Below are 144179 nucleotides of genomic sequence, written 5' to 3' on the forward strand. Positions count from 1 at the left end.
CATTCTCCATCCATTTCACACTTGTCGCACATTTCATGCCATATTTTTTCTATCATGTCTCATTGTACTCTTAACTTACACAATTACAGTCCGACAACAGCGTCTGCTCACCCTGTTTGACTGTATTTCTACAGCTCCATTCTTTGTCGGGTTGCTTTGTTTTTACGATGATCTACAAGCCTCCCCCTTTATGGTTGTCATCGCAGCCATTCCATTCCCCAACACACTTTGGCTGTCAAACGTGCATCCACAACGTCCTTCTTTGGTTGTTCCTGTAGTAACCACATTATTTACATACATATAAAAAACCCACATGCAGCAATAATTCCATAACTGCTAACATTTTCATTTTAGTGCATGTTTCCACCTACATACGATGTACTCATGACAGAGAACAGAAAAGACTAGCTCGAATAGTACAGCGTTCAATTTTACTCATTCATCCTTAGTTTGCCTAGGCCGTCCGATGCCTAGGTACATGGAAATATGCTCATATATTTGCTGAATTCCTCTCATACAAAGAAGCAAGGGACATCGCAGATACAACAAAATCGCCCAAAATGGACCGTCACCGGGCGGAGCTGAACGTAAGGAGCCTAAAACGAGCGTAGTCGCAGCACGGTCACAGGGCAGTGGTTCGATGCGGACGTAGCTACTAATAAAGAACCCTTAACGAAGTATCGCTTGGAAAACGAAGTGAAAAAATAGCATTTATTCTATTTTTACACACCAATGCCGTAAACTATACCGGATATAGTCAACCACAATTCATTTTTCATTAATTCATAAAACAGTTTTTAGTTTAACTATATTTTCCCCCTTACTTTTGATTGTATTGAACGACCTCTTAATACAAGGGACCCCAAAACAAGATACCCTTCGACTGCAATACGCTTACCCCTTAACACCCGAGCTGAAATAAAACTCCCTAGTTTTTTATATTTAAATCAAAACCCTAAAGTAAAATACTTTCTTACTACTTTCTGAGGCCTCTAAATTTCAAATAAAAAATTTTAATTATACCCCCTCACATATAATCAATTTCATAATCAACCCTTAATGTCCTCTAGTATTGTTTCATCTAAATGCTATACGTCTGGGACATATCTCGCCAGCTTTAATCAGCCAGGACCATAAGAAACCCAAATTAGAAAATAAGAAATACGTATCACTCAATACCAAAATGACTACGATTGCGGGCTAAGACCCCGTGGGGGGATGCCTTGACTCGTCGTTTATTAGCAGCAGATTTAAGGAAGAGAATTGAGAAAACTTAGAAAAAAGAGTTTACCACCTGACCATCAAGAATGGATGCTACGTCCAACCCCTATTCCCGCTACACCCCGTTTTAAAGCGCAAATTAAGCTGTAGTAGAAAAGATAGGCACTGTGGAGACAGTTAGAGGCCCAACAGTACCTTTCGTTTTTCGATTGGTCAAATATCTGTCAATAAAATGGGAGAGAGGAGAGAAGAGAAGAGAGGGGAATCCTCCAGAGTGGTGCAAGACAAAGAGGCAAACGGGACTTTATACAAATCCAATATTCGATGTTTGATAGCTTAGTAAGGAGTATCCTCACCCCCCCCCCGGCACTAAATTATTTTAATATATATATATATATATTTATCTACTTTATCCTATATTATATAATAACCTTACATATATATGTACATATATAACTTAATATATATATATATATATATATCTTTATTTCAATTTTTTTCTTCCCACACTATTTCTTTTATTTGTTTATTTCATTAATTAATTAATAATTACTCTTAATTAATTTTTAATTTTTTATTATTTTTTAGGATCACTACAATATATATATGTGTGTGTGTGTGTGTAGAAGAAATCTTTAAATAGAAATGAAGTGACTCTATATGATAATATTTTATTAATTAATTAGTTCTCATTGAAGTGTCATTTTAGAAAAGTATGTAACGTATTCATTTTATTAATTAATTACAAATTCATGTCTGTACAAAAAAAACTTATGTATCTTACTTAACAATCTAAAATTGCATATAAAGATGCGTAATAATCAATTCTCAAAATTTACTTATGACATCTATTTGTTGTAAATATCTTGTAAATTTGTCTGATACGTAATAAAAAATATTTTCTTTTGATTTCCCGGTAAATAATATATAAAAAAATATAAAAAACATGTGATTCTTTGGATGATAAATAAAGTTATAAATAATAATCGAATTATTAATAAATGTATTATTAATTTTACTTGCACTCCAAAAACCCCTCTCGTCCACCTTGGTAATATAAACTTTTTCGTAAACTGAACTTTTTCTAAGTTTTTTATTTCTTATTTTAGTATATAATCGCAGTGCACCTACGTGAAATCCTCATCCTTTCGATTTTTTTTTCTTTTTAAAGGGGACCGCGTATCAATAAATTTTGAACAAGAAAGAACATACCTGCTCTCTCTCTCTCTCTAAATATAATATATATATAATATAATTCTTAATGGATATTCATGGCGCAATGTTAGCAGCGAATAAATTAGTTTACAAACTGCTTCTCTCTCTCTCTCTTCCTCAATCTTCTCCCCAACAAAATCTGCTCCACCTCTCCTCCCTCCTCCTTCACCTCTCGCGTGGTTGGGTGGTGTGTTCTTTCGTGTGTTGGGTTGGGGTTAGCGTTTGTTTTTTGTTTTTGTGGTTGGGGTCTTGGTGGTTGTTTTTTAGAGTTGGTTTGTCCATAGGAAAGGGGTCCTTTCCTCCTCATGAGCCAACGGTCCCTCAGTTGGCCCTCCCTCCAAATAAATCTGAGACTAGCCTTCCTAATATTCTAGCTTAATATCACACCGCGCACTAATCAATGATCGACCATCGCTCTCCCCACGTCTAATGTTTACAATCCTTCGATCAATCAGGTCATCAACAAGTAATACCGCCTCTTCCGATGACCCGCCATTAATCACATCGCCTCTATTCCTGACTGTTCCCCCGTAGCTGAGCTCTCCTGGAGATCCACATTCCTAGCCGTCTCCCCCGGTGCTGCTCCACAGCAAGCTGTAGCCCTTGCGAATATACCATAAAAAACAACTAATCAACAAAAGCGGCTCACCACGCAAGATCTGCAGCAGCGCTCTTCGGCCAGATGTAAAAGTACCTCCCAGCGCTTTCGTCAATCCGCAGACAGAATCTCATCCCTCATTAGCTCATCTCAAGCATGCTCTCGGCACAATCGGGTCTTCTTTCTGCTCTTCGATCCGCTCTCCTCTCTTGTGGCCACTGCTCCCATCATCTCGGCCCCCTTCCTCTTCCCGTCAAACCTCCTTTCACATGTGGTCCCTCCCCACCCCCTGACCATAGATCAGAGCTCAAGGTGGGGGAAAAATAACGAAAGCCTGTATTTGCCTTACACCTACCTAGATCAAAAATCCGCCCACATAAGACTCCCAGCGTCGTCCTGTCTCCACCTAAAATTCGTGTAGGATCATCCCTCTCTACCCAACATACCGTGACGATCGAAATCATCTCTAATCCAAACAAAACGTCATCTCTCTCTCTCCTCCAGCTCAACCTTAGTTTATGTATTTTGCATATACTCACATTTATTATATACAACCAATCTTTAATAAAGTGAGGTGAAACATTTTAGACGAAATATTTAATATGTTTTCATTTTATGATATAAAAACTTGATTAAATAAAAAAAACTCATGTAAACCAAAAAATATTAGGTTATCTTCATTACCGTAATCTAAAGATTGCGCTATAAAGATTTTACTATAAGAATAATCCTTCCGGCTATCTTCGCCTCCACTAGAGTATAGTAACATAACAAGCAGCACAAGAAGTCATATATGACAGAGAAGACTTCAGCGTGATACGAGGAGAAAAAAAACGAGAGTAGGAAGTCGAAGAGATTGGGCCACAGCGATAAAATGTGGTCTTCTCAGGGGGGGGGAAATCCTTCTTTAATAAAGAGTGGGAAAGAGAAATGAAGGGCTGTGATCAAGAAGCCACAGAGGTATGTTTTCAGGTAAGTTCCTCTCTTTTGTATTTTTTTTCTTTTTTATATGTGTATAAATTACATATGAGGATCAAAGTTAATAAGTTGATGTTAAAAACAAAATTATAGGATGTTTCTTTGTAGTTTGTATAATCTCGATAATCTTTTTTTAAAAAAAAACATTTGTATCATTTCTTTCTTAGAGTTTCAAATATATATGTTACATTACTAAATATTTTACTTTTGAAAAAATTGTCTGTTTGTCTTTTTCTATTTACTTTATTAAACTAATATTTGTGCATCTATTTGCCTATAAATATTTAGTTTAATATTACTAATAATATCTCTCCAAATCTCCGTTCCTCCGGAGTTGTACTTAACAATCTAAAAAAATCATGTAAACACAAAAAAATATTATGTATCTTACATTAACTAATTTGAAATTTACTTTTGACATTCTTTTTGTTTAATTGATATATTTAAATATATTCGATATGTAAAAAAATAATTTCATCACTTTACGTTTTCACCATCACTATATAGTAAACATCAGTAAAAAAATGATCTTTGGATGATAAATAAAATAGAAAGTAATTATGAATTATTAATCAATATTCATTAATTTTACGTCAGAAAACCTTTCATTCGTCGACTTGATAGCGATAAAAAAAACTTTTCTCTAATTTTTTATTATACTTATTTAATTTAGCATAGATATGTAGCGAACACCTAAGCATGGATGGGGAATCTTCTCCTATTTCCGTCAATTTCTTTTATTTTCATTTTTAAAGTGATACTAGATGACTAATATTTATATGACCAAAGAACTATGCAATCATCGTCCTCTCGTCGTTTCTCGTCATCTCTGTGTATGACAATATCTTATATGGATATTTGACAGTGAGCTAATGTCCAAGTATGAATAGGCTATTAGGCCAATACAATAAATTAGTTTATATAGAAAGAACATTTTCTCTTCTCTAATATAAAGTACAAAAGTCTTATATAGCATATTCGTCCGGGAGATAATGTCAAGCTGTAGGTATTGAAATCATGCTCTTCATAAATTAGTTTTACAGAGAACATATCTCTTCTCATCGACTTATGTAATTTCGGCATATTAATATATATACATATATATATATTTATATATATATAAACAAACATCTTTAATAGAAGTGAACGTGCACTTCTAATGATAATATTTTATTCCTTATTAGTTCACACACTGACTGTGACTTTTTTAGATCTAGAGAAGATATTTAATGCTTTCAATGTCTTATTAATTAAATAAAAACGAAATTCCAAAGACTAATGAACACATAAAAAACATTTATTATATCCTACATTACTAACTCAAATTTGCAGGTATACGATCTTCATGAATAATGAATGTTAAACATGTAACTTATGACATTCTTCTTTGTATCTAATAACATCTTATAAATCTACTGTTGATACATACACAAATATTTCGATATTCCACATAAATAGTCAATATAACATAGAAAAAATGAAACTGTAGAGTCATAATGGATGCAAAAATAACACAATAATATGATTATGATATGAAGTAATTGTTATAATTAATAGATTTTTAGAACTTGACAAATCATAAAACGCTTTCGTCCTTCATCAAACTTAACTAGTAAATATAAAACTTAATCTAATTTTTTATTTACTTATTTATTTATAGATATGCAATACACGTAACGTGAAACTCATTCTTTCTGTTATTTTTTTAAAAAGAATTTTCTTTTTATGGAGACATAATGAACAATATTTTACGGAAATAAAATCTCTCTCTCTCTCTCTCTCTCTATATATATATATATATATATATATATATGATTCCTATTTGGAGATTTGTGAAACACGTGTAAGGTGCTAGGCCAATAAATTAGTTTACAGAAAGAACATCTCTCTCTCGTTTTCTCTCTCTCTATGTAATTCTTATATGGAGATTCATGGAACATCTGCAAGATGCTAAGCCAATAAATTAATTTACAAAGAACATATCTCTCTCTCTCTCTCTCTCTGTAAAGCCCCAGAAGTATAAAAAAAAATTATAGTTAAAATTAATTAATTAAATTATTGTTATTAATTAAATAATATAATATATTATATTACATTAATATAATATATATATGTAAGTTAAGTAACCTGAAGGAAATTTAAGAAACAAACAACAGAAACAATCTCTAGCTATCTCTATGCCTCTCTCTCTCTCTCTCTCTCTCCTTTGCCTTCCCTCCCTCTCTCTCTCTTCGATTTCCTTAGTCAAACGTGCACCGATAAAAGAACAGAAAATACTATTAAGTTCCATTCTCTACCACCGACATTTTAACTAGAGTGGATTTGTCGTAGGAGCGTCGTAGGCACCACTCCGGGATAAGGTAAACTCACTCTCTCTCTTCAATTTCTCCCCAATCTTTAGCTAAACTGATGATCAGAAACCACCACGATGATCTAGGAGTGTTTCTCTACAAGTCTAGTGGAGTAGATTTTTGAATTAGATTTTCCAAGTACCACTTCAAGGCTAGGGTAAGATTTAGGGAATTAAGCAAATTTGATGTTTTTAGGAGTTTAATCATTTATTTGGAATTTGTGGGCCTAAAGAATGTTAAAATAGTATTTTATTTTGGGGTTTAGTCGACTAAATTAGGATTTATGAATTCAGGGTTCGTGTGAGCGCCGCAGGCGCAATTTTGGGATCCCTGCAGGCATAACTTCAGGAAAACAGGTAAAGGGATTAAGTTAAGTCAGGTTTTTATTAAAATTGAACCGATTAAACTGCTATATATATATATATATATATATATATATGCTTATGATTTCAAGGGTTATTTCATAAACCGACAGTTCAAAATGGACTTTACAAATATAGGATATATGATACGATATTTTGAATAATTGAATGGGGAAAAGTTTGGTTTTACTTTACAAACTAGTATACTACGAGGTACTCCTCGGTTGTTTAATGGATTATATTCAAATACTAAAATTGTGTGGCAGGTGAATAATCAATATGGTTTATTGTATAATCGAATTTGGGTATAATTGAGAAAATGCTGAACTGTTTGTGAAACATACTGGAACTGCCTTTGCAAAATATTGAGATTTGATATGACAGCTGGGGGCTGAGTTTTATTTAACGGTCGGGGGTCGGGTTTTATTTAATGACGGTGAGCCTGGTTTTATTTAATGGCCCAGGGACCAAGTTTTATTAAATGGCAGGTTCTATATGAAATGAGATTTATACTATAATTTTTACTATTTGAATTGCATGATATGGTTTAAAAACCTTGAGGACCAATTGTATTGTGAGCACGGTACCGTTGTTAGGGAATTATTTTAAGACCGTGTGCGCCCACACTGTACTGAGAGGTGTAGGGTGGTCTCTGCCGTTTAGCCTGCGTAAGGATGAATTTCCTTTTCTGGGGGCCGGACCAGGAAGTGTTAAGGCTAGCAGACCTGCAACTTGGTTGTGGATGCCTGCAAACGTACTTGCAGATGATTATTTTGACTGTGTTTGAGATGATCCCTCAGGGCATAAGTCCAGCTTTCGGGTCACACAACCCGTACCATGGGGGAAGTAAATGGTGTTTAGTCCCAAGGAGTGTTTTTATGTATATCTGTTAATTTATGTAAATGGTGTTATTATTTATTGAACTAGTTTATACGGAGAAAGTAAATGCATATTTTTCAATTGTAAAGGTGTGAGTATTTTTTTACTAATTAAAATGCATGATTGTTTATGGCGAAGTAAACTCTCTGCCCGAGGGCTTGCTGAGAAAGGCGAGTACCCTGATAAATATCAATTGTAGCCATACTAGGTTGCATAATGTATTAGAGTATAGGGGAGCTACATGTATGGGCGTGTAATCTCCTCTATCCTCAGGAACTTTTGCTTATAATAATTGTGTGTGTGTGGGTAAGGTTTTTGAATGTTTTTATAACTGTGATTATTTAACAAATGATGATATTTGGCATACACTAAAACTCACGTTGGCCACACACTGATATTAACTTAATCTGCCTTATTGAGAAGTGTCTCACCCTAATATACAAATCTATGAATTACATTGTTATCCTAAGAGGGGGGTGAATTGGGTATTTTAAAATTGTTTAAATTTATTTTACCACTTAATTCCTATTTCAATATTTAACAAAATAATCCCAGGGGCTTGAAATTAATTCAAATTATTATCTCAATAAATTCAATTACAACTAATTAGTTATCAAGTGCATGTAATATTAATCAACATACAAACATGCAAAAATTGATAATGAAATGCAAGCGAAAATTTAAAAGTTAAAAAGGAAGAGAGAAGGCAAACATGATTTTACGAGGTTTAGCCAACCTGACCTACATCCTTGCCTTGAGTAACCCACTTAAGGATTCCACTAAATCTCTACTCCTTTAACCAGGACGGAGCTTCCCTTACAATCCGCTACTTAAGAGAGGCACAACTTCCTCCTACTCTGCTGCTTACAAGAGATACAACTTTCTCCTCAAACCTGGTTCATAGCCCGAACCGTGATTACAATATAAAGTTACAATTTCTGCAAATACACTTAAATGTTTCTACACAAAGCTAGTGAGTACAATAGAAAATCCTAACACATATCCATATGATAAAACTTGAAGCTCAATATGTATGTAATGATGTAATCGTTATATAAATGATATGCTTCACAAAATTACTCTTTAATCAATATCTCCCAAAAATTGATTTCTTAAAAATAAGAACTTTGGAGATCTTAGGGTTTATTTTCAAATAACCTTAAGCAAGATTCGACAACAAGATCCTTTAAAATAATATTAAATAATTCTTGAATTTATATTCTTGCTATCAAACACTTTGTTAATATCAAATCTTTGAATATATATGACTTTGGATATTTTGCAAAGATTTAAAAAATACTTTAAAGATATTCCTCAAAAATAGTTTCAAGAAGCTCTTAGAATCTCCAATCAAATACCCAAATAACACTTCTTTGAACAAAGAAATAGTTTTAAAATATTTCAAAGATTTAGTTATTTCAAAAATAACTTTCTCAAATATTTATCCAATCAATCAATATATAACATCGAAATATTGATTTATGCTCCCAAGAAATATATTAAAATAATGAATGTGGGAAACAAAAATTAGATTTAAATGCTCAAAATACTCAAACCTCAACACCACTGTTGATTTCAGAATACGTGCGTGAATATTGTTATGATCAACGTAGCAAACGCCCAAAAACTAGATGTGAATCAGTTGGAGTGTAGGCAATTGCTCAGGATTATGTTCAAGTTTCTCAATCTTATGCAAAAAGTGAGGCACTAGGGTTTAGAGTTTGTTTTTATAAGTAATCTCAGCCTTAGGTTAAATCTTGACCGTTGGATCAATTAGATTAAGTAAACAACTCACGTGTTTTCTCGCTGAAGTTTAGACTATTAAAATTTCCGCAAGTTCAAACGATTGAGCTTTCAGGTTCAGATGTTTGATGTTCCTTAAAGCACAGAAAATTATAGTCTGGATAAAGGGTCAGACAATTGAACTATAGGTTCAGTCTTTTGAAATCCCAGCTCAGACGACTGAACTAAGGGTTCAGACGTCTGAAGGTGTTCTGCTTGTTCTGTGTTTCAATAATTAAATCTTCAAATGACTGAACTAATTCTTCAGTCTCTTGAGGAAATTCTTCAGACGCCTGAAATAAAACTTCAGTTGTCTGAGGTTGCATCTTCAGAATTCTAAGGGTACATCTCAGTCGTCTGGGTAGACCAACTTCAATTTTTTTTTTTTTTTTTCAGTTTCAAAATCAATTTTGCTCTCTTGCTTTGATCCCTTATAAAACATTTTTCGAGGTTCAAAATAAGGTCTCTAAGTCCATGTTTAACCCTAGAATATTTTCATGAGATGCATGTGTAGGGCATATTTTGAGCTTCTAGCTATATTATATAAAATATGCAAATACAATCAATTCTAAATACTCATTCCCATGACGATCTTGAACTTGATGCTTGCATCTTCACTCTTCTACTCTTTTAGTTCCATGGATTGTGCTAGGTTGTATATGCTTTAATCCTCATGGCTTCCATGACTTCCTAACCTTCCATGCATACTAAATATTGTTCATGTTCACAATCTCAATGCATAGATCAAATACCAAGTGATTTGTTATTATCAAAACAGGATTGGACTCATAGAGTCAACAAAATCATCTTTTTAGGACCATCTCGAGATCAAGCTTAGTAAGCTCCGGGGTAGGGTGATAGCTAGTTTCAGTTTTTGTGAGTGTCTGTAAGAACTCTAATGTATTTAAGTTATGTTTGGAAGTCCCTAGATATGTAATTTAGTCATATGGATTGAGTTAGTTTTCTTTATTTTTGGTTGGAATGTAATATAGATATTGGGAGACTTCTATGTATGTTAGCAGTTTAGAACTCTGGTAATGGATTTTGGAGAATGTAATATTTATTTTCGCTGCTTTTATATAATGCATATGGTATCACGTACACAAACGTCACAAAAGTAACACTTCAGGCCCACGTGATGGGTCGGGGCGTTACAGGTGGTATTAGAGCCTAGATTTGCTAGGTTCTACAGACTTTTACAGTTGATAATTACCAAAGTATAGGTTGAGATAAGTTAAGGATAGAATGGGTATATTAGGTGAGTCTTGGTCTAGAAGCTTAGAGGCGGAAATCCTTTGACGATCTTCTGTGTTTTTCTTGGAATGACGATTTTAGGAAAAACATGGTAAATCCATCGATGGTTTTTTTTTGGATTAAGAGACTGGAAGTTGGAAACTTAAGTAGGAATGTTAGGTCGGGTGAGTAGGTGTTTAGTCCCGGAGTTGTGATTAGAGCGATACCTCGATGGTTTTGTGGCAGAAGTGTGTAAATCATTCTTTTCAGCTACGAATTCATATGTTATATTATTTTTCATTCCATACATGCATCAACCATGATAAATATGGAATTTCTAATTCAGTTTCTATCCTATCTTCAAGATGGATTCTAGGGGGAAGGACATCGTAGCTGAAGGGGATAATCATGTGGATACTTCCAGTAAGGATGATATGGATGTCTCGGCAGTGCTACGAAGTATAGTGTGGCGGGCTAGGAAGGAGAACTAGAGGAACTCTAGAGAGTAGGATCAGCCACCAGTTGATTGAGGTTGCACTTTTCAACAGTTTACCCGAACAAATCCGCCAACATTTGTAGGAGGAGCAAACCCGATCGCAGCTGAAGATTGGGTTCAGGAAATAGAGGAACTATTGGGTGTGTTGGAGTGCATGGAAGAGTAGAAGGTGTGGTATGCCACTTTTAAATTAGTGGGGGAAGTGAATAGGTGGTAGAGATCGAAAAAATTGGTGGAGGAACAACAGCCAAGACCTGCGGCTATAACTTGGAGCCATTTTAGGGAGGTGTTCTTCGACGGGTACTTCCCTACTGCTACTAGGGAGGATAAGGTAGAGGAGTTCCTGAATCTAACTCAAGGGCACTTGACCATACAACAGTACACAATTATGGAGCTATCCAGCTTTACTCCATACATGATCCCATACAAGCTGAAGAAGGCCTAGAGGTTTTAGAAGGGTTTGAGGCAGGGAAGGCGGGCACAGGTGGTGACGTTGTTGACTTAGAGTTTTTCTGAGTTGATGGATAAGGACATGGCAGTTGAGGCTAGCATTTAGAAAGGTGAGAAACTAGCAGTAAACCAGAAGAAGAGGCCCTTGCCTCAGGGATTTCAGACTAGCACCAGCTAGGGTACATGGAGAAAGCATGGTAATTTCACAGGCCAGCGGCAAAACATGGGATATCGAGGCCATCAGGGGAATCCACTACATTCTACCTGCCTCAGATGCCATTAGAGACATAGGGGTGAGTGTAGGGGTGGACCAGCTAACTACCATCGATGTGGTGGGACTGGACATATGGCGCAAGACTATCGCATAATGTTAACTCACACTCCTCCATAGCATCAGTATCAAGGAGGTAACCAGGCACCTTGAGGTGGCCACTAGAAGGGCACTGCTCAGGCGCGAGTGTACTCGCTTACGTAGGGAGATAAGGAGAATGCTGATGATGTGGTGATAGGTACTATTTCCATTTTGTCGAATGGTGTTGTTGTGTTGTTTGACTCTGGTGCGATGCATTCTTTCGTATTTCGGGGATTAGTTAAATTGTGCGGGGTAGAGACTTAGTTGTTAGATGCTGAGTTTGGTGTGGTCATGCCAGCAAGGTTAGTTGTGGTGTGTAGTAAGGCGATCAGAGACTAGCCAGTGGAGATTCAAGGGAGAATGCTACTTGCTAGCTAAATTTTTTTTGACATGCATGGGTTCAACGTCATTTTGGGGATGGATTGGTTGACATCCAGCTATGTGAGTATCGATTGCCACAGGAATGAGGTAGTGTTCAGATCTCGAGGGGAACAAGAGTTTAAATTCACTAGGTCATGTGTGCGCTCTACACCACAGATTCTTTCAGCAATTCAGACAAAGAGGTTACTTCTGGAGGGTAACCATAGGTACCTTGCATTTGTAAAAGAAGTACCGAAGGAAGGACTTAAGTTGGAGGATACCCTAGTGATAAAGGAGTTCTCAGATGTTTTTCCTGAGAACTTACCGGGATTGCCTCCTGATCACGAAGTGGAGTTTGCCATTGAACTAAATCCAGGGACAGCACCAATTTCTAAGGCTCTATACGGAATGGCTCTGGCTGAATTAAAGGAGCAATTGTAAGAACTACTTGATAAGGGATTCATCAGACCGAGCGTATCACCGTAAGGAGCATTGGTGTTGTTTTTAAAGAATAAGGATGGGTTGATAAGGATGTGCATCGACTATAAGGAAATGAATAAGATGACAATAAAGAACAAGTATCTATTACCCCGTATTGACTATATATTTGACCAGCTAAAGGGCACACAGGTTTTCTCTAAGATCGATCAATGATCAGGGTATCATCAGGTAAAAGTTAGGGCAAATGATATTCTGAACATAACATTCAGGACTTGGTATGGCCATTATGAAATCTTGGTTATGCTATTTGGATTGAAAAATGCTTTTGCAGTGTTCATGGATCCGATGAACAAGGTCTTCCACCAATATTTGAATCAGTTCGTGGTGGTGTTCATCGATGACATTCTGGTTTATTTGAGGAGCCCCGCAGAGCATGAAGTTCATTTGAGACAGGTACTTCAGGTACTTAGGGAAAAGTAACTATTTGCTAAATTTAATAAATACGAGTTCTGGCTTGAACATCTTGCATTTTTGGGACATGTAGTGTCTAGGGAGGGAATTTCAGTGGACCTGAGTAAAGTAGAGGCGGTAATTGATTGGTCGAGACCGAAGAACATGCACGAGGTTAGAAGTTTCTTGGTTCTGGCAGGATACTATCACCGATTCATTGAGGGGTTTTCGAGGCTATTAGGTCCTCTGACGCAGCTTACCAGAAAGAGCATGAAGTTTGAGTGGACTAGTAAATGCGAGCAGAGTTTTCAGGAATTGAAGCAACGACTAGTCTATAGTGATGCATCTCAGAAAGGACTTGGGTGTGTCTTAATACAGCAAGGAAAGATTATTGCGTACACTTCTCACCAACTCAAGGAGTACGAGAATAACTATCATACGCACGACTTGGAGCTAGCAGCTGTAGTTTTGTACTAAAGATTTGGAGACACTATCTATACGGTGAAAGGTGCGAGATCTTTACTGATCATAAGAGCCTTAGATACTTTTTCACCTAGAAGGAGTTGAACATGAGGTTGAGAAGATGACTTGAATTGATTAAGGACTACGACTGTACCATTAGTTACCACTTAGGAAAAGCTAATGTGGCAGCGGATGCATTGAGTCGGAAGTCGGTGGGTACGTTAGTTTCGACGATTATTGTACAACATCAAATCAGGATGGACCTAGAGAGGTTGGGTGTAGAGTTGGTGTATGGGGATGCAGAGGCGTTCATTGTTAGTTTGATTATTCAGCCAACCTTACCAGAGAAAATTAAAGCCGCTCAGAGGAAAGACACGGAGTTAATGGAAATTGTGGAGAAAGTACGGAGCGAGCAACAACCATACTTCAATATTTCCAAGGATGGAGTTCTCATATATCACACCAAGTTGTGTGTGTCTAATGACACGGAGGTTAAAAAACAATTCTGGAGGAGGCTCGTCACTCTCTCTATACTGTTCATCCGGGAAGCACGAAGATGCATAGAGATCTGCGAGAATTGGTCTGGTGGAGTAACATGAAGAGAGAGATACTAGATTTGTAGAACAATATCTAACATATCAGTAGGTAAAAATAAAGCACCAGAGGCTAGCGGGAACACTACAACCACTTGATATCCCTACGTGGAAGTGGGAGCATATCTCGATGGACTTCATATCAAGGTTGCCTTCAGTGGTGCATGGATAGAATGTCATCTGGGTAATAGTGGATCAGCCGACGAAGACTACGCACTTCATTCCAATTAGAATTAGTTATTCTATGAATAGGATGACAGAGCTTTATGTGCAGGAGTTTGTACAACTTCATGGCGTCCCAATTTCCATCATTTCAGATTGAGATCCACAGTTCACCTCTCGGTTCTGGAAGAGTTTGTTGGATGCCTTAGGATCTCAACTCACTTTCAGTATTGTGTTTCATCCACAAATGGATGGGCTGTCTGAGAGGACCATTTAGATTCTAGAGGATTGCTATGAGCATGTGTGCTGCATTTTGCGAATAGTTGGATTCACTATTTACCGCTTATTGAGTTTGCATATAATAATAGTTATCAATCCAGTATCGGTATGGCACCATATGAGGCTTTGTATGGTCGCTAGTGCCGATCTCTGTTGCACTGGAATGAGGTAGGTGAGCGACAAATTTTGAGGCCGGAACTAGTTCAACAGACCTCTACAAAGGTCGAGTTAATCAGGAAGAGGATTAAAACAGTACAGAGTCGGCAGAAGAGTTATGTGGATACTCGTCGACGGGAATTAGAGTTTGAGATTGACGATATGATATTTTTTTAGGATTGCTCTGATGAAAGGGGTGATGAGGTTTGGGAAGAAAGGCAAGTTGAGTCCTAGGTACATTGGGTCATTCGAAATCTCGGAAAGGATTGGTCCAGTTGCCTATTGAGTGGTGTTACCCCCAACTTTGTCTAGGGTTCATGATACTTTCCATGTATTAGTGCTGAGGAAGTATGTGTCAGATCCTTCGCACGTGATAACTTATAAGCCTTTAGAGATCAGGAATGCCTTGGCATACGAGGAGATACCAATTCAGATTCTAGATCGGAAAATACAGGAATTGCGTACTAAGAAAATATCGCTAGTGAAAGTGTTGTGGCGTAATCATGCAGTTGAGGAGGTTTCTTGGGAATTGGAAACAGAGATATGTCAAAAGTACCCACAACTTTTTAGAGAGGTTCAGCACTAGATAGGTAGGTGTTTGGTTTTGTATGCAAGTTAGGTAAGGTAGGGTTGTATAATTTTATTAGCTGTTTATGGTTTTCGAATATGGATGGTCTTTAGGAGAGTTTTGTACGATATTGTAATCTCGCAAGATATTATGTGTAACCACGGTATTCCTCCGCCATAAGTGAGGGTAGTTAATAAACTTGGGATGGGGCTGCTGTGTGGGTGGCTACCTACTCTTTTGTAGAAATGGATCGTGAGTTAAGGAAGGATGTGATCGGTAACAGGTAGTAAATTTTAAGGACAAAATTTATATAAGGAGGGGAGAATATAACGCCCCAGAAAATTAATATGCATGGAAGTGTAAAAAAAATTAAAATTAAAATAATTAATTAATTATTAATTATTATTAATTAAATAATATAATATAATATAATATTATATATATATATATATATATGTAAGTTAAGTAACCTGAAGGAATTAAAATTCCTTCAGGAAGAAGCAAACAACAGAAGCAATCTCTAGCTCTCTCTACGCTTCTCTCTCTCCTCGATTTCCTCGGCCAAACATGCACCGATCAAAGAACGGAAATACCCCTAAGTTCCATTCTCCGCCATCGACATTTTAATCAAAGTGGATTTATCGTAGAAACGTCATAGGCACCACTCCTAGGATAAGGTAAACCCACTCTCTCTCTTCAATTTCTCCCCAATCTTTAGTCAAATTGACAATCAGAAACCACCATGATGATCTAGAAGCGTTTCTCTACAAGTCTAGCGAAATAGATTTTTGAACTGCGCTTTCCAAGCACCACTCCAAGGCTAGGGTAAGATTTAGGGAATTAAGCAAATTTGATGTTTTTGGGAGTTTAATCATTTATATGGAATTTGTGGGCTTGGGGAATGTTAAAATAGTGTTTTACCTGGGTGGAGTTTATTAAACTATGATTTATGAATTCAGGGTTTGTGTGAGCACTGCAGGTGCAGTTAGGGATCCCTGTAGGTATAACTTCGAGAAAACAGGTAAAGGGAATAAGTTAAGTCAGGTTTTATTAAAGTTGAACCGATTAAGCTCCTATATATATATGTATAACGTATACTTATGATTTCAAGGTTTATTTCAAAAACCAACCGATCAAAATGGACTTTACAAATATAGGATATATGATACGGTATTTTGAATAATTGAACGGGGAAAAACTTGGTTTTAATTTACAAACTAGCATACTATGAGGTACTCCTCAGTTGTTTAATGGATTATATTCATATACTGAGATTGTGTGGTAGGTGAATAATCGATATGATTTATTGTATAACCGAATTTGGGTATGGTTGTGAAAATACTGAACTATTTGTGAAATATACTAAAACTTCCTTTGCAAAATATTGGGATTTGATATAACGGCCCAGGGGCTGGTTTTATTTAACGCTCGGGGCCGGGTTTTATTAAATGGTAGGTTCTATATGAAATGAGATTTATACTATAGTTTTTACTATTTAAATTGGATGATATAATTTAAGAACCCTGAGGACCAGTTGTATTGTGAGCACAGTACTGTTGCTAGAGAATTATTTTGAGACCGTGTGCGCCCACACTGTATTGAGAGATGTAGGTGGTCTTCGCCATTTAGCCCACGTAAGGATGAAGTACCTTTCCTGGGGGCCGAACCAGGAAGTGGTAAGGCTAGCGAGCCTGCAACTTGGTTGTGGATGCCTGCAGACGTACTTGCAGATGATTACTTTGACTGTGTCTGAGCTGATCCCCTAAGGCAGAAGTCCAACCTTCGGGCCGCACAACCCGAACCATGGGGGAAGCAAATGGTGTTTAGTCCCAAGGAGTGTCTTTTATGCATATCCGTTAATTTATGTAAACGGTGTTATTATTTATTGAACTAGTTTATACGAAGAAAGTAAATGCATATTTTTCAACTGTAAAGGTGTGGGTATTGTTTACTAATTAAAATGCATGAATGTTTATGGCGAAATAAATTCTCCGCCTAGGGGCTATCTGAGAAAGGTGAGTACCTTGATTAGTATCAGTTGTAGCCATACTAAGTTGCATAACGTATTAGAGTAGAGGGGAACTACATGTATGGGCGTGTAATCTCCCTTATCCTCGGGAATTTTCGCTTATAATAATTGTGTGTGTGTGGGTAAGGTTTGTGAATGTTTTTATAATTGTGATAATTTAACAAATGATGATATTTAGTATACACTAAAACTCACATTGGCCACACACTGATATTAACTTAATCTGCCTTACTGAGAAATATCTCGCCCCAATATACAAATCATCTTTTCAATACCATCTCGAGATTAAGCTTAGTTAGCTCCGGGGTAGGGTGATAGTTAGTTTCAGTTTTTATGAGTGTTTGTAAGAACTCTAATGTATTTAAGTTATGTTTGGAAGTCCCTGGATATGTAATATAGTCGTATGGACTGAATTAGTTTTTATTTTTTTTGGTTGGGATATAATATGGATATTGGGAGACTTCTATATATGTTAGTAGTTTAGAACTCTGGTAATGGATTTTGGAGAATTTATTATTTATTTTCGTTGCTTTAATATAATGAATATAGTATCAGGTACACAGACATCACTAAAGTAGCACCTTGGGCCCACGTGGCGGGTCGAGGCGTTACACACGCACACACTCTCTCTCTCTATGTATTTTTGCATCTATATATATAGAATAAATCTTTAATAGAAGTGAAGTGACTCTAGATAATAATATTTTATTCATTAATTAGTTCACATTGAAGTGTCATTTTAGAAGAATATTTAATGTGCTCATTTTATTAATTAAATAAAAAAATCATGTAAACACAAAAAAAGAACAATATGTATCTTACATTAACTAATCTAAAACTGCATATCAAGATTTGTAATAATCAATTTATAATTTACTTATGACATTCTTTTTGTTTAATATCTTTAAATATTGTTGATACGTGCAAAAATATTTTCTTTCGATTTCATATAAATAATATATAAACAAATAAAAAAACGTGATCTTTGGATTATAAATAAAATATAAAAAATTATGAATTACTAAGTAATGTTACTAATTTCACTTCGGAAACCTCTGTTTGTCCAACTTGGTAAATATAAAACTTTTTCTAATTTATTTATTTACTTATTTATTTATAGAATTGCAGTGCATCTAACATGAAACCTCATCCTTTTTGTTTTTTTTTTTTTTAAATTTTCAGTGGATATGATGAATTATAGTTTATAGAAAGAACATCTCTCTCTCTCTCTCTCTCTCTCTCTCTCTCTCTCTCTCTCTCCTTCCTTATGTATTTTTTATATGAAGATTCATGGAGCATGTGCAAGTTGTTAGGCCAATAAATTAGTTTGCAGAGAGCATATTGAAAGAAATAATATATGAATAAAAGGTTTTGGCCTCAATGTCAAACCGGTCTGTGTATTGGTTTATTTATACAACGCAAGTTGTTACAATGATACATTTGAAATTTGAAATACATGCAATGAATATTGAGCACAAGATATGCGGAAGCAAAAATTAAAATTAAATCAAGTTGTTAGAGTCGATATGTTTGATGCAGATGTTGAAGCTGTTGGAGAGAAATCTGTTGTATCAAGATTTGAGGAAGTAGACTGATTCTCTTGCTTGACATCCTCGTGCAAGCTAAAAGGCGGTAGGCACACTTGCAGCTTGTACTGAAGCTCACAAAATTGACTCGTGCTTAATCCTTTTGTAAAAACATCAACAGTCTAGTCTTGAGAACACATAAATTTGAAAGTAATATATTTACTAGGAACTTTATCAAAGATAAAATGGTAGTCCACTTCGATATGCTTGGTTCTAGCAGGAAAGACATGATTAGAAGCTAAGGCTAATGCACCAATGTTGTCACACCAAATTGTAGGAGGGATAGAGAGAGGTATACATAGGTCTTTGAGAAGCATTCTAACCCAATAGAGTTCGGTTATGGTGATTGCTAAAGCCCAATATTCCACCTCAATGCTGGAGCATGCTACAACAGTTTGTTTCTTAGCAATACACTATAGCCTGTAGTCGAACGACGATCATCAGGATTATCGGCCCAATCGGATTCGCAATAGGCTTGAAGAGTAAGAGGTCCTTTTTGATACCATAAACCGTTGTCAATTATTCCTTTGAGATAGCGGAGAACCCACTTAGCAGCAGACTAGTGAGTAGATCTTGGACAATGCATATGTTGGCATAGTTGGTTATCTAAGAAAGAAATATTTGGACGAGTCAAAGTGCAATATTGTAGAGCACCAATAGTTTGGCAATACTTAGTAATTTGAGCTGCCGATAGAGGTTCACCATCATGAGTTGAAAGCTGAAGTCTCGAGGAGCATGGTGAGGGATAAGGTTTGGCACCAATCATCTTAGTGCAATTGAGAAGATCACCAATGTACTATGATTGTCGAAGATGTAAGCCCGTAAAGTCTCAATAAGCTTGAATGCCAAGAAAATAATTTAATGAACTAAGATCCTTCATTTTGAATTCCATTTGAAACTTGCTAATTAGAGAAGCAATAAGGGAAGGATGCGTGCTTATCACAAAAACATCATCCACATAGATGAGAAAGAACAAGTGAATATTTCCTTAATGATAAATAATTAATGAAGAGTCCACCGGTGAGGAAATAAATCCAAACTGAAGTAGAGATTGGGATATGTGCATGAACCAAGCCCATGGGGCTTGTTTGAGTCCATATAAGGACTTCTCAAGCTTGCAAACATAGATAGGAAAATCCGGATGAACAAAGCCTTGAGGTTGCTTCATATAGGCTTCCTCTTGTAAAACACCATGCAAGAAAGCATTAGAAACATCCAATTGTCATATATTCCAATCAAAGTGAATAACAAGAGCAAGAATAACTCGAATTGTGGAAGGTTTAATAATTGGACTGAATGTCTCGGTGCAATCTATGCCACATTCTTGTTCAAAACCTTTAGCCACTAATCGAGCTTTAAGCCGATCAACCTGACCATTGGATGTTTTTTTAACCTTGTAGACCCATTTGTTATCAATAACATTATGATTCAAGGGTTGAGGGCAGAGTGTCCATGTACGGTTTGCAGTCAGAGCATCATATTCCTATTGCATAGTCGTGCACCATTCAGGAAGCAATGAGGCTTGTTTGTAAGAACGAGGTTAAATTGGCATTATTATACTAGTGAGAGCCTTAAGAGGATGTTTTGTGGAGTAGAATGTCTTATACTCAGGGAAGGTGTGGGGCTTGAGATGGCATGTTTAAGACCGAGTAGTCATAGGATGGGATTTTGAGAGGCGAGAGGAATTATAGGCGCAGTTAAGGAGTAAGGTGGAGGTGGAGAAATATCCGGACATGAACTAGATCTGGGAGGAACGAAAGCATGTGGAGAAGGTAAAGGGGTTTGGTCAGGAGAATTATGAGGGGTAGCTGAGTCTGCATGAGTGCTAAAATATAGATCAGATCCAATATTAGATATAGGTAAATTAGAATTAAAATTTGAAGGAAACGAGATAGGGAAGGAATTACCATGAGAGGTAGCCACTATGGAAGGTTGTGAGGACGTCAAGCCATCCTTTGCAGGAAACTTAAGTTCATAAAAAATAACATGACAAAAGACAAAAATTTTATGAGAAACTGGATATAGACACCTATGGCCGTGTTAATTAGCATTATAACCTAGAAATATACACCTCTTAGTAAGAAACATGAGTTTGTGGGATGCATATGGCCGCAAAAGCGGATAACAAGCACATCCGAAGGTTCAAAGTGATGTATAATCGTGATGGTTGCCAGACAATTTGAAGAAAGGTAGGCAAACGATTAATAAGGTATATGGCAGTTAAGAATGCGTCAACCCATTAAGTGAGAGGTGAATGAGATTGAGTTAGTAAGGACAATCCAATTTCAGTAATATGTCTATGTTTTCTCTCAGCAGTACCATTTTGCTGAGGAGTGTGGGGACATGTGATGCGATGATGAATGGCATTCATTGCAAGGAATGATTGAAATGGTTTAAACATGTATTCCCCACCTCCATCAATTTGGAAGTTCTTAATTTTGCAAGATTATAGATTTTTAATAGGAACTTTAAATTTGAGAAAACATACATAGACATTATATTTATTTTGAAGAGGATAAAGTCGTGTAAACTGAGAGAAATCATCAATGAAAAGAACATAATAATGACAACCACTAAGAGATTGAATTGGGGGAGACCAAACATCGGAATGAATAAATTCCAAAGGTGAACTTGTTATTCGATGATATCTTAAAAAAGGAAGTTGCTTGCCTTTACCAAGTTGACAAGGCTCATAGACGTCACTATTATTCAATGAACCATCATAAGGTAGAGAATGCTTATTTAATAATTGAGTGACAACTGAATAGGAAGCATGTCCTAATCTAGAATGCCAAACTGGAACCGACTTTTTGACTCCTACTACCACTACCATTGCAAGTGGTTTATTGAGAACTAATGACTGCAAATTGATGGGATAAAGTCCACCACTACTCCGTCCTTCCAACAGTGTCTTCCTCGTGCGGTTGTCCTTGACAAAATAATGAGAATCAGTTAGAATGAATAAACAATGATTGTCAATACAAAATTGATTAATAGAGAGTAAATTAGAAGAGGCTTGAGGGCAATGAAGAACACGATTAAGTTTAAGTGAAGAATTAGGCGTATGGAGAACGATGGAACCAATATTTTTGATATTCAAACCTTGTCCATTACCAACAACAATATGCTCTTGTCCAATGTACAATTGCACAAGAGTTAGCTGCTCAAGATTGGCTGTAATATGCTTATTAGCCCCATTGTCAGCAAACCAAGGATTTTTGGCAACATTAACAACATTAGTTTGAGTAACCATAACCACTAATTGAGTAGGAGGATGGCGACCTTGATAAGCATAGTCCATGCGATGAAAACAGTCAAGTGCCTGGTGGTTGGTTTTGGCACAGATTTGGCAAGGGGTGTGTGGGGTATTAAAAGTTTGCTAGGGTCGGTTTGGTTAAGGAGAAGGAGAAGATTGAGTATTAGGTTCGAGCTGTTTGGAGTAGTATGGAGTATAGGAGGTTTGTGGGTGGGGTTTTAGGGGTATTTTTGTTAGGGATTTATACTGAAAGACATGCTTTATGTAATCGGTTTTAGTTTTAGTATTTATTAATAATTTTAGTTATTCCATTTTAATGAGAATCTTTGTGAGCGATGTTTTCTTGACATTATTTATTTAATGATTATGCATGTGTGTCTTTTCTTCTATATAGTAGGCGATCTAGTGTATAAAGTACGGCTTATTCACAGAAGATTAGATCATCAGTTCTTAAAGAATATATGTTTATTATTCACAGTCTTAAATGAAATTGGACACGCCATTGGTAGGACTGTAGCACAAGGTTTTAATAGGTCTGTCTTAACTATTGGGAATGATACACTTCCAACTCCTTGTGCAAGTACACTTTGTGTGTATTAAATAGGACCGTCTTGAGGTAATTGTTTTTATATTGACTATACAAAACAATTAATATCTCATGGTTATTATGAGTGCTTATGCTTTTAATCCTGATATGATTATTGGACACGTACATATAGTATTTATTACTTTGATTCATAGAAGAGTGAGATTCTTTATGGGTCAAAATACTCAGTAAGTTAGGTGATAACATTGTGTATGGTGAACATTAATTATTGATGGAATCCACATCTTAGTATCGAGATTGATGATACCACCTTGAGGAAGCTTATAAGTTTTGATTCTGTCAAACCCTGCAGGTGGATTTTGAATCCGGCACATCAAATAAGTTAAGTGGAAGGTCTCAGGGAATTAATATGTTAATTAATTAAATTGTTAGTAATTTAATTCAATAGACAGATATCTATAATCTTTACGTGGGGAGATAAATAAGCTTTTAATAATAGGAGCTCGAAATTTAAATTTCAAATATGATAGGGAGTGGAATTATAATTCTTTAGAGGTATGAATTATAATTAATGTAATTAAGGATGAATTCGGGTCGGATTAGAAATTCTTAATTACATGGGAAGCTCTAATCATATTTGCCCAGAAGTCCCTGCTGTAGCCTATATACACACGTTCCATTCAGTAGTTGGGTGAGATGAAAAAACTCTCACAGAGGTAGACGTTTTCATAAGAGAAGAAAACCTTTGCAGCCGCTTACGAGCCCACTCTCTCAGGAGCAAGGCGTGTTCAAGGAATACAATAGTAGATTCCTAGTCGTCTTCAAGAGCTCATTTTCGTACTTGCAGATTCAGGATCAAAATAGACAAATCTCGTAGGTATAATCCTAATCACGTAATTAGGGATCGCATGATTTGATTATTTTTTTTGTTATCCATATGCACTACAACCGGATCTTAGGGCTATTCCGCAAGTCACTTCAATTTTGACTTTCGATTGGAAGGCTGTTGGGGATGTTTAAGAGAAAACATAGCTAAATTATAAGTTTTAGGTAGGATTGAATGAAGTTGAGTTTCTAGAAGTAACTCACAGGATAGTAGCTCGGCTTGGAAGTCTTTAAAGGAGAGAGCTTTGTCTCGTGTGGCAAAAGACAAAGAAGTGACAAAGGGGCGATATGAATGATTCAAACCACTCACAATGTAAGCAATTAAATCATCATCATTAATAGGCTTACCAACAGCTCCTAGTTGTGTTGCTAGTTGCTTTGCCAAATCAAGGTAAGCGGCACACTTCATGGAACCTTGATTCAAAGTTTGGAGGAGCCACTTCAAGTGGTTGATGTGAGATCGAGATGGAGAAGCAAATTTGTTGGCCAAGGCAAGCCAAGTAGGTCGCGCCAAATTGATACCATACACATATAGACTTTATCAAAAAGAATGGCATTAATCCAGCCCAAAATGAATTGATCCTTTCGATTCTGTAAGATATACTTAGGATTGAGAGTAGTTATTGGTTTCCCTTGATCATTAATTAGAAACTGAGAGGGGCATGGTAGAAAACCATCCGCAAAGCCCATTAGATCTTGGCTCTTGAGAACCGAAACAATTTAAGATAACCACATGAGATAGTTGGTCTCATCCAACTTAGTTGAAACAAGTTGGCTAAGATTAGGGGCAACAAAATTGACGGATGATGAGGCAACCATTAGACGAGGTTGAAAAGTTGAAGGATCAGTGTAGAAGTGCGTGAGCTTGATAAGCTTTGATACCATGAAAAAAATAAGATATGAATAAAAGGTTCTGGCCTCAATACCAAACTAGTCCGTGTATTGGATTATTTATACAGCGCATGTTGTTACAATGATACATTTGAAATTTGAAATACAAACAATAAATATTGAGTACAAGATATACGGAAGCAAAAATTAAAATTAAATCAAGTTGTTGGAGCTGATATGTTTGCTGGAGATGTTGAAGCCGTTGGAGAGAAATCTGCTGTGTTGAGATTTGAGGTAGTGAACTTATTCTCTTGCTTAACACATCTCTCTCTCTCTCTCTCTCTCTCTCTCTCTATATATATATATATATATATATACATATATAAAACAAATTTTAAATAGAAGTGAAGTGACTCTCGATGATAATATTTTATTAATTAGTTAGTTCACATTGAAGTGCCTTTTTTAAAGAATATGTAATGTGTTCATTTTATTAATTAAATAAAAAAAAGTTCATGTAAGCACAAAAAAAAAAAAAAAACATTATGTATCTTACACTAACTAATCTAAAATTGCATATAAAGATTCGTAATAATCAATTTATAATTTACTTATGACATTCTTTTTTTTAATATCTTTAAATATTGTTGATACGTACAAAAATATTTTATTTCAATTCCACATAAATAATATATAAAAAAAAAAAAAAAACATGATCTTTGGATGATAAATAAAATATAAATAATTATGAATTATTAAGTAATGTTATTAGTGTAACTTTGGAAACCTCTGCTCGTCCAACTTGGTAAATATAACACATTTTCTAATTTTTTTTTATTAACTTATTTATTTATAGATATGTAGTGCACCTAATGTGAAACCTCATCCTATTTGTTTTTTGTTTTTTTTACTTTTTTTTATTTTTTCTTTTTCAGAGGACATTATGAATTATAGTTTAGAGAAAGAACATATCTCTCTCTCTCTCTCTCTCTCTCTCTCTCTCTCTCTCTCTCTCGCTCGTTCTGTAATTCGTATATGGAGATTCATGGAGCATGTGCAAGCTGCTAGTAAATTAGTTTATAGAAAACATCTTTCTCTCTCCCCCCTCTCTTTCTCTATGTATTCCTGCATATATATATATAGACCAAATCTTTAAATAGAAGTGAATTTTTTTTTTAAAGAGGGCGGTACCTCCATTTATTTATTGATATACATTCACTTTTGGCAGAGGAATATCGTGGTTATAAGACAAGCATTGGGAGATTATAGATAAAAAACATCAAAAGTCTCCCAAAAACCAACAAACATGGTTTTAGGCCTTCTCTGCATCCATCTTTTGCAAACGAAACCAAGTTCCGCCTTTCTGACTCTCGAATACAAAAACTCAAAGTCAGAAACACTGTATCCAAAATCTTATAGCTAGGGCACAAAGACATTTGAGCATCAAAGACAATTGTACCAATAAATTTATTAAGCATTAAGGCAAGTACCTTTGCAATAAGTTTGTTCACACCATCCTCCAAACTGATCAGTCTCAATCTCAAGTCATTGATGTCCCTTGCTCCTTTTCCTATGAATCAACACAAGAAAAGAGGTGGAAGCTACCTTGCTCAAAAAATTGTTGAAAGTAGCCATGACAATGTCATTGATGATGTTCGAAAAACAATTGAGGAATTCCATTGGCATCCCAACCAGGCTAGAGGCTTTATCCCCTTTGCAAGAATTGAGTGAAGTTTCCACCATGTCTCTAGAAAAGGACCTTTCAAGCTCGTTCCTATCTTTCTCATTCGTGAATGCAAACTCCATAAAGGGTGAGTCATCCCCAGGTTATCTAAATATGAGTCTTGTACAAATTCACAACCCTATCAAAAATCTTTCCTTAATGAGATAGCTCTTTTGACAGGATTTCAAATCCAAGGCCTTAAGTCAATTACCTTAATGCAATCTTGAAGTGTTTTACAAGTCTTCATTCAGAGAATGTGGTAAAATATGTTTTTCGTAGATGACATTGTTTCTCATTTCTCCTTCTCTAGTGAGAAAATCAACCGCACTATTGTCTTCCCTATATTGATGGATCACCTTGAAGTTCACTCCTTCTAACTCCGCCATGAGGTCCTCCCGAAAATCTCAAAGATACCACAAGGTACATCTACCTTTTCGAAGCTAATCAATAACAATTCGCGAGTAACTTTCAATAATCACATTAAAATAATGAAGTCTTTTGTATAAATGAATTCCTTCCAAAATTACTTTTAATTTCGCACTATTATTCGTACCATTGTCAAAATAGCTTGTAAAAGCCGCTTTCACCATGTTATGGTAATCCCAAATATTTCCTCCACCTCTTGAAGTACTCGGATAGCCCCTACAGCTCTTATCACAATTAAGTTTTATCCACCCTATTGGAGGTTTAACCCACAAAATAATTTTTTCAGGCCTGGTGCAAACTCCCTAATGTTGAATTTGAAACTCTTTCAAAATCATAATGTCCGAAATCTTCAATTTTTGAAAAGAATTAAAACTCTCAACTAAAAAATGACTCTAGATGATAATATTTTATTAATTAATTTGTTCACATTAAAGTGTCATTTTAGAAGAATATGTAATGTGTTCATTTTATTTATTAAATAAAAAAATTTCATGTAAACACAGAAAAACATTATGTATCTTATATTAACTAATCTAAAATTGCGTATAAAAATAATCAATTTATAATTTACTTATGACATTATTTTTTTTATTATTATTAAATATTGTTGATATGTACAAAAATATTTTCTTTCAATTCCACATAAATAATATACAAAAAAAAAAGGAAGGTGATCTTTCGATGATAAATAAAATATAAATAATTATGAATTACAAAGTAATGTTATGCCACATAGACATACAATAGACAATATACACAAATTAGTGAGTACATATACGAGTAATTAAGTAATAATATATATTTTTGGAAGGCAAGCATGAGATTTTTGTTAGGAGGATTTGGCATGGCCCCAAGCAGATAAGGTGATTATTTTGAAGAATGTCATTCTTTTTTCCCAATTTAACTTAAAAAATGGTTTCTTGGATGAAGAACCACAAGCCGACCTTGGAATCTTATTAAAGGTGAACTTAAAAATCTCTGAGAAATGCCCAAAAACAACATCATGGGCATTCATTATGGAATTTTTAAAATCCTCCGGAAAACACTTAAAAAACGCTTCAAAATGATCTTTTTTTTTTGAATTTTTTGTTGATAACACCATAAAACCATATCAAAATATCAGCAATCAAGTTCGACCATACACTTTGGTGAGAGTTTTGACTCATCAACATCACTAAAATTATAGAAAAGTTCAAAGATAGGAGCCAAAATTTAGACTCTAGACTATGTGATTGACTGAGCCTCAAAGGCCAATCAACCATTTGTAGTGCCTAAAGGCCAGTCAACCATTTGCATGCACTTTTGCATTTTTCTCCCAAAATTGTGTGAAATTCAATGATCTAATCAGCAAAGCCTACCTTATCCTGTCCTAGATAACATATTTATTTTGAAATTGGGACATGCATGCGTAGGAATATGAAGAAACAAACAATACAATCCATTTTTAATTTTTTTACCAAATATGCTATTTTGAAATATGAGATGTCAAAACCAAATGCGGTTTTACATTGTGCATGCAGACTCTTCTTACAACATTAAAGAATCACAAATGATAAAAACTAACTTCGTAATAATATACTTGATTTCATGCAAAAACTATAATGAACTTGAAAATAAATTAAATAAGGGCGGTAGAACTAACCTAAAGACGTGCAACAATGAATGTCTAGTGGAGAAACATTTTATACTTACACATACTCAAGAATTACCCAAAGAAGAAAAGAGAGATCAATGTAATATCTTCAAAACCCCTTCAAAAATGAAACTATTTTAATCACTTCAAAGCAACTCAAATTTCTTTGTATTCTCACCCTTATCTCTCACCTGAACGTGTGGGGAATGAATCATGCATGATCTGTTTATAAACCATGCATGTTGGAGGGAAATAAGGTCGGATATTTTGAATTTCAATTTCAAACTCTCAACCATCATAACCACCAAATGCCAACCAACAACAGCATTGGTCGTTGCCTGACACGCGTCAATGACCAGGACACTTCGCCTACTTGGATGCGCCAACCAATCAAATCAAAATAATTCAAATTCCAAATTTCAACTAAACTTGTCTACTGCCCTATACAACAATCTTCAACCTTTATTTTTATCTTATTTCTTCAAATATTCAGCTACGTTCGGCATTTATCTGGGTAAAAAAATGAAAATTGATTGTAGTGATTCCAAAAAAAATAAAATTGTTAATTAATTAATTAGTATTATTATTAATTTAATAATATAGTATAATATAATAATATATTAATATAATATAATATAATAATATTATATATATATATATATATATATATATATATATGAATCTAACCTAAAGGAAATTCATTCCTTCGGGATTAAGGAAGAAACATAGAGCTTCCTCTCTCTCTCCAACTCTTTCGTCTCTTTCTCACCTCAAGCTCTCACTCTCTTTCTTCATTTTTCTTTTTTTCCGATTCTCGGTCAATTGAAGAACGGAAAATATCTTTGGGTTCAGATCTCGGCCACCAACATTTTAACTGGAGTGGATTCGTCGTTGGGACGTTGTAGGCACCACTCCTGTGGTGAGATAAGGGGAATAGATTATGTCAATTTATTTTGAAAATATTCCCGATAAGTGAACTTCATGGTAATCCATCAATAAAGGGAAGACAATAGTACGGCTAATTTTCTTACTAGAGAAGGAGAAATGGGAAATAATGTCATTTATGAATAACAACATCTTTTACCACGTTCTCTGAAAGGTATCCTTTGGATAGATAGGTTGGGTTTCACTTCCTTTGAAAGGTATCTTTTGGATGGATAGGTTGGGTTTCACTTCCCTTCGCTAGTAGTTCATCCTTTAGATTTTTGTTTGGTTGGTTTAGATTTTTTGGTTTTAGTTTATTTTTTATTTTTATTTTTGCTAGGTCTATTTATTTTTGTTTCTTATTTAACTTTGTTTGGATTTGTAATCCTATTTTGGTTGGTAGTTGGTGTTGTTTTTGGGAGGCCATTAATGTCTTTTTTATCTGTTTTCTCCCGATGTTTGTCATGTAACCACGGTATTCCTCCGTCAAAAGTGAGGGTATATCAATAAATAATTGGAGGTGCCGCCCTCCTTTAGTTAAAAAAAAAAAATTGTAGTAATTGGTTTCAAGAATAATATACATGATTTTCTGAGTATTTAGGCTTATGGGAATGAAAAATTTGAATTATTATATGTATGTTTTGGGGAATAAATTTTAATTAAATTAAACTGTAGGGTTTTAATCAGATTGAGATTTTTCAGAATATATTCTAATTAAGTTAAACTCTAGGGATTTGATCAAATCATATTTTTTGAAAATATTTTGGAGTTAAATTAAATTGCGGGGATTTGATCATATTTAGGTTTTTAAAATATATTGGGGATTAAATTTTAAAATGGGGAATTGATCATACCTGTGTTATAATTAAATTTACCAATTATATATTTTGAAAATTTGATAGGCAATTGGTGAAATTATAATTATTAAATAAATTGTGTGGTATGAGATTTAATTATATTTTACTGCATAACTGAATCTGAGTATTTTTGTGGTATTATCGTGGAAAAAAAATGTGATTTATACTAATTGATGAAAATACTGAAAATGTGGGAAATGGTGAAACTTTGAAATGAAGGCTAAGTACCGGGTTTTGATATGACGACTGTATGCCGAGATTGAATTGACGACTAAGCGCCGGATTTTGATATGACGGCTGTATGCCAAGGGTTTGATATAACGACTGAATGTTGGGTTTTTATATGACAAATTTTATACTGAATGAAGAAATGAGTTTAAATAACAGTTTTTATTACTTAAATTGCATTATATGATTTAAGAACCATAAGAACCAGATATGATAAGAGCACGATACCGTAGCTAGTATTTGAGATAGTGCAACCATACTGTTCTGGATAGAAGTGTTGGTAATGAAAAGTCGATTTGGTCACGGAAGGGTTGTGTAGCCACTCTGGAGTCTAGACTAGGCTGGGTTGGCAAATCAGACTCACAAACATAAGGTTTGACTTAGCCTTATGGTAGGCCAGCCGGGGTTAGGTCTAGTATTCAGACCGCACAACCCGGTCATGGGAATTTATACATGATGATGTTGTTGTATGTCCAAATGGAGGTTTCTTCTATGCATATGTGTAAATTTATGTATATGTTATTATTTACTGAACAAATTATATTGCGAAGAAAATGTGTATTTCCAACTGTATAGGTGTGAGTTATATTACACAAATATCATATTTGCCTATTAAAGTAAATTAAATGAGGGGTTTGATTTCACTAAAACTCATGTTAGCCACACACTGACAATAATTTATTTCGTTCTACTGAAAAATGTCTCACCCCATTAAATATACAAATTTTTCAGGACCTTCAGGAAACCGAGTCTAGGAGCTTCAGGGCGGAATCTAGACAAGCTAGCTAAGAGTGAGTAGTGTTGGGACAATATTTTGTTTATACCTAGTTGTTTTGATTATTTGGGGTTGTAATATGTTTTTGGGGAGATGTTGATACTAAGGTTGAAAGGTAGTACTCTGGTATGCATGGTTGTAAAAGTATATCTTGCTTCCGTTGGTTGTGTATTTAAATTATCTACGGAATATTAGCACTGTGGGCCCCATTGAGTTTGGGACACTACAGTCGTGATTTCAGAGCAGACTTATTTTATATGAAAAAAATATATAGCATAATTTTTAGGTCGCTACATTGATAATTGTGAATGAAGTTGTTATGTCAATTCCCATAAAACATATAATGATCAAGGGTGGTAAGAATAGTAGAAATCATATAACAAGGAATAAAAGAGGAGAGACAAAAAGACTTGGGTTAAAAAAGGTGAAGGGAGATAAAGAGGGGAAAACTAAGGGGAGAATAAAGTGAAGTAGAGAAAAAGATAAAAATGGATAAAAGACAGATATTAGGGTCCGTTTAGCATTGCTCTATTGCATTATACTTGTTGAATTGAGTTGAAAAGATACGTTGTACACCGATTTATACCCTTTTGAAGTCAAACATACGTCATTCCTAAGGTTACAAATAATAATTTCAAGTCATAAGTCCAAATCATAAATCTAGTATATTTTTAAACATTAAAAGTCTAATGATAAAACAATACCTTTTTTTAAACATTAAAAATCTAATTATTATAGTAGACAAACACTTTATTGTAGTTGACATGCATGTTTGCCCAAATGATCACTTTTCACGTCTTTAGATTTGGAGATAAATTGTTTATTAAGGAAAATACTCAGTTTTTCGCAAACAGTCGATGGTTTCAATAAACCATTTATTGGCTATTTCGACGAATTAAGACAAAATGGTTACTGTTATTAAACCGTCGTTGGTTATACATGTTGCTGAATTGTTGAGAATGCTAACAATTGAACATTTGCAAATATCCCATTGTATGCAGCGATCTGGGATTCTTTAGATTGTATTACTTGAATATCTGTTTGTATTTGATAGTCTATAATCTCTTTGATTTAGTATTAAATACTTTTGAATTTTTATTTGAATTTGTAACAACTATACCTTGTACAAATCCTATATATAGGACATATCTACATCAATGAAAGTGTCTTGCATTTTCTATATTGTTTACCTCGCTTAGCTAACCCTCTTTCTCGTCCCTAAAGCAACTTTACAATAAATCATTCACCTTGCTTGTTGTTGGCTAGGCGACGTTCTTCATTATCTTGCTTAAGTGACCCTCCAATTAGCCATTAAGGTGACTTAAGGACAAGTAATTTGGCTCATCGAATTGACTTCCCATTGTAACTTTTTTGATGATCTCCTTAATTACTTGGGTGATTGTCACCATACTACAAGAGATGCACAAAGGTGTCACTAACAGGCAAGCTTGCCCCTAAAAGGGCTTTTGTACAAGTGCATGTCATACACACACATGCATTTTTATTTGAATCTAATTTACTCAAATGTTTTATCCTTTCTAATATAAAATATGAAAAAAGAAAAAAACAAAATATGAAAGAAAAAAAGTGTTAGTAAATTTGACCCTAATCACAAACACATTCCCCTATTTTGAAATACTCCGTGTTTAGTCCTCATTCCGAAGTTCTCCATTAGTTAGTCCAAAAATATAACTAAAACAGCACGAAGTACACCAAAACTATTTATCACATTTACAATAAAATACAACATTACTTATCAAACAACACATACCATCATTGTGTATGTGTGTGTGCATGAGAGAGAGAGAGAGAGAGAGAGAGAGAGAGAGGAGCACTTACCAATCCAACCTCCCCCTTCCACTTTAACCCTTAATTGTGTCTTTCCCTAATACACAAATTTTCTCCCTAAAAAATATTTTAAAATGGTGTTAGTTGAGAACTAAGTTTATTATATAGGACCTGTAACTGTTTAATAACTATCTTAAAATGCCATAAAAAATTCAATGGAAAATGTACGATTTGCATCCATTAGAGATTGGTTTGTGGTTAGGTTATTAGAGGTCAATGGAATGGCAGTTGCTATGCTTCCCACCCACCCCCTCTTGCAGTGCATTTTTTTTCTTATCCATTATGGTCAAAATTATAATCCTACCCCCCCCCCCCCCCAATATATATATATATATATGGTATGGAGACAAAGAATAAAGTGAGATGGAAAAAGAAGAGATGCAAGAAGAAGAAAGTTGGTCAAGAACTCAATATTTTGTTTTCAACGGATCAAAAAGCGGTTTTTATCCCAAACTCAAAGCCTTCTTTAATCTAATGGTTGTATTCTTGCATTTGAAACCAAATGAGCAATCTTGAATGATTAAAAAAGGGATAAGAATAAGTGTTTGATCAAAGATGAAATTCCTTTTAAATTATACAATAAAGGGTCCCATTGAGCGTGCTAATAAGATGTTTAATCAAAGATCAAACACTTTTTAAATGTTTGTGGATTGAGATTAAGATGGGTGAAATGATTTGTTATACTATCTCTTTAAGAGGTGTAAGGATGGTCACCTATTGCACAAGGATACCTTGTGCAATAAAGGGTTTACATAGAATCATAGAATTTTACAAGTTGTATAAGGAGGGATAAGGATAGGGTGACAAATGGATTTAGATTACCGGCGCCGGGGGGGGGGGGGAAGGACATGGGAGGGATAGATTAAAGACAAAAAAGGACAAAGATAAAGAGATAAAAAAAAGATAAAAAAACATTGAGATCTAATTTAGTGTCAGACTATTACATTGTGTGTGTTGAATTGGTTGAGAGATGTCTTTACAAGATAAGTCACACACCGATTTATACCCATTTCAAGTTGACCCTAGAATTACAATTAAACCCAAATTGTACCCAAATCAACCCACCCTTAAATTGCACAATTAAAACTCATAAATTCATAACATTAATCCTAATCATAAATTTGGTCTGTTCCTAAATATTAGAAGCTCAATTATTAACATGTTTGCTCAATGTTTATTTGCCTTGTTGCCTAATGATTGAGCAACCTTCGCCTAATAACTAGGCAACTATTGCCTCTTGATGACTACATAGCCTTTGTCACATAGATGACTGCTTCTTATTCCTGTGTCGCCTAGGTGATAAGCGATTTGTCTCACTTTGTGACTTAGGTTACTACTATAAGCCCAAACGATGTTAGCCGCACTCTAGGATGGGCGCAAAGACGACACAAGCTAAAGAAGAAGAAGAAGAAGAAGAAGAAGAAGAAAAAAAATAAGCAAAAAGGAAATTAAAGAAAATGAAGGAAAATATAAGAAATTTCAATAAATATGAAGTAAGATTTTTTTTTCTGTTTTTTGTTTTAAATTTAGAGAATCTTTAAATTAACATTAAAGGAATTTAAAAACAAAAAGGAGGGAAAGGAAATAATATTAATAATTTTAAATATTTAAATTGCTTTCTTTCTTTTCAAATTGTCAACTAATTTTTTTCAAACAAAACAAACCATATCAAATAGATATGAGATAAATCAAAATTTTTTTTATGGATTTTGAGGGTGCGTGGGTGGGGGCGGGGGTGTCGAGGCAATTACACACTAAAACTACTAAAGAGCGGCAAGGGGTGGACCAGAGAAATAAAGCGAAAGTGCAAGGAGAAGGAGCCTTAAAATTTGTTCCATTTCTATCCTATTTATCATTGGGGGCGGAGGCATATGTAGGGGATCTCCTATCATGCTACATGAAGAAATTCGGGAGTGCACACCATGATACCATATATATATTTGGGGATATATCATGCGATGTTAATAAGATGGGCAAAAGAAGATCAACAAGGTTGGTTAGAGACACTCGCATCTGACATACAATAAAAGTTCTAAAATCTAAACGAAACTCAATTTGAACTCAATTATAGTCATTTTTGTTTTTAACTATAAAGTAAAGAGAGTTTTAATAATTGAAGGTATACTATTGAGGTGTCATAAAAATTAATATTTTTTTGCCTATTCAAATTACAAATATAATGGCTTTATAGACAATTATAATGCTTGTGTGAAAACAAAGGGAGGTGATTAATGGCAGCGTAAGCAAGGGCAAAAAAGGTAAAGGGATGAGTTGTTTGACGTGGATTGCACAGTGAAGGGGTAAAGGTTGGTGACTTTAAAAAAGTGGCAAATGAATGGTAGATATAGAAGTGTTAAGGCTTGTGGGTGGGGGAGCAGTGACTTTCAAGTATTATTTAACTATTAAAAGGTTAAAAAGGATTTAATGTCGTCTTTACTTTCTTCTTGATAGAAAGCTTTAGGTTTGTCTTTCATATTGGGATCACAGTAAGAGCTCAGGTTTGCTTATTAATATAGTACCATAAGAAATGAACATATTATGCTATCTCAATTTTATAATCACCCTTGACATTCAATAATTTATCAATTTTTTTTATCATAACAAGAGAAATTGAACCCTTATTTGTCACCATGCTTCACCTAAATGCATCTAAATTCATTGTCCATAAATGCAAGGGGCTTAGGCTAGTATCAAAGTTAGGTTGTCTGTTGCAATTCGAAAGGATATAGGAAATCCACATATTGCGGTTAATGTCTTATTTCTTTGATTACATAACTTGAGTCAAATGCAACAGTTTTGATTTAACTTGTATAAGGTATTATTCACTCTAACTCATTAAATCTCATAATTTTGTCTTATAAAAGACGACTCATATAATTGAAGTTTAAACCTCTCTTATATAGATTTCACATTAGATGTGTAATCGAAATATCTTTGACATCTAAGGGATGATTTAAATTTCAAGTACATAAGATCATTTTTATAGGATAAAATCATGAAGTCTAATGCATTAAAATAAATAATTTTATTAGAATTTGATTAAAGCTACTATATTTGATATGAAAAGCATCTTAAAAATATTACCATCTACAGTGAATGAGAGAAGTCTTTCGCCATTTCACATGGAAGGTGCTTATACCTATTCAAAATTTCCAACATATGTGAAATTATTATCATCGCTTGTATCATTTGTGTTCGAGTGTTACCAAAAAAAAAAAAAAAACAAACGCCGAGAAATACCGCTAACCCAGCTCCCTCGGGTTAAAAGGATCCGAACGCCTTGGATTCATTTCTAAAATTTGCCCGTAACCGGTAAAGCAGAACAGCCCGTGTGTGTTGTCTAGCATTACTCGAAAAGAAAAAAGTCTGCGAACTCGTAAGCATATTGAACGTTTGGTGCCGAATTATAAGTCAGCTGATCAGGAGGGCCAAACAGCAGCGCGAAGATTACTTCTCTCACTCAAAACCCCCAAATTCCCACCTTCTAACCCTAACGATTTGTAATCTGTAACGCAAGTTCTGGCGTTTCAATAATCCAGCGCAATTATCAGGTTAAAATTGCATTCGCCTGTTTTGATCTTGATCTCTTTTTATCTTATTATGGCATTTGAATAAAGTGTTATATTGTAAGTTCATTCATTTACGCTGAAAATTGAACGTGCTTTGCTACGCAGCTGCCGTTAAATTTGTGCTTGTACACTTTGTTTGGATTGAATGATTTGGAGAGAAAAGAAAAGAAAGGACACCTTTTCTCTCAAAACAAATTGTTTGTATTGCATTGTAGAGAAAAGAAGGAGAAAAATACTCGAATCTCTCTAAAGTGGGGAGATTTGGAGGGAGAATAAATTAGCCGTGCAATACCTTTTTTTTTTTAAATTTAAATGCCAAAAAAATGCCCATAAAAAATGGAGAAATATTCGTTTTTTGAATTTTTAGAGAAGAGTTGACGTGCCTACATACACACACACGTGAAAAAGAGAGAGATGTATTAGAGGGGGAAACGAATGTAAAAACGGGGTGAGTTTTCACAGAGGTGGATCACTTCCCTTCAAAACAGTTCAACACGTTTGGATCCGTTTGGATGAAGGATTTTGTTTGAGAAAAAGAAAGGAGAGGGAAACAGGAAGGAAACACATTTTTGAAAGTGGGAAAATTTTCATGTTCTTTTGGTTGCTGAGAAAGTGGAGGAAACACTTTTGGTTAAGGTTTTGAATATAGTTTTATGCATCCGCTAATGCTAGATACAAAGAATACACAAAAATTTCATGCTTGGTTAAGTTTTTCCATAAATCTATTTAACATAAACAAAAATACACCTAAGAGGTACAGGTACTAAGCGAGTGATTTTAAGATGTTTTCTGTGTTTTTAGACGTTGTTTTCCATACAATGAAAATATGGGGCATGGGGTATAACTCACTTTTTAGTAATAATAATTATTACTATTATTATTTTCTTAACAAATTGCCCTTTGGATCAACTTTAACCCAACATAGTTATTATTATTATTATTATTATTATTGACAAAAAAATAGTAAAAATAGTTCAGTCGAAAATCTTAGATGCTTGTTTCTTTTGTTCAGTTTTCCCTGCTACTGGCCAGGGCCTTGGTAAAATTTGGATTATTGGAAAATTTGTTTGTTAATACTAAGAATAGAAGAGTTCATTTATTAGTATTTGAGTTGGATTATATTTCTTCTTTTTGGCTTCAAAATCCAGGCTTCATGTTGACGTCTTATTTTATTTTTATCACTAGTTTAGCTCAACAAAATGTTGATGGGCCATGTGGATGGTCTAGCCAATGTTGGTTCATCAAAGGATCAGCTACTTGATGATCCAATATCTGAGCAAGATGAAGATGAGGAGGCAGATACTTCTGGTCGAATACTATATATGGCCTCCTTTGAAGAACTTGCAGAAAAGCACATTCAGTATGACACTGTTATATGGGTTTCTATATCACTGTTGCTTGTTTTAGCTTGGGGAATAGGAGTCATTATGTTGCTATATCTTCCTTTTAGAAGATATGTGCTTCAGAAAGATATCTGTTCACGGAAGCTGTATGTTACACCCAATGAAGTCGTTTACAAGGTATATTTTTCCGCTATTCTCCTTTTGGGATATAAAGCAAAACGGGTGTCATGGTGCTGATTGTTTTATTTTTCTGAAGGTGTCAAGACCTTCATTTATACCTTTTTGGGGAGTTACAACGGTTGAGAAGCATATACCTCTATCTTTAGTGCTTGATATTATTATTGAACAAGGTATTTATACAAGACTTATAAAATTCCTTTTGTCACATTTTTATATTGGTTAAAACATTTAGTTGCATAGTTGTTTTTCTTTGTGCTAATTACGAAATTATTTTAGTTCATGGATAAAGGCATATATGTTTCTGTGATTTCATCATTGAACAAGGTGTTTATACAAGGAATGCCAGCTAACTATAGGGATTAAACAATCTAATTTTCAGGCCCTATAATTGGCTTATTGAATTGATTTATGTCTTGCAAAGTAAAATTTTAGTATGTCTTGAAGGGGAAGATATCACCATTAACTATGTGATGCCACTCTAAAGTTGCTTACGGTGCTTGGGGAAATTGATTCTAGTTATCAAGTTTCAATTAAGTCTATGGAGTGATAGCTTGCGAGCATACAATTTTCCAAAAATATTTAGCCTACTAGAGCAGCCCTTTTAAAAAATAGAAGGAAAGAGAAAATAAAAATGGCTTAATTGTGGCCTGAAGCACAATGGTTTCTAACATTGACTTACTTGGAGTTCATTTGAGCGGTAATCCTTGGTCTTTAGCCTTTTGGGATCCTCCAGTGGCTAAGGCGCCTAAGCAACAATTGGATGGGTGGAAGGGTTTCTCATTTTATTTAGGTGTTCATATTAGTCTCATTCAAGCTTATCTCTCTCTATCCATCTTTATGACTTGTCTATCTTTGGAAATGAATATTTGTTCACGTGACTTTCATGGGTAAATGGCTATGGCAATTTTTTTTAGAGGTGAACTCTATTTGGCGCAAAGTTAATAAAAGTAAATTTGACTTGCAAGTGAATAGTTGGGATGCAAGTGTGGGCATTTGATGCTTTTCTTAGAGCCCTTGGAGATTTATTTCATAGATATACCTTTTCATTTGTTCCTTTTAGTAAATATAAATTGGATGATGGTTACTTTATCTATTTCTTTTTCTCATTTCTTTTGTCTTTCCAATTTTCGTGATTCATAATGCTTATCATTTCATTTTTTTTATTTATTAAATGGTAACACTATCTCTTGGGATTTCCACTTTCCTAGGAAATTTAAATGATATGGAGGTGCAGGAGCTCTCGTCTTTGTTTTCTTTGTTGGAGGCTTGTCACCCTTCCAATAGGAGGGGTGTTTGGGTGTGGGATTTAGATTCCTTGGGAATTTTTTTTTCCTTGTAGATCTTTCTTTGACCATTTGATTGGATCTATTGTGTTTTTTCCTCATAGTCATTGTATTTGAAAGGTCAATGTTCCATCTAAGATTAAGACAGTTATTTTGTTGATGTGTTATAGCCTTATAGGGTTAGCACAAGCAATTTGTTGCCTAGTGTAAGGCCTTATGAGGCCACTATTTGCAAATGATTTTTACTTTATGCTTTAACAATTCAGAGTCGGCTTACATCATTTCCTGGTTTCTTGCAATGTTCTTTTACTTTTGGTGTGTGGAATATATTTGCAAATGTTGTATTTTATCAAGGGCAGTTCATTAGAAACATGAGTTTTCTCCCTATCTCATTTTTCTCCTTGATTTTTGACATTTTTCTTCTTTTTTACCCTCTAGTGCTTTAAAATGGCATAGGAGGCAGTTCGGGGTTTGTTGCATGAAATTGTGAATTTTCCTATTTATTTAGGGGGCTTCTTCTTTATTTTTTTTAGCCACCAATAATTAATTTTGAAATTTTCACTATCTGTTTAGTGCATGAATTAAGATGTTCTTTCAAATACAAGAATTAATTTTTTTTTTTCAAAAAATAAAAAAATGATGAATAAAATAAATTTGGCGCTTAGGTGAGGTCCCATGCATTATTTCTTGCTCTCGCTCTCTCTCTATGCCCATGTTTGTAATTGTGTGTGAGAGTTCGTATTAGGATAGGGAAAGGAAGAAGAAAGTGAATAGTGCATCTTTCCCCTTCTTTGTATAATAATAATAATAATACCAATGATTTGCTTTAGAAGAGAAGACCCTATAAAGCCCTATCTCCGGATATTTGCGTCCTTTGCTAGAGGAGTGGAGATACTTGTGCAGATTTGTTTCTTCATTGTCCTTACACGTTGGTCATTTGGAATAAATTTGTTAAGATTTGATTAAAATGAATGACCTAACTCGAAGATAAGTCTCTCCCTCTATTTATAATACAAATTTAAATACATTATAATGACAATAATACCCTTACTAACTCTTACTAATTAACATACTAACACACGCAATAATAATAATACTAAAAGACATATATAACCTCTAACACTCCCCCTCAAGCTGGAGTGTAAATGTCATAAGCCCCTAGCTTATTACAAATGAATTTAACACGAGCACCCCCCAACGCTTTGGTAAACAAATCTGCACAAGTTTCTCTTGAACAAAGTGACAATCAACTTCAATGTGCTTCATCCACTCATAAAAGACCAGGTTGGTGGCAATATGAAGAGCAACTTGATTATCACACATCAACTTCATAGGTTGAGAATGCGGAAAACCCAATTCATCCAACATGTTCTTCAACCAGACAAGTTCACAGGTAGTGTGAGCCATAGCTCTATATTCTAAATCAACACTTGACCCAGCTAGCACAGTTTGTTTCTTACTTTTCCAAGAAACCGAATTACCAACAACCAAGATACAATACTCGATGGTTGATCTCCGATTGGAAGGCGATCCAGCCCAATCTGCATCTATATATCCATGTTTATAAGTGTGACCCTGATCACGATATAAAAGACCTCTCCTAGGTGCACCTTTGATATATCTCATGATGTGAATTACTACGTCCCAACAACTTGTCCTTTGAGAATCTGGATTTTGACTTACAACACTCAAAAGATATATCCGACTGAGTAACTGTAAGATAATTCAACTTTCCAACAAGTCTCCGGTATTGTCCAAGATTAGGTATCAAATCATCCTTATTCGACATTAACTTGCTGTTTGGATCCATGTGTGTATCAACTGGTTTAGATCCCAACAAGCCAGTTTCATCCAACAGATCAAGAACCTACTTCCTATGTGACACAACAGTTCCGATATGAGATTTAGATTCTTCTATACCTAAGAAGCCTTTCAACGATGCCAATCCTTTGGTCTGAAACTTAGTTTGTAGAAAAAGTTTGAAACTTTGAATACCTTTATCATCATCACCTGTAATAACAATATCATCCACATAAACAACAAGAAAGAATCTACCCGATCAAGTATGATGATAAAACACGGAACGATCCACAACACACCGTCGAAGACCAAACTCAAGTACTACAACATTGAAATGACCAAACCATACTCTGGGAGATTGTTTTAAACCATATGAAGCCTTCTTGAGCCATCGCACTAAGCTTGACTCCCCTGAGCAACAAACCACCTAGTGGTTGCTCCATATAGACCTCCTCCTCAAGGTCACCATCCAAGAAGGCATTTTTCACATCTAACTGATGTAAAGGCCAATTACAAGTAGTAGCTAAGGAGATGAACAAGCATACTGATGTAAGTTTTGCAATCGGAGAAAAAGTATCAGAATAATCTAGACCATACACCTGAGTGTATCCTTTAGCAACAAGATGTGCCTTTAGACGAGCCACAAAACCATTAGGGATGACTTTCATAGTGTAAACCCAGTGACAACCAACATGACGTGAGTGTATCCCTTAGAAACAAGATGTGCCTTAGACGAGCCACAAAACCATTAGGGTTGACTTTCACAGTGTAAATCCAGTGACAACCAACCACAGACTTGTCAGGAGGAAGAGGTACCAAGTCCCAAGTACCATTGCTATGTAAAGAATTAATCTCTTCAACCATATCATCCCTCCACCCTAAATGGGCTAAGGCTTCCGAAACAGATTCAGGAAGGGTAGTGGATGATAGAGCAGTGACAAAACAATAATGGGAGGGTGATAAGGAGTCATAGGAAACATGGTTGTAATGGGGTGTTGAGTACATGTGCATTTACCTTTGTGAACAGCAATAGGAGGATCAACATCATGGGAAGTATGATCATCAGACGAGGAAACCAAAGTCATGGTAGTAGAAGCTAGAAGGGACTCTTTTCCTTGGAGCCATTGTTGTTAATACACTTGCAAATTAGGATGGTCAAGGTGATGAGAAGGACTCAAACTACATGGAGTCTCAGATGGTTGGTTGGGCAAGGACAACAATGTAGAATCTAGAAGATTAGGCAAAGGAAGAGGCTCATTAAGCTCAGAAGCACTTAGTGACTGGGTGTAGTAAGGTTTAGACTCAAAGATGGTAACATCGGCATAAACAAAGAAGCGATATAGCACAGGGCTAAAACAAATGATATCCCATTTGAGTATATGAGTAGCCCAAAAAGACACATTTTATAGCACGAGGATCCAACTTATCCACCCCAGGAGTTAGTTGATGAATAAAGGACACACCCAAATATATGAGGAGGAAGAGAAAATAAAGGTGAATTAGGAAAAACAATGGAGTGGGGAATTTTACTACTAAGAACAGAGGATGGCATTCCGTTGGTCAAATAACAAGCAGTAAGTACATCATCACTCCAAAACACTTTAGATACATGCATTTGATAAAGTAAGGTGCGAGTGATTTCAAGAAGATGTCTATTTTTCCTCTCTATAGCCACATTTTGTTGAGGAGTTTGAGCACAGGATGATTGATGAACATTATCAAACTGAATCATATAAGTAGTGAATTGTACACTAAAAAAAAATCTTTAGCATTATCACTTTGAAGTATTTGAATTGGCAGACCAAATTGAGTTTTTATTACAGAACAAAAGGCACAAAATACATTAAATAACTCAAACCAATCTTTTATTAAATATAACGAAGTCATTCTTGAATAATCATCCACAAAGGTTACAAAGTACTGGAAACCCAACTTGGACATGACCCTACTAGGATCCCAGACATTTGAATGAACTAACATAAGAGGGCTTGTTGTCCGTTTATTGACTCGGGAAGCGAAAGAAACACGATGGTGCTTTCCCAACTGACAACTCACAATTGAAACTAGACACAAGACTCAAACTAGGAGCAAGACATTTTAACTTTTCCAATGAAAATGACCCAGGCGACAATGAATTTGGAAAGGTGTGGCAGAAGTAGTGCAGGCAGTAGAAGGTGATAGTAGCTCAAAGTGATAGAATCCACCAGCTTCACGCCCTCCGCCAATCATCTTCCTCGCCTTCAAATCCTGAATAATCACAGATCAGGGAAGAATGACATTGAACAATTCATGGATTTTGTAATCCTACTAACGGACATAATATTGAAAGGATATTTGGGAATATATAAAATTGAAGGAAGAGAAATAGAAGAAGTGGGATTTATAGTCCCAATTCCCTTGACTGCAGTAGTGGATCCATCAGCCAGAGTAAAACAAGGTAAATTTGCAGGATATTGAAGAGAGGAGAAAAAGCTAAGTATACCTGTGATATGATCAGTGGCAGCGGAGTCTATGACCTAAGGACTAGGACTAGGAGTACTGGATGATAGGCATATTGTGTGATTACCTGTTTGGGCAAGAGATGCAATGGGAAGAGAAGCTTTTTGTGATTCTTGATACTGCTGGAACTTGGAATACTCTTCATTTGACATAGAGATAGTACGTTGTCCCCCACTCGACCCCAATGGTGAGGAGTTGGTGGTGGCTGCATTGGCAGCATGTGAAGGTTTGCCGTGAAGATCCCAATATTGCTCAATAGTATGATTATTCCATCCATAATTAGTGCACTTGCGAGGAGTACCTCAGTCCCGTCCATATCTACCATTACGGCTACTCGAACCACCGCGATAACTTTTGCAGTTGTTTAGTAGAGAACTAGAATCACTTTGTGTAGTAAAGGCTGTCTTCTCAGAGCCAGATGCAAGACCAGGAGAATGAGTGCTAAATGAAGCACAAAGGACACGAGAATAAACATCAGCAAATGATGGCAGCTCGGCACTACTGAGTATCTGGATTGAACTGCCTTAAACTTAGGTCTCAAGCTTGCTAGAACACGAAGAACTGTTATCTGCTCCATCTGCTTTTGCATCTCATGAACGTTGGCAGTTATAGGTTGCACGACGTTAAGCTCCTCATGAATACGCTTCATCTCTCCCAAATAATCTGCAATGCTCCTATCTCCTTGTTGTAACTGAAAGTACTCGGATAAATCATATATACGCGTAATGTTACTGGAGTATAGAAGTTTTTCATAATCCCAAATCTCCTTGCACAAATCTAGATGCATACACATCCATGCAATCTGTGGCTCCATCAAATTCCATAAAAGGGAAACAATCAAGACATCTTCTTGAACCCACACATCTTTTCTCTTCTCATCAGAAGAATCAAATTGGAGTAATTGGTCAGATTTCTCTAATCCTGCTAAATAAATCCGAACAGCTTTAGACCATTGAAAATAGTTATTTTCCATCCAACTTTTGAGTTGTTATTTATATTTTTGGGATTCATAGATTCCATTCCAGCACTCACAAATCAGCAATCACACCAGAAACAGGAAGAACAATCAAAACTAATCGGGACAATCACAAACTATGTGAAGCACTGACACAACCACGGATGAGGTGAACAACTCACCGACGGATATAGCACTGCCACAACATTCAAAAATTAGCAACCACACCAAAAACAAGAAGAACAATCAATAATCAGAACAATCACAAACCATGTGAGGCACTGACGCAACCACGGATGAGGTGAACAACTCACCGATGGATATAGCACTGCCACAGCTGTAAAAAACTCACAAGAAAGCCTTCACAAACCCTGAATAGAAATTAACGAAATACTGTGAGTGCATGGTTGAAAAATGTTGAATTTTGTAGCAAAAACTAGCCTAGCAGCTTGATAATGTAGTCTAAAGAAGGAATCAGAGCTTGGCAAAAGAAAAAAGAAAAGAAAAAAGAGGCCAGAACTTCACTCACGTGCCGGCGCACGGGGTCAGCCTTGCTGGCATTAGGCCGGTGTGTGGGGGTGCATGGAGTGCCCTTCGGCAATGGTGTTTTGTGGGGTGGGTCGTCGGGGGGGATCTGATTATAGGTATATGGTTGGTTTTGTGATTTAGTATGGGATGGAGGTGGATTAAGGAAGAACAGCAACGGGATTGGTGTTTTCCGGCAACGGCTAAGGGAAATAGGGTTTAGATAGGATCATGCTCTGATATCATGTTAAGATTTGATTAAAATGAATGACCTAACTTGAAGATAGGCCTCTCCCTCTATTTATAAAACAAATTTAAATATGTTCTAATGACAATAATACCCTTACTAACTTTCACTAATTAACATGCTAACACACTCAATAATAATACTACTAAAAGACAAATATAACCTCTAACAAAATAATTTGGTATATTTGGTGAGAACTGGGTGTCTGTCCACATTGAAGACATTTTGCTCCATCACTTTTAGAGGCTTTGGTAAAGGAAAGAGTAGGAGAGCTTTATGGCGATGCGCCATTATAGCTATAATTTGGTGTGTTTGGATGCAAAGGAATGCTAGAATTATCAAAGGAATGACTAATTTGCTTTGGAGTAGTGTGACTTATCTTTCATCTCTATGGGTGTTAGCAAATGGTTTTTTCCGCCACATCTTTTTGGAAGACATGCAGCGGAATTGGTTGGCTCTTTTTTATTGATTTTGGTTTTGGGGCCTAGAATGGGAAACCTGTAATTATTTACTTTTGATGTAGAGGGAGGATTTTATTCTCCTTGTTTTCCTTTTTGTGTTTTTTTCTTCTTGTACATTCTGCTCTGTCTAATGAAATTTCTTTGTTAATAAATAATAATAATAATAGTAATATTATTATTGTCTTACCTTTTATTGTTGTTGTTGTTGTTGTTAATATTATTATTGTATTATTTATGTTATTATTTTTTGAAAAAAATCCAAAAATACCTTTTTAATGTCATCATTATTATTCAAAAAATCCAAAAAAACTGTTTACGTTGTTCTTGTTGCTGTTATTATGCCAAAGCCAAAAATTTGTAAAAATTCTAAAATAAAACCCTTAAAAAATTATGAAATTTTCAAGGAAAAAAAGAAAGAAAAGGAAAACCTTCAAAAATTATTAGAGATGTATGCTATTTTCATGTTTATTTAATTTGTGGTAGTTAGTGGTTAGGGTCTCTACATCTAAATTGTTTTAGATATGCTATTTTTGCTTGCTAAATATTTTCTTTCATGATCATTCTGGAAGTATAATGTGAAATGAATCTGCTAACGGACACTCTAAAGAGGGCATGCAAGCGCTCTCCTAAGGTTGCTTGAGGTGGGAGAATCCTTGTGTGTCTAATCGGACTTTTGTGAAAAAGCAAGGTGCCTCAACATTTTAAATGAAGAGTAACTCAACATATACACGTAAACACTGATCTTTTATTCTTTTAGTTCCTTTTTGAATCTTTGATTGTTTGTGGACTGGAAGAACATGATTCAGTTTATGATGGATATAAGAGGGAGTTGGTATTCTCTTGAGGTCTTCTGATGTACGATGATTTGTGTATACCCGATTAGACTATCTGTGGAAGGATGTAGGGAGACTCAATAATATTAAGCACTATCGATTTGATTTGGTGATGATACATCAAGCATGGTTAAAAAGGCTACTTTTGTGTAACAGGTGTCTTTGGAGTGCTAATACCTCCCCTTGCATAACTATACACCCAAACTCAAACATGGCTAGCATACCGTAAACCTTACCTTTCATACTTTTGAACCCATATCAGCTTAGGCTATCTTTAAATGGTAGTAATTGACGTAGAATCTAAGTTATAATTATAAAGAGAAGCTTTAGAATATAGAGGTTTTTAGGATAAGTAGAAATTAGATAGAATTTCAGTCATGCTAGGAGGAATATTAAAAAAAATATTAAACTTGATGGTTAAAAAATTAATAGCACTAGTAGATTATGATACCTTGGATTTATTATGCAAGTTGAAGCAGAAATTGAAGAAGATGTATTACAAAGAGTTAAAGTTGGGTAAAATGGAGGAGTGATTTGGACATGTTGTGTGATTGTAGAATACCCTTCAAATTAAAAAGGAAGTTTTATAGGATGGCTATAACCAGCTATGTGAAGTTTGGGCAACTAAGAAACAGCAATCCAAAAAGTAAAAGCTGTTGAATAAGAATGCTAAGGTGGATGAGTGTTTTAACTTTGAAATATAATTAAGGAATGGACATATTTACGGTAAGTTAGGCATAGCACCTGTAGAAGACAAGATAAGAGATGGCAATTGAGATAGTTTGGACATTTGCAACGTAGGCCAAATAAAAGTGAGCTAGTTATTGCTTGTGGCAGTATAGAAGATAGAAAGAGACCATGAGCGAGGATTTAACAGCCCTCAATTTGTTGCAGGAAATTGCCCAAGATCATGTAAATTGGTAGAAAAGGATTCATCTAGCCAACCCCACCTAGTTGGCTTGGTTTGTTGTTGTATCCACAACTAGGGCAAATAATAGGGTAACGATGCCTTGATCAAATCATCAAAAGCATGGTTTTAAATCGCGGTCACGGGTAACATCATGTAATGGTCACGAGTATTGCGGGATGCGCGAGATGCAGGTGTTACATAACAGGAAGTGGGCGTAATGGTCGTGAGTTTTTTTCACGCATGCACAATCATGCCAAAATTGAAGAATAAGCACGAAATCCATTAATACATGATTTTTAATGGATTTTGATTGCTTTTATTCAGCCTACAAATGCTTTTTAATAGGCATTATGATTTTCATATTAATTTTAGTGTGCTGTTTACAAAAAAAAAATTACATTTTTTTAATAGTTTGCACTACTTTAATGGGTAAAAAAATAGAAATGTAATCAAAATGAAGAATCAATTAATTAGAGACATAAAATTACTAAAAATGAGTCAATACTCAATATACACATAAATGAATTTGAAAAATGATTGGTATCAATAGTTGAATACATGATTATAATATTACAAATTTACAATATAAAATGGTACGTAATTATCTAATTACATACCAATATAACATAAATGATGGATTAAATTTAAGACTTTAATTTGCTAATTATTAAGTATTAAGTTATTAACTAATTACTTAATTATATAAATTTTAGTTGATTTATACATATATAATACAATTATTTATATTACAATTTAGTAATTTACAATTTAACAAAATAAATGTAGAATTGTAGATCTTACAATTTAATTAATTAACAGGTAGTGTATTTGAGTCACTTGACTAATTATGTAGAAATTAAAATATATTATAAATTGTAGATCCAATATTAAATTATTAATTGTCAAGGTATTTAAAAAAATAAATATGTTGATTTATAATTTGCAGAAATTTTTATATTAATTAATAATTTTTTACTTATATAATTAATTACCTACATTGTTAGTTGTTACACATAAAAAAAATATAAAAATCAGAAGATGTAATTAGTAATTTAGTAATTACAAACTAAGTGCAGCCTTACAGTCTAAATCTAATATTAAATAATGAATATGTAGATCTATAGATTCTATACTTTATGCTAATTTGTTATATTAATTAATAAATTTTACCTATATAATTAATTATTTACAATTTTACATACATAAAATAAAATAAAAGTAGTTAAGTACTAAGTATAAACTTAAATGTATAAAATAAAATAAATTAGTAATTTAGTAGGCTACTAGCAGTGTTGCACTGTAGTAGTGCTGGAGTAGCCTCAGGTGCTTCAAATTAAAAGAGATAATTAAAAATAAGAAGGAAGACTGTAGCGTGGAAGAGTCCCGACAGTGGCCGAACCTACTAATGCAGTGAGTTTCAGCTGCAAGCCTCCAAATCCTCAAATTTCTTCTTGATTTCTCGATTTCTTGTTAGAAGCTACTCCAAACTTTCCCAAATGACCGCAATTTTGCCAAGAAATTGTGAAAATCTCCACAGATTGAAGGCCTGACTCAGTCAATCTGCGGAGCACAGCTTCAAACAACAAATCGAAGATGATTTTGGAGTTTTTGAAGCTTCAGATCGGTAGATCTAAGCTGGACGAAGGAGACGAGAGGGGAAGAAGCAGCAACACGCGAAGAGAACCACAAAAAATGAAGCAGATTCAAGGAGATAAGGCGTCGGCAGTCGTAACATGGTGTATGAAAGTGATGGTGTAGTCCCAAGAGGGGGGTGAATTGGGTATTTTAAATTTTAGTGCGCAGAAGCTTGATTTATTTTAATATTTATTTATCACGTCCCCTTTAAATAATCTCAATCACCACCAATATCTAATCAGCGAACGGCTACACCAATGAACAATCCTAAATAAATATTTAATTAAAACACAAGGCTTAACAGATTTCAATAGGTGACAAGATATACAAATATTGATCTTATGTTTAGGCAATGACTATTTCAATATCAAACAATTCCAACAATTTAACACTCAAATACCCTTCTTGTATTTAACAATTAATTCACAATTTCAGCAGCATTTGATTCACGACGGAAAGTTAATTCATTCAAAACATCCACAAATCGATCTAAGCATTCAAAGTATCCTCAAGTCAATCTCAGCATTCAACAATGTCTCAATCAATTTTAATTCATACACAGCAGTTAATAATCAATTTAAAATTGCAGAAAATTAAAGAGATTAAGGGAAAGAGGAACACCCAGATTTTTTACAAGGTTCGGCGGCCTGCCTACATCCTTGCCTCAAGCAACTCGCTGTGAGGATTTTCCTTACTCTCTTCGTTCAATAGGTGGAGTTCCCTCTCTCCATTCAGTAGGTGGAGACCCCTCTCTAGCAAGAACACCCCTCTTGCTAGGCAATGATTCTATCCCCGAATCGTCAAGTTGCAAAACAAATAACGGTAGATTTTCGTACGAGCAGAGTACTCTCTCAAAAGAGCGAATTTGTATAATATCAAATCACTATAAACTCTCAACGATAAATTTGCTACGAAGCTCAGCAAATAATCTAGGGTTTTCTAGTTTGAAAGATGGGAAAATCAAGAGTAAAAAAACCAGAAATCAGTTTAGAGAAGATGATTGCGCACAACAGCTTTTTCAAGAAGAAATCAAGGTATATGCAAGCTATGTTCTTACCCTAATACGTTTATAAGTAGCTTTATATGGCAAGGGTAGAAATCTTACCGTTTGCCCAAGTTTTGGAAACCATATCTTGCAAAAATAGGAAAGAAATCGAGCTGTTAGCAACTTATATCGCGAACTTCAGTCGCCTTAACTAGGAGTTCAGTCGCCTAAACCAATTAAAAAACATACGCTAAACAGGCAGTAGCTTTTCAGTCGCTTGAACCAACACTGTCTGATCTTTTAACACTGGCGGTAGCCATTCAGTCGACTGAGCATACTCCTCAAGCCTGAACACTCTTTAATTCAGTGTTTTTCATATTTTTAATTCCAAAACTTATTTGTATTCTTTTGAAAAGACATTTGGACTTTGTAAAGATATTTTCCAAGTTGTTAAACAGGTCTCTAAGTCCAATACTTAAATCCTAAGAGCTTCATAAACAAACTTAAAATTGAAAAGCACTTGCATGAGACTTTTAATACATTTAAAAAGAAATAAACCCTAAGTATTCATGTAATAAAGCTTTAACTTCATCCAAGCTTTGACCAATCTTCATTTAACTTGTTTTCTTCATGGCTTTTGAATTTAAATGTAAACCATTGTGGTTGTAAAAATGTAATGCCTGAAACCTCACTTGAAAGCACAATTAGATTTCTTAGTTTGTCATTATCAAAACGAGATTAAGCCTTGTTAGACCAATAGTATAAAGGTCGTTACAGGCTGTAACGTCAGTGTAACGATCGTTACGGGCCGTTATGGCTGTGAATTTTTTGCTCACCGCATTAGCGGCCTGTAATAGTATCGGAGGCCTCATTTCTCGTTATGTAACGACCGTTATGGAATGTAGCAGCCTTTATTAATACCATGATAAGAGATGTTCAATGTTCATTCTTGGTGGCGAAAAGGGTGACAGATGGCGAAGCTTTGCCGAGTGTTTTTTGCGAGCTAGCAAAGGAGTAGGAAAAGATTTGGGTGGTGTAGTTGCAGATGTTCATCCACGCTTCAGATCATGAGGCAGGTTCTGATGGAAGGAAATATAGGTGTAGACAAGGGTTGCGACTTTCAAGCTCTCTCTGGAGATCAAGGTGTGGTGGCCGAAAGGGAAGAGGGGTGCTGTAGGTGTGGTGATGTGGTTCAGACGAACAAGGCTGGGCTTTTGAAGGCAACAATCACTGCTAACTAGTCGGAACTTTCTGAGAAGAAGGCTTGAAGAACAATGGACTTTTGAAGACAACAACCGTTGCTAACAAGTAAGAATTTCTTGAGAAGGAAGAGGGTTACGACAAGGGATACACTTGTCTTAGAGGTTGCTAGGGCTGCATTCATGGGGGAGGATGTGGAGAGAAATGGGGGCTGGGAGGTATGGTTTTGGTTTTGGACCTAGTCCAACTAATTGAAAAGAAGGCTATTTCTTTTATATAGACTGGGCCATTCACTTGAGCAAGCCCAAGGGTTAGGTAAATTTGAGTTGGGCCTTATTGAGGAGTCTGATGGAGATCCTCATTCCATAGGTTCCATACAGAAGGTAAGTGGTGAGGTCAGGATGCTGGAGGGGGAAAATGGGGAATAAGATAAGTTGGTGCCGAATTTCAAGAATGGGAAGGACCAGATTTCAGTCCTTAGAGATCAGGAAATGAGTAGTGGAAGGAGGATGTTAGACTTCACGCCCAGTTTCCAGCACTCCAAATTTGGAATCCGGCTTATTTTCTCTAGAACATATGTACAATATTAATAATTCAGATTTAGACCATGGTATTAAAAATGTAACTAGCTTAGAAGAGAGTTCAAAAAATTGGGCGGCGAGATGTAAAAAAACTGGGAGCAGTTGTGGGGGAGATGGATGATATCTTGTCTCCGAATTTTTACAGAGTTGAGAGTACTAAGGTTTATGCTCGTTGGAAGGCAGCTTGTATGGGTACCAAGATGAGGAAGGTGCTTGATGAAAAAAGAGAAAATTTGGGTGTGACAGGGACAAAGTTTTTAAGGAGGGACTCTGGAGGAGAACTTAGCCTAGTGGAATATCTTACCAAGGAGGCTGGGTGTAGCAATGGGGAAAAGAAAAGAAAAGGGGGGATATTTTAGATTCAGAAAGTGATGATTTTAGTGAGTTTGATTGTGGTGGGGGTTGTTGGATGAGATTCATAAACAATATGGGTACGTTTTTTATTCATGCAATGAAGTATGAGATTTATATTTTGTTCATCTTGGCCGCTTGGAAGGTGGAGGGAGTGTCTATTTTTAAAAACGATGGCTTGGTTAACAATTTACAGTGTAGGGATGGAATCTTGCCTATTCCCATGGAGGAGATTCCCAAGGACTTAGAAGCTTAAGGTCTTTTGGATTAGTTGGATTTAAAGTTGAGTGATATTGGACCAAATGTGGTTTGTTGGGATGGTGGCAAAAGTTGTAAATTGAAGGGTCAAAAGGAATTAGCAAATTTGAAGAGCTCAGTAAACTATGATGGAAAGGGTTTGATAGGGGGTTTTCTTGGTTATTTTTGTCTACTTTCATGGTGTGATTTTCGTCTTTTTTTTTTTTTGGTGGACTCCTTCCTCGCACATTGTTCCTTTGTTTCCCCCTATCTAATATACTTTTTCGTATTATTGAAAAAAAATTGACTCAATTCTTTTTCTGCTCTTGATACACTTAGGTGGTGCACGTATCTCTTTTGATAATGTACACTTGTTTCCACGCATCTACTAAGTGCTTTTTTTTTGGGGTGGCACCTTCTTGCTTTTACTCAAACTCGTACTATAGTTGGCCATGCGTCATTGAGACTCGGCTGCTAGCTTGCCTGCCTTCGAAGCATCAATGAAAAATACGTGTGCTTACCCAAGATCCCAATAAAGGGACCCAAGGTACACTTCGACATTAGTATGTCATCAATGAAAGAGGGATCCATGGTATGCTCCATTAGACCTTATCAAAGGAAAAGGTATTGAACTTTTTCAACCACCCTTGTATGCTGATTCCGTTCCACTCGTATTTTGCGAATTCTTGAAGGATATTGATATTATTCTTGTAGACTCTAGGAAAACGATCAGCCTCTAGGAAGAACTGATTTTGCATCCAAATATAGAGCAAAGGTAGAAAACACTTGAATCTTGCTTCTTCAATGATTCAACAAAGTTGAGGGAATTGAAGTTTCTACCAAGATGGCTAGACAGGGTTAGCTCCATCCTGTATTTTAGTGAAGACCAATACTATGAAGTCATCATTGTGACTCAATCCTTCTAGAAATATGACTAGTCCATAGATGGCGAGGGCCGTAACATCATAATAGTCTCATATGCGGATTCATTTAGCACTTTCTTCATGTAATCCCACATTAGCGTTTGAACATTCCCTTCACTTGATTTTGTTTTTCATGCATTTTATGTCTTCCACTTTTACTCCTAATATTTTTACCAATTGCCTAAGAAATATGAGCCTTAGGTTGTACTAGTATACTTTGTGAGTTGTCTTTAATCATAAAGATAGTAAAGGAGTGCATTCTTCAACTGTTAGAGCCATGTCAACTTGGTTGAAGGTGGAACAACGGTATTTATCAGTGATTGTTCTAATCATTTTCACATCTATTTTAATTTCTAGAAAAAAGGCGATGTTTCCATAAGTTTGGGGGAAATTATATTGCTAGCATAAAGTCCACCTTCACCAAAATCATCTATGTCTTCTAACTCATTTTGAGTCAAGTCGACCTTCATCCTACTAGCTACTGAACATAGGAAACATAGGGAAATGATTTAGGCAATCTCCATGGTGTTGTTGCCAGTTCCATACATGCCATCACATCCTATAGTTCTTCTTCGGTCACTATGATCTTGATCGGCTCCATGGATTTATACTAAAAAGTTTTCGGCAGCACTAGGATCATTCAAGATCACTCAAATTATAATCAACCAATGAACATGTAAACACAATAAAGATGTAATTCTAAATGCAATACGTGACCATGCAATCCTCCTTTTAGGTATGACCAAAGCTCTATGGTTGTTGGCTTTGTCTGAAAAGGAAGGCACTAAGGATCTAGTAACGGTTGAGTTCTAGTCCTAACTTTGAGAGTTTCGCTTGTAACCCACATTGAAGTTAGTAGGGTCGTTAGTCATCACCCATCACATGTTATGGATGGGAAAGCATTCAATCTAAATGGGGGTATTGTGTGTGCCTGTAAGGAGACCCCTTGCCTTATGAGAGTTCACACTATTTTGCATCCAATCTAATCCTACAATGAAAAGCCTAGGTGGAAGTAATGCGGGACAACATCAATGATTTGTAGCCATGAGAGATAGAAGGAAGGAAAGGGGGTGAAGAAAAGGGGAAGAGAGGAGAGAGGAGATGCAAGGGGAAACACACGTTCACTTTCTCAATTCAAATTCAACGACCAATGTCTACTTGACTTCCACACACTATTTATAAGTCTCAAATACATGAAATTACACATTTACCCCCTAAAACTAGATGAAATTGCAAATGTAATCCTAAAAAATTCATGAAACTACAAAAATACCCCTAAATTACACAAATATTACAAACAAGCCTCCTAATACACAATCCTGTACTTATTAAACTAAGCACATAATAACTATTAACTAAACCCTAAAATCCTCGACCCTCCCAAATATTCACCCATTTGGATAGGAATCAAACATATTTCACAAACATGTCGAGTTATATCTCGTAAGGATCTGGGTGAGGTTTCGAATGAAACTTTATACGAGTTACCCTATGTATAGAAACCATATTCATAGGACATCTTTCATCAATGATGATTTTGCAAACATTTCCTCCACACTTGAGAAAGGTGTGGAAAAGCTTAAAATTGTGCCCTAAGTATGACAAATGGTGTTCCTTTTTCAATAATTTGTGACCATGTTGCAATTATATATCATCAAAAACCCTTAAACATGTTGCTAACAATCCTCAATCTATTCTTGCAAAGCAAATCTGATCCCGCGATGGGATGGTGAAGAAAATATGGATGTGTGTGTGTGTTTATCTTTTGATGGTTACCAATTCAAAGAGAACCTAAGCTAATATGAGTTTGATCTATAGAAGGTACGGTTTATTCTATATAGTCCTTATTAAGTTTAGGAATACCATTATGTGAGGGAAGATAATGGTGTCCCCAACACACCTGTTCCATAAACAATACCTATTTAACTATGCATACTTGCCAAATCAAATTGATCATCCTTTACTTCTTTTAATTACTAGTCCTTTTATTATGTGTCCCCATGACATCAATTGGTGATAGTCTGATTTGGTATGCAAAGATCATATTGCTTCAAGGGATCTTAAGAGAGTATTAGTGTGCCCTTGTTATGCGTCCATCATCAGATTGATCATATTTTTTAAGTGCACAACCAGTCAAGATTCTAAAAGGAACCAAGCATAAAAATCAATGTTTTAGTCACAATGTTGAATTACTCTCCATTTAAATATTAAGGTACGTTTTGTTCTTTATGGTAGTCTGATTGGGTACTCATGGATTCTTTTATCTCAAGAAACCCTATAAGAGCGCTAATGTGCTCCCTCTAGAGTGATCGTCGTCGAATTCATTTCACCTTATAGTTCCAGATGATCATGTGAGACACTGAGAATTTATTTAGTATGTAAACGCCACATATCCAAAGCAATTTTAGCAGACCCCTAAAGTTACTAAAACCACAAATTAAATAAATGCAAAAACATTACACATCTCATAACAAACCAAATCTTTGTTTTAGGAATTTTATAATGTAGTTTGAATTTCTTTTTTGAATATAATAAATTTTTTATGAGTTGATTAAATATTTTAAAATATATTCTGCATAATAATGATAATAGTGATAATAACATACAAGGTATTTTGGATTTTTTGCATGATAATGCACTGTAAAGAGTATTTTTGGACTTTTGACATAATAAGAATAGCAATTGTTTTTTTGTATTTTTTTTGCATAATAATGATAACATTAAAAAAATAATATTATTATAATACAAAGGAGGGGGAAGATGCACTATTTGCTTTATTCTTCCTTCGTTGTCCTCAGAGATTGAGAGAGAGATGGTCTTTGGTCTTGGTTGATGGATGGCCAAGGATCTTTGTGTTTGTGAGAGAAGATGGGGAGTATTACTCAAAGGAATGGAGGAGAATAGGAGATTTGTGTGTGAAGAACAATGAGAAAAAAAGGATTCATAAGCAGAACTGGCTAGAGTCTAGTGTTGGCTCGAGAGGAGGAAGGTGCGCAAGATGCATATGCCCATGCAGGCATGCTAGATTGTTCATTCAACGCATTGTCGTTTCCCGTGCTCTGTGTGTGTGTGCCCACACCTAATATTTTTTATTAAAAAAGTCCTCAAATTTATTTATTTTTATTTTTTAGTTTTTTAATTTGATAGAGAACCTTAACTCACACACTAAAAATAGTAAAAAGTTCAAAATAAATTCAAGAGAGGCGAAAAGGCATTTCTGAAGGAAAACCCTAAATAAGCTAGAAAATTCCTAATTTTGGCAACAAACCTCCCTCCCCACACTCTAGACCATTTTAAAGTGCTAGAGGAGGGCAAAAAAGGAGAAAAATATTAGAAAATCAAGGGTGAAAATGAGATGGGGAAGAAAAACTCCTGTGTTTTTGATAAATTTCCATTGGACAAAATGCAGTGACTACAATATTGTTTGGATTATTTGGAGAGAATTGAGTCAGTCTGAAATCAGTGTATGATTTCTTGGTTACTTCCTTTCGAGATGTTGGTAAGAGTAATGATGCTGGTAGTCTCTGTGGATATGTGGCTTTTGAGGTCTCATGGGGGAATTTGAGGGGAATGGAACATGCTTAGTTTTGCTGTTAAGAGGTTGACGTCACCTTTGCTCTAGAATAGGGTAAATTATATGGCTTTGCTTTGGGCCATGCAGCTGGTTTTTTTGAAGGAATATTTTTCTGATTTCCCAGTGGGATTGGCAGGAAATTATTTTGATTTTGTTCTCTCTCTCTCTCTCTAGAGGGCTTCTATTTCATTTCTTAGGAGTATTTCTTATTCTCGATGTGTATATTCTCTCCTTTAATGAAAATTTTCTTGTGTGTGTTTTGGGGTGGGGGGGGGGGGGGGGGGGGGGGTTTACTGTGTCCTGAAGTATAATGGGTTGCTTATTTTAGTTAATTTTAGCAGTTTTCTGCACTGGTTACTTCTATAAGTTCTGTTTTGCTGAACTTTTTAGATCCCTGAACCGGTTTATCCTTATAAAAATATTGGTGTTTCTAAATTGTCAAATCCACACGTTCTTTTGTTTAGTCAGGGCTACAGCCTATTCATTCAGTTGACTTTGTTTTAACACTCTTTCGTCTAAGTTACATTATTTGGAGAAACTGTTTCATGTATATGGGCTAATGTTGTTTTATATTTTGATGCCTACAGGTTGCTTGCAATCGGTATATGGAATCCATACCTTTAGGCTTGAAAGTATAGCACGTGGAAAAGCTGCACCTGTTGATGAGCTGCTGGTTCAAGGGCTTTCCAACCCCGGCTTTCTGAAGAAGGTAGAATAGACTTCATCTGTTACCACACAACCTGGTTTCTTATTTTTATGCATTGGAAAACAATGACGCTGCATTTGGAAGCATAGATTTCAGACCTTAGATTTAGATTTGGGTGGATTTGGAAAATTTTCAATACAATTTTATATTACATCTTATCCAAATCCAATACAACTCCAAATCCAAGGCCTCTCCAAATATACGGTGAGACTCTGTGTGTGTAGAATTCTGTGTAATATTGGTTTGTACTGTGCTATTATCATAACAAAAGGAGATGTCTGTAATATCATTGTATCCGTGTCTGTCAGGTCATTATAACAGAAGCTTCAAAGATAATAATAGATATTGGGAGGTGGAAACCTACTAGTGAAGGGGGAACGATGGCTCATACGGTTTCTCTAAGTGAAGGACCAGCTGTATTGAGATCACCTTCCAAAAGTTTCAAGGTATTGATAAAACTCTGGCATCAAATATTCTTCTTCCCTCCAATTGTTTCAAAACCCCTAAAAAAAATCTCATGAGCAATACCCAGCCAGCCTGGAAAGCTGTTACAACATGTAACATGCCATGACACTCTTGCAACCATTACGGATGTGAATCAAGACACTATCATGCATTATCTGTCTTCTTATGGTATTTTTGGCCTTTTGTGGGGGTGGATTGTTTTTGTGGGGGGGGGGGGGGGGGGTGGATTATAAAATTGTAGTACCTTATTTTTAAATTTTGTTTGGATAGAAAATTAGAGTCTAAAGACTTTGAGATAAACTTAACTAAGAAGTATTTCCATATATGGGATGTAAATTTAGTAATGATAGCCAGGAAAATAATGATAGACAGTGACTTATTCTTAATTCTTGTTTGGATAAAAAATTAGAATCTAAAGACTCTAAGATAAACTTAACTGAAGTATTTCCATCTATGGGATGTAAATTTAGTAATGCTAGAAAGGAAAATAATGAATTGGTGGAGGTACCAAATATAATTGGTTTTGTTAATTAGAACCAGTTATTCAACATTATGAAGAGATTGGGGGGGATTTTATGCAAAGACTGAAAAAATAAGATGGTTAAGAAAAGAATAAGAAACACTTGCATGATAGAAGAAGAAGAAGAAGAATAAGATATCACATTGAAAAGAATAACTAGGTTTGTTTGGTTATGTTTAGGGATTAACTTTTCTGTATCCAAAAACACTAAGAAATATATAAAAACACATTGATTAGTCATTTTTGGAGAACTGTTTTTAGGATTGTACTCCCAAAAACACCCTTGTTTTTTGAGTTCTAAAATAGATGTTTTCTGTGAAACTAGGTAAAATCCAAAAGCCCCAGCTCTTTCTTTCTCCTCCCATCTATCATGTTGATGCAGCATACAACCAAGATCTGTTTTACTTTTCTAATTTTTATTGTTTTTTTGTTTATTTCATTTAGGGAAATTTTATTATGGTCATATCCTCAAATATCCTGGGATATTGTTATTTACGAAGAGATTCTAGGTTATTTTTAGTTAGGAAACTGGATTTTGGTTTATTTAGGTTTTTGATTTAGTTTCCTCTCCATCCAAGCATTGTAAGCTTGTAAAAAAGGCCCTCGTGTTAGGTTTTAGGAGATTGGAATTGAGTATTAAGTTGTTGGATGTTGTCCTGCATCAAGCGGTATGAGAGCAGACTCTGATCTGATGCGGCTGTAAGTGTCATTTGACAGGATTCGCAAATCAGTGTTTGAGAGGGCTGTCTATAAGATTTAACTCAAACTTGTAAGGTTCACAATTTGAGTCTAATAGACTTGTGTCAGTCCCACCTCTGCCACCATCCTAACCGCCGATTGCACCTGCCCTTAACTAAATCTCCCCTTTCACCATTTTTTTTCATTTGCAAATTGCAATGTACTTGAGCAAAAACATTTATGGCCTCAATTGAGTCCTTTCAAAGCCATTAAAAGGCTCCATTTTCAAGAGCTACGGATGCCTGCTGCCTGAATTTTTAAGTGTTCCATGTCGTTGTCATCACCATTGAATAAAGGTCTAAAACAAGACATGCCATCCTGAATCCCTGAGTATCCAGCATCAAGTTCATGGTCATCTTTGTTGAGTTCATTGTCAGTCCATTGTAGTCATCTTTGAGCTCTTCCACAGACAAGCCATGCCATGACTACCAATCCTTGAATGAATGTCCTTGCATGTTTCCAATGCTGACACCTAAATCTCTGTTATCTGCCACAGATGCTCAATCTGCGTGATCTCCTTCACCTGAGCTTCCACCATCATCATCGATCGCAGCAACTGAAGATGCCATGGCTGCAGGAGGGACAAAACTGCCCTAATTTTTACCCAGATAAGCTAGTATTGGTCCAACCAGACAGAACTGATCTTGTTCAGTCAGACAGACTGGACCAGACCAAACTGTCCTTTTCGGGACCGTTTTGAAGCAGAAAAAAATAAAAAAATAAAAAATAAATTGTGGCTACCTTTACCTCTGTATTTGGCAAGATTGTTGCTAGGAGATTCAATGCATGGCATCCTTGTCCATTTTTTAGTCCCAATCGTCGCAAATTAGTAGAGATGGGCTTCCTTTCAGCCCATTCAGGAAGAGGTTATTCAAAACGAAGAGTAGAAAATGATAGATGCCTCAAAATTGTTGCTTGATTCCCAACAAGTTGATTTTATCATTGCCTTGGAATTGGAGCTCAATTCCCAACCAGTTGATTTCATCATCCTACATAAAATTTGTTAGTTTGACCTCCACAGGCTGTTCACTCGAATGATCTTATTTTGTTTTGAAGCCAGCACATTCTGTTGGCCGCCCTCAAGCTTGGTCATGATCTGAATTTTTCATTTGTCCAATTTTTTAAAATTTGAGGTTGTTAGTTTGTCACTTTACCTAAAAGCTTAAGCTGTGAGGTTGTAGACCAACAATATATATCAAGCTTTAACACCTTCACTTGTGCAGCCCGATAGCACATGGAGAGATAAACACATGATATATAACACCTATTATGGGGAATACAATAATTTTTTAAACACCACATAATAGATGCAGTTACACGGGCAATGAGACTTGAACTCAATTGATTTCATCATCCTACATAAATTTGTTAGTTCGTGTGTTCGACCTACACAGGCTCTTCACTCAAAGTTCTGTTTTGAAGCCAGCACATTATGTTGGCCTCCCTCAAGCTTGGTCATGATCTGCATTTTTAATTTGTCAATTTTTTTAAATTTGAGGTTGTTAGATTACCATTTTACTTAAAAGTTTAAACTGTTAGGTTGTGGACCAACAATATATGTCAAGCTTTAACACCCCTGCATGTGCATCCTGATAGCATGCAGAGAGATAAACAAATGATAAATAACAATGTAGCTTACGCGGAATATAATAATTTTTTAAACACCACATAATAAACAGGGTTATGTGGGCAACGAGACTAGAATTCATGACCTCCTCATAGAGATCATGGCTTTGATACTATGTTAGATTAGTGCTTTACCTAAAAGCTTAAACTGTTAGGTTATGTGCCAATAATGTATATCTAGCTTTAACATAGGTCAAATTACTTTTAATTGGGGGAGAATGATGCAATGTAGAAGCAAGATCTGTTTTACATTCCTAATTTTTATTTTATTTTCATTTATTTCATTTAAGGTAATTTTATCAGGGTCATATCCTCAAATATTCTAGGATTTTGTTATTTAGGAAGCTAGATTCTTGGTTAATTATATTTAGAAAGCTGGTATTTTGATTTAATTAGGTTTTGTATTTAGTTTCTTTTCCCTCCAAGCATTGTGAACCTATAAAAGGCCCTAATGTATTAAGTTTTAGGAGATTAGAATTGAGAATTAAGTTGTTGGATGGTCCTGTATCACATGTTCTACCTTTCTCCTCTTTTTGTCATGGTCACCGAGTGCTGACTGCCTACTGCTGCCACTGGCTGCTCAGAAAATGGATGAAGATCAAATTTTTAGATTATCTAAGCACACACATTATCTATCTCATCACCAGAAACTAAACTCAAATTTGATTGTCCAAACATGTTTTCCTGTAGAGTATGCAATAATACTACAACATATTATTTCATTTTTGAAAACAAGAATTTGGATACAAATTTTTGAATTCTTTACGAAATGGGGCTGAAGAAACCCATGAGGAGATATAGCAAATAGAAAGGGATACCTTAACAAGGCAACGTGAAGTAGAAATAAGCAATAATTGCAGGAAAACTTGTAACAAGTTGCATTTGGATATCTTGATGACCCTGGTTGTAGATTTGGATGGGGTTCCTTTGTTGAATAACCTCAAGTGCTTTGTTAGTTTTTTAGTGAATTAACAGGGATGCATTAATGGGTGAGCGGGAATATTTTCATCCCCCAATTTGGGTCTGCCTGGAAGGGTTTGTCCAAACTCCAGGTTGGAATTTCGGGTCATAAAAAAAAAGAAAAAAAGTGTTGTGTTAGTTTTGATGGGAAGGGATGAGGAAGAGGCTTTTAAGTTAGTTATCTTGATAAGGTGTCTTCCTTCCCCCCCCCCCCCCCCCTCCTTTTTTTTTTTGCATTTGATAAGATAGAGGATTTTAATTACTCAGTTATTCTTATCATTCTCTATTATTATTATTATTATTATATCTAAAGAAAAGTTGCATTTGGGTGGAGAGAGAGAGAGAGGAGATGAGAGGGGGAGGGGGAGGATTGATAGGCATATCTAAATATTTGTGACAGTCATGGTTGAAGTCTGGGATCTGGATTCTGGTGACAAGTCAATTGAAAATTGAAAATTACAGGCCATTTTTTACAACACATCACAAAAATGAGAAAGGGGAGGGATTTATAGATCCTTCTGGAAACTGTAGTTATTTAAGGAAAATCAGAGAGCTGAAGGTGCTGTTATCTTCATGGCAATGTTTGGTAGTAGGAATGGTTGAGCGTCCATGTCAGAACATGTTCTCCCCTAGGCCAAACATATCCCCGAGTGCGCACTCCAAGTTTCTCTCTTCAATTTATGGTAGACATGTGAAAGGGGAAAAATGCTAGTTCTGCTTTCTGAAGGATCTATTCTTCTAACAAGTTTCATTATGTTCAACCATTTGTAGTTGTTTATCGCAATTATTAAGAAACCCAAATGGCTGCCATTGACAGTTTCTTGAATTTTTTATTCCTTGCATATGTTTGTCAGTGTAGTTTGTGGTCATGTTGACTTGAACACTCCTATTCCAGTGCTTGGACAAAACCTCAAAGATGATAGTGGGGGGTGTTTGACAAAATTAAGCTTTTAGCATGGAATGTTAAATTCAGTTTTGAATCTATGAATCACAATTAGAGCTAAAGTAAACTCCTGAATACTGAATATTTAGGTCATTTCGCAAAGGTCTAAATATGAATTTTTTTAATACTATTTTAACCCTTAAACATTTTCATGAGAACTTGAAAAAAAAAACATACAGAAAATTATTCAGTTATAAATAAACAACACATTTATATAATTTTTCTTGTATAAATAAACAAAACAAATGCATCCAATATATTGCATAAAAAGAAAAATTTTGAAACATATTAAAAAAATTGAAGATCTGTTCTTCTTCTTCTTCTTCTCTTTAAAGAAAATACAAACAAAAAAATTACACATTACAAATTACGAAATTAATTGTGATATATTCAAATCATATAGAAGGCATTTTACAAATATATGTTTGCAATCTATTTGGGCAATCACCCCACCAAGACTGAAACCTTCATTGAAAAGATTAATGTTTCCACCAACATACCCCTCCCACCTACACATCATCCACCCGTGATAGAAATTTAAAAATTTAGGGAAAAAAAAGGGGAAAGAAATAGTTGTGGCTATTCTATTATTGAGCCGATGGAGGAGAATACAGAATATCATCCATTCTTGACAGATCAAAGAAGAGAGCTGGAAATTTTAAGATATTTCAAGAAGATTTGAAAACTTAAAAATTTCAAGCAAAATTAACACGAAATTTGAATCATTCTGAACTGAGATCCAAGGAGAGAATCGCTGCTGGATCTGTGTGGAGCTCTGTTGTTGCAAGCACAAAAACCAGATAAAATGCGAAAAATTGAATGTACTGACTACAGGGATAAGAAAGGGTCTGCAGTTGAGTTGAACAGTGGGTGTGTTGCGCTACTTCACCAGAAGCTTCCTTGTCCATACCTCTCACAGGGCTTTTTTAGATTCTTGGCTTTTACCAAAGATAGATGAACAGTCGGGAGTCTCGAGAAGAGAAGAGAAGAGGGTCAAGAGGAGAAATGGGGGAGACATGCGTTGCGTGAGAGAAGAGAAGACTGGAAAGGGACAAATTGGGATATTTTAATGCTTCTGGCCGAATCAGTGAAGGGAAATATGCTAGTTCAGTAAGAGGGCTTTAAGCACCCTATTAAGAAGTTGACCAAACAAAACTGGTTATTAGACCCCTAAGAGCCTGTGAAGGGGAATATGCTTGTTCGGTACGTAGGCTTTTAGCACCTATTCAGAAGTTAACCAAGCAAAACTGGTTCTCTTAATATTAGACCATTAAGAGTCTAATCTTTATTTAGAGACTATTAAGTACAAAAAACACCCCCTAAATGGCAGTTGTTCGGTCCAATTCCAGGAGTTCGCAATCAATCTGGATACAGTGATATGCAGCCTTGAAGTAGGATGATCTTTAGAGATAATAGAGTTTGTAACAAATATATGAGTAGAGCTTACTGATCAGAGTGAGTGCAAGGAAGGACTTCTATCAGTGCTACTGGGATGCCAGTGTCAGGACCAGGGTGGCGGAGCTTTGAATGCTTGTGCCTTGCTTCAAAAACCTTGGTGCTTGTTATTTGAGGTCAACAAAAGGTCCTTGGAGCACCAATGTCTGAGGCAACAATTACTTTTCGGTTATAAATTTAGCCGTTCAGTTACTGTGAAATTAAAAAGGAAATAGCAACAAATGTAAAAGTGGGTGTTTAAGGGTGATTTGGTATCACTTTTAAAAAATGTTGAAAATGAAAATTAGAAATAGAAGCTGAAAGACAGAAATTAAAACTGAAAACGAGGTTTTTGTTCCTAGAACTTGAAACGAAAACTAGAAACCTGATCAAATGCATGATTTTTTTTTTTTTTTTCACATTAGAGAAAATATAGATTCATTAATATAACATCCTTAAATTGATAAATGATGGTACCGCCATTAAATCTTTATAAATCCATCATTTAGAAATAGATCCAAAGACCAAATCAGTTGAAATATTATTAGAATAATGAAAAATAGAGAAAAATACAAATTAAAAGATTCTATTGTAAAATAATTGAAATTAATTAGCACTTTTTTTTTTGTAGAAAGATGTTAACATTATTAGCTTATGCCTTTCAATTCTCTCTTCAGTATTTCTACAAGACTCCCACTTTGGATTTTTTTTTTCAAACTTTTAGAAAATCTGGGGATATATTTTTATTTTTATTTAAATTTACATGGCAATTTTATTTTAACTTTATTAATTATAAAAATTGTTTATCAATGATTGAAGCCCCAAGGGCCACAACCAAGTGAATTTTGAAAATGAAAGTATTGTGACAGCACAATACATAATAACTGGAACCAAAAATCTAGCAATGCAATCAAACACATTGTGGGCCTGTGGCCCTGTGCCTTTATTGCACTGTAATAACAACTGAAAATAGGAACTAAAAATGATACCAAATAACTCCGTAGTATTTGTTTTTTAGGTTATTGAAATCAGTACATCTAACCACATGGCTTGGAGTCATGGAGGCTCCTAGAATGACTAGAATATATAGATATATTAGTCTAATAGGCGTCTTTTGCTAAAATAATGACCATCTGAATCTGAATCTGAATTTGTCTGGACTTGTTTGGTAATTGAATTGTTTTAATATTTGAATGTGTATTTTCTCCATTTTGCTCCCCTTCAGTGCGTTTGCTGAATAGTGAACTAATAAAATGCAAAGAAAATGCTTCATAGGGCTTATTTAGTTGTGGAAAACAATTTTCATTTTTCATTTTCAGTCTTCAAAATAATTGCAAAAATGTCACATTGTTTCTAGTTGTCCAACATTTGTATTGGAAAGTTGGAAAACATGTTCTTTTTCCAAGTTCTCGATTTGGAAAATAAGGTGGCATTTTTGTATTTCGTTGGAGGAATGAAATGAAAATTATTTTCCATAACTAAATTGGCTCTTAATCTATTTTTGTATCATTTTCGCTGTTGCTTCCTCATCTATATTTTTTATTTTGCAAGTCATCTATCAGAAGGAAAAACGTGAAACCAGTTGATTTTTCCATCTGTTCTCGACTCTGAAGAGATGTTATCTTACAATTTCTAGTGTAGTTTGTTTTTCCCTTGTTTTGTTTTGTAAATGATTGCACTTTTCACACTGGTATTATGCAGATGACAGGTTCACCCCGCCATCCTTCGATGGAGTGCAGGGGCCTGGTGCCTGGGGATTTGCTGTTGCATAAACTGGAAGAAGTTAACAAATCAGTGCAGGTGTGAGCATAACTTTTCTTGACAGCATCTTATCCTTATGGAAATAACGTTGAAACAAATTGACTTCCATATTTGTTTCCTTCACATTTGACTTCACTATTGAATCTTCTAGATTAACAATTTTCTTTTAAAACAAAATGAGGTTATTCTCCGGATTCCAATGCTCTGTGGAACAAAATATGACGATTTTGTTTTCTCCACAAACACCCACCAAAATTTCACAGAAAATTTTTTGATAGCTGTGCTTATCATATGCTGAAGTTAAGTTTCTAAATTGTTAGGGATTACATTTACATATGTTTGGTGAGTAAATTTATCTGTATGTTGAATTTTTATGAACACTTGGTTTGTCATTGTAGTAGTTGTAGTTGTAGTAGTAATCTTAAAAGTACAAGTAATAGTAGAAATGGATAATAAATCCCTATCATTCTTTTATTTGATTGTCTATTTCTTCTATTCTCCTCAAGGAACCTTTATTTTTTTCTTATGAGCAGAAAATCGAATCACTTATCGTCGAGAAATCCCAAACTCCCCCTGATAACAGTTGAGTCTGATTGCGTACTGCTCGAAGTCCCACCCTTCAGCGATTGGCAAGGAAAGGAAGAAGAGTTTTGTCTAGTAAATCTGTAACTATTAGAGCAGAATAAGCAAATCATCTTTTGGGTTGCCACTGTATAGTCTAGATCAAGAAAACTATGTGGTTGCGTCTTTTTGATTCTAAGCTTGTTTTGATATTTTGATTCCACGCGGAGGGATGCTTCGTTTACCGCGCAGCTCCTTTGATTTTTTATTTTTATTTTTAATTTTGATGTTGAAAAGTAGAAAATGGTATGATTCAATTGTCTAATGTTTAAAAAACGAAATGGTAAGGGTTGTTTAGTTGTGAAAATAATTTTTATCTTTTATTTTAAATTTTTTAAAGAATTAAAAAAAAAGTAACTTATTTTTAAGTGTCAAAATGTTTGTGTGTATATAATATATATATATATATATATATATATATATATATATATAATGTTTGTCTTTTTCTATTATTTTGACAATGCAAAATATTTTGGTATCTACAATTAATTTTTTTAGATTAAATTATTCATCCCTAAATAAAAATAAATAATCATATAAATTTATGGTTCACTTAAAATAAAAAATTTTATGAATGTTTATAAATGTTTTTAAAAAAATTAAAACTAATAAATTATTTATAAAATATTTTCCTACATTTTAACAGTCATGTAAATATGATAGTTGTTATAAAGTGAATTCTAAAATATAATAATTACATAAAAACAATTATATTAGCTTTATTTTTATTATAATATTTTAAATTTATTTTACTTTATTATTTTAATTATATTTCATAATTATTATTTGATTGAAGAATAAAAATGAATATTTGTTTAAACAAGTTTTTAATTCATTTTAATTTTAAAAGTATTAATAAAATAAATTATTATTTATTTTAAATTTTAATTCTCACTTTAGTTTTTATTTTCATCTATTTTTAAAACAATATCAAATGGCTCTTAATGTTTATAATCTTAAAGAAAATGACACCATTATTCTCCTTTTAAATTTATTCTCTTAGTTGAACATTTTTTGTTTACTCGAAAACATTTTCTATTTTTTTATAAAATTATCTAGTCTATTTTTTTTCACTCCAATTTCATGCACCATTGTCAAAAAGGATTATTTAGATGTGAAAAATAATTTTTATTTTATATCTTAATGTTTTAAAGAATTACAAAAATAAATTATTTTTCTTATATATATATATATATATATATAATAAAAAATTTTGACAATATTTACTCGAAAAATGATGTCAGTCGCCATTCTTATCTTTTCAAATAAGAACATAAAAAAAAATGTTTTCAAATTTCTAAATTTTCATTAAAAATTTAAAAATATTTTTATTATTTGAAAAAATTAGTTTCTGTAAACTTATTAGAAAATTTAAAAAGTTTTAAAATATTTAAAAAAACCAAAAATGAAAGGTGCTTTTTGTAGTTAAATAAATCCCTATTTATTTTTTATTTTTAAATATAATTATTACAAAAAACAAAAAAAAATAAAAACTCATTTCCACTAGATCTGCTCAGAAATATGAATTTTCACTCTCACCGATTTTCCCTCGAGAGAGAAAATCTCTGAAGTCTGACATGTGAATGATTTCATAGATTCATCACAGCAGTTAAAATTCATAAAAATCAAAGTAAAAATATTTCACACATCTATTTTGAATATACGAAGAATACCCCTACTGAGTTCAGCGCATATAATTTTTTTCCAAAAAAATTATACCATTGAAAAAATAAAAACCATTACAGCTCATTTATTGTTCGCTAAAAGAGAAAGTTGCTGAACAGATCGAATAGAGAGATCAGAGTAATGGCTAAGGTTATCTGTCACGACTGATTCAGAAACACGGACCAAAAAGATTACTCATCACATCTCACCACAAATCATTCACTGATTCTGAAAACAAAATCTGAGAATGGAAAATTTTTAAAAAGTACAAAAAAAAAAAAAGAGAAATGAAATCGAAATCAAAATCAAAATCAAATTAAAAAGTAACAATAATAATATTAGAGAACGAAAGCAGGGAAGGGGGAAAAAAGGTTGAGAAGCACCGATAGAGCGGGGGCCGCGGAAGGGGCGAAGAAATATCATCAGAGACTTAAATATAATCACCAAGGGAATGGATCATGTTGTTGCAGTATTTTCTCATCAGATGATAAGACTTCTACCCGCGTCTAGAAAAGATAAGAATAAAATGAGAAGCGAGACACGTAAAATTGGAGAATGGAATGAGCACCCGCGAACGAAACCCTGCAGCTGGAGAATGGAAGTGAGCAGTCACGGAGAAAACCCTAGCTGAGGAGGAGTGGAGTGACAGAGTTGGGAGAAGGTTAAGCCTGTATTTATAAGCAAAGCAGGAGAAACCCTAGATCAAGGAAGCGGCACCGAACTCTTGATCCATCTAATGATTTTAAGTGCTGTGTGCTCAACCCCCAATTTAAATCTAAAAGACTAAAATTCGCGAATCTCCAACACACACACACACACACACACACACACACACGTATATATATATATATATATATATATATATATATATATATATATATATATATTTGTATGAATTGATGTTACAGGTATCCTTATTGTTTATTAGGAGCTCAGCCCATAAAATATTTTCAAAATATTTAATTAAAAATTGATTATGACTTAAAGTGCATATTTAATTAGTATAAATTATTTCGTAACCAATAATATACGAGCATCGCCTAGTTGGGTTGGCTCAAATAATAAGGGCGATTTGTAATTTTGGTGATAATAAGGTCATGAGTTAATTTCCCTTGAGAGTTACTTTCATCTTCGGATTTGGTGTCGTATCATAGTGTCCAAAGTGACCCGATATTGATTGGAGCACCTACGACCTCAAAATTTGTGTATCTACATCCATACCTAAGCAGCAGGAACACATATTATATAACCATTCAAAAATACCCCCCAGCATCATCTACTCAAAAATATATACAACTATGTTAAAACTTACCCTATAACCAGGGTAATCAAACTACTCTCTATTCGCGAGCCTAATCTACTCGCCTAACTGGCTCACATGAAACATGTTAAAGTAATTGGGTGAGTCGACGCTTAGTAAGTGGAAATATGTTATTACTAGTGTGTGACAATTAAGTTAAGAATACTTTTAAATAGCAACTGAACTGTAATGTAATAAACAATCTATAAAGCATATCTTTCTTTTCACAATTTAAAATATAACTGTATCATCTGTATTTTCTACTTTTCATACTGCTAATATCATACTATACTTATCATATACTATAAAACTGTATACATATACATAACTGTGTTTTATCCCTTGAACTCTGTACATCATGATTTGACCCTTCATGACAGGGTTGTGCGGCCCGTAGGCGGGACTTCATCTGGTCGGCCCTTCAAATAAGTCAATATACTCTACACTACCTTAGTCCGGCCAAACTGCATCCACTCCTAAACTTAGGACTAGCTACTACCTTGTCAAACCGGTCCCCTCCACCCAGCGAATTGGTAAGCTACATACTCTCCGAGCACGGTTGACGGTACCCACACACTATCTGAGATATGTGGTTGCACTCTATCTGTATCTAGCAACGGTATCGTGTTCTGTAATCTTTATCTGTATCTGTCTGTAATCTTTTCTCGGGAATCTGATACTATATATATATATATATATATGCATATATACTCTTTTACTGTTTTCTTCATGTTTCCAAAATTACCATAACTCTATCTTTTTGTACTGTAAATACTATAATCTCTGTATACTGTATCTGTAGCATCTTGATGCTACCTCTGTATCTCTGTCTGTATACTCTGTATGTTATAGTAATAAGAAACATGACATGCTATAACTCTGTATATATTATTCTGTATAAAACTATAATATAAATACTAATCTGAGTAAAACTGTATGCATGTATATGTATATATATATATATATATATATATATATATATATATATATATATATTTGTTTCATGAAACTATTCATATAAAAGTTTTATATGCATGTACATTTCTCTGTATACTCTCTGTGATTATAAATCTATATCTGTATATTCTGTGTAATCTCATATACTGGAAAAACTATATAAACTGTATATACTGTCTATATTTGTGTATTCAGTATAGTATGATACTTTATAAAAGCTATATAAATTCCTTCATCACATGAAAATCTACTCAGACCACACAAGCATTTAAACTCATATTCTGTAAATACTGTATAATAAACTTGTATAAATATGTGTCTATGAAATCTCTGATAACATTATGAAAAATCCTAGCATAACATATTTCTCTTACCTTAACTCTGAAAAGCCCTTATAAAACTCTAGCTCTACACTCGCAGGGTTCCTAACTCAACATCCTAGAAACAAAATTTCTCAGAACAAAATATCAGTATTTTCTTACCTGTAACAGTTCTCATAACTAAGGGAAAGACAAATACTGAATAAAATGTTTTACCCTAAGATTGGAACGAAATCCAACTCAACTTTTCCAACGATCAGCTCCGGTAGACTTGCAAAAAACTTCACCAGGAGCGTCGTGGTAGCCTCAAATCTTCGATCCGGTGAAAAACAGGCCCGAAAAAGAAGAGAGAAGGAGAGAGAGTCGTAGGAGAGAGAGAGAGAGAGAGAGAGAGAGAGAGAGAGAGAGAGAGAGAGGGGCGCTGAAATGAGATAAAAATCCGATTTTTCCTTATTTATAGGGTCAGATTCGTCAACGAGACACGTCATCTCGTTGACGAGTCCTTCATTAAATTCGTCGACGAAACCCTGTATTCGTCAACAAAATTCAGAGTAGCCCATTTCTCGCTCGGCATTTTCTCGTCGAAGAACCCCTGTATTCGTCGACGAGTCCTGACAATTTTTTAAAATTATTATTATTATTATTATCTTCAGAATGTGATATCGTCAACGAAATCTACTGCCTCCTTCTATTCTTGTTTCCATTTTCCTCTCTCTTTAATATTTAAATATCAATATTTTTTGGGTCGTTACAATATGAGCCTCAAATATTGGTCCAACTAATTCATAGGGCAAAGGACCATTCCTTCATTTTTTTTTAAACTCCAATTCTTAATCATTAAACTATTAAAATAGTTTAGATGACAACTTATTTTTGAATAAAAATTACTAGGTGTACTAACTCAAAATATAGGGATTAAAATAAATTTTGGTTGATAGTATAATAACTAACTTATCATTTAACTTTTTTACAAACTGAACATGGCAAAAATGTTCTTAAGGAGGGGGCATAAAAAATTATTTAAGGGTATGGATGAAAAAAAAAAACCATATTAAAAACAAGAAAAAGTAATTGATCTATTAGAATAAAAAAAATAGAAATTTTTAAAATTAAATAATTATTCGATCATCTACCGAGGATTGACGACCTACGTGCCAGGAGGAGGGAGAAAGGATCATGGAACACCCGAGAGTGTTCCAAGGAGCATAGAGGAGAGAGAGAGATGAAAAAGAAAGAGAGAGTTTCGGAGTTGAGAGAGAGAAATGATTTTTCTATAAAAAAATGACCTTTGTCTATTTATAAGTAGGCAGTCTGTAAAAACCTAAACCGTGATAAGTAGGTTTAAATATTTAAAGAGAGGAGCATTTTGGTAAAAGAGCAGGCCTCGTCGACGAAGTTAGAATTCGTTGACGAAGTCTTTGTCCTTCTCGTCGACGAGGAGAAGTTGAGGAGTTTCGGAAACCGAGAATATCAGGATTCGTCGACTAATTCCTCGTCTCGTCGATGAGAAGACTATAGGGACTTGTCGACGAGGGCACCATTTCGTCGATGAGTTTGCCTGGGTCAAAGGTCTATAAATATCAAATTTCATTACTTCTTCATTAAGAAACTCAAATTCTATCTTTCTCTCTCTCTAGATTTCTTCGTGGTTCGTCACTAGAATCATGAATCTGAAGTTACCACAAGGATCGTGGAAGGATTCTTTACTAGTTCTACGGATCAAAATCCCACTATGGAGATTTTCGGGTTTTGGCGTAAAATTGAGGTAAGGCTCGGTTTTCAATTCCGATCTAGTAATTTTGTAGGAAACAGTCTTGTGAGTATATTCTGTACTGTGATTTGTAAGTTTTGGAACTCGGTTCGCTGTCTAGGGACATTGGAGTTCGGGATTTGCTATTCGGGGAAAAGGTCAGGGGAACTGTGTTTATATTGGTTATTTTTTAAATTAGACTCGATGGAACTGTGGTTCGCGGTCCTGTGTGTGTTTTGGCTACTCATTTGGGGGGATATAACGGGGAAAATTATGGATTTTTCATTATTACAGTTTTGGGAAAAAAGGGGCGACGAGCTGCATCCCTGGTATTGTTGAAAACTAAACGTATATGTTGATTTATACCGTGTTATAGGGATGGTCGTGCCTTGACTTGTTTAAACTGTATGTGTTTGAAAAACCATGATTTAGATAACCAAATGGATGTGGTTTGTTTGGTTATATGAGCATGCATTTGTGTGTGATATGTTGAAATGCTAGTAGGAATGCGATTCCGAAATTGTTCCAAGTACTGAGAGTGTCCGACTCTATATTTGAGGGCGTGTGTTTTATCGCCTGCCATGTAGGCAAGAGTGTCCGGCTCTATATCCGAGGGTGTGATCCTAATTCGGTAAATCAGGCCGAAGGGTGTGGATCCACCAGTTAGCGCCGGTACGATGCCATGGGAGTTAGGGACTAGCCATGTGCCGGTAGCGCCGTGTTCGCGGGTTGGTTACGGGCTAACTCCGTATGTCGCGGGCCGACTTCGGGCCAAAGGGTGTGACGACACTAGGATTGCTGATTATGTGTATGTGTATGTGTGCGTGTATGCACTGTGTAAACTAGTATTGGATTGCATTTAATTGCGTATATGTTGCATCATGATAACACTCAAATACTATACACCGATATAACTTGTGTTCTTCCTTACCGAGAGGTGTCTCACCCCTGCTGTACATACATTTTTACAGGTACTTCGAGTAACCAGAACTAGCGTCCTGGTGTAGGGAGCGTAGTAGGCGGTGTACTGCGGTTAGCGCTTGGGTAAGTGCTAAGACTGTATTTTTGATGAGTTGCCATTTTGAGATGTATTTGGGCACCTGTTTGCACGTTATTGATAGAGCCGTGTTTTGCTCTTGTATAGACTCTGGTATGGTACTGCATATGTATATATAGAATGACATTTTTCTGCTGCGTATATGATTGTGTTGGATGTGTTTAGGGTGCTTTGGAAACCCACGGGATCGGACCCTCATCCTTTGTCCTGTATCTTTGGATGATTTGTATGATACAGGGACATGTTAGATTTCATTCTCACCCCTGGGTCTCATTTCGGGGTTCGGGGCTTGACATTGTCCCCACAGAAAACCATCGATGATTTTTCTGTGTTTGGCAAAACTGTCGACGGTTTGGCACTTAAACGCTCTTGGTAGTTTGCCCTATAGGAAAACTGTCAACGGTTCTTCTGAGTCCCACGAAATCGTCAATGGTTTGGTCTTGGCCAAACCCCTTTTCCTTCCTTTCTATTATTTTTCCTTTCCTTTATTTATTTTTTATTTTATTTTATTTTATTTTTTGGGTTCAAGTCTCCACAATCTCCCCCCTCTCCTTGAAATTTTTTCCCCGAAATTTGCTAACCAATCATTTTTCATGAACTTAGAAGTTTATTACCTAACCACATTTCACACATTTCAACATACCTTAACTTATGAACAATTGCATCACTTAGAATCAAATGAAACTATCACTTATCCTAAACATAAACACGTTACCTGCGCTCCTAGCAATGTTTACCTTAGTCGGGGTAAGTGTGTAGACATGCGTCGGACCGCCGTAAGGCACCGGATTGTTCCTCCGGTTCTGATCAGGAGCGGGTGTAACGACCCGAATTTTTAAATGAAATTTAAATAATAAAGAAAGGAAAATTTGAAAAGGGGAAAAGAAGGGAAGCTGCCAAACTTCGTCGACGAACACAGGGTTTCGTCGACGAAGGTTTTAAAGATTTCATCGACGAACACAGGGTTTCGTCGATGAGAAAATATCGATAGGGGTTCTGAGGCAGCCTAAATTTCGTTGACGAATACAGGGTCTCTTCAACGAAATTTATGAAGAACTCGTCAACGAAGATCGGGCTCGTCGACGAATTCCGCCGCCTATAAATATGAAAAATTTTATTTTTATTTCATTTTTCACGCTCCTCTCTCTCTCCTCTCTCTCCTATTCGGCTCTCTCACTCTCTTTCTTCGATTTTGGACTGGTTTTATGTCAGATCGAAGATCTGAGGCTACCACGACGCTCCTGACGAAGTTCCCTGCAAGTTTGTCGGAGCGGATCGTCTGGAAAACGAAGTTGGAAATCATCCCAAAGTTGAGGTAAGACTTTTTAAGCCAAATTAGACTTTATGGTAGTTATAGAAATTGACGTACGCATGAAAATACTGATGATTAATACTGGGAGTTTTGAGTTTTAGGATATTGAGTAGGAAATCCTACGGGGTCAGGCTAAGATTTTAGGGGGCTTTCTCAGTAGCCAGGTAAGGGAGTAAACTAAAGCAGTTATTTTCCATGCAAATTATCATTGATTATGAGTAAATTTATTTTTAGAAAAGTATATGATATACCTGTATATTATAGATGAAATGTACGTTTGGGAAATATTGCTATTATGATGAAACGTATATGTATGTATGAGACGATAGAAAAGCACGATTTTAGAATATGAAATATGACGTTTAACAGAGCATGTGTGGCATGAATATTATTTTACGTGAAATGAGATATGATATGTATGTTTTTACGTGTAAAACACATTTTCAGGTATTTTGGAAAGACGAGTTATGCTATATTAAGTTTGACGAATATATGATAAAAGAGTTAGTTTTTTTGAATGTAAATACCTGAAACAATTCAGCATGAGGCCGTATTGATGTTATCGGCGTGAGGCCGTATTTATTATGCTATCGGCGCAAGGCCGTATTATTATGTTATCGATACGAGGCCGTATTTATGTTATTGGCGCGAGGCCATATATATATATTTACTATGATTTTGGCACGAGGTCATACATATGATTTCGGCGCGAGACCGTATCTATGTTTTCAGCACGAGGCCGTGTTGATGTTACGTATCTTCATGTATTATATGTTATTGCAACCAGGATGTTAGTTTAGTTCAGACCAGGAGCTCGGTACCGTAGCTATGGGTAGATCAGATTTGGCACGAGGCCGTATTAGTGCTAACCATTCCACGAGAGGATGGGAGATGGATAGTCGATGTGGCTTTTAGTAGAGTGTGGCGGGCCCATCGTACTTACAGACATATTTGCTTCGGCAGTGGCGGGCCAGCCATTGTCGGGTCCCGCCTTTGGGCTGCACAACCCGTCATGGGGGGTAATACATGACATTAGCTAGCTATTCATCCTGGGTATATTTTCAGTATTACGAGTTATAACAGATGTTTATGTATGTTATGATTTATTAACGAATATGAAAATACATGATTATCCAGCATGATATTATGATTATTTCCAGAGTTATGATATGTACTGTATATGTATAAGCACTTTAAATATTCATGTTGCCACACAGTTGTATTTAGTTTACTTTCCCTTACTGAGAAGTGTCTCACCCCCAACATTAATATATTTTCAGGAAACTGAGAGAGACCAGCGGGTCAGGGCCGCCGTTGAGTGATTGGTGCTTCCCTACTAGAAGGATAAGCCCTGAGCTAGGACTAGGAGATTTCTGTTGCATAGTCCTAGTGTTATTTTGACTTTTTGGAGATTGTACATATGAACAATATATTGATGTTAATAGAAAGCTCTGGTATTATGTTTTATGGATGGATGTATGGATTTTTTATGTTTACTGCTACTAGGTTTTTCGCTGTGTATGACAAGTGTCCCCGTTACCTATGGGTTCGGGTTGACCATTTATTTATTATGTTGCATTTTATTGAGGGACGTTACAGCGGGTGCATTTTTCGGCGGTCCACGACATTCTCGGGCTATATGACTATATCTGCCGCACTGATAGCACACACTACTCCCACCCTCGCATTCTCCTCAGTGCCTCCGATTACATCTAGCACAGTGGGGGCATGATGAATTTTCCTGGTAGTCTTGATCAGCCTTATCTAACTTCTGGCCCACAGTATCTCTATCTCCCCTCCATAAACCCTGTTTGGCATCTGCATAGAAGCTGGGAGGCATGGGTCTCTTCCTATGCTCTGACATCTCTGCACGTCTCTATAGGCTCAACTTTGCTATGGTGGCTTTATCCACCAGCTCTGAGAAGTTCTATACTTGTAAGACTGCCACTTGCTCATGGGTCCTCTGTTTCAAGCCCCTTTCAAACCTCCTCGCCTTTTGGTAATCATCTAGGACCATAAAAGGGGTGAAGCAAGAAAGCTCCATGAACGTAACAGCATACTACTGAACAGTGAGGTAACCCTCAGTTAGGTTGAAAAATTCCTCCGCCTTCGCATCCCTGGTGGTGGCGGGAAAGCACTGGTTGTAGAAGACCTCCTTGAAACAACTCCATGTCATAACTGTGGGTATCGCCCGCTGCTCTTCCAGTAGCTTCACTGCTAGCCACCACTGCTCGACCTCTCCTGTTAGCTTGAAGGTGGCAAAGAGAACCTTCTGCTCCTTAGTGAAACACAGTACTAATAGTATCTTCTCCATCTCCTACATTCAAGTCTTAGTCATGATTGGGTCAGTGCCACCCACAAAAGCAAAAGGTTTCAGGCGAGTAAATTGCTCAATCGAACAACCCTAGGTCACAGGTGGGCAGTTTGATCCCTCGGGGTCCCGCTTAATCTCTTCCCCAACTTGCTGAACTAAACCTCGCAGCAATCTGGAGGTTTCAATCTCATCCCCACCGGAAGCCCCTACATCATTATCCCCTCTAGCGTCCACGTATTTACCTGTGGGATCCATCCTGAAGATAGGACAGAGGCGAGTTTAGAAATTTCATATCTTAACATAAATGGTTCAATTATAAAACAAATAAATCAGTTTAACATTAAAATCCTCAATTTAAACATCAAACACCCAATTGATCTCAATCATCAAATCACAACAATTAAATTACTAAAATTCTTTTTCAGAGGCTTATCCCTATAAATCAACCATCCTAACCTTCGAGTTCTAGTCTCCCTTCTCGGAAACATCACCGTCAATGGATTTACCATGATTTTCTGAAACTCGCAACTGATTAAGAAAATCACAGAAGACCATCAAGGGGTTTCTGTCTCTAGGCCATGAAACAAACTCAAAATTTCCTATTAGTATCCTAATCTACCCGTTCCTATCCTCATCCTAACTCGAACCTATACTCTGATATTAATCCATCCTAGAGTCTGCAAAACCTAACAAGTTAAAGTTCTATTGTGAAAGTGTGACAGTGAGTGTCGGTTGTGAAGAACTTGTGTAGTATCCTATGTGAATGTGAAACTTGTGTAGTATCTTGTGTGGATGTGAAACTTGTGTAGTATCCTGTGTGGATGTGAATGAAATGTATGATTGATGTTGAATATGTGTGGGTACACGTATGTGAATTTAAATTGCATGAATGTTTATGGCGAAATAAAACTCTTCGACCGAGGGCTTACTGAATAAGGTAAGTGCCTCGATAAGTTTCAGTTGTAGCCTCACCCAAACTAAAAAAGGGCAAAGTTACAAACGATATCAGAGCAAAGGGGCGTTACATGTATAGGCGTGTAATCTCCCAAATTCTCGGGAACTCTCGCTTATAAATAATAATTATGCATGTGTGAATATAGTCTGCATGTGTCTTCTCAGTTGATGTTGATTAACAAACGGTTATATTTTCTATACACTAAAACTCATTTGCCACACACTGTTATAATTTATTCCGCCTTACTGAGAAGTGTCTTACCCCAGCGAATTATTAACTTTTCAGGTCTTTCAGGAGATCGAGCTTAGCAAACTCCAAGGCGGGGTTAGTTTTTGTATCTATAAGTAGTCGTAGGAACTGGAATATGTAAAATTATGTTTAATTCTTGGTTATGTAATATAAAGTGAATGGATTCACTTTTTGATGTATAGTATAGACTCTGGTATTCTAATGGAGAATGTTTAATCATTTCCGTTGCGTGAATGATATTTATGGTATCAGAGATAGGAGAATGGAACACATCACCTAGGGCCCCACTTGGTGGGTTTGGGGTGTTACACATGGATCACGAGGTTTCGTTGAAATGCAAATCATGCTGGGGAAATCTACTCAGAAGTGGGCTTTGCTCGCCAAGATATAACCCATCTGATAAATAGAACTCATGAAATCCTAACATCAATAATCGAGTTTTATTTGGCAAAAATTGGTCCATTTGATGAGCACCACTTATAAAAGCCTAAAAATGCTCATCTGATACCAGAGACGAGCATTGTTCGAAAAAAATTGGCTCATCTGATGAATATCGCTTATAAGCTCATCTGGTGAATATCACTTATAAGGTCTAAAAATACCCATATGATGATTATCACTTATGAAACAACAACAAACGGGTATTGCTGCGTAAAAAAATTAGCCCATCTATTGACCCCCACTCATGAGGTAATAAGAGATGAACATTGGTTGATAAATTATAGACTTATCTAATGAGCATCACTTATGATACAGTAAGAAACGAGCACTACTCAGTAGAGTATTTACCAATCTGATGAGCATCACTCGTGAGGCTAAAATATGTCCATCTAATAACTTAATATGAATCTCATGATAGTAAAAAGACTTATAGTAAATACAATATACCTTCGAGCCAAAAAAACAACTCTAAAGCTTGAGAGTAGGGGGCAACTGATACAACCTAAAAAAGACTCCAATATTAAACTCGACGTTAATTTATATGAGACAAAAAAAAAAAATGAAAGACATCAATGGATCAATAGAAAGGATGTTACGTCCATTAAATTAAAGTAAGTGGTAAGTACACCAATCTTTACTTCCTAATAAGATATCTATAACTAAAGTATAACTCTTGTAATGTAAATAAATATCCATTAGCGAGGAAACCAATAAGAAGGTATCCTGAATGTCTATAGAAAAAAGCCCTTATGCAAGGTAACATATATTATCTCATTCTCATTCACTCATTTACTACTGCAATTATATAATAGTTTTTGGATTTCCTAAATTAGTCTTTGAAGGAATCCCCCAAGTATACTTGGGGTCTTTCAAGTCATTTTTTTTTTTTTCTCATTCTTGATAAGTGATTGAAGTGGGTGATTAACATTTAGGAATCAAGACTGGATTTTAGAATAAGAGAAAAATTAATATAAATAAATGGAGAAATTTCATTCTTATATGAAATAAAAATTAAAATAAAATTATCATAAAAGAATAAAAGTAAAAGTTCGATTTGATTTCCAATTACCAAACACTATCTTAGTATTTTAGGATTTTTGGGCCGTTTATGCACGTTAGCCACTTATTCCCACCAATTTTCTCCCGCCGGCAATGCAAAATAGTAACTCATAAACAAGCATAACCTCCATTCTCCAGCCTTTCAATTCGCAGAGAGAGAGAGAGAGAGATGAGCAGGGAGAGAGTGCTAGTGATAGGGGGCAGTGGGTACCTGGGTCAGCATCTCTTGCAAGGTTTATCAGAGATCCAAGGGGCACCCTTCGATCTGGCATTCACGCATCACTCCGCCCCACCCCAGCCTCTGCTCCAAGCTATTCCGCATGCGCTTCCATTTCATGTCGATTTGCGAACAGGACTTGGCTTCGATGCCATCTCCCTCACATTCGGCCAGGTTCGCCTCCATTTTACTCACAAAAAAGAAATTGTGGTTTTCTCGAGTAATGCTGCTTTTAATTTTAATTTGTTGTCTGCATGTTTGTTTAAAGTCTTAAACAACTGGGTATGAATGGGTGTGCTCGTTCACAGTTGAACTTTCGAATTAGGCTCTTCGGTGGTTCTAATTTGGGTATATAATTCCAGTAACTCTGTACAGTTTTTAGTAATCGTAGGTTTTCGAATGCCCAAATTCCCAAGAAATTGAATCAGCACAAGATCTCTTATATAGGTGTCTGAAATGCGCTCATGGTTTTTTTTTTTTTTCTGCAAAATTATTTTTTAATCTCCATCTTGTTCTTCTTTCTCCTCAATATTTTTTTAATATTAGTCTACCGTTGGAGTTCAATAGCGAAGCTCATTTTCATTAAGATTTGGTGATTAAAGTGACTTTTGTAATACACAACGCCAACTTTTATGCTAGAATGCATTGGTGAAAACACAATGTGCATTCTCAATTTCATTGCAACGACCAAACATCTTATGAGTGGCTTCATTTCAGTGAAATTTATAGTTGGTGGAAAAATAATAGAAGAAAAGATAAATATAATAAATTAATAATAATAAAATGACATATACTTATTAGAATTGAGGTGTGAAAGGATCACGTAAATTTGTTTTGCGCCTATGGAGTACTTTTCTTGGTGATAGTCATTATATGCATGATGTCTAGCATTACTAAGCAAGTTCGGTTTCGTATGCATTCACAAACACCAAAGCTATAGGAGATGTAGGGTCTGATTATCCAGCAAGGCCAAAAGAGAAGATAAGTGGAAAAAGAATGGGAGAATGCTATGTATTTTTTGGGCTGGAGCATACCTTTTTATAGGTATAAACTAAATAACTTTAAGTCACAATAAATATGAAAAAAAAAAATTATAAACTCAATGTTCAGTGTTCCAATTGAAATAGATAAAATTGAAAAATTAAAACCAAGTATTTAATTAAAATGAAACTGACAACTATTTAGTTACACATATTAGATATATATATTTTTTAATTTAATAATTTTGAAGCACCCAAGTAACAACAATCCCCCCATGTGCTTCAAATTTTTAAAAAAAAAAAAAAAGCTTGAAGAAAGGAAAGAATGATGCTGGATAACCACGAAATGTAATGCACTGGGTGATATCTTTCAGTTTGAATTGCACTTTGAGAAAATGTGCTATGAGTTACAAGAACTTTGTGAATATTAAATTCTTGAACCAAATTCTTTTAGTATAATACAATAAACACATAGCTCACATAACATCTCTAGACATAAAGCTCCTATTGGTTGATTCGAAAAGGCCATGCACTTTGCCTAGATTTTCATGAGTGCTCTAAAAAGTTTTAGCCCAATAAACATTCATAGAAAGTTGTCCTACTTCCACACTCACATAAGTGAATCCATTAAGTGTATAACTGCAATGAAACATACTATCTAACAAAAAGGCTATGGATTTATTAACAGATAAACTCAGCCTCATAATAGTTGCATTCCAAAACCATAGGAATGAACAAAATAAATAATAGCTCTCAGCAAAATTCTCAATGACTTGTTATTACCCATTGAACCTAATTCATGGAATCCCCAATTACATAGGTTTGGGTTGCTATCATTACCCAACTCCTCGATGTTTCTTCCTATAGCTTTCTAATTAGTCTTCTTGTCAAGGGGTTCAATTTTTAAGAGCTATTTCTCAAATGTTACAACTTTCATATTTCAAATATTGGTACTAAGTACCCCAACTTTCATACTTCAAATATTGGTACTAAGTACCCCTCACATTTTTGTGATCATTCTCCAATAATCGTCCAACTTGACTATTCATTTATTTAGTTAGTCTACGGATACACAAACCAATGACCTATAGCTATGTGCTTATTATCTGTTATGGACAATGCACCACAAAATTTTACACATTTTACGTGGATCATAATTAACATCCTCCAAATTTTCCTTATCATTTTATGACTTGCAGAATTAGGTGACCCCATCACCACACTACTACTCTCATGCATGGATTGTGGCTCATTTGTGATCTTGCCTCCCAGAAAAATCATTAATAATAATTATGAAACATATATTTTTATTTACATATTTATGCACCATTGTATTTTTCACACATAAATAGGCATACCAAAAGATCACATTGTATAATCCGAACAATTAAAGATAATAAACTTGTGCGGCTTATGAAAAATGTTAACCAAATCATAAATAAATAGTGTGAAGGCAACTTTACGACATAATCTCTTAAGGTTGAAAAAAAAGAAAAAAAATTTGAGAATTTTTAGGTATTTATTTTGCTAGGAAAATTTCTAACCACCAAATTACATGAAAAATATAATGGTGCATAAATATCCAAGTAAATATATATGTTTCTTAATTATTATTAATGTTTTTTTTTCTATCTTTGAGAGGCAAGATAGGTGCATGCAAATGAGGCACAATCTGTGCATGGGAGTAGAAGTGTGGTGATGGAGTCGCCTCATTTCGCAAGCCATAAAATGGTCAAAAATTGAAGTGTGTTAATTATAAACACAACACTCATGAAAATCCATGTGTGAAGCATGGCCGGTTTGTACCAATGTGCAGGAGCTTTGTGTCTAAAGATATTATGTGAGTGATGTGTTTATTGTGCTATATTTAAAAAATATGGTTCAAGAATTTAATATTCACCAAGTTCTTGTTATCCATATCACATTTTCTCTAAGTGCAGTTCAAACCAAAAGGTTTTGTTACCTAATGCATTACATCTCATGGTTACCCAGCATTGTTTTTTTTATCTTTTTTCAGGGTTTCGTTTTTTTTTTATTATTTTTATTTTTAGTTCGAACTATGTGGGGGATTGTTGGCATTTGGATGTTTCAAATCAAAAGAAAAACTATTTAATACGTGTCGTTGAATAACCACAGGTTTTATTTTAATTGAATATGTAGTTTTCCAGTTTTATTTGTTTTAATTGGAATATTAAATTTATAGTTATTTATTTTTTACATATTTATCACAACTTGGACTTATTTAGTTTATGCATATAAAAGGCGTGCTCCAGCCCAAAACAATAAATAACATTCTCCTATTCTTTTTCCCTTTCTCATCTCTTTTGGCTTTGTTGGGTAATTAGAGAGTATGTCTCCTAAAACTCAGGTGTTTGTGAGTGCACACAAAACTGAGCCTACTGAGTGATACTGAAGATCATGCGCTCAGTGACTATTTGCACTAAGATATGCTCTCCATAAATGCGAACTTGGTTTTAAGAGCAGTGGTCCTTCCATACCTTAACTTTTGATAAGTATATGTCTATGCCTTAGCTTTTGATAATAATATGTCTATATTAATTTATTATATTTATTTTTTTCTATTATTTTTCCAAAAATAGGTTTAAAATTAATGATGTATTGTTCAGAGCCTTTAACTAACTGAGGAGTTTGCTTTTGTTGTCCCAAAGTCTCAAAATTGTAATCACGATTTTCCTCCGCCATAAGTGAGGGGTTTTCTAATAAAGTTAGGAGGTGCCGTCCTCTTTTACCCAAAAAAAAAAAAATCGCAATGTTGCCTGCCCTTTTACCTCTTTTGGAGTCATCGCTGGTCATTGTATGTGAAAAGAAGAAAAATAAAAAGAAGCGAGAGAAGAGAAAAAAGATGTCTAATTGAATAGATAGCTGCACCCTTGGCTATTGATTTGTTTGTTATTATTATTTTTTTCAATTTTGCAACATATGATAGATTACAATTAGTTGTCAACTACCTTTAAAAAAATAAAATTCAAATAAGTGGCATACCTGTGGTCAAAGGTTGGTCTTGAAACAGGATGTTGCCATGTACAAACTATGAAATGCACGGCAAGTTGCCTGTCCAAAATTAAAGCAATAAATAAACAACAAATAAAAGAGAGATTTTTCTTTTTTCTTTTTGGCCTCTAATTGATGGATATCTTTTCAATGGAAGTGGTTTAGTTCAAATTTTCTTTGGTCTTACAAAAATTATAGGTCATTTTTACATAAATTTAATCAAATAAATGAAAGAGAAAATGATCAATCACTTGGAAGAAGCAAATATATCTATGAACAAAGCAACACAAATGACAATTTACTTTCATTTTCTGACTGAAGAGGGACAGGGTTGTTGCTCCAGTTGGAGATCTAACTTCTGATCTTGCTGGCATTGTATCATGGAGGAGAGAATTTCAAGTTGATTGAGCATGGTTGGGGTTTCCTGCTACAAATCTTTATTAACAAGGATGATCTCTTATGAATCTGCATATGCTTAGAGAAGCTTTGAGGTCACAAAGTGTCAGTGGGTCAACGAGACTCAAAGAAGTGGGGACAAGGTGTTTGGAAAGCAAAATAGAAGGGTAAGGCTTTGTCTATTGCTTGGGAGTAGTGAAGGCAGGAAATAGGGAATCTGGTCGCCCCATTAGGAGTCCTAAGAAATCGCAGAGGATTTTGGATCAAATTTTTGGAGGGTTTGTGAAGGAATGGATGTCTCCCTTCCATTTGATAAAGGAGAATCAAATGTTCTTAGTGCACCTACCATCCAATCCTTTTCACCAGATACAAAGCTTGCTTCCTGCGACTGTTGCTATCACTTCCTTGGTTTATGTCAGATTAGCCTGTGGCTTCAGATATTATTGTTCTATCACTTGCTCATTTTATGTCAGATTAGCCTTTGGCTTAGCCAAGTTGAGGCTTCTGAAGTTTACACCCATTTGGTGCCCAAACTTGCAGCAGACAAAACAATTTCCTCTTTTCTTCTTGAAATCATTGTTCCCTTGCCTTTTGTGCCAATTGTTTTGTCCTTTATATCAGTTGTCTAAGAAAATTTCTTTCAAGGCTGTTCCCCATTGTAAGGCTTCTCTTTCTTTACTTCTAACTTCAAGTAGATTAGCTTTGGAGGTCTTCTCTTTTTCCAACTTGCTCGCGGAAGCGGTTAGTTTCCTCAAATGGAATGTGCATAATTAGGACTTGTAAGGACATATCTTGTGCTGGAGGGCAGGCCTTAGATCGATAGTAAGGTTGCTGCATTGTGACGGTTTGTCACAGGTTCAACTCCAAGGAAACAGCTTCTCTGCGTAAAAAAGAAAGCCAAAAAATAAAATAAAATCAAGGGTTAAGGCTGCGTACACTGTGTCGACCCTTCCCCTACCCTCGCAAGGCGGGAGCCTTGTGGTCTGGGGATGCCCTTTTTAAGGACATATCTTGTGATTCAAGGTAATTTTTAGCCTTTCCAGGATGGTGGTAATTTCTTAATTTACCCCAGCTTTTATTCTTTCTTGAGGACTTCATTAACAAGGTAGCCAATAGTTTGTAACAGAACCCAGTTTTCATCAGCCATCTTAAAGTCCATGAAGTTGTCTATTGCAAACCTCTTAGTCCCACTATCTTCCACTATATACTTCTGAAACAAGGAATCCTAAATGGCTTTGGCTGTGATGAGGTGACAATGCATGTTATAAAAGTCTTTGGCCATGCCGTTTAGTATGTAGTTCTTTCACAAATGGTTAGCTTTGTCCCGAAAATGGATAAAAGTTGTTGTAGCAAGATTGACATTTTCAGTTGGTCTTGGTTCCTTAGGGACAATTTGTCAATTTCCATTCGCATCTCTAGTGTAAACAACAATCTGGAATTCCACCTCTTGTAGTTGGTACCATTAAATGGCTGCAAATTGGTGATATTAGGGATTCTACTTAGTCATACTTGAGTTCATTGTGCTAAAAAAAAATTGGTTTTAGGAATGTTCGAGGAATTTTACAAATAATACCAAATCTGGAGCCTTAGCAGGGGAGGACAGCAGTCATGAATTGGAGCAGCCCAGAAATATTTCTTGGTTGAATGAAGAACATGTGATTTTAAACAAGGCCCAAGGTAGCCAACCTCAAAACTGTGAGACCTGTGTGAAAGACAGCAAGGGAAATATTGATGGTGCGAGGGATAACTCTATTAATGATGGGAAGAGGCTGGTAAGGCTGGGTTAGCAAGGTATATTATCATTGAATGTTGTGCAGCATACATTGAAATGAGAAAATATTTTGAATAGAAACAAGTCAACTCTGGTATGATGATGTCCAAATCTTTGAGAAAAAAATAAAAATAAAATTGAGGTGCAATTGTATATTGTGGAAGCCCTGGGTGCTCGGTAGGATGGATCAGATGGGAAAGAATGTGAGGGAGGTTGTTCTAACTTCTAAGGGGAAGAAGAAATGGGTTAATGAGCCTGAGAATATTTTGAGGTTGAAAGCTTATTTCTTATTGGATGAGGTCTGTGCAGTACATGGCTATGCTTAGATTCATCCGATTTAGATGGTGATATCACCTATGTGCCACAATGTCCCTTCAAGAAGGTGCTCCTATTCTTATGGAAGATGTTATGTCTAAAGAACAGGACGGCCAGCAAGATGTTGTTCAGGCTAGGGATAGTATTTTGCCTACACTTTTTTTGCCAGTTGTAGAGACAATGAAAGGATGTTGAAGATAAAAAAAAAAAATGGGAGATGAGCTGGGACTGTGGTTGTCTGATACAGAGTGCAGGTTGTTTGTTTGGTTGGCAGCAAGAGTAAGGGGAATAAAAGGTCAGTGAGAGCTAGCTAATTTGAAGTGCTTGATTAATTATTATGGAAAAACATCATGGCAGTAGCAGCATTTTCCTTGTCTCACTTCACCATCTCCCAAGCCCAATCTTGCTCACAATGACTTCAAGGGGGTCTGCCATCTCACTTTAGTTCTGGTGTTAGCTAACAGTTTTGACCCATTTCAACCTCTCTGAATCGGAATTTTCAAGCCCCATTTCCACTGAATTATCCCACCTCTTCAAATTGATTTCCTTCATCTCTCTCACAATTATGACCAAGCATTAAGATTTGAACCTCCAAGCTTCAAAAGTCTGCTTCATAACCTGACATATTACAAATCATAACAAATACATAATTCAGTCAAGAAGTCCCACATGATGGTCTCTTATGGCGACCTATCCCTTCAATAACTTGAGCATGGTGATGCAAGTCTTCTTTTAGTATCTGAACTCCTAACCAAAACCAAGCCTTAGTCCCACTAAGTGGGGTCGGCTATATGAATCCTTTTCCGCCAAGTTATCTCTGTTTCTACATTTTTGCCATGTTTTATACCAAATTCTTTTTATCTTTATGATTTTTTGTACATCTTTATCCCACCACCAACTCTCTTTGCTATTCGATGCTCTCACCTTCTTTTCCTCTCACTGATTCTGCCTTAGTGCTCTTGCTTTCTTCCCTTCTCTTAGCTTTTGCCCTGGCTGATTTCTTCTACTGCAGTCTTAGCCATAGCCGACTCTCTTTCTTTCCTTTTCGTATTCGGCAGTAGAAATGGGAGGTCATTCAACTGTTAAAGTAGAAAGAAAGGTTTCAGCGTGATTTAATTAGATTCCTTGACATTTTTCGTAATTGAATTTGCAGGTTGGCATGTTTCCTTCATTTTACTGAGGGAGGATTTTATTTGGGTGATGAAGATGATGGGGGTTTTGTGCGAAGGGAATGAAGGAATAGAGGTGGATCGAGGGGCTCACACCATTGCAGACAAGGGACATTCAGTCAATATAAGGCCTCTTTCGAACAAGAAGGGGCAATTTCCTTCCATTGAAGAAGGAAAATACCGGAGGGAAGCGGTCGGACATTTGATTACCAGAGGGGGAACAGTGTATGGTGTGGAAGTCTTTCCTGTAGCTCTGATGGAATTGTCGAGGTTTTGAAAGGTTGAAGCAGACATCCTCCAGGGCAGACTAAGGTGCTTCAACTATGGTTTGTGGAACATCCAAAGGCCGCCCGCCGCACCGGGGGGGGGGGGGGTGGGGTTGGAGAAAAGCTGATTGCTATTCAGAAACCCTAGGCAAGCCCCTGCTTCACTGACATGATTGGGGTTGCTCTGTGACGAAGATGGCTAACACAGAGAACACCGAATCCCTTAATTCCAGGTATTTAGAGGGTTTAATTCCGTAATCATTTCCTTTAATTATTCGTGTAGATCTTTCTCTTCTCACTTACTAAAGTGGATGTGTTTTTTCTCTCTTTTGGGAGGCCAACATTCCTTCTAAGATAAAAGCGTTTGTTTGGCTGGTGGCACTTAATAGAGTTGACACCAACAATCTGTTGCAGAGTATGAGGTCTTCTAAAGCATTGTTTTCCAATTTGTTCTTATGCATGGAAGTAGCTTGGTGGATGCACCTCATTTGTTTTTATGCTGTTCATTTGCATGGGCCTTGCGGAATAATACTCTTTCTGAACTTCTTGGCGAAGTGTGGGTTTGTCCAAAGTTGGTGGAGGTGGAGGAGACTATTTCCTTTACTGGTTTTGGGAAAGCTAAGGATGCTAAGAGATTGTGGAGCTGTGCTCTTTGTGCTGTGTTATGGGGAATTTGTCAGGAAAGGAATGTTAAATTCTTTTCTAGAAAGAGATTATTAATGGGGTTTTCTGGTACAGGGTGCAGTAATTGGATTCTCTTTAGGCTTATAGTGCGGACTGTTTTAAGGTCTACTGTTTTCAGGCGGTCAACCAAGATTTGGGGGCTTTGTTAAGTGGTTGTTAATTTTCTTTTTTATGTTTTCTTGAGGAAGGACTTCTTGTTCTACTTTATTGCATTTGTTTCTCCTTGCTATCTTTAATAAAGCTAAAAATATGTATAATTTTGATTAATTTTTTTTATTATATTTGATCATTTATTGAAAAATTTTAGAAGTATTAAATAGCGTATGAGATACGCATGCCAAATGCATTTCATGGGTTACAAACTAGTTGTACAAAAAAAAAAAAAAAAAAAAAAGGAAAAAAACAATGAAGTTTAAATAACAGAAAAATGATGTCTTGGATAGAAAGTTGCTCCTTTGCTACTTTTATTTTCAGTTTTGAAATATAGGAAATGCTCTGAATTTTGGGATAATGTTCCCTTTTTGGTTATTAAGTGAGATTAATTTGTTGTTGTTTCCATTTTTGATTCTTTCACCATTATAGAAGTTATCAACTGTTTCAGAACTCAAAATTTCAAACAGTTTTTGGTTTGACTGTGATAGTTATGTTCTAAATAAATTACATGTTAAAATCCTTAAGTGCTATCTTTCTAATCTTCAATTCTTACAACCTTGCTGTTTTCAAAATGCCAGCCTCATGTGGTTGTAAATTGTGCTGCACTCTCTTTGCCTCGTGCTTGTGAAGAGGATCCTGCTGCTGCAATGTCTATTAATGTGCCTTATTCTCTTGTAAAATGGCTATCAAGCTTCAAAGGGAGCAGTGTTCTTTTAATTCATCTATCAACTGACCAAGGTGGATCTCACTTACTGTTTTATGTTATTGTCTGTAGTATCTGTGTATGTGCTATGTACCTCTTATGAAGTTTAACTGTCTTGCACTCTGCTAACTTGGATTAAAAGGCTTGAGAGTTGAGACGATCAGGGTAAGGCTTTTTTAAAAAAAAAAAAAAAATATTTCGTGCAATGTATTGAGTTGATCTTATGACAAATATGATAATCTTCTAAGGTCAATATTTATTTCATGCTTAGCCACAGAACGATATCCTTTAGGAGAAGAATTCTAAATGGAAAGATAAGTTTGTGGTTTCTATCTACCCTAAAAAAAAAAAGTACAAGATACCTTTTTTTTTTAATGGGATAAAATCTTTTTATTCTTTTATTTTTGATAAAGTTGGATAGAATCATATTAGTACTATGATTTAGCATTGTCTACTTTTTGTATGGGATCAACTCATATATATATATATATAATATTTTGATAGAAAAATGAAGTTATTTCATTAACGTAGAAAGAACATACAAAAAGGAGCATTAGAAATTCTCCTAAGAAGAAGAGAGAACAAAAAACAAAAAAAAATTACAATCAAAATAACCCTGCCATCCAGTCATGCTGTAGATCCAAGAAACACACCCCTTTAAAATGACCTGCTGCAACGCCCATAAGGAGGCCATATGCTGAATCCTATCCCAGAGCAAATACCAAGTTATCTCCTTCCCCATAAAAGTACAAGCATTCCTTTACAGCCAAATACCTCTCAAAACAGCAAAAAGCCCACACCTTCATAAAGCCCATTCATCTTTATTCTTACCAAATTCTTTAAAGGAGCCAACAAATTCTCCACCAAACCAGGCAAAACCAGCTCTCTTCAGAAAAACCAAACTACTTGTTCCATAAGCTCCATATGAGAAAGAAAAGTGCACAGGAAAAATGAGACACAAATTCTTGAGTATCAAAAGAAAGAATTCCCAACATCTGGAGATAAAGCCTTAGAAGGTGTTGCAAAGCTGCTTTTGCTGCCTTTTAAACAGTTCTATGGAAGGTGCAGATTTAAGAAATCAGGGATTTTATATTAGTTTGGGGATATCAATTTATTTCAGTGATTTTTTTAGTTACTTCCGGATTAGTTTGTAATTTTGATTGTTTTAGGATTACTTCGTAGTTTTTGATAATTTTATTTTAGGATTTCTTAGTTGCTTATAAGTATAGGCTCATGATGTGAGGATAAGAAATCAGGGATTTTTATATTATTTTAGGGATATCTGTTTATTTCAGTGATTTTTTTAGTTACTTCAGGATTAGTTTGTACTTTTGATTGTTTTAGGATTACTTCGTAGTTTTTGATAATTTATTTTAGGATTTCGTAGCTGCTTGTAGGTACAGGCTCATCATGTGAGGATAACTAATTTTTGGATGGTTAGTTGATTCTGACGTTATTCTCTCTCTCTCACAGCAGTCTATCTCTTGCCTTGCCTCACGTTTGAATCTCAACACTTCATCTATTGTATCTTCTTCTTTCTTCTTCCTCTTCTTCTTTGCTTTCTCCTTCTATTCTTTTGTCTTCTGTGTCTATCCTCTCTTCTTTTGCTATTTTCTCTCCCTAATCTGTCTATTTCTCTCTCTCTCTCTTCTTTCTCTCTGTTGCTGCCATACATCAATTGGTGTCAGAGCACACCCTGTCCCAGCTGTGAATCCCTCTGTTGCCATCACTGCAGTAGCCCCCATTCTGTCCAGCCAATCTCCATCCCATGCCATCTCATCTACTGCTTCAAGGCTCACTTCAATTATTCAATCCAATGTTTTAAAAGGCGAAGGCGTAAGGCGAGGCATTTTACCCACCTTGAGGCGAGGCATAAGCCTCGAGGCGTAAGCATTTTGGGACTGTATTTTTTAAAATAATTAATAAATAAATAAAATTTATATATAGTTCAAAAATGAGAAAAAATTTAGAATAATGGGGACAAAAAATAAAAACATAATTATTAAGTATCAAATAGGCTAATTTTAGCTAACAAACTCAAACAATGCATGTAAAAAATAAGCATGAGCCATAACTTTACAAAAAGAAGAGAAAAAGCCAAATTAAAGCATCACAATGTCTCATCATCAAAGATTCTAATTTCTAAAATCTAAATCTAAATCAACAAAGTTCAGATGGAGAAGAAGCTTCGTTGATTCGTCGGAGAGGGAGAAGAAACTTCATTGAGAGAGGAATTGTCAAGAGAGGAGAAGACGTCGCTGGAGGAATCGTCGAGAGAGCAGAAGCTTCTTCGAGAGGAATTGTCAAGAGAGGAGAAGACTGGAGGCTTCGTCGAGAGAGCAGAAGCTTCGTCAAGAGGAATTGTCGAGGAGAAGACATCGCTGGAGGCTTCGTAGAGAGAAGAAGCTTCGTCGAGAGAGGGAGGAAAGGGTTTTAGATTCAGAGATCTGGGTTCTTTTTTTTTTTTTTAATTTATGTTTTAAATCAAGCAGCCCAAAATGCGTATGCCTTTACATTTGAGGCGTAAAAGGCGAGTATTTACACCTGAGGCTTACACCTTTTTGGATTTTCGCAATTTCACTTACGCCTTAGGGCGTTTTAAGCCCAAAACGCACGCCTCACAAATGCCTTTTAAAACAGTGATTCAATCTAATCATCCCCAAAACTAAAAAGGGTAACAAAACCCTTGCCTTTTTTCCTTCAGTAAAGCCCCAAAAACAGAGAAGAAGCAGAAAGACAGTGGGGATAAAGTAAAAACAAAAGGAAAAAGATTGTGGCTGCCAATTCTAAACTTCAGATAAGGTTCTAAAAAAATAATAATAATAAGATAAAAAAAAAAGTTTGCTGCTGTTGCTTCAAAGTTGTTCCAGACAAGAAATTTCAACACTGAAAGGAGTCTTTCATCAGAACCTTCAAAAACACATCATCAAAGTCCTCCACCTCACCTGAAATCCTTTCCACTTGCAAAACCCTCATCCATTCATCATCCGAAGCCCCTCTTCCTTATTGCAGGCTGACATCATCACATCCCAGTTGTGTAGCCTCATTGTTGCAACCTTAAGCCCACGGTTTCAGGTCTGTTAATCAGAGTGTAGTTCTTTGCACAAGAGAGAACCCAAATATGTGTGACTATCTCCTCAACGACCCAATTACCCATCACCCTTACTGAAGACTTTGTCACAAATGTGGGCCAAATAGAACCAATGTTCACATGTTCAATCAAATACCTGAGTTCTTGGGTTTGGATTTGCTTGTCTCATTCAGGTGCCCTGTCGCAGCCACGTTAGCCACTAGCCACCTAGTATTTCACGCCTAGATGGTATTGAGTAACATGCCATGGAGGTAGTGGTTAACTGTGTGGCCCTGTAGTTGCAGGCGGTGTTGAGGATGTTTGTGAGAGGTCATCTCCTGGTGATAGCGGGCTGGATTGACTAAAGCAATGCCCATCGTTTCTGCATTGAATTTTCAAAATACTGCTCCAAAATTTTTAATGAGGTGATCAAGGGACTGGGAGAGGAGTTATTAGGTGCAACACAGGAAGCCTCCTTTGAGCATGTTGATTGAGTATTTTGGGTGGCTCCCATGGTATTTCCTGCATCAAGAAAATGAGTGGTGATCCTACTTCTTTGAAGAGGATTGTGGACAATTATGCATGCTTCGTAAAATCTTTGCTTCTTTTGGAGAATCAATTACAGAGAATCAACTTCCCAATTCTACAAAATTCAAATTTCTGATAGACTCGCAAATCTGATCTCCTACCCATCAAATCAGGAACCCTACCCTGAATAATCAAACAATAGGATGTTGGCATATGACCCTTACGGTAGTTTCTAGAACACACTGCGGCAGCCCTACTCTTCACTGCTGTAAATATTTGTCAAAGCACAGTCGTGACAATGCAATCCTTCCCCCTCTCCCCTCATCAGCTCATCATGCTTGTTGTTGGACATCCTCTTCAAGGTTGCAAGTAACATCCTTATCTTCTGGAAATCAAATGGAGTGACTACAACCTTTTCCTTAACTCTCTAAACATAAGAATTGACCCCCCTGAATTACAAGCAGCCTCAAACTAAACCTCCTGCACCCCTCAATATCAAGCCCCCTATACCCTTAGCCATACCATTGGGACCACACCAAACGCAACCATCTGTAAGAAAAACCTTTGAAATTCCTTACTCTCCAACAGCACAAATGAATTGCATCTTCCTGAAAATGCAGGAATTCATATTGGATCATTCTCCAATCTATCCAAGTTAAACACTTCGGATGACCCATAATGTAACCCTCTAATTCCACAACTCGATCTCGGTCGTATTAACAAGAGGTAACTCTAGAAATCCAATTGAGGTCTTTAATGGTTCTAGCAATCCAAAGTTTTAGCACGATCAATCTTAATAGTAATCAACTAATCATCAGCTTATTTCTGCTACGTTTTCCTCTGTGCAGTCATGTTAGAGAATAGATTTTCAACCGGACATTACAAGAATAGAGTGATACATATTATTACTGTAACTCATATTGATCTTCTATTGTTCAATACTAGCTTCAGACTTGTTAAAAGCTTGCCATCATAAGTTTGGAATTTCTCCCTTTCTTTCATACTTCTTGAAGCAATACATTTCCATTTCAAGTTTCTTTGTTACATCATTAAGTACCCATATATGTTAGATAAATGGTTGAAATTATAAGCAGGATTATATTAATACATAATCTCAACTTAACATTGTCCTGTCTGAATAATTTGATGCCAGCTTCAGGTCCATCCAGGACTACAGATTGTGTTAATTCCTAGGTTATCTTACCTTTTCTTGTGATGGATAACTGCATTGTTTGCATATTTCTTGTCCTTGTAGCCCCCTCTTAAGTCAAACCAAATTAGTGCTTATTGTTTTGAATCCTAGCTGTCACTGCACATAATCAAGTAATCTTGTTGACTCTTGCACTCTATTGCTTTTGCTCATCTCCTTGTGCTGAAAAAATCACTTGAAAACTGAACACTTTTGTGTAGTAATTCTTTATATCAACACTCTCATTTGTAGAATTATCTTCTTGCACCTCCACTCTCACCATTGATCAGCTTTGAATTTTTGACTTTAACTGAACCATCTAACTGCTCAATAAGTTTCCACTCATAAGACTCTTATAGGCATTCTCCCTGTAGTTGCAGTGAATTGGTGCTCCTCTGCAGTATTACAACACCTCAAATGTGTGTCTTAGTTTTGTATCTTACTGAGCTTATTTTATTCCTTTTTATGTATCTCACTGTCACTGGATTGAGACTGATTTAACTTCTCCACTAGTTTATGAAGGTGTGAAGTCCTTCTACAAGGAAGAAGATGAAACCGTTCCTGTGAATGTTTATGGGAAATCAAAAGTGGCAGCAGAGGAGTTTATCTGTGCGAACTGCTCAAATTTTGCAATTTTGAGAAGCAGTATCATCTTTGGGCCACAAACTATTTCACCTGTTCCAAAATCCCTTCCCATTCAGGTGCAAAGATGGCAGACTTTGTGATGTTCATACCCAAATTTTGGTTGATTAATGTGAAAAGCTGCTGTAAAAAATGTTGGAAAGGCTGAGTTTCACTTTCTGTTTATTTTGTTTATTTATTGTTGTTTCTATTTTTGGTGGTGGGGATTGTAGGACATTGTATATGTATGTCCTAGGTGTGGCCATGGATGCATGTAATTCCATTATGTCATCACAGTGAGCATGGTGGTTTTAACTTTTAACTCATTGTAATGTCATGGTATGATTCTAACCATTCATTACCATGCCCAACATGTGTCAGCAGGCTGCTAGGTGAATTACATAATATATGCCGCCTTATGAGGGCCCTAATTAAATTTAAAATCAAAAGACATTATAAGGAGGATTGGAGTAAACAAGTTTGCCTGGGGAACTATTTCACTTTGTGGAATCAGGATCATGGTGGTTCTGGTTTGGCATTCTTAGTTTATTAAAAACGATTTGAATCTGCCACATTCAGAAAGTCAATCCGTAAACAAACGATTTGAATCTGCCACATTCAGAAAGTTAATCCATAAGTTTGAGCATTTTCATTGCAAGTTTTTGGTTCAGTTTCTCTATATTATTTTGTAGCCTGATTCATCATTCTCTTTGTATGAGATACTTTGCTCATGAAAATGGACCTTGTTATCGAGTTGTCACTTCCCATGTCATAGCTCTTGAACTTTTTTTACGTCCATTTCTATTTCTCAGTTCTTTGTACTTTAGATACAAGCTAATGACAGTTGTATACTTTAAACCTACCAGAGCATTGGCATATCTACTTTTGCAGTTCTGAATTCTAATGTATTTTTGAAAATAATGGTAATTTGCAAATCAATCTTTCTTTCCAAATTTTTCATAGTGGTATTGGAACTTAAGAAAATTTAATAGGAGTGACCGAGTGACTTTGTGAAAGCAGTGTTAGATATTGGGTAAAATGGAAGAACTGACATAAATGATAGGCCTATTATTTTTATATCATAATGCTAGGTGTTCCGTTTTACCCAATTATCTAACTTGGTATCAGAGCAGGTTTGCAAGAGGTCCTGGGTTCTAGTCTTGTTGCCTCTGTTTATTGTTTGTTTATTAAGATTTATCTTATAACCTATAATGGGTAGTGTTTGCCGTTTGTTTATCTCTCCATGTGCTGTCAGGCTGCATGTGCGGGGGAGTGTTAAGGCTTGGCATAAATTGTGTTGGCCCACAACCTAATAGAATCTTTTAGGTAAAGTGGTAATCTAACAATCAGTAACTATATAATTATTTACTCATGTTAGCATGATTTTGAATATTTATCAAATTTTGTCAGAAAGTTTCAGAGTTAAACACTGGATGAGATAATTGTTTCAGAGAAAATAAAAATATTGTTTTAGGAATTGTGGTTCAGTGGAGCTTGGACACTATATTGAAGCAAAATCATCCCCTTTTCTGGGATTGGTTATTTGTTCTTTTTTGTTTTGTTTTGTTTTGTTTTGTTTTATTTTGTTTTTTGGCTCTCTCTCTATCCCCATGCGGTTTGTGTGTGTGTGTGTGTTGTCAATGTGAAAGGATGGATTTATGCTTTCAACTGTTATGAATACCAAAAGTAATGATTCAATTGCTCATTGGTGCAAGAGCACATAGGCGTATTGAAAGCTGTGGTTGATTGGCTTTTAACCATTAATATACTCCTATGATGCAGTGGATTGATAGTGTCCTCTCCCGGGGAGATAAAATTGAGTTTTTTCATGACGAGTTTCGCTGCCCTGTGTATGTCAAGGATGTTGTGACTCTCATACTAGCTTTGATGAACAGATGGATGTCAGGTTTGAAGTTTTTACCCCTTATGCTTCTTATTGATGCTAATTTATCTGGTGTCATACAAAATGTTCCTTTTGAACCTTATCACTGTGATTCTTATCATTGGTTAAAGCGCAGCTACTAATAAAAATTATTTTAGTACCCCTTTATTTATAAGAGATAGAGAGAGAGAGAGGCTATTTTTAGGCTATTTTGTAACGTTTAGGAAGAAGTCTTTGGATCTGTAATTTACTCCATGATGCTATAAGGCCTCACATTTGCTACCAGATAAGCACTCCATAAAATAGATATACATTTTCTAGTTACAATATATATATTTTTTATCCTATTGCTTTATGATGTTCCAGTTTTCCATTTTCCACTTTACTGAAAGGGTTCTGGTATGCATGGTGCTTTCCTAGAATGTAGGCAGATGCAATTGCTTTTAAATGTTGGAGGGCCAGACAGGGTATCTCGTCTTCAGATGGCTGAGGCTGTGGCGCATATCAGAGGATATGACACTTCATTAATAAAACCAGTATCTGCATCATCAGTATGTGCACATTCTTACAAATCTGCAGTTTTCTTTCTTATAATTTAATTGTCCCTTGGTTCATCGGTCCATCCCAATTACTTGTTCATCAGGTAATTCTTGTGGATGGGCACAATCCGAGGCACTTTGCTTCATGTCACCACTTCGTTTCTTAGATGAAAGGTTCATAATGATATCAGACAGTTTGCTAATCCTAGCAGTATGCTTCATAAAACTTTTTGAAAACCCATATACCGTTTATTATTTACCTAATGTTTGTGGCCTTGCTGCTACTGGAACGCCTTACTCTTGGTGGCACTTGTTACGCGCTGTGCTCGACACTTAATGTAAATTTGAACTTGAATTTTCAGGTGAATCGTGGCGTCATGTCTCCGGCTGACATATCAATGGATATCTCAAAGCTGGTTCATACACTGGATGTTTCTCCCACTCCATTCAGAGATGGTGTCAGATTAACACTTGCTGCTGAAGCTGGTTCTTGAGTTCTGAAGATGGCATGATTGTATGTTGCTTTTGAATTTTTTTTCCAGGGACCAACTGGAGATGATTTGTATGCTATTGTACAAAATTCTGGAATCATTGAAATCTATGAAAGCTACAATACGCGTTGCTAGGCTTTTCCCGCAAGGCAGAACCAAATAAGCCTTTTAGAATTCTTAGATTTGTGAGAATGAAGGATTTCCATAGAACAAGGCTTCCCATTGCTCTAGAAGTTTTGTTTTTTTCCTAAACCTTTGGGATCAAAATTATTCTCCTATAAGATATTATTTTTACATGCTATTGTAATGTAAAAATAAAAGTATGATTATTATGTCACAATGATATAATCTTATGGTTAAAATATGAAGATCTTATTGCCCCAATTATTTGGTTAGTTTAATTATTAAGTGTTGAATTTTTTAAATTTATGATTATTGGAAGTTTCAGGATATGAATTTAATTAGGTACAACTCTTAGTATGTTTGGGTTGAAAGTATAATTATTCTTCATATATTATTTATACAATTTTAGAATGTAAAGTCATCTTCACAAAATGCTTGTTGGATACTCATATTGAACCAAACACTAATATGAACATTATATATATATATATTCATGGGAATCAGGCAGCATGAGTGAAATAAAAATGTACTCATGCTATGGGGATTACATTTCTAAAATGAAATTCTTCGAAATGTCAATCTAAGAAAATATTTTAGAACAAAATACTCCCGAATAGGTTTATTGTTTTTACCACCAAGTATGGTGGCTTAGAGGCTGCCACACCCCTAATTTAAGGGTTGTCGGACCCTCACTTAGCTAGGGTTGTCAAGGGTTTGGTTCGACTCTTGAAATCATGCTCTGCTCAATGTCAATTTACATAATTTTTTCTAAGAGGTTTCGGAGATAGATGACATCCTTAACACGATAACCTTAATTTTGTTTTTTAAAGTTTGGAATTTAAATTTTAAATTTGAATTTATGCAAATTTAAATAAAACGTAATATCATATTGTACTGAATTTGATCTAAATTTATACAACTTTAAATTTAAAACTCAAAATTCGCACTTTCAAAACACAACCATAGAAATATTAGAGAAAAATAAAAAAATCACACCTTAATGAAAAATAAAAACCATCATGACATTGTCTTTTAAATTAATAAAAAGAAGTCATATTTTTAGATCTTGAAAACTAACTCTCAAATTAATCATTCGATTTATTTATTTTGACCTTTTAGCATGATTTGACCAATTTAAAATGAAAAGCAATTAAGTATACATAAGTTGATTGTTTTTGCATGAAGCATCTATGTGAATGGAGTATGTGAGTTCCAGCTATACATGTTTGTGACCCAAAAGTGGCATTTTGGAAACTTAATTTTCCTAAGAAGGTCAAGTTTTTCAACTTAATTTCATTTGGAACCAAGTTTTAGAAATTCAATGCCCGTCTTTAAATTACAAGAGACCTAATTTTAGGACCATTTTTAGCCCATTGAACTTTTGAAACTTGATTTCTTCATGAGGACGATTTTAGAAAATATTGTGATCGCATTAATTTATTAATTTTCTTGAAAATGCCTTTAGGTATATACTGCCTCCCATAGGAGCCAAAAGCTCTATAACAAAACATACAACTAAGCATGTTGTGACGTTCTCGTGGCAGTGAGGCGTACTGAAAAAAAAGTGGTTTTAAAAAATTTTCATGGAAAAATAAGATGTGATGGAGTCGCTACTAACCTTTTGGAATGTGGTTAAAATACTTAATTACTACCCAATTAAAGGTAGAATTAGTCTACATTACTAGAGTCGGGTTCGGGAGTTCGGTTACGTGAGAGGAAGGTGTTAGCACCCCCTACACGCCCATTCTACGGACGTTACCTAATTAATTGAAATTATCCCAAATTCAATTCAAAAGGCCTTTTATTTTACTCCTCTTGTGAATTTTACAAAATGCAAACAAATGAACAAAAATGCGAATAAATGAATCCCACAAATATACAATATGTACATATTCCCTCATAACCGAGGTACACAAAGTTTAAAAAGCCCATGCCCTTTTGTTGCAATCATTGGGAAAAGAAAATCGAGAAAATATTGTACAAAAATATCTCCCAGAATTGCTATGAAGTTTGGAGCGTGGTTGGAGGGCTACTGTGTGTGGTGGTTACGCTGGTGTGAGAGAGAGAGAGAGACAGTGAGGTGTGGGAGCCTCTCCATGGCCGTGAGTGGGTGAGGCTAGAGGGATGCCAAGAGAGAGTCAATTCATGAGAGAGCCTGAGAGTGAGCTAGAGAATTAAAGATCTGAATCGTGGAAGCCCCAGGCACGAACAGTGAAGAGTGGGAGCGAAAGTTGGTGTTGTAGATGGAGATATGAGGTTGAGAGAAGGCAGATCGAAGAGACGTGAACCCCTTGTTGTTGTCCGTGTGCAAGTGGTGAGGGTGACGAGTGAACAATGATGGTTAGAGAGAGAGAGAGAGAGAAAGGCAAGATGGAGGTTGGTGTAAGGGATTTATTGACGTGAGAATGGTGAGGGAGAGGCTAGTCTACGAGGGTGAATCGGAGACAGATGGGTTGTGAGAGAGAGTGGGAGATGAGGGGGGAGGTGGTGGCTCACGGAGATGGGGTCAGTTTTTGCTGGTCTGGTCGTGGAACCGAGAGAGATGGGAGAGAGATGAGGCTGAGAGATTGCAGAGGTATTGGGTGTTGGTGCAGTGGGGCGAGGGTGTCCGAAGTTGTAGATGGAGATTTGAGGTTGAGAGGAGGGAGATCAAAGAGCCGTGAACCACTTGCTGTCTTTTGTGTGTGAGTGGTGAGTGTGACGAGTGAACAGTGATGGTTAGAGAGAGATGAGAGATAGACAGACAGACAGATAGATAGATAGATAGATAGATAGATAGAGAGAGAGAGAGAGAGAGAGAGAGAGAGAGAGAGAGAGAGAGAGAGAGAGAGAGAGAGAGAGAGAGAGAGAGAGAGAGAGAGAGAGAGAGATAGAGAGGCGAGACTGGAGGCTGGTGTAAGGGATTTGATGGCGTGAGAAGGGAAAGGGAGAGCAGCATTGATAGAGGGACTCACTGGCATGGTTGTGTGGGTGGCCGTTTGTTGAGATGGTGAGATGGGGATATGGAGATGTGAGAGGGAGAGGAAGAGAGTGCTTGCTCCTATCCTATATGTGTGCGGCTGGTAGATGTCCGACGGGGTCAGCTACGAACAGAAAGAGGTAGTCGGAGATGGCGTTGCAGATGGTGTGGTGGTGACGATGGCGGTGGTGGTGATGATGATGATAGTGTGGTGGTGACGAGCGAGGAAAGTTGAGAGATGACAAAGAGTGAAGGCTGGAGGTTAAGAGATGAGGGCGTAGCTGGGTTGCATGAAGGTGACGAGTGAATAGTTGAAATGGAGATCCCCCCCCTTTGCTGCATGCCCGAGTGTAGGCCTTTATAAGCCCCTCCATTTTTTTGTATTTTTCTTTTCTTCTTTTAGTTTGTGTGTTTTTTTTTGTTAATAATAATAATAATAACGACGCCTTTGTTATATTTGGCCTGGACAAAATGGGGTGTCTATAGCTATCCCTCTTTATAGGTTTGTTGTTTAAGATGGCGAATGAGTTATCTTTTAACAACAAATCTATAAAGATAAAAGACGTAGATTTTGGACTGGGCTAAATATAACAAAAAAGACAAAAATGACCTGTGAAAATGACTTGCAATGGGTTTGAGAACCCGAGCATTGAAGCACATGAAAATGACTTACACTGGGTTTGAGAACCCTAGTGCTAAAACACATGAAAATGACTTGCACTAGGTTTGAGAACCAGAGTGCTGAAGCACATGAGGATGACTTGTTCTGAATGTAAGAATCCTGGCTGAAGTACACAGGGATGACATGCACTGAATGTAAGAATTCAGGCCAAAGTATGCAGGAAATGACTTGCACTGAATATAAGAATCTAGGCCGAAGTACACATGGTTAACTTGCATTGAATGTAAGAATCCAGGCCGAAGTACACAGGGATGACTTGCTGCAAATGTGACAATTCAAGCCATGACAGATACAATGATTCAAGCCAAATAAACACTAGGATGACTTGCTGCGAATGTGATAATCTGAGCCATGACAAATACAATGATCTGAGCCAAACAATATAATGAGTACTTTGGTGCGAAATCTTGAGTTTGGGAAAATGAGTACTCCACTGGGGAAGTCCAATCAAGTGCAGGGTCTTAAGATCCCGAATGTCGAAGCACATGAGGATGACTTGCTCCCGATTTAAGAACCCGAGTGCCAAAGCACATGAAAAGGACTTGCACTAGTTTTGAGAACCCAAGTACCAAAGCACATGAAAATGACTTGCACTAGGTTTAAGAACCCGAGTGCTGAAGCACATGAAAAGGACTTGCACTGGGTTTGAGAACCTGAGCACCGAAGCACATAGTGATGTTACTTCGACCTGGGTCAGTTGCCCCAGTTTCAAGGTAGAATCGATTTGTACCCAGGGTCAATGGTCCTAGATAATAGCAAACAAGGATTGCTCGCACCAGTATGAAAAAGGATATACAAAAGCCTACATAGCCAAACAAGCATGATTAAATTATGCATGTATATTTCTATGTGTATGTATGCTGGGATGAATTGACGTGTGATGCATGACAATGATGCATGTTACATGATGTATAATGCAAGATTTTTTTGCAAATCCAAATGCAGAAGCACAGGGGGATCACTTGCACTGGGTTTAAGAACCCGAATGCCAAAGTTCATGGTGATGACTTGCACAAGGTTTGAGAACCTGAGTATCGAAGTACATGGTGATGACTTGCACCAGGTTTGAGAACATGGGTGTCAAAGTACACGGTGATGACTTGCATTGGGTTTAAGAATCTGGGTGCCAAAGTACATGATGATGACTTGCACTGAGTTTGAGAACCTGGGTGCCAATGTACATGATGATGACTTGCACTGGGTTTGAGAGCCTGGGGGCCGAATGACATGATGATGACTTGCACCAGGTTTGAGAACTTCGGTGCTGAAGTACATGATGATGACTTGCACCGATTTTGAGAATCTGGGTGCCAAAGTACATGATGGTGACTTGCACCGGGTTTGAAAACCTGGGTGCCAAAGTACATAGTGATGACTTGCACTGGGTTTGAGAACCTGGGTGCTGAAGTACATGGTGATGACTTGCACTGGGTTTGAGAACCTGGGTACCGAAGTACATGGTGATGACTTACACCGGGTTTGAGAACCTGGGTGCCAAAGTACATGATGATGAATTGCGTCGGGTTGAGAACCTGAGTGTCGAATACATGGAGATAAACCTGGGTGCCGAAGTACATGTAGATGACTTGCACCGGATTTGAGAACCTGTGTGCCAAAGTACATGGTGATGACCTGCATCGGACTTGAGAACCTAGGTGTCGAAGTACATAGTGATGGCTTGCACCAGGTTTGAGAACCTGGGTGCCGAAATACATGGTGATGGCTTGCACAAGGTTTAAGAACTTAAGTGTCAAAGTACATGGTGGTGACTTGCACGAGGTTTGAGAACCTGATTGCCGAAGTACATGGTGGTAACTTGTACCGAATGTAAGAATTCGGATGCCGAAGTACATGATAATAACTTGCACTGAGTTTGAGAACCCTAGTACCAAAGCACAATTTCAGAGTAAATGATTCCATTTGTTCCTGGGGCCAGTTGTCTTAGTTTTAAAGTAGATGAATCAATTTGTGCCTGGGGTCATCTACCCCAATTTCGGATACTAGAAAAACAAGGGTTGCTTAAATAAGGGTGAAAAAGCCTATACAATAAGACAAGTATAAATGAACAATGCATGTTGCTATATGGTGCTAGAATGCGATGATATGTATGCATATTGTATGATCTGTATGTCTGCCACATGACAAAAGGATATGTATGCAACTTTTTCTTTTCCTTTTTTTATTTATTTATGCAATGCATGAAATGCATGATGATGCATTAATCTTCCTTTCCAGTGCGTTTGTGATCACTAACCAAGTCATTGATCTTGGTCTTGTTTTCACATTCCAATTTGATAAGAAGGCACCCGAATGGGTTCCACTGAAACTCAACACAGAATCTGCCCTAGTTGCATTTATTTGCCACTGACCTCGGCCATGTTTTCAACTTCCACTCTGATATGAAGGCATCTGAATGGGTTCCACTGAAACTCATGAAATCTGCCCTAGTTGCATTTGTTCATCACTGATCTTGGTCATGTTTTCAATTTTCACTCTGACATGAGGACACTTGAATTAGCTCCACTGGAACTCAACTACTTATGGCCATGTTGTTAAGTTCCACTTGAATAGGCAAATCTCTGAATTGGCTTTCCTAAAACTTGACATGACATTTGCCCTAGTTGACGCAATTGTGGCTGATCTTATCCAGCTTGCATTTTTCCAACAAGAGCCTTCTTTGGATTGCATCCTTACTGTTTCAAAATCAATTTAAAATTTAAATGAATAAACATGCAATCAGATAACTCAATCTCATTACGGATATAAATGGACTGCCCAAGCTTGCTTGATTTTGCTTGCCCTTCTGTGCTTATTTAATAGGAAACAACTTTACTAGTACTTTATTGTTTTACTATTGGCTTAGGGAATCACATCAATGAGAAAACCCTCTTTTTTCTTATTTATTTATTTTATTTTTATTTTTATATCAACCTCCTAACCATAACTCCTCCACTGCATCACCAGCCAGAGATTCTTTCTTGCTTATTTCAAGCTTTCTGTTTTAAATTAGAACTAGTGTCTCATTAAGTAATCTGATCAATATTTCAATTTCAAGGTGGACTTTAAGACACGGGACAAAATGTAGGCTTAGGGTTTAGGTTTCAAGAGGAACAAGGAAACTAAGGCTCAAGAACCAATTCCCCTAAATGGCATTTTCTACCCTAGTTTATGGTGATACATTTGCAAGATATTGACCGAACTTGTCACTTGAACAAGTTGTCTACGTACCCTTTCAAAATCAGGTCGTTATATAGGTTAGACTCAACATTGAGTTTGAAAAATCATTAAAGACAACAATATGTACCAATTTGGTTAGGACTTTCATTTGGACTGTAATGTAGGCTGGAGGATAGGTCAAAGGAGAAAAGGGATATAATAAGACTCAAATTTTGTTGAACTTATAAAGGGTAATCATTGGTCAAAGATCACATCTGAAGAGTGTCCCTTCCTTTTCTTCTTTTTCTTTTTCTTTCTTCTTCTTCTTCTATTGCACCTTTTGTTTTTTCCTTTTATAAGTGAATTCTAACTTCATTTTCATTTAGACTCCATTTGGAACTAATCTTTTTAAAACTATTCCAGTGTGGGGTGTGATCCTTTGACAGCTAAATCAAGAATAGAATGTTTCAAGCCCAAAAAGGCTAATAAGAGATTTTTCTTTTCTCTATTTTTTCCTTTTAGGTAGCAAAAAAATGGTCTATCATCCCTTTGATAGTGACCATTGCCTCAAATGACTTGTCAAACCCCATGAGACCCAAACCTAGGTTAAATTTATAGCGAACTAATTTTTAAGAAAAATCTAGTTTAACATTTAGGCTTAACTTGGTTAACAAATGGTAAATCATTGTTTGGTTCTTTATATAAAAACTGATCGACCAAAGATAGCCACCCCACATTTGATTAGAATATAATCATTATACTCTTAAGACACCAATCATTATTTAGAAGATAAAGACAGGAAACTTTGTTCATTGATTTCGTCGAGCGAATGTAAAGCTTGATAGGTCGTTGCTGTCTGCTTTTCCTAAAAATCTTCATTATCAACAAGGCTCCTTGAGCATATCTTGCAGTGAGGTCCTTACTAAACTCTAACTTGGAGGCTTTTCCTTCATTTTTTTTTCTTTTTTTTTTTCCTTTTTCACCTTTCTTTTGTTTTGTTTTGTTTTATTTTTTGTTTTTGAATAGATTCACAAAATCATTTAACTACTAGCTTCAAGTCTTTTGTTCTGGTGAAATCATTTCCTGTGTCAAAAACACAAAATGCAAGCTAAAATGGACAAAATTTGGCACAAGGTGATGTGATGAGACTGAAATGCATTCATTTAATTTAAAATTATTAAAATAGAAAGAACTCATAGAAACATCCCTCTTAGTACATGATTCATTTTCCAACATCATTTCTAATCAGTCCTTTGATCCGATGGCCTTAACTGTGCCCCCCGTTATGATTAGGCAGCTAATTCCCCTATATACTGGGCTCTTTACCTTCAAATACCAACCATCCAACATCTCTCAGTGACTGTACTTTATGTTTAAATGCCTAGAAGCGGTCAATGGTGTGGCCAAGAGAATTGGCCTAATATGCGCACCATGCATTTGGGTTGTACCATTGCGGGAGGGGATGCCGCACAACCAATCCGAGGATAATCAGGACGAGCTTCCTTCTGAGCAATTGGGGAAACAATTTTGAATAAGACACGGGAATTGGCTTTACCCTATTACCACCCTTTCCATGTGTTTAACTATTTTGCTAGGTTGGTGTAGGCCTGAAAGAAACAATTGGAGGCCTTATGCCAGTATGTGCTATCTTGTCAATGCTGTGTCCAAAAACAAAATTGTTTCTAGACCCTCGATGCTGGCCCCCCCTGACAATTTCGTCTTGGGATCATCTGGGCTTCTTTGTTTTTCCTTTTATCGGCCTAATCAGAAAGACTTTGTTCCAACTCTGCACACTTTGCTTTTCCAATATTAATTACCTCTTCAATTTGCTTTTTGGTGACTGCCCAATCGGGACCATTCTGAGGGGTGCTTCCAAGAAGATGGTCAACACAAGGATTTTCGAGAGGGTTGTCACATGGATAAACTGCTTTTGTATTTTTAACTGAAAGGTGACCTGGTCTGCGAGGGTGAATTAGAGACAGATGGGTTGCGAGAGAGAGTGGGAGATGAGAGCGGTGATGGGGGCTCGTGGAGATGGGGTCGATTTTTGCTGGTCTGACCGTGGAACACAGAGAGATGGGAGAGAGATGAGGGTAAGAGATTGCAGAGGTATTGGGTGTTGGTGCCGTGGGGCTAGGGTGTCTAGAGTTGTAGATGGAGATTTGAGGTTGAGAGGAGGGAAATGGAAGAGCCGTGAACCCCTTACTGTCTTCCGTGTGCGAGTGGTGAGGGTGACGAGTGAACAATGATGGTTAGAGAGAGATGAGAGGGAGATAGAGAGAGAGGCGAGACTGGAGGGTGGTGTAAGGGATTTGCTGGCGAGAGAAGGGAAAGGGAAAGCAACAACGACAGAGGGACTCACCGGCGTGGCTGTGCGGGTGGCCGTTCGTGGAGATGATGAGATGGGGATACGGAGATGTGAGAGGGAGAGGAAGAGAGTGCTTGCTCCCGTCCTAGATGTGTGCGACTGGTAGATGTCCGATGGGATCAGCTACGAACAGAAAGAGGTATCCGGAGATGGCGTTGCAAAGCTGCCGCGACTGCTGTGGAGATGGCGTGGAACGTGGCGACGATGGCGGTGGTGGCGGTGATGATGGCAGTGAGGTGATGATGGGCATGGAAGGTTGAGAGATCAGGGCGTTGCTGGGTTGCATGAAGGTGACGAGTGAATAGTGGAAATGGGGATCCCCTCCTTTGCTACGTGCGCGAGTGCATGCCTTTAGAGTCCCCCCTTTTTTTGTATTTTTCTTTTCTTCTTTTTGTTTGTGTTTTTTTGTTAATAATAATAATAATAATAATAATAGTAACGACAACTTTGTTATATTTGGCGCGGACAAAATGGGGTGTCTATAACTACCCCTCTTTATAAATTAGTTGTTTAAGATGACAAATGAGTTATCTTTTAACAACAAATCTATAAAGATAAAAGATGCAAATTTTGAACTAAGTCAAATATAATAAAAGAGACAAAATGACCCGTGAAAATGACTCGCACCGGGTTTGAGAACCCGAGCGCTGAAGCACATGAAAATGGCTTGCATTGGATTTGAGAACCCTAGTGTCGAAGCTAATGAAAATGATTTGCACTTGATTTGAGAACCTGAGCGCTGAAACACATAAGGATGACTTCCTCTTAATGTAAGAATCTAGGCCGAAGTACACAGGGATAACTTGCACTGAATGTAAGAATCTAAGTCGAAGTACGCAGGAGATGACTTGCATTGAATGTAAGAATTCAGATTGACCTACGCAAGGATGACTTGCTGCAAATGTGATAATTCAAGTCAGGACGGATACAATGATTCAAGCCAAATGAACACCAAGATGACTTACTGCGTATGTGATAATCCGAGCCACAACAAATATGATGATCTGAGCCAAAACAACACCAGGATGGCATGCTGCAAATGTGATAATCCAAGCCATGACAGATGCAATGATCTGAGCCAAACAATATAATGTGTGCGACTGGTAGATGTCCGGCAAGGTCAGCTACGAACGGAAAGAGGTAGCCAGAGATGGCGTTGCGAAGTTACGACGACTGTTGTGGAGATGGTGTGGTGATGGCGTGAAAGGTGGTAATGATGGCGGTGGTGGCAGTGATGATGGAAGCGAGGTGGTGATGGGCACGGAAGATTGAGAGATGACGGAGAGTGAGGGCTAGAGGTTGAGAGATCAGGGCGTAGCTGGGTTGCGTGAAGGTGACGAGTGATAGTGGAAATCAAGATCCCCCCCTTTGCTACGTGCCCGAGTGCAGGCCTTTATAGGCCCATTTTTTTGTATTTTTCTTTTCTTTTGTGTGTGTGTGTGTTTTTGGTAATAATAATAATAATAATAATAATAATAATAATAAAATGATACTACTACTACTACTAATAATAATAATAATAATAATAATAATAATAATAATAATAATAACAACGCCTTAATTATATTTGGTCCGGACAAAATGGGGTGTCTACAAGGCACAATGGCCTATAAGCACAACCGTGAACAAAATACATGCATACAATTGCACAAGGCCACGGAAAACAATGCAAAAATGTTTTCCTTTCTACTATTAGAAAGAGGATTCTCTTTTTTTTGGTCTAATTTCTAACATTAAAAAATGTCTTTATAACTACCAATAAATATTTCAAAAAATATCCATATAATTATTTATAAATATTCCAAAAATAATCTTACAATTACCTTTAAATATTTCAAAAATACACTATAGCTGCCTGTAACTACCCTAATATAATATTTTTTTGGGGCAAAAGATACTCATTTTCCTTGAGATTTGATAAAAAAGATAAAGATCTCCTTGAAGTTTCAAAAATGTTACAGCTCTCTTCTACTATAGACATTTCCTCAAAAAATTTGTTTTTTTTTTTTTGTAAAATATAAGAAGAGATTTGTATTTTTTTTAGCAAACCTCAGAGAGGTTCTCGAAATTATTGAAACCTCATAGAGGTTCCTAAAATTTTTGAAATATTAGGGGAGATCATTGCCTTTATGCCAACCTTAGGCAGGTCAATGTCTTATCTTCTATTTTTTTTTTTAAATATGTATTTATTCTTTTTGAAAGATTATTTATTTATTAATTTATGTTATTATAATTATCACTCAAAAGTTGTAGAGCGGGCACATGAGCACGACTAGTTGTTTGAATAGAAAAAAAAGGGGTCTTATTTTGGCTAATTTGAGAGATAATATAGAAAAATATGTGTATGCTTGTGTACATACATGAATGAAGTACTTATCTGCATGTTGTATGTGGGTTGAGGTAAACATGTTTGTATACCAAAAATTGAGTTTGGAAAACTCGATATTTTAAGGAAGTCAAGTTTCTCAAACTCAATCTTATTTGGATCTAATTTGAAAAATTAAGTCTCCTTAGATTGTAAGAAACTTGTCGTTAAGATGAAATTGAGTCCATTGAGTTTTTGAAACTATATTTCTTCGCGAGACGACTTAATGCTTCGTGATTGTATTAATTTTGACTTATAATACTTTCTCATTGCTTTTTTTTTTTTTTTTTTTCTTAAAAAATATACTTTGTTAAATTTCATGAAGATGCCTTTATGTGTATTGCCTCCCAAGAAGTAAATCCCTTCAAGTGAATTTGATCTTCATTTTTCACACATTTTTTTTGCCAACTAATTATGTTGTGCATAATTTTTAAAAATATTATAAAATTATCAACACAACTTTATTTCTTAAAAATATAAATCTATTTTAACTATTTAAAATACTTTTAGATATTTTGCGATTTTTTATCAAACATTTACGGGGCGTTTGGTTTGCAGAATCTTTCAAATCTCCTAAGAATGTGATATTCACGACATCTTATTCCCACTTTTATTTAAGCATTGGAATATAATAAAACAGGTGTGTTTGCATTCCTAGAAATGAAAGGATTCTTATGAGACGTGGACATCCTATTTCCATTTGTCCTATGAGTAAGTTTCATGATTCTACTCCCATGAAAATCCTACTTTTTAGACCAAATTGTCCTCACTATTTTAAGTTTTGGACAACAATGCCCTTGTGTTATAATCACACTCTATTATCATATTTAAAATAATAAATTTCTAATAAACTAAAAGTAAAAAATTAAAATTATTATAACATTAATTATTTTTAATTATAAAAATATATAAAAATTAATTAAATGTATAAATTATTTTTAAAATGTCTGGTAAAAGTGTAAATATTTATGTTAATTAACATTTTAATTGAAATTTATAATTTATTAAATGACAGTAATATTATTATCTTAGAAAAAATCAATATAATAGTTAATATTCAGATGCTATATTACCGTCAATTCAGTTAATCAATTACTAAATGCTAATTATTTTAAATTTATAATTGTTGCAAATTTTAGAATATATATTTAATTAAGTATGTATTTTATTAGATTTTTGGGTTGAAAAATATAATTCTTCTTTGTATATTAATTAGATATGTGTTGAGGACATAAAGATCATCTTTTAAAATATTTATTTTCCATGTCGAACGAAACGTTAATATAGAAATATTGTATACATTTCAAGGTTTTATAACACAAACTAAATAAAAATATTCCCGTAAGATAGATATCATATTTTCAAGAATGAGATTTTTTGAAATATTGTTTTGTGGTAATATTTTTTATACTGTGAACCAAATGATCGTTATAACTTACAATTATTTTTTTTTTCTTTTTTTTAATAGCTTATTTTTACAATCACAATAAACTAATTTTTCATTAGTTAATTTTTTGAAATTTCCCTTCAAAAGCCTAAACTTTGGCCTAAGCCAAGCTCTGCTTATTTGAAAAAAAACATTATTTTGAAAAGGAAAAACTAGGATCAAATCAATCTCTTACTAGTTACCAAACAGCAATTTGCCGTCGTTTTGTGGTTTTAGAAATGACGTCATTTAGGTTTTCTAACTCATTTACCCACCCTCGCTCCTCGCGAAATCAGGTTCAGCTCCACTGCTCGGCAGACACCATCTCCATCCTTCGACTGCCAACACTGCAATTGCTCAGGTAATCCCCTCCGAACATGTAATTCCCAATCTCATCGTATGTGTGTTTGTGTGTGTGTGTGTGTGTGAATCACTGTGTGTATTATAGATCAACGAATTGGGAATTCTATGATGTAGAAAGCCGTAAAGAGTCATGGGGGGAGGAGAGCATGGACACGGAGGGGAAGCTCATGGGGACTTTAGGAACAAGGTGTGGAGTATGACTGGAGGTCCTAACTGTAGGCCGAAGCACTGGAAGCGCAACACTGCCATTGCCATGGTTGGCGTCTTCCTCATCTGCATCCCCATCGCCATGAAGTCCGCCGAGCTCGAGGTCTCTCTCTCTCTCTCTCTCTCTCTCTCTCTCTCTCTCTCTCCTGTTTACAGTTCTACCTTTCCGTTTGGCTCCCCCAGAAAATGCTGCTAGGTCAAAGAAACCGAACATTCTTAATTTTCATTACAGAACCACCGCTTTTAGATTGTTCTTTCACTACTTTTTGTCTTAAAATTGACCTTTCCGATTTTTTTTTCAAGCCAAACTAACAAGCAGAACATGTAAATAATTAGAAACTTTATCTGTTTCCGTTTCCATGCTTTTCCCGGGACCGATCGGATGGTTCACACATTTATTATGGAATTAATGTTGACTGGTTGGAGCCTTTTTTTTGGGCAGTCTAGGATCTGAATTTGGTGCTACTTAAAATTCTGTTTGTTAAGAATGTGTTAAGAGTTTGGATGGAAGCTTGAGTTGAAATTATTCTATGCAGTTAAAATGAATGTACTATTAATGGCCAAGCTGAACATTTGCGGCTGAACATTTGCGGCGACTCAGCTTGCATTGTGTGTTGATGGTGGTGTTTACTTTGTGCTGAAATAGTCTGCTTCTTGATTGGTTCATTAAGCTGCAGAATAGTGCATTTGATATAGGAATATATGAGGATGGCTTTGCTGCATTGGCAGACTATGTTGACAAGCTGATATTGAGCCCAAAAGCTCTTGGTATCTCACCCCAAACAAATGTTTAGGTTCATTTAATGAAGGTTGAGTAAATAATTGGCAACTCCTTACTTTGTGATGATTTTTAGGAGGTTTTAAATTTCATTTACCAAGTTTTGGTTTACGTAACTGCCTTTTAGATCGGGCTCTTTACACTCATCGCCAGAGTAGATGAGACCTAAAGTATGCTTGAGTGTCACATTTGGCTTAATTTTCACTCCGCCATGTAAATAGCAAAAATGCAGTGGTGGCTAATCCCTATAGAATGGATTGACAACTTGAAATCTCATTTCAGCATTTTCGTAATGAAAAAGCTGTATCCTCAACTTAACTATGAAATTCTGATTGGCCTTTATTTCTATTGATGTCTCAGAACTATTATGTTTTGATTTTCCACTTATTCTATCCATGCCTCCTTGCCCCTTTTGTTTGTTTGTTTGTTTTTTTTTTTTTAAAAGAAAAGAAAACGATTAAGCTCCATTATATTAGCAAAAGGGAAAGTACAGGACCGAGTGCTTTACAACAAACTAAAATTCAAACCAGAAATCAAACTTATGAATTACAAACAATTCAATCTAATTTCTATGGTAGCCCGCCTTATCTTCTTCTCCAAATTGTCCATTGCTTTCAAAATTTGCAGAGTTTTCTTCTCCAAATATGATAATGGCCAAAGCCAATGCTGCTTTACCCAATGTTCCATAGTCAGATTTGTCAAGACCTGGAAGCCAGCTTATATTTTCACTCCATCTCTCCTCATCTTGCTGCAAACCCAGCTCATTGAACACTCCTTGGAACAATCGCCTGCATATATGACATTCAAAAAACAAGTGCTCTCTAGATTCCATGCAGCCATTGCACAACTTACATCTTGCATGTAGGAATTTTCCTCCAAGCAGCCAACTTGTCTAGAGCAGCCAACTTTCATGTTTTTCTTTATTCAAGCACCTTCTACGCAACTCAACTTACATTTTCCCACTGTGTTTGTTGTTGGTCCTCTAAATACATGACGGAAGTATTTTGATCAATGACCTCAACCCTTGGATGGGAAACAGTTAAAACCTTTTTTGATTATTCTCTTTCTCTCTCTCTCTGGGATCAATGGATCATTTAATTATATTACTCTTGATATGAAAAAGGGATGAATATGTAATGTTTGTTTTGTTCAAACCCCAATTGTGCCTTTTTTTCTTTCCTGCCTCCTGTGTAGATACGTTTTGTCCTTCTATTGTGTATTGCGAAATATGATTTCAAGCCATTTTTGCCAATTTTTAGTTTTTTTTTTTTTAAAACTCTATTGAGCTTGCAGGTCCACATCAACTTCCTAACATAGATAATTAGAAAATACATTTCTCGTAGTCATATCTGCGTTCTCCCTTGATAGCAGAACATTCTGGCTTGGCATATGATTTTCTTGCTATTCTGTAGTCTCCCCTTTTGTATCTTCCAATTGTTGGGTTGCAGAAACAAATCAGGTGCATCACCGATATTATCCCCCAATGCTTTTTTGGTGGATTGAAAATGCAATTTATTAAGACTGCTTTGAACTAATTCATCTCCTTTACCTCCCCCTAAACCCAAAAAAATAAAACTTCTCGTGTTGTAAAGCTAAGAAGAATCTTGCAGAATGAATTCTTATTTCATAGTTGTTAATTTCCAGTTTATTATATTTTTAATATTTTATATATATATATATATATATATTTTTGGGTGTGGATTTTGATTGAGGAATGAAATTTCTTCCCTTGTAAAGCTAAGACTCTAAACAAATTTTATGCTCTACTCTATGTCAAGTGATTACACAGCTACCATCACCATTACGAGCACCTTGCCGCCCCATCGCTACCACTATTTAGACCACCACTTCCATGTATTCAGTTTTACTGGATCGGTGGATCCATAGTTCTTTCACATTCGTCATCAGGTCCTCACTTTCTTTATCATCCTTTTTCCAGTTACACTGCTACTAACATTTTTACTAGTATCATGATTCATGACAACTCCATTTCACACCCTGCTGCCTAGGCAAACGTTTGTGTAACTAGATTGGTACCATCAGGATTGTTGTTGGCACCAATCTGGATTACTTAATAACAACAACAACTACAAAAAAACCAAGCCTTAAGTCCCACTAGGTGGGGTTTGCTATATGAATCATTTTCCGCCAATTTATGCGATCATGGACCATTCGTTTTGACAGATTCAGGGATATTAAATCATTATTTACTATCTCTTTTTAAGTTATTTTAGATCAACCCCTACCCCCTTCTATTGCCCCCCACAGTAACTAACTCACTTTTCCTCACCGGCGCACTATGTGGCCTACGTTGCAAGTGACCATACCATCTGAGTCGTCCCTCCTTATCTTATCTTCTATAGGAGCTACACCCAACTTACTGCGAATATGTTCATTCCTTAATTTGTCTTTCAGTGTTATACCATTTATCCATCTAAGCATTCTCATCTCGGTAACTTTTACTTTTTGGATATTCTTTTTAAATAGCACTTGTAGATTTCGATACCTTGGATCTATTATGCAAGCTGAAGGAGAAATTGAAGATGATGTAATGCATAGAGTTAAAGCAGGTTGGGTAAAATGGAGAAGTGTTTCAAGTGTGCTATGTGATCGTAGAATACCCTTAAAATTGAAAGGGAAGTTTTGTAGGACAGCTATAAGACCAGCTATGCTATATGGATTGGAATGTTGGGCGATGAAGAAACATAATATTCAAAAAGTAAAAGTTGCCGAGATGAGAATGCTTAGATGGATGAGTGGTATAACATTGAAAGATAAATTAAGGAATGAACATATTCGTGGTAAGTTAGGTGTAGCTCCTATAGAAGATAAGATAAGGGAGGGACGACTCAGATGGTATGGACACTTACAACATAAGCCACGTAATATCCTTGAATCTATCGAAAGAAATTGTCCATGATCGCATAAATTGACGGAAAATGATTCATATAACCGACCCCACTTAGTAGGACTAAGGCTTGGTTTTGTTGTTGTTTCTTTGTCGCCCAACATTCTGATCCATATAGCATATAACTGGTCTTATAGATGTCGTATAAAACTTCCCTTTTAATTTTAGGGGTATTTTACGATCACAAAGCACACTTGAAGTACTTCTTCATTTTACCCAACTTGCTTTAACTCTATGCATTATATCATCTTCAATATCTCCTTTAGCTTGCATAATAGATCCAAGGTATCGAAATCTACAAGTGCTATTTATTTTTATCATCATCAAGTTTAACTGTCTCTAATATTCCTCCTACCATTACTGAAATTATATTTCATATATTCTGTCTTATTTCTACTTATCCTAAAACTTTTAGTTTCCAAAGCTTTTATCCATAATTCTAACTCAGTCTCTACTCTGTCCCTAGTTTCATCAATTAATACAATATCATTTGCAAACAATATACACCATGAAATCTCCTTTTGAATATTCTTAGTCAGTTAGTCCATCACTGAAGCAAAAAGATAAGGGCTTAAAGCAGATCTTTGATGTACACCTATGGTGATTGGAAATTCTCTAGTTTCTGCATCTATGGTCCTTACACTATAAATGGAGACAAATACATTGCTTCCACTAAACCACCCCATTGCTTCCACTGTTGCTGTAAGCCTGTACACATTGCTACTGTTGATCCTTCTATTTCCATCTGACTAGTATGCCACTCCTCAGCCAAATTCAGATAGTTTTTTTGATCATTTGCTTGTATTCAATGCATGAGCTGTCTCTCATTGGGTGAAATTACTCAGCACCATGACTTTACTAAACTTCATTGGTTGTGTAGTAAATTATGTTTGCAGGAATGGATTTAGCAGTATATATTTAGTGCTTCTGTTTATTTACTCATTCTTGAAACTCACAGTTTATTCTCAACAGAAAGCATTGACAGAGTTTCTTTTTTAAGATCTCAGAAAGCATTGACAGAGTTTCTTTTTTAAGATCTCATCATTCTTAATGAAGCATAATCTGCCGTAGTTTCATGCTTTACTGAATTTCATTGTTGGCTAATAACAAGACATCTTTTCTGTTACATTCTGTTGAGTTTTGAGATCAACCGATGTGACAAGGTTTGTTTCATTCTATGCCAATCCCATCATCTCTAAGTTTTATCAACATAAACTTTTCACTGGTCTTGGTGACAATGTAAGTCAAGTTCATTTTTTTTTTAAAGTAAAACAATCTAAACTACAGAATATTGTTCTAACCATTTTGTGGGACCTTGTGAGGCATGTAAATTTCTTCCACTAATGGACACTCTGAACCTGCTTGGGCCTTGGACAAATGTGATTTAGCTACCCCCGATGTAGAAGCTTCTAAAATTACATTAAGCCCCCCGTTTGGCAGCACCCAAAAAAAGTGCATATAGCACTATCACTTAAAATAAACAAAGTGTTGCTTGGCATGTTAAAAAAATATACTTAAATGTATAAAGTACTTAAAATAAACTTCTTATTTTAAGTGGATTTTTATAAGAAATAACTTGTAATTTTGCAAACAATCTTTCACATAATTTAATATTGAAGTTAATAATTTATAAGTTATATTTTTTAATAAATCGTATAATTAAAATTTATAGATGAATATAGTTACAGTCCTAAGAATTATAACTTATTTGAATAATCTTTAATAAAATTCATACATTTTATAGTTTAATTATTTTGATTCATATATTATTAAAATATATAAATAATAATGTTAGTATATAAAATATAGTATATTAATATATAGTTTACATAAATGTATAATCATTTAATAAATTGAATAAAAATTTCTTGTATCTTAAAGTTAAAAATATTATTTTAATAATTAAAAAATGTAATTAAATAATTTTAAATATTATTATTAGCTAAACTTATATTTTAATAAATTATATAACTAAAATGTTATATATATATATATATATATATATATATATATATTAAAATGTAAGAATGATAAATTATCTTTAGTAATTTTAATATGGTTCATATGTTTCAAGGACATTAATATTGTATAATTATAACGAAATTTATAAAATAAAATAATTTGCACTTAATTGTAAACTCTTATAATTTTAATTTATTTGTTTCTGTGCATTTATGAGACTATCACAATTTTTTTAAAGGTTGACATATAAGTAAACTTATTTTAAAATGCCCTATTTATTATTATTATTATTATTATTTTCTATTGGAAAAAGGAGAAATTTATTTCAAAAGAGAGAGAATATACAAAAGGAGCATAAGAAATCCTTCATATAGGAGATGAGAACCGAAAAAAAGAAAAAAAAAGAAAAAGAAAAAACATCAAAATGAAAAATGCCATCCAATCATTCTGAAAATCAGAAAAAGATGGCCTTTTGAAACAACCAGCTGCAGAAGTCTTCAATGATGCCTTGTACCATATCTTTTTCCCCATGAAAATATGAGCATTCCTTTCCGACGAAATACCCCAGAAGACTGCAAACAAGCCATACCTCCACAAAGCTGATCCGTCTCTACTCCTTCCAAAACATCTAAAAAAATGGTTAGCAAATCCTCCACCTACTCAGAGCAAAGCCCTAAAAAAGATTTGCTGGTGTACTCCCCTGAAGGGTCAAGAACCCATGAGCGATAGTCTTGATCGAAGAACAAATTCCACCAAGCATAACAAAGAACATAGCTCCATCACCTCCCTATCATTAAGATACCTATGAAAATAAAAATTCCACAAAGCTCATACCCATTTAAGTTAAAAAAGAAAGATATAGATCCATTATGCAAAGTGGAAAGCCTGTACAGGAGGAAAAGAAGCGCAAAGAGCAGAATCACCCACTCAAATGTCTTTCCAAAACCGAATGCGATAACCATTCCCTATATTAAATCTGGTGTATGGGATAAAAATAGGAGAAGCTTTGTTTATCCTACATGCCAAAGTTCTTTTAATAACTTTGTTTCAAAGGGAATTTTCCTCTAAAGGAAAACACCAAAGCCACTTACCCATTAAAGCAATGTTTTAGGACATCAAATTCCCAAGACCCCTTCTCTTTGTCCTACAAACAAACCCCAGCCAACCAAATGATCCCTCTTCTCCCCTGCCTAGACCAAAGAAAATGTCGCATAACTCTCTTGATAATTTTAGCTAGTCCACGAATTTTAAAAATAGACATGAAATAGAGAAGATACTAGAAAGACTAGCCTGAATAAGGGTAATCGTCCCACACAGACACAATGAAGCACTCTTCCAACCATCCAACCTCTTACACACCTTCTTGGCTACAGAATCCCAAAACCCAACTGGCCTAGGATTACCATCAAAGATACTCTTTAATAAGTCAAAGGCCTATCCAACCTAGGATATCACACCCAGCTACTGCAGACAACTCCCGGAATCTGTAGTGATTCATATTATTACCAACCTAAACCACTCTTTACCAAATTGATTTTTAAACCTGACCATCCCAATCCCTTGCAAGTCGTTTGTCTACAGCCCTATGAGCCTATCTACTCTAGATATCTGCCACAAGAACAGACAAAAACTGACCCCCAGGGTTTGGTTCAGGTGATAGTGTGGGCTGCGGGAGTGCCTCTCACGAGGTCAGGTGTTCAAACCCTTCCGGGTTCGTTTCCGCCCCTGAATTCCTGAATTTACCTCCCTTTGGAGTTGTAGGGTCGGCTTCAAAGGGCGCAGGATTAGTCACGTGGACCGTAAAACAGACACGTGGAAACTCGGTGCATAATCCAAAAAAAAAAAAAAAAGAACAGACAAAAAATGGAGAAGGTGGATCTCCTTGCCTAACCCCTCTTTGAAGCTTTAAACCACCACTTAGGATCTCCATTAATAACGGCTAAAAAAGAGGCATTATGCCTATTTATTATAAATATGATTTGCTAGATATTACTTATTTTATGAGTACCAAGTACTTGGAATCAGCTGTATGCTTGGGGAGAATTCTATCCCACATTGGAAATGCAGGAGAAAATCAGTCCCCAACCTTTTGTAAAAACCCATTGCGCCATTGCACTGCCTGTTACTCTCCACCCTCGAGTCTTTTGGGCCTGTGGGCCTACTTACAAGCTGTCCTATGTAAATGGGCCTGGGTGCTCTGCTTATGTGCTAGCCTAAAGTAATGGGCTTCGGCAATGGGCTGAAGTGTTAAGCACTGTTCTCTGTTTAAAGATAATAAACTTTAAAACCAGTTAAAAACAGAAGTGAATCATTTAACCCTTAATGAATTAGAAAAATGTTTTCGGTTTTTTATTATAAAAAACCAATTTGTTTGATTCTCGGGATTGGTCAAAACCGAACCAAATGAAACTGATTACGCACCCCCCCTTTTTTATCAGCAAAGAAAATTTATTACAAAAAAACTGGGCATCAAGAAGATGCCAATCAAGAACAGTGAAATCTTCTCTCATTAAATTACATATGCTTATATTCTAAGTTCTTTCATTTTTTTTAATCTGTTTACCTTGCATCTAGTTTGGAGACTAAAATACATTCTATTGTATGCATTTTTGTTCTTGTTTAACATATATGAACATTCTATCTTTTTATTTTTTGGATACCAAAAATTCCATTAAAGACTAGAAGATACAAAAGATAGCATTCTAATTTTATATTTCTTTATTTTTATGATTTCTTAGTTTGAATTACATTTATGTAAAGGAGTGAAAAAATTAGCAAATGCATGCTTCTTCTTGCCAATAGCAACTAAAGTGACCAACACGACATCTAATACTTGCAGTATATGTTATAGTTAAATTGATTAAAATATACCAAAAATCATTTATAGCATTAGTATTAGGATTTTGTGATCAAAACATGTGAATCTATATGTTTTAAAGAAATTTGCTAATGCAAAAAAGTGAATTCATGGATGCGGAGATCGTTACCCATTATACTAGTCTGCAATGGCTTTGATCATTACACCGCGACTGTTACTATTACCCGTACCATTAACGTCTGCAATGGCTTTGACCACTGTGATTGTTGCTGTTATGTGCCATTACCATTATTTAAAACCACGAGGAGGATGTGAAAATTCAGCCTCCTCAAGGCACAGGAAACACCTATTCACAATAGAGTGGCCCTTTCTTTGGAGGTTGTTCAGGGTGAGGATCTTCCCGGAGCAGCCTCCCAGGTGAAAACAACATCCTTGGGTGGGGCGCTGTTTTCCAAATGGGCTTCCAAGGAAATGAACTGATGCACTCCACTGGGTAGCAGCTAAGGTGGTTATAAAAAGATTTGACTGCGAAAGTTCCTTCTCTGCTCAGGGACTACATGGGTTTATTGGTGTAAAAATTGATAAAAGAGTATCAATCTCCCAATCCTGATCAGGGGAACACTCCAAATGGTCCCATGGATTGAGTGTTCCCGGTTTTGGCGAACAAGGGCATTTTTATCACAGGCAATTTCGTAAATGGATTGATATGAGATGCTTAGCTGGGAGCGACCACACCAGATGTCATTCCAAAAAAAAAAAAACACAGCCTCCCCATTCCCCACACTGAAATGAAGGTGAGAAAAGTAGTTTTTCCACCCTCTTTTACCACTGTCAGGTATTTGCTTTTTCCCTCATGAGATTACTATGAGTTATACTTTGAAACTTAATGCCTTGATTTTAGCCTTTCCAACATGTTTTAAGTTGCTTGTTTGTGTCCCTGCTTTTTTTTTTTTTTGAGCTGCCTGTTCATGCTTGAAATTCTTAGATTTTGGGTCCCAACTTCTCTAGGAATTGCATTTTATTTTGATGCAGTCTTATCTTGTCATAGCCTTAACCTTGATAAAATGGACAGGGTACGGACAGTGGCTTATTATTGGCTAAAGCACAAATTTTCTTTTCATATATAATTTTACACTTGTTGACATTTTATTTTGGATGCACCTCACACTATCAATTCTTAAAAATAGCTCTGAAATAGCCATGAGAAATCATTGTAATTGCCATCAGATGTTTTATCTTTCATAGTTGGTTTGAGAAAGCACTCTTTTGAACTGAAATGTTAAATGAAGTCTGATAACTTGGAGCTGTTTTTCCCTCGTGTGTCATTGGTAGGTGTATATTTTTTGTGTTTGTAGAGGGACTATAATAAATAGCTGACAATACTAAGTATGTTTGTGCAGCAACGGCCTCATCATCCTGTCCGCCCAATTCCGTCCCAGCTCTGGTGCAAGAATTTTGGAAAAAAAGAGTACTAAAGCTGTCTGATTTCAGCTGAAGAAAAACGCCAACTGGTTTTTTGGAATTGTGCTGTTTGTCAAAGCATTCTATCTATTCATCACTGATAATTGGTATCACCTTTCAGGACTTTCTGTGCTTAATATTTTCCAGGGTTTGATTCTATGATCGCATGTTTTGTATGTTGTAGCTTTAATAAAGTGTTACTGCTTCCCCTTGCTGGTAGAAAGAAAAGGGTCAAAGGGCGGCTGTCCTTGTGTCAGCATAAAACTATACATGATGGTATTTATTAGTGTATAAAAGGGTTGAATCTTGCTTGTCTGCAAGACCAGCTCTTACTGTATTTTATCTGGTCATTTTTATGGGTACTGATCTTCACACCATCCCTTTTAACAAGCCAACCAAAAGGTCTTGTAGTGTCTATAAAGAAGTGAAAAATTGCACTAGAGTTTGCTTATTTAGCCACACATCCCAAGTTCTATTCCTTTGGATCCATATGGTGGGCAAAAAGAGGTTCTAAACTTTGTCTAATCGCATATTTTCAGCACAGGTGAAAATGGGGTGGAAGCTCATAGCAGCAAGAAAGGTTAGGAAGAGAATAAGTTGAATAAGTTGATGGTGCTGAATGTGGAACGAAGTTGGGTTTTTCTTCCTGACCATTGCAGGTGATAGGATATGTCTTCCCTTTTTATCACGCATGTTAAGGGCATCAATTCCATTTGGTTGGGATTTGGTCGTGTCTTTGTTGCAATCTTGCCGGTGACTCGGAGGACAAGAATTATTCCACATTCTCCAATTCTCTCCGTTGTTTTTATCTAATTCAAGGCATTCAAATTCTGATGAGATTTCCTTGCATATTTTCATTAGTTCTGAGGATTGGTTTCTCTCTAGACCTACTTTGTTTTTTCGTCTTGAATATTTAGTCACATTTCAATATCTTACGTATGCACCACACAATTACGAACAAACCTACACCTTGGTGTCATACGTCAGAAAGAGTCGAGTCTGTTCGAGTATAAAGGCAAGATTGAGTACATTATGCCCTCTTGACCTCCAAATGGCAAAGGAGTTTGCTTTGTGTATTATTACATAATACATGATAATCTTCAGTTAACCAAATATATAAAATTGGTATATCCAATCGACAACCGAAAATTAATCTTTTACAAAAATAAAAATCAAGCTGATCAAATTATGTATAGCAATTGAACTGAATGAATCGAATTTTATTGATTGATTAATTTAGTTCTAATCAAATTAGGCTCTGCCTTAACGGAGGGATAGAGGGAGAGAGAGAGAGGACTGGGATGGGCTTGCAGTGGGGAATAATACAATTTGTTGAGAGGGGGAATAAAATTAAGGGTGGTGATTGTAAAGGAGGGTGGCATCATGCCAATTTTAATTATTAATCATGCACGTGCTCCCCCCTCCCAACCACCTCTTTTCTTTGCCCTCTACTCCTTTCCAATTGCTGCACGTTTTGGACAGGCAATACGACAGCCCAAAAAAAAAAAATGAAAAAAATGTTGCTTCATCTTTACCCATCTTTTAACTTATCTTGAGATTCCGAGTTGTACACCTTTTTTAAAGTTAGTCAAATAATAATAGTAATAATAATAATATTCTTGATATTTGTGCGGTAGCAAGAGGTATAAATATATTAAAATGTAATAGTACAAAAAAACTAATGGAATTTTTTGAATCTTAAAAGTGATCTATTTTTTTTTTTTTTTAATTTAGATCTTAGAAGAAAGTCGTGTCTTGGCTTTTAATTGTTTGAGAGATAAAAAAAAGTAGTACAACATGTAAAATATTTTCACTAAAAAACATAAAATATTTTTTTCCTAATTAAATTAAAAGTTTGTTCACTTGTCAATTTGTTTTTTATTTTTAATTTTTAAATAATTTTAAAAATATAAAAATTGAAAAACATATTTTTATTATCTTTTACGATTCGTGTATAAGTTTGAAAGGGGTTAGATATAAAGAAATACATTCAAAACCACCATTCTTTTATCCATCAACATTTCACAAAATCTTTCTCACTTTAATTTTTAACATTTAAAGAATATAATAAATTAATTTTATTTTTAACATTTTAAGAATATAATAAATTAATTTTATCTCAACTAATAAATATTGCACCCATAAATTCCTTCTCAATGGAGAGAAAATTGAAAAAGCGACAAAGCTCGTAAACTCCTTTTTTTTTTTTTTTTTAACAAAAGCAATTAAACAAGAGGAGTTATTTTTTTGGGTACTAATTATGAAATAGTTAAAAAACAAAATAACACGATGATACTCTTTAATTAGGCACAATTAAACTCATTTTCTCAAAGTAAGAATCAAAAGAAAAGAATCCAACTACGTACCAGCCATCTAGCATCCTCTCATAGGTGGGAATTAATAACACTAATAATAATAGTAATTAAAACTATATTTTATTTGAGATTAGAACAATTTAAAAGGAAAATAATTCTCTCTTCAAACAAGTGAATAAATTTTAATTATTCTTCTTTAATAACTATATCCAATAATTTGTACTCATAAAATAGTAAAAATTTCAAGCATATTCGGATTATATACAATCCATATCATTATTGCCCATTTCATGAATCATGATCAAGTAAATAGTGTATGCTTATAATATTTTTCTATTGATTCTTTTAACAATTAACACATTAAAATCTGTAAAAAATAATTATATTCTTTTGTTGTAAATTAGAGTATGGATTTTAAATTTAAATTTAAGTTTGATGAACTTAAATAAAATTTAATATAATTTTATACTACATCTTATTTAAATTTACATAAATTCAAATTGAAAGTAATAGGGTAACAAGATCATGGATATGACATGTGTCACGCAGTAGAAGGCAGGAGCAACGATCTTTGGTGGTCTCAACTCTACCCAATCCTTCACTCTCCAATGTAAGAAGCAGAAGACCGCAGCGACTCAACTTAATGTGTTGTCTCGCTAGCGACACTCTTTTGTAAAACTTTTCACGGCACATATACCACTCTGCCCGCCTTTTCCCGGGCACCTAGCCATCGCCATCCAAAGGGCACGCTCGCATATTCCGCCCCTGCCCGGAAAAGCCTCGGGCAGCTGTGGCGGAGTCATTGCTCCTCGTCGCATCTCAGCTGTTTAAAGTGTTCGAGCATTCACCAAACGCAAAGAGATAGATTTTTAAGACGTCACTATAATTTTGACCAGAACACACTCCCGGCGTTGTCACTCCAATTTTCTCGAGAAAATGGGGTGTGAAACACCGAGAAACAGGCACTAGGAGTTGCTTGGTCGGCGGTTCTGGTCTCCGATCTCGAAACTTCTTCAGCTTTGCTCGCAGTGCTTCCGTTTTTCCCCGGCGGGAGATGTGGAACGTCGTGCGATCTGCAGCGTCTAGTTTTCGCCGCTCGCGGCGGTTCTCGACGGCGATTCCTGGTCCCTGTATTGTTCACAAGCGCGGCGCGGACATTCTTCACGATCCCTGGTTTAACAAGGTATGCTTCGCCTTATCGTATTAGCTCGTTATTAGTGCTTGCTGTTGTCTTGTCTTGGTCATTTTTTGGGTTTGATGTGAGGTGAATTTGTTGGATTTTTACTCGTTGTGGCTGTCATTTGCATTGATTATTGTTGAAAATTTGAAGTTGGAACAAAAGGAAACCGTGTTTAATTAATCAATTTTAAGTGTAGATTTGGAATCCTTGTGTGAGATGACGATATTGATAATGTTGAGTTACTACGTAGCTCGTGTTTGAAATTTTTTGTGTTGCTTTTGAGTTCTGAGAGCTAACGTGAAAGCAGTTTTGGCTGTTGAAACTCCAATGCATTAGAAATATAAGTACTTGCAAAATGCTGATTAAACAATGCAATGTCAATTGGTGAGTTTATGTTTCGTTACTTTTTTTGGGACTGTGAATTGGATGAAACTCATTCTGAAGTTTAAAATGTCAGTTATAAAAGTTTAGGCAAGTATTTGAATCTTGAAGGTGGAGTGTTGTCTGCTACTGTTATGTAATGATGTGGGTTTTTTCCTCCTGTAATTTTGGTTTGTTCAGATTGAAGATCATTACTACAGAAGCACTAACTACTGATTTCTGTGGATAATTGCCCATGAAATGTAGTAAAATGATGAGAAATGAATCAAGATGAAATTTTTAGAGAAAGAAGTCTAGTTGTGGTTAAGGCATTGCAGGGATCTGATTGACGACACATTTGCTACAGGAGGATTTTATCCAGTCAATCTATTGTTGTAATGATTGGAGAACATTTTCAAGCAAAAACAAAAAGCTGAAGAACAGAACTTCAAAAATTAAACAAACCTTTAGATAAAAGAGAAGGCTTCTTAGACCACGCTTGGAATCAGAATGTTGCATGTACAATCAAATTCTCAACTTACTGTTGCTGTGACTTATGCAGTCCATTCTGAAAAATGCATTGAATATGTGGCTTCTAAATTTAAGTCTTTATAATACTTCTAATATTTGTTTTTTCTTCAAATTTAAAGCTCATAGTGATTTCACATAAAACAATAATATATTAGAAACTTGTGCTGCTGGTCAGTTGACTGATGACAATGTGTGAAACTTATTTCTTTTTTCCTTTATTTATTTATTTATTTGGAAACAGGATACTGGCTTCCCCTTGACAGAAAGAGATAGGCTTGGGCTCCGTGGTCTTCTGCCGCCTCGTGTTATATCATTTGAGCAGCAACATGCTCGTTTCAGTGAGTTGAATATAACTGTCTTAGTGGTTAGATGGTTGCATATTTATTTTTATTCATCTTAAGACTTTTGTATTTTTGGGGAGTAATGCAATCAGGTTAACACTAGACTCAAATTCTAACTCAGCACATAAATAATAATTTTAGTCAAGGACCTGTATCCTAAATCTTTTCTATGATGTTTCATTCGAGACTTCACAAATTTGGCGAATCATTTTAATAAAGCACTTATATATGCAACTATCCTACATTTATGCATTGACAAGCTTGGCAATTTTAGAAAGCTTATCTTGAAAAGAATCATTGAGGGCTGCAGTGGACTTGTACAGCTTCTATTAATTTGTTTAATACTATATGCTATAATCTTTGAAAGTACAAATAAACAATAGGTGGATTTTGAAGGAGGACATGCATTTGACAGTTGTGTGCAAAATGAATTAGTTAATTCAGCAGAACCTGAGTATGTAGTTCACGAACTGTTTTTAAGATAATTTTTTTATCAAGATAAGGTATAATATATCATTGAGAAAATATTCTGAGGGAAGCATACAAATTAAAAGAGAACTTCACTTACAAAAACAAAAAAAAGACTCACCAGCCATAAGTATAAACTTTCAACCACATTTATCCAACACACTTGATCTAAAGAGTTTTTTTCCTTTCCAAAAAATAAAAAGTTGTGACCTGTCTTTTCTTCAAAGGCTTTGAGTAATTTTTCCTGATCAAAAAGTTGCCCAAAGGGTCGGCGAAGAAACAGCAGAATAAATAGTGAAATAAAATTGACACAGATTGCCTGTGAGATGATGTAATTTGTGTTGGCATTTTAGTGTTAATTCTAGGGTTATTAAGGATTTTCTGATAATTTTCCGTTTTTGTTTAGCATAAAGTTTTCTAATATTGGGTTCACTCAAATAATTTGATACTTGGTGCCATTGAATGTCTTTTAGCACTGCTGGCTGAATTTAATATTGTGTTTCTGTTGCCTTAATTGCTAGTGGAGTCATATCGATCACTAGAGAAGAATACCCATGGCCAACCTCTTGGTGTTGTATCCTTAGCAAAATGGAGGATCTTAAATAGACTGCATGACAGGAATGAGACATTATACTACAGAGTGAGTTGGTGGAGATATTAGCTCATAAATGTTAAAGCATGAATAATAATATCTAAAGCAATTTTATTGCTATTCTCTTCAGGTCCTTATTGATAACATCAAAGACTTTGCTCCCATAATATATACGCCAACAGTAGGATTGGTGTGCCAAAACTACTCAGGTTTGTTTAGACGCCCACGTGGAATGTATTTCAGTGCAAAGGATAAAGGAGAGATGATGTCCATGATCTATAACTGGCCAGCTCAACAGGTTTTATATGGATCTCTTAGTTGGTTAAAGAATGCATCGTTTCATTATGCAGCTGAGTTCTTGGACATTGATGATTTGGTTCATTTCAGCATAGCATTATGTTACTTTTTTCTACTTGATGCTGTTGACCTATAATGCAAGGTTTTTGCAGGTTTAAAGTTTAAAGATTTCATGGAATTTGATTTCTTAGCCTTGATTTCAATTATTAGAAGTTCAGTCATACCTTGAAGTATTGCCAGTGTAGTGAAAATATTGTTGACCCTAACTCTTTATTTGTAATTCACTTTAGCTTTGGAATTTATTTTTTTAAAAAATTATCTCAAGAATATTTCATACTAATTATTTGGATTGGGCTGTGGATGGAGGTTTAGTGAAAGCTTGAAAGGGCTGAAAGTAGGGAGAGAGGGGGTGATGGTTTCGCACCTTCAGTTTGCTAATGATACTATCTTCTTTTTAGAGGACCGTGAGCCTTCTTTTTTGAAAATTTTGGGTCTTCTCCATATTTTTGAGAATTTTTTTGGGCTTAAGATTAATATGGGGAAGAGTGGTTTTGAGGCGATTACTATACCCGTTGAGTGCGTTAGGGAGTTGTCTTCAAAGGTGGGGTGGAGTACGGTGCATTGGATTGGCTGTTGTTTTATTTTGGGGTTCCTTTTGAGGGTAATCCTAGATCTATTGGTGTTTGAGATCTGGTCGTGCAGAGGGTGTCTAAGTATTTAGATGTCTTTTTTCTCTCGGAGGTAGAACAACTCTCATTTAGGCTTGTCTTTCTATTATCCCGTTGTATTTTTATTTTTATTTTTATATATTTTAAAGATATTTGTGGAGGTTGCTAACAAGATTGAGAAAAATAATGAGAGATTTCTTTTGGTCAGGGGTTAGGGGCTTTAGGGATCATTTGATGAGGTGGAAAGTGGTGTTTAGTTCTAAAAAAATGTCTCTTTTGGCTAAGTGGCTTTGGTGGTTCCTGCTAGAGGATTCTTCCCCGTGGCATAGAGTTGTTAAAAGTAAGCATGGACTAGACAAGAATGGTGGGATACTAATTTGGGATCTAGATGTTCTTTGGAAAGCCCTGCCTCTCATATTTATTCCCTCTTTATTCCCCATACTAAATTCTTGTTTTGATAGGGGTTGTAATATCTGTTTTTTGGAAGGATCTTTGGTTGGGAAATGTTGTTATGTCCACTTCTTTTCCTCATCTCTTATGTTTGAGCTTAGGGTAGGATGGTTCCATTTCTTTCCTTTTTTTTGTTGTTGATCCAACTGGTCTTTTAGTTTTATGAGATTTTCATTTTCGGAGGTTTTTGAATGATAGGGGATGGACGAGTTTTCTTCTTTTTTAGTCTTGTTGAATAACTGTGAGGTCTCTTTGGAAGCGGATAGCAGTGGTCTTTGGAAGTGGGGTATATTCTTGCAAATCTTATTATGAATTTTTGACTAGTTCTGATTTTTCCTTTTCTCTCTACAAATATATTTGGAAGGCCAAAGTCACCCTTAAAATCAAGGCTTTTCTCTGGTTGGTTGCACTTAATAGAATCAACACCAATAACTTGTTGCAGATCAAGAGACCTTTGAAGGCTCTGTCTCCAGATGCTTGTGTGCTTTCTTTTAACTGTTAGGAATCTGCATTGCAACTTTTTTTATGTGATGCAGTTGTGCTTGGAAGGTATGGAATTAATTATTTGGTTTTTTTCAGAGAAAGTTGGGTATGTCTAGAGACAGTGGAGGATTTTTTGTCAGTGTATTTTGTTGTTTTTGGCAGGAAAAAGGCAAGGGCATTGCTCTGGAAATGTGCTTTCTTTGCAATATTTTGGGTTCTATGGATGGAACACAATGTGTTTTTTTCAAGGAAGAAGTTGCTGTATTTGCTGGTTTGGAAGAGGATTCATTATATGGCTTTTCTTTGGTGTGTAGGTCATGGGAATTTTAAGGGGGTGAGCTTTTTGGGTATTCAGCGCAATTTATGACATGTTCTGGATCGTTAGTATGTGCTGTTTTTTTGTTTTGTTCTTTCTGCTTTCTGCTTTTCCATTTTGTTCTTTGTTTGTATCTGGTTTTCCCTAGATTTTGTTTAGGATATGTCTTATTCTCCTAGCTGTATATTCTTAATCTATCAATAAACTTCTTTAGCTATAAAAAAAAAAAATCATACTAAGCATTTGAAATCCGTTATCATTTTTCTATGGACCAATAAACCCTTATAGTTGATGTGCCTCTCTTAGGCAGGATGTTCACTTCCTTGATTGGTATCTTCAGAAGCCCAATACAAACCATGCATAAAGAATTAGAAGTTCTGGAATCTCCCTCGTGAAGCTCTCAATATATGCCCGAGTGCTTAATTGCTTGATCCTATTCAAGTGGTCGCAACCACGGAGTCACTCTCAACTATAAATTCCTCAAGTATAATAGCTTGGTCATCATGCATATCTTTCATTAAGCGGTCCTATGAAACCCCAAGGCTTTACCTATTTTACCATCTGGTAAATGGTAAGTTTGTAAATGCATCAAATCTTTTAAGAATTGTGCAATTGTCAATTGAGCTGAAATGCTTTTTTCTTTTTGCTAATAAAAAAAAGTATGTTAGATATGGAAAAAAGAAGGTACAACATGCACTTGTACAGGGACAAGGAGTCCACAAAAGGGGAAAAAAAAAAGAAGTTCACAACATAAAACTAGACAAAATTAACCAAGGAAACCCTTTTTCAAACCCTTCCCATCATAATTCACTGAACTCTTGGAATTCACTAATTCCCCTGGACTCTTTAACTTTCGACTTTTGCCACCATCCAAGTGTACTTCATTTGCTCCAATATCACTCAACTTTAAATCCATTTTATCCAAAAGATCTTGAGCTTCTAAGTCCTCCTTGGAAATTCCCTCGACAGGAGTAGGTCATATTCCATCCCTATGCTGTAAATTGTTGACAAAATTATCATTCTCAAAAATTAACCTGAAAATGCTAACATCCTAGTGATCAATGAAATTTATGTGAACATTCCAAAACATGGGATGTTTTCATTTTGAGTGGTACAAATCCAAAGTTTTATTTTTATATTTTCCATATGACATACATTTTAATTAATAAAATTGGAGCATATTATTGTATTATAATTTTACTTGGTATTCTGTCATTGTTATTCTGCTTCACCAGAGAGTATATTTTAGATTTAGAAACACTTCAACATCCTCTCTTAAAGATACAAGTTCTACATGGTACTTTTTTCACCAATATATGTGTGCCCTTAACCTACTGCAATTTTAGAGCATACGCCATACCGCGATTCATTTCCCGTTTCACGAGCTGGAACATCATTCTAGGTAAGAGTGGACCCAAGGTTTCTTCAGGGCATTCATCAAAATTAATCTTTTACTGTTTTACCTTACATTGGTTGAATCCAATTGCGCAAGTCCTAGGGATGATACATAGAACAGAATGCCACTCTCCAGTTTGACATATTAGAAAACATTTAGAGGGCATTTGATTCATGGAATCTCAAGTGCCTCTTGGAGATTGCTAGGAATGGGATGCCTGCCTCATTGGCATATTCTTATTTCATTCACGCAATCACGCTTGAGGATACCTAGAAATATATGCAGGATGCTCTTATCTGTGTTTGGTTTCACATGAGCTGGTTTAACACTGAAATCTGGATATTAATGTGAGGATAAAATACCTTTTAACCATGTATATAACAATATACGGTAATTTCATATTTACATAATATTTAAAGATATTATTTTAATTTTATGCTTTTGTATTATAATGTTATAGTATCATATTATCATATGATATCGTAATGAATTAAGTTTATCATATTTAGTATAATACTGTATAGCATAGTATAATACTGCTTATACTTTGAATATTATAATTTATAACACTGTATCATTCTAATATCATAATAGTGCAGAATAATAATACATTATAAGGTAAAATACAATGTTGTATCATTACATGAATATAGTAGTGAAAATATTATAATTAATGATACAATATATTATAATATAATTTTATATTATATGATGGTAACTGAGGAACAGTATTACTTAATATTTTTATTATTTCCTATTTTTAATATTAGTCCCAAATGGTAAAATCTCAGGACGTTTTGGTCCTATAAATTTGATTGCCCATGGGAATCTCACATTACCTATGGTGAGTGTGGGAATGAGATTTCCATGTTTAGTGGGAATCCCACATTCCTGAGTAATATTTGATTATCACCATGTCATATTCCAGTCCTGACCAAATGGGGTGTTATGAGTGATTCAGGATGCTGTGAACCAAATGCCCTCTTAGTGATTGTAGTCCCACAAAACATTCTTTGTGGAGCTTTTGAAACTCTAGGGTCTTTTCCACAACCGTCTGAAACAAAACCACAATTACATTTGGCAGTCTTCCTGCGCTATCATATCACTTGTCATCTGGTGAGTGTGTGCTTGATTTTTCTTATTCCAGGTAGACATGATAGTTGTGACAGATGGAAGCCGTATTCTTGGTCTTGGTGATCTTGGAGTTCAGGGAATTGGGATACCTATTGGAAAACTTGATATGTATGTTGCTGCTGCTGGCATTAACCCGCAGAGAGTAAGCATAACTCCCCTCTCTCTCTCTCTCTCTCTCTCTCTCTCATGTGCAGTTGCCAGAAAAATTCTGTGTTTGGTCACATGTGGAGCTATCTTGATGTACAAAAATTTCGAAAAGGATGATATTAAAACTTATAATAAAAAATATTCAGGTTTTGGAGCCTAGATTTCAAGTCTAGTTCTTTTTGTAAATATACTACTACTTTCTTTTAGAGTACAACTTCTATTGGGATTAATTAATCTGAAGCCATTTATGGCAGATTCTCCCTGTCATGCTAGATGTGGGCACTAACAATCAAAAGCTTCTTGAAGATCGTCTTTGTGAGTATAAATCTAACACTTACATTTGTTCCTTATCTGCTCAGTAATTTTACTTTCATTATTTTTCTCTTATTCTTGAATTGTTTAATTATTTGCTCAGTTAAAGCATCAAAAGCGCTCCTGCTTGCGTGTGTATAGTTATAGTTTCAAGGAAGCTATCTTGTTGCTTAATTTCTAGTGATTCACTGTGCTCAGAGGATTGTGCAAATTGTTTCTCTGACTGAAATTTATTTTGAACTCCAACTTGGTAGCTTCTTTCTTAGCTACTATTGTTCACGTTTCTCAAAATCATCATTCAATCTGTTGTTATTTAAATAGTCATCATTTCAGCAAATGCCTATCTGAAAGTACATGTTGACTGACTGTCTAGTTTGACAAAGAATTTACTGGAAAAGTTATTCAAATGACTAGAATTTCCCTCTAATCTTGGTCAAATCACCTTGGGCCTCAGTGATATTGTAGATATGATGAAAGGATTCCTTGAGACATTTTCATTGAGAATGAGTGCAATATAGTTGAGTTTAATGTATTCCCTCTGTTGATTTCAAAACTGCTGTCACATTGACATTGTCAGGCAGCATTTAAGCAATCTATCTTCTCTCCTTAATAGAAGAAGGATTTCATATTATATCCCTACACATTGGGCATCTTTTTCATATAATAAAGCTTCTAAAATTTAGAGAGGTTATGCAGAAAGTCATTGTAAGAGAGAGAGAGCAATTTCTGACATCTGATTAACTTTTGATTATTAAATGTTGGAAAAATTACTTAAGTTGGATTGTTTTGTTTGTTTTTTTTTTTTTTTTAATTTTTTTTTTCATTCAAATATTTCTTGTCCTCTCTCAAGTTGCATTTTTTTTTTCACACTCTCTCTCTCCATATACTTCTTTTGCTATAAAAATTTTTAGAAAATATTGAGCTCAAACTTGTTGGGGTTGCTCATGTGAATTACATATGGATGTGAAACTTAAAAAGACAGAAGGAAAAGCCTATTATGTAGAATTGCATGGCAGCAATAAGGCTGATACATGAATTTTGAAAGCAGTTCCAAATCTGTGACATTTTTTGTAACTTAAATTCATCTCTATCTCTCTCTCTTCTTCTTCTTCTTCTTCTTTCTCTCTCTCTCTCTCTCTCTCTATGTAAGGATATGTGCTTTGTTGACTGTACATCTGTCCAATTTTTCAAAAAGTACAATTTGATGATGGATGTAAACGTTTATTACTGTATCTTGTTAGTAAAGGCTAATGCTTTAAATTTTGATTTCAAATAAAATTTTGAGGCTTCAAAAATTCAAAAATTTTGATGTCAATTTTGAATTTAAAAAATGATGGAAATTAGTAGTAAAGCATGCAGTTTTTATGAAGCTTTCGAAATTGTTAATAGATTTCAAGAATTAGAAACAAAATGGCATAAATAAGATATATCAGTTACGTGTATGTGGTTTATAAGGTGCAATAGCTGCAAACAATAAGTATATTAAACATTTCAATTAATCTAAATGAAATTCATAAATCAGTTAAATATTAGTTATTCTACAAGTACAACTAAATCAGACAAAAAAGGCCGAATAAAATGTAGTAGCTAATAGCCTAATATCTAGGTCCAATTTTGCATAAAATTCCAAAAAATTGAAAGCTATCATTCACATTCTTCCTGTAAGAATCTTTTTTTTTTTTTTTCAATTAAAAAAGATTAACTAAGACTTAAATTTCAATTTTTTGTGTTGAATCTCAAATTTCAATTTTAGTGAACTTCTGTTCCACAGTTTTGAAAAATTTCATTGGAATTTCAGGATTTTGTTAAAGTTTTGGATATTTTTTGCAAATTTCGATGGAAAATTTTTAAGTTAAAAGTTGAGTACCATTTTTGATTTCTAGGTCGGTGGAAAGTGGAAATTACGACACTTTCATGGGAATTCAAATCTATGGTAAAGGCCATTACTTAAGGACTTTGAAGTTATATAATTGTTTTTAAAACACTAATTACGTGAATGAGAACAGTAGTCTAGTGCAGTGATAAAAGTGCAAGTACGTAAGTTCGAGACTAAAGAACAGCCACTTCATATGGACATGCTAAAAGCTAGGACCATATTGAGGCATCTCCACCTAGGATCCTACTCAAGCACTACTGAACTGATTAGTGGTTTATTCTGCATATAATCTTATAAAATAATGTGGTGTTTGGTATCACTTCTGTTTTCTGCTTTTGGTTGCTGTACAATGTAGAAACAGGCCATGACAATGCACTTGTTTAGGTTTCAAGTTTTCTGTTTCTGTTTTTAGTTCTCGCAAAACTGAAACCAGATTTTATGGTTGTCAGATGTGGTGGCAACCAGTTTCTCCAGTACTTCAATATTCAGAATTGACTTTTGTGGATTAAATCATTCATTCTATATGAAATTTTATTTAAATTAAATGACCATGTGAATTTAAAATTTAATTGAAAATAGAATACCCTTAAAATTTCAAGAACAAAAGAAAAGAAAAGAAAAGAAAGATAATTTAAAGTCTTTGAAAAAATCTTTTTTATGATTTCAGTTATCATGTACAGTAGGATTGCTCTTGGAACACTAAAAGTGAGTTTAAAATTATAATAATAAGATGGAATCATTATAATTATTTTTTTATTTTTATAATATTTTTAAATTTATATTCTTTTACTTTTTTATTTATTGTCATATTTTTAAGTGTTATTTTATTCAAGGACAATGAACATGATTTCAAGCAGGTTTCTAATTTGTTTTAGTTTTCTAATATTAACCAAACATGTTGCTTCTTTTTCTGGTTTTTAGTTTTTGTTTCTATAATTTTGACTATGATATCCAATGGCCTCTAAAGCATCTAGACTGCTGTTTTGAGGATGCCATGCAATGGACCACAATAAGTAGAAAAGGAATGCTAAGTATTTGCTCCATGCAGTCTCTCTCTACAGACTACTTATGATAGGGCCACTTAGCCATTTTCATGAAACATAATATGAGGTAATATTTTCAAATGGGTTTTTTTTTTTTAAACTATGTAAAGAGTAGAAACAGAAAAGAAAGCTGAAGGGGGATTGGAAACCAAAGCATGAGAAATTCAGCCTTGGTCAACATCTGTTTTTGTAGAAATGCCAAGTGGCCCAATCATGGGAAGAGTGTATATTTGTTAGATTATCACTTTACCTAAAAACTTAAGCTATTAGGTTGTGGGCCAATAATGTATATCAAGCTTTAACACTCCCCCGCACATGCAACCCAACAGCCTGCGGAGAGATAAACACACGATAAATAGCATCCATGGTAGGGAACACCATAATTTTTTTTTAAAATATCACACAGTAAATGCGGGCAACAAGAATGGAATCCAGGACCTTTTGGTAACTAGCTCTGATACTATGTTAGATTACCACTTCACCTAAAAGTTTAAGCTATTAGGCTGTGGGCCAACAACGTATATCAAGCTTTAACATCCTCATAAGCAGAGTATAATTGGCATGCTGTTTTGACATTGTATACTGATTGACTGTGCTGAGTTTACCTGGAATGTTGAAAGTTTGAAAGGAAAACAGTTTGCGAAAATGCTGAATGTTTTCTATTTATATTTCCAGTCATTTCTAACCTGTATCATAGGGTTTGTTTCATGAAACTCACAGTTAAAGGCCATCCCTGGGCCACCGCTTTGTGATGGTAGGGGGAGGGTCATCACATTGTACGCAGTCTTACCCCTGCTTTTATGCAGAGAGGTTGTTTCCTTGGACGTCTACCTGTGACCAACCGGTTATAAAGTCACAATTATCGGGCATTAAATACTCTGAAATAAAGGGGGCATTGATCTATGGATGATTCTATCTCAAATACAAGCACAATGGAATTTATAGTTATTCCTTGTGGAACTTAAGTTGAATTCAAGTTTCTAAATTAGTGGATGTTACAAAAGGTTGCCTCATGCCCATTTTTTTCCTGCTAAAGGGAGTGTTAATGCCATATTCAAAAGGGTAGATATTTATAGGATTGCAGAAATTGGTTAACTTTGTGCTCCTTTATTCTTCATTAAAAACGCACGTCCCTCCCTCCTTTTAATACCTCTGCTCTTTTGTGCTTGATTAAAAATACATGCTTCCGCCTTTTAATACCCTCAACAAAAGCTCATAATCTTGAAAAACATCTTTTCTTAACCCCAAACCAGAAATCACGGAATAAAGGAAAAATATATGAGCTGTTGTGGAATGGCATGTGCATTTTAAGCTTTAACTATACTGATCTCTTCATAGAGCTTATTTACTCATTTAGTTGTCGAATGGCATGTGCATTTTAAGTTGCACTGGGTTAGTTGAACTAAAAATTTTGGAGGGATGGGGAAATATTAGAATCCGATTTTTGTTTCTATTTATATTCCTCAATGTGGGTAATTATATATATATTTTTATTATTATTTTGATTTAAAAAGCCCCAATAATTACTGTTCTAGCTTGCTGTTCTGACTTAAGTAGAAGTTCTAAAAAAATTTCATAGGAAATAAAAATGAAAAATTCTAATCTGAAATGAATTTATACAAACCCAAAAATACTTAGAAGCCATACAATGTGGTTTCAATTCTAAACGTGACATAAAATTTTAAAAAGAAATAAAAATGAAGCTGAAAGTGCACAGCTCAGATTCTTGCACGTTCCTGTGTTTGCAGAATCCATGAGCAGTTACCTGCAGAATCCAGAATCCGTTAGTATTTAATGATGCTGTATCATGTTAGTGTCAATATCCACTTTGACCATTGCAAAGATTTTGAAATCCTACATATTGTTAGGCAGGATTGTTTCTCATCAATTGTTTAATGCTCTTTACCTATTTTGAACACTTTTTTTTTTTTTCATTTATTTACAGGGAAAATCCTTATGAATCTTTCCAAAAAAAAAAAAGTAGGAACCACTTCATTATATATGTTAATTGGCTTTATTATGACAAAGGCACCAAGAGGTTGCTGATCCAAGTATGAAAAATTTTATTTATGTGACAAAAGATGAACAAAATATATAATAAATGGCCTTATTACTATGAAGGCCCTAAGAGATTGCCAATCCAAGTTTGAAAAATTTTATTTATGTGACAAAAGATGAAGAAAATCTAACATAGCTTGTGCAATGTACATCCACTTCACTATCTCCAGTATGCCACAAGTTCTACCTATCTTTGAATTTTTTTATTTTATTTTTCCTTTCTTTTTGGAGAAGCATGGATATATGTTTAAAGAGCACCCGGCGGTTTCAGGCCCAATAATGATTAAAGTACAGAAAGCTATAAAAAAGAACCAAATATCTTAAAACTGCCCTGGAAAAAACCTTATCTTGAGCTTTAAACATGCTACTTCCTCTCCCTAAAAAATTCCCCTATTTCTTTCCCACCAGGACATAAATAATGGTGTGGGGATCAACATAATGACTTTCTCCTCTGAATAAGCATTTGCAGCCATCCATGCCCATGAGTCCTGTATGACTGAGTTTGCAGCCATGCAATAGATAATACCCACATCAAAGATATCTGCTTCCCAAAGTTACATGATCCACTTGCAATGGGAAAGATGTAAAAGGGACTTGGGCTCTTCCTTACAGAGAATTTATGTGTTGAATAATCTCCACCCTGTTATAACTTATGCTTTGAATTCTTAGACTTAAATCATTATGCACATTTAATTCACCAAGTTTGTGTTTATGCATTTCTCACTGTCAATTCTGTTGAAATACCTGCTTATTTAAGCCTCATATTTTCTTGATCTTCATGCATAACAAGCACAGGGCATAAGATGCTTGTAGACAATTTCTTTCCAGATGATAGCCTAAGGATTTCTTTTCACACTGTATAGATTTAGGACTGCGGCAACCTAGGTTGGAAGGGGACGAGTATCTCTCAATTGTTGATGAATTCGTGGAAGCTGTCTTCACACGTTGGCCCAAGGCTGTTCTACAGGTACATTTCTTTCAAAGGTATGATTTTCTTGCTTTGTTTAGTTTGTATGTAAGTAACATGGATACTGGGACGATCTTATCAGTTTGAAGATTTTCAAATGAAGTGGGCTTTTGAAACGCTGCAACGATATCGCAAAAGGTTTTGCATGTTTAACGATGACATACAGGTGATTTGTTGTGATTACCTGCTGTTCATTATGTAATGTGAAGTACATATCATGTAAAATAATGAAGTGCAACATGAATTGTTCCTAAGTGTCTGCACTATTGATGCAGGTGTCCTTTCTTTTGGACGGAAACTAACAGTGATTTTGTTTTTTTTTTTCCTTTTTCTCCCGTCTTACAGGGAACTGCTGGTGTTGCTCTAGCAGGACTACTGGGAACTGTTAGAGCACAAGGTCGTCCATTGACGGACTTTGTAAAACAAAAGATAGTTGTAGTTGGAGCTGGGAGGTACTTAAAATCTTAATTGTAATGAATCTTATTTCTGGCTTAGAAAGAACTCTTCTGTTCACTGTATGTGCCCATTATTGAGAGCTTCTGTTTGCATCTTCTTTTTCCTGGTTCCAGTGCAGGGCTTGGCGTTCTCAACATGGGCGTCCAGGCTGCTTCAAGAATGGCTGGGAACAATGAAACTGCAGCAAGAAATCAATTTTTCCTACTTGATAAAGATGTGTGGTTCTACCCTTGCACTCTCGCTGTTTTACTCATCATTATTTCCATTATAGTATCTGATATGTCCCTTAGTAGTATGTTTATGTGAAAAACATACCTTTCCAGACATATTATTCAAATTAAGTTTAAGTATTTAAAAGATAAATGATAAGATTTGGGTTTTCATTCCATAATCTGGATGTTTGTTCAAAACTTGTGGTGCACTAATCTGAAAGCTGTGACTTCAGTTACATTGGTATTATTATTATTATTATTATTATTATTATTATTATTTAAATCAGTGTGTGAGAAGATTGTTATGAATGCAGGGTCTCATCACAAAAGAAAGAAAAGGTATTGATCCAGCAGCAGCCCTGTTTGCTAGAGCCCCAGAAGAGATTGGGGGACTTAGGGAGGGTGCTAGTCTCGTTGAAGTGGTAAATCTTACAGTTTTGCCTTTTACAGCCTTGTCAGCTGAAGGCTGTTATAGTATAAACTGCATGATATGGTGTGGAAATGAAATACTGTTAACGTTTAGTTCGCAATTTCTTAATGCAAGAAGGCTGGGTTACTGTGCCAAGTTTTGTAATCTTTATTTTTAGTAGTTTTACACCTGTTTTCTTCTATAATTAAAATACTGAACTGCTGGGAGCTATGCATTGGCCAGATTAGAAAAGTAAAGCCCCATGTGCTTCTAGGCTTGTCTGGAGTTGGCGGTGTCTTCAATGAGGAGGTGAGCACCCGTTCATTACATTGCATGCTTTTTTTAATTTATTGCACAGGAGAGCAAAATAAGTGAATGAGGTGTATTTGTTTGGTTACTTCTGCTTGTGTACTTCTTGGTTGTCTGTTATTAAACAGTATGACTGATGCTTAATTCTTAACCATCTAAGGTGGCATGAACTGCAGCTGGTTTCTATAGGTATTTTGTGCAACAATGCAATGGGCTTATTTTATAAATTCCTTTGTTTTACCTGTATGTTTTCTTGTTTGCATGCCAGACACCATCGCAGTATTACGTTGCTCTTTTCACAAGTTTAGAGATTTCCCCTCTTTTAGTAACAAAGTAACGACTCCATGCCACCCCTCAATGAGTATGAGGCTGGGGGGCAAATCCTTGGACTTCCAAGATCAAGTCGTTGTCCTTGTCCTTGTCCTCGCCCTTGCCTCTGGGTATTAGGTCAATCATGGTGTATTGATGTGGTGATTTTATCCTGGTCTTCCTGGTTAGAATGAGGTGTTGTGAGTTACCTCCCTAGCCACTGGAGTTAAAATTCTTGTGGAATAGGAACATTTCTCACATTTTTCTATGTTGCATATCCAATTTCTACTGCTAAACATTCACCTATTCACTATTAGAGAGGCGTAAAATCATTGCTTCTGCTATTCATTGGTATTTCCAAATTTTCCCAATGAATATTTTATTTAATTTTCAGATTTGATTAATGTTTGATTTCTCAATATCAAGCTGGTTTATTGTTAACATTGGCTGTTGTTTCTTCAGGTGCTTAAGGCCATGCGAGAGTCTGATTCTACCAAACCTGCCATTTTTGCAATGTCAAATCCCACGATGAATGGTTTGTTTTTGCCAGTACTTAAGCACCCCTGTTTTAAGTAGACAAATGATGGTCACATTCAGTATCGTACATCTACTTATTTATTTACTTTTTATTGAACAGCTGAGTGCACTCCTGCTGATGCTTTCAAGCATGCTGGAGAAAGTATTGTGTTTGCAAGTGGCAGTCCTTTTGAAAATGTTAATCTTGGTATCTTTCCTCCTTATTAAAGCAACGGGTTCCGCTCCTTTCTTTAAAACGAGATTCCACAAGCTACATGCAGTTATGTAGTTTTGGCTTTCTGTCCTGGTTGTCTAATTATGACCAACATTTGTATGCATGTTTGCAGGGAATGGGAAGGTAGGCTACGTAAATCAAGCGAATAACATGTACCTATTTCCAGGGTCTGTGCTAATATCTTCTTCATCAATTGTTTTTGAGCTGTTCTTAAATCCTGACAACATATATATGAAAACTTTTTGCCTTTGTTTCAGGATTGGTTTGGGAGCTCTTCTCTCTGGTGCTCGTGTTATTTCCGATGGAATGTTGCAAGCTGCTGCTGAGTGGTATGAATAAAAAAGCCATCTTTCTTTCACTGGCCCCAAATTTTTTACATTTTCAATTTGGAGAATTAGAAACAATACTGAACAAAACTTTGGAAAAACTTTTTGGGGATTGGGGAATTTTTTTGTTTGACATTTTTTTAAAAAATATCTAATTCACTGTGGCCAAATAAAGTAGGCGATTGTGATCTTATCAGATTAGTGCTGAATAATGAACTGAGACTGCTGAAGGTAGGTGATCTTGGACCAACGTCCTAGTGTCCTACAACATTAATTCTCAATTCCAATCTACCTAAACTAATACATAAGGGCCTCTTTATGAGCGTACATTGCTTGGAAGATAAGAAAACTAATTTAAGACAACTAAATAAACTTAAATTATTTGGGAATCCTAATGAACTGAAATCCTAGTTCCTTAAATAATATTGCTTTAAAAAAATCTTGCTTCTAAACTATAATATCCTAGAATCTTGAGAACACGAGCCTAATAAAAATATCTAAAATAAAACAAATGAAAATGCAGTAAAATTAGGGGGGAAAAAAATATTCTTGCTTCACCATTCTCCTCCAGTGGCAAAAAGTACTCAACCTTGAGTTAGGCTGGAGCAATGTTGCCTAGAACGTGAAACATTCCAGTTCGTGGAACTGCAGTGGGATTGCAGTACTGTTCATGCTCTAAAGTGGAACATTAGTGGCATACACCATATACTTTTATAGATATATTGGTGAAAAAAAAATGCAATGGCACTCATATATTTTTGAGAGCATGTTGAGGCTTTTCTAAATCTAGAAGAGGTTTTATTTTGATAAAATAGATTGATAATGACAGTAAATAGAATTACAATGTGATGATTCCTCAGTTTAACTAATAAAAAAATATTTCATGTGAAATATATTGAATTAAAAATTTGGATTGTTAGATTTAGTGTTCCAGAATGAACATTTACCATGTTTTGGAATGTCGGTACCAATTTGTTTTTCCCTAGAGTGTAGAGAGTTTTTTTGGCGACAATGAGCTGGACACATCCTCTAGCTAACATTACCCTTGTCATCTTCATCGCCAGAATACTGAAGTGCATTCACAATCTGATCATCAGTGGAGTTCTTGCAAGGAGCTGACTTGGTGACTGGATCTTTAGTAGTCCCTACAATGGAGATGAGAGTTCCCCTTTTTGCCCACAATTATAGAAAATAACTGGAAAATGTTCAGCCCACTTTGATCCAGTATGGCTGAACCAGTTTAGTTTGGTCCAGTCCAATCTGGCTGAACTAGTTCTGATCAGGCCAGTCTGAGCCAGTTTGGTCACCTAAATCATCCGTTTTGAAAGAGACTTATTTGGATGACATTAAAGCAGGCTTCTTCAATGCTTTGGTTGACCAGGGGAGGGTTTCAGCTCCATCTCCGCTACTGTGGCAGCAACTGTGCACTTCTTCAACTGATGCTTGGTGATGGCTGACAATGGCTAGTGAGTCATGTAGTGGAGATCAAGGAGTCATTGCTAAACGAAAGGCAAGGACTTTTGACACATCTTTGGCAATGATGGTGTGTTGAGTTGCCAATGAAGACAACAACGGTCTTTGATCTGCAGAGTCTTCCCAAAAAATGGCAAGGCTCAAGATGGAGGTAGATGAAGGTGAGCTTCTGCTGGGAAACAACGAAGGCTCCATTTGTGTGGACACTTTGATGCCCGTTCTGCTCCACTTAGGGTAGGGGGGTATCTGGTGCTTCATTTTTTTTTTTAATAGTAAAATTCCTGTGGCTGGTTGGAAGTGGAGGGATGGTAGAGGTCAATGTTGAATGGTGATGCTGGTGGCGGATGAAAGGCGATTTAAGTTGAAATTGCGAACCCTACGAGTTTAAGCAGAGGCTTTTAGAAAAACCCATCAAACACTGACAACCATGTTGAGTTAAAATTGCAAATTGTGTCAAATAACACTGACAACCATGTTGGATCAAAGTCTGCTCTAATACCACTTGATGCAAGACCAACATCTAACAACATCAATTCTCAATTTCAATATCCCTAAAACTAGTACATAAGGGCCTATTAATAGGATTAAAATTACTTGGAAGATAAGCAATCTAATTTAAGAAACCAAAATAAACTAGAATACTAGTTCCTTGAGTAATAATGACTTAAAATCTTGTTTTATGAATTTAAGAAATCAATTTAAATTAGAATACTAGTTCCTTAAGTAACATCTGCTACTGAAGTCGCTGCACCCATTGCTGTTATGCTGCGCCACCTGCTACCTGCTATCTAAAACCATGGTTTATACTATTTAATTGCAAAACAAAGCCAATGATTGTTTTCTAAAATAATGGCTACTAGTTTTTCATCCTTAATATGATTGTTTTGATTTTTTCTTTGCTGTCTTTTGCAGCACTAAAAATCTTTGGCTCCATGACTAAACTTGCAAAAAGGAAGGACTCTTCTTACCTTGTGAATTATTTTATTAAAATAATTGTGTGATTTTGTATGGTCATTTTTCCTTTTCTTAAAAGCCATCTTGGAATCAACATGGGCTAGTGCTGGATGAAATATATCATATGATTGAGAGAAAGGGAGACTGACAAGAGAGAGAGAGAGAGAGAGAGAGAGAGAGAGAGAGAGATCTGTATGTTGCCAAATAAAGCCATTGGTTATTTGTTGACATTTATGGGGCGTAGGTAATCTCTTTGTGTGCTCACTATCTTGTATGCAAGTACATGTTTTCGGTACTTGACAGC

General features: G+C 35.5%; 4 protein-coding genes, 1 long non-coding RNA gene and 2 other non-coding genes across 10 annotated transcripts in view; 5 read left to right on the forward strand and 2 right to left on the reverse strand.

Moving 5' to 3' along the window:
• Positions 1-36105: 36105 nt before the first annotated feature.
• LOC131166170 (uncharacterized) lies at positions 36106-67108 on the forward strand. Of its 2 annotated transcripts, none has more exons than XM_058124486.1 (7): positions 36106-36487; positions 37691-38025; positions 38105-38198; positions 57615-57736; positions 58042-58179; positions 66121-66219; positions 66714-67108. In XM_058124486.1, exons 2-7 carry the CDS (start codon positions 37705-37707, stop codon positions 66765-66767), a joined length of 828 nt encoding a protein of 275 aa, XP_057980469.1. In that variant the 5' UTR covers positions 36106-36487; positions 37691-37704; the 3' UTR covers positions 66768-67108. The 2 variants fall into 2 exon arrangements, with proteins under 2 accessions (XP_057980469.1, XP_057980468.1); XM_058124485.1 differs by having other exon boundaries at positions 37696-38025.
• A 1199-nt stretch (positions 67109-68307) lies between these two features.
• Positions 68308-68413, reverse strand: LOC131167178 (small nucleolar RNA R64/Z200 family). The gene has a single exon (XR_009140036.1). It is a non-coding gene; the product is annotated as a small nucleolar RNA R64/Z200 family (small nucleolar RNA).
• Positions 68414-68883: 470 nt separating this feature from the next.
• LOC131167177 (small nucleolar RNA Z199) lies at positions 68884-68956 on the reverse strand. Its single transcript, XR_009140035.1, has one exon. It is a non-coding gene; the product is annotated as a small nucleolar RNA Z199 (small nucleolar RNA).
• Positions 68957-80188: 11232 nt separating this feature from the next.
• LOC131166356 (uncharacterized) lies at positions 80189-98326 on the forward strand. Of its 2 annotated transcripts, none has more exons than XM_058124826.1 (6): positions 80189-80571; positions 89722-89881; positions 95147-95334; positions 97037-97160; positions 97557-97687; positions 98038-98326. In XM_058124826.1, exons 1-6 carry the CDS (start codon positions 80350-80352, stop codon positions 98167-98169), a joined length of 957 nt encoding a protein of 318 aa, XP_057980809.1. In that variant the 5' UTR covers positions 80189-80349; the 3' UTR covers positions 98170-98326. The 2 variants fall into 2 exon arrangements, with proteins under 2 accessions (XP_057980809.1, XP_057980811.1); XM_058124828.1 differs by having other exon boundaries at positions 80199-80571; positions 95156-95334.
• Positions 98327-111488: 13162 nt separating this feature from the next.
• LOC131165900 (uncharacterized) lies at positions 111489-122079 on the forward strand. Its single transcript, XM_058124054.1, has 3 exons — positions 111489-111606; positions 111723-111918; positions 121682-122079. Exons 2-3 carry the CDS (start codon positions 111739-111741, stop codon positions 121754-121756), a joined length of 255 nt encoding a protein of 84 aa, XP_057980037.1. The 5' UTR covers positions 111489-111606; positions 111723-111738; the 3' UTR covers positions 121757-122079.
• Positions 122080-124691: 2612 nt separating this feature from the next.
• LOC131165901 (NAD-dependent malic enzyme 59 kDa isoform, mitochondrial) overlaps positions 124692-144179 on the forward strand; it is a 52494-nt gene continuing 33006 nt past the window's right edge. The window contains exons 1-16 of one of the 2 annotated variants that reach the window (XM_058124056.1): positions 124692-125240; positions 126370-126466; positions 127459-127577; positions 127660-127827; positions 132287-132415; positions 132675-132735; positions 138573-138676; positions 138759-138842; positions 139022-139128; positions 139246-139348; positions 139659-139766; positions 139997-140062; positions 140834-140906; positions 141009-141095; positions 141235-141289; positions 141380-141451. In XM_058124056.1, the coding sequence (XP_057980039.1) occupies positions 125112-125240; positions 126370-126466; positions 127459-127577; positions 127660-127827; positions 132287-132415; positions 132675-132735; positions 138573-138676; positions 138759-138842; positions 139022-139128; positions 139246-139348; positions 139659-139766; positions 139997-140062; positions 140834-140906; positions 141009-141095; positions 141235-141289; positions 141380-141451 (1562 nt within the window). In that variant the 5' untranslated portion in view covers positions 124692-125111. The remainder of the gene's footprint in view (positions 125241-126369; positions 126467-127458; positions 127578-127659; positions 127828-132286; positions 132416-132674; positions 132736-138572; positions 138677-138758; positions 138843-139021; positions 139129-139245; positions 139349-139658; positions 139767-139996; positions 140063-140833; positions 140907-141008; positions 141096-141234; positions 141290-141379; positions 141452-144179) is intronic. The other variant, XM_058124055.1, reaches the window with a different exon arrangement.
• On the forward strand, positions 127840-130509 carry LOC131165903 (uncharacterized). Its single transcript, XR_009139689.1, has 2 exons — positions 127840-129761; positions 130050-130509. It is a non-coding gene; the product is annotated as an uncharacterized LOC131165903 (long non-coding RNA).

This window comes from Malania oleifera, chromosome 10 (assembly GCF_029873635.1).
Source record: "Malania oleifera isolate guangnan ecotype guangnan chromosome 10, ASM2987363v1, whole genome shotgun sequence".
NCBI classification, from domain to species: Eukaryota; Viridiplantae; Streptophyta; class Magnoliopsida; order Santalales; family Ximeniaceae; genus Malania; species Malania oleifera.

Coding starts and splice junctions, on each gene's coding strand:
- LOC131166356 (XM_058124826.1), top strand. CDS start 80,350: ATGAGCAGGGAGAGAGTGCTAGTGATAGGGGGCAGTGGGTACCTGGGT. Junction 80,572..89,721: donor TCTCCCTCACATTCGGCCAG/GTTCGCCTCCAT, acceptor TCAAAATGCCAG/CCTCATGTGGTTGTAAATTG. Junction 97,161..97,556: donor GATGAACAGATGGATGTCAG/GTTTGAAGTTTT, acceptor GTGCTTTCCTAG/AATGTAGGCAGATGCAATTG.
- LOC131165900 (XM_058124054.1), top strand. CDS start 111,739: ATGGGGGGAGGAGAGCATGGACACGGAGGGGAAGCTCATGGGGACTTT. Junction 111,919..121,681: donor TGAAGTCCGCCGAGCTCGAG/GTCTCTCTCTCT, acceptor ATGTTTGTGCAG/CAACGGCCTCATCATCCTGT.
- LOC131166170 (XM_058124486.1), top strand. CDS start 37,705: ATGTTGATGGGCCATGTGGATGGTCTAGCCAATGTTGGTTCATCAAAG. Junction 38,026..38,104: donor CCAATGAAGTCGTTTACAAG/GTATATTTTTCC, acceptor ATTTTTCTGAAG/GTGTCAAGACCTTCATTTAT. Junction 57,737..58,041: donor ACCCCGGCTTTCTGAAGAAG/GTAGAATAGACT, acceptor CGTGTCTGTCAG/GTCATTATAACAGAAGCTTC.